We start from the raw sequence: 144,179 nt of genomic DNA on the forward strand, positions 1-144,179 counted from the left end.
TATATACATATTGTTGCATCTTCATTGTTTTAATTTTTCTTTCATGCATTACTAAAGACAAAATTGGATTGCTGCTTACATTCATCTCCTGGAAATTTGTTTCTGAATACTTAACAGAAAGAGACTGTATTTCCTCCACCAATGTAATCTTTGCTTGCTTGCCTGGCCACTTCCACATGGAGTATAATGAAATTGTCCAGATCATTTCACAGGTGCTTTGATCTGATTCCTAAATTTACGGTAACAGGAAAGAATGCTGCTCTCCAAGATGTACAGCACAGATCACCCTTAGCTTTACAACACAGATATGGCCCTTCCTCTGGCTGCTGAGCCATAATTTCCTCCTTTTTTCTAGCAGCTGTGACTTTGGGTATTAATACGTAACCTTGATTCTCCTGCATATATGAGGTTTCTTCGTTAATGACCAGAGAATGTTTGGATTGCCAGAGGCCCTCCTCAAATACTTCAGCCTCCAAGGACAGGATGCTAGTCAATACAGTAACTTTAGAAAAAAGCTGTGACTCACTCTTGCTTCTCTGGCAAACGCAAATGAAAATGTTTTATTTCCCCAGTGCTTCCTCTAATTTGGAGCAGGACAACAACATCACATACAGGCCAATGCGTATTGTCTACTGATCTTATTTTTGATGCAAGTATTTTGGCATTGTTACAGTAAGAAACATTTTTGTTCATTTATACAACATGAGAAATGGAACATCCCAAAGGGCACCAGGAAACCAGTCCTTGGCTTTGGAATCACAGGTGATTAATCATTCCTTTCAGACATGCTTATGAGAGTTGTCTGGCCTGGCTTACTGTAACCTACGTGCTCTGCAATACACTTGGAAACCTCAGAGAGCACTGCAGGGACTACCAATTCTCAAGCAGGACTGGCCAACACGAGCATAAAACACCGTGTCTCAGTGCAGTTAACTTCAGTTATAAAAGTACACAATTGCCCAAGACTGCTATTTCAGATCATGCCCTTGTCTCCAGGTCTTGTCACAGATGCTGCACTCTTTTGCAGCCTGGCCACAAGTGCAAACTCCTGCTGCATCGCATGCCGTTAGGTGCCCTTCATAACAGATCTTTGAAGTATTTTGGTTCAATCTCTAGTCAGAATTAAGTCATACAACTAGAACAAGCTGCTGAAGCACCACATCCTTCCCCGTAACCATGCAGAAAATCACTTTACAGGAAAAGCAGAAACAAATTCTCTGCAGGTATCATTTCCCTGTAGGAGAACTTCTTAGCTGAATAGACCTCCGTACTTCAAAACCTTCTGCCAGCTTGGCGGCAGAGACCCTGGAGAGCAGCACTAGCTGCAGGCTACTGGAGAGCGCGGAGGTGAGCTGCAGTGCAGGACCGCCGAGGCCAATGTGCCCCACGGGGCTGACCGGAGTTAAGAGCAAGACCAGAGCCGCGGCAGGCAAAGCCAGCGCTGCCTCAGAACGTGCCGCGAGCAGAGGCCACTGCTCCCCAGCCTGTCCCCGGGAGCCACGGTGGAGGCATGGGAGAGGTAGCAGATTTCACCCTGAGCGGGCGGGCGGGCGACGTCCCCCTGCCCTGCCCTGCCCGGCCCGGCCCGGCCCCGCGCCGCTCCGCCCCGCCCCGCTTCCCTCCCGCGCAAACGGCCACAGCCCGGCACGTGCCCTTCCCGGCATGCAGCGCAGGACGCTGGAACGGCCGCGTTGTACGTCCGAGGGAAGGGGCGGGGCATCGCCCGCCCCCGCCCACCACGGGAGCGCGAGGAGGGAGGGCGGGAGACCGCGAGCGTGGCCGGCGGAGGCGGCGGGGCGGGGCTTGAGGCTCCGCCCATCTTCCTCCGCCGGAGAAACCAGGACGACAGCCAATGGGGAAGGCGCTCCGCGGGGCGTGGGGGCGGGGCTTCGAGAGGCCGCGGGGCCGCCGCTGAGTTGCCGCAGCGCCACCGCCGCTTGTAAACAGATCCTGCCCCACGTGACGCGCGTGAAGTACCTGTGCGGGGGCACCGGGCATTGTCCGCCGCGGTGGCAGGTTGATGACCAGAGGCGGCGGCGGCGATTCCTCGGCGGCGCGCTCCGAGCAGAGAGGAGGCGATTCCTCTCCGTCCTCCCTCGCCTCTCCGGTGGGCATCCAGCGCATCCTCCCCCCTCAGCGTCTTCCCCGTCCCCCCGCCGCTAAGATGGCTGATGGTGGGCAGTGAGGCGGCGCGCGGGGCTGCGGGGAGCCGTTGCCGGCCGGCGCGCGGCGGGGCAGGCGGGGGCGGCTGACGGGACGGGAGCGGGGAGGGTGGGGGGTGTGTGTGGGAAGCCGCGCAGCGCCATGTCCGCCTTCGCCCTGGAGGAAACGCTGGAGGCCGACTGGGTGGCCGTCAGGCCTCACGCCTTCCAGGAGCGGGAGAAGCACAAGTTCGTCTTCATCGTGGCCTGGAACGAGATCGAGGGCAAGTTCGCCATCACCTGCCACAACCGCACGGCGCAGCGCCAGCGCAGCGGCTCCCGCGAGCTCCGCCGCGGCGGCCCCGAGGCCAGAGCCGGCCCGGCGGCCAGAGCCGCCCCCAAGGCCGGCAGCCCCACCGTGCGCAGGGACGCCGGCCTGCCGCGGGGCTCCGAGCGGGGCGCGGCGGCCGAGGCGCTGCCGAAGAGCCCGCTGCGCGCCAAGAGCAGCCCGGCCCGGAGGCCGCAGCGGGGCCCGGAGGCGGCAGGTGCCGCCGAAGAGATAGAAGTGCTGGAGCTGGGGAAGGAGGAGGCGGTCGCCGCGCTGTCGCTGCCGCCGTCGCCGTTGCACGCAGCCGAGCCGGCCGCTCCCGACGCGGAGCCCGCGGGGGAGGAGTGCAGCTGGGCCGGCCTCTTCTCCTTCCAAGACTTGCGGGCCGTGCACCAGCAGCTGTGCTCGGTGAACTCGGAGCTGGAGCCCTACCTGCCTGCCTTCCCCGAGGAGCCCTCGGGCATGTGGACGGTGCTGTTCGGAGCCCCGGAGCTATCTGAGCAGGAGATGGACGCTCTTTGCTACAAACTGCAAGTTTACTTGGTCCACAGCTTGGATACCTGCGGCTGGAAGATCCTTTCACAGGTGCTCTTCACCGAGACTGACGACCCCGAAGAGTATTACGAGAGCCTGAGTGAGCTGCGACAGAAGGGGTACGAGGAGGTGCTGCAGCGGGCCCGCAGGCGAATCCAGGAGGTGAGGCTACCGCGTGGTCCAGATATCTTCACCTTAGTGTTACCTTTTCCTTTTCCTTACTCTGTGACATCTTTAGTTGTTCTCTCCAGCTGCTCCCCTCTACCTTTGCAGAATTGATTGGACCATGGGACAAAAAAAAAGTACAGGAAAACTGTCTAGTTTAGAAAAAAAAAAAAAAGCTTTGAGAATCTTAGTAAGAAAATCAGGCTTAACTTTTCCATGGTCTCTAGGCCCAGGATTTAAGAAGGTGCAGGTTTCCCTAGTCATCCAAGTGTGGCTCAGTACTTTATTCTGTGCAGTCAGATGTAGATGTTTGTGAACAAGTATCTGACGGGTTTGGCAAGGTCTCACTCCCAGATTTTTGTTCTTGTGTTGCTTTGCACCAGGATGTGTTGGAATCTGAATTTTTATGTTTAATGGGAGCAGCAACGTGTGGTGTTTATTTTGACGGTACAATTTAGGCACTTGAGGCCAAAAAATTCTAGGTTCCTACAGGTTCTGGGTGCTGAATCTGGTATTTCAAGTGAGGTGATGTTTTCCAGTGGAATTGGAGTAACTACAACTTTTATTCAGCTGGTAAGTTCTTAGAGTTGGGATTTTAAAAATCAAGTTGTCTGGTCCTAGCAAGTATTTACTGCATTGCTGTTACTGGCGTCTGGCAAGACTTGGATGTTTCAGGACACACCATCTCTCTTTCTCATACCATATACTGTTTAGACAAAAGTAGTTGAGGAGGTTCTGCTTCTAGCATCGGGGTGTGAGAGTTTTTTCACATCTTTGTGGACATGAGGACCCAGATTTCCCCAGTGTAAAAGGAGAATTTTACACTTGTTTTTAGGTTTCAGTGGCCTTGGTCCAGACTGTACAAGGATCTATCTAGGTGTGACTATGTGTATGAATCAGGTTATGGAATTTTTTATTGTATGGATATAGGTCAAGTTTGGCTGCTTCAGCTGCCCGCATATATCCTACCAATGTTATGTGTTCAAAAATGTGTGGCGGTGAATGTTTTTTCCTTGACGAAGCATGAGCATATCAGCTTGCTGTCTGTTGTGATGGCATAGTTTTGAGTTTTTGTAGGATTGAGGCTGAGCTTTTCCTTAGTGACTGGAGTTACAGAGTATGAGAAAATTGTTTATCAGTGATGAAATCAGGATAAGAGCATCCAAGTGTAGCATTGCCAGGTAAAAGCTTATTTCCGAACTGTTGTGTTAGGGTATATCATTGTGATTTTTCTTTTTTTCATGGCTATTTAAAGGGCTGAATTCATCCTTGCTAATCTTGGTATACAACTGGTAATTAATCTAGTAGTCTTCTGCAGTAGTTTTAGTCCAGAGAATATGAAAGCATATTGTCTTCTGCTTTTTTGTTTGACTGCATGAATGCTTGGGAGCATGTGCTTAGATTGACTTAGCCTTCAGCTCAGCGGTTTTTATAAGGAGCTGAGCAGGACAAGAGAAGTTCCTGTTAAACGTGGAGTTTGGGAACTGGGTACCTAACTCAAAGCACATGGTGTTTTTTGAGGAAACACTAATTTGGAATTACTGAGCAAGAACTATTTGTTTCTTGGAGAATCTCAACTTCTGTTTTGTTAGCACCAGTACTATCGGCAAAAAATAAATTGGTTCTCGATAGGCAATGCAAGCTTTATCCATCAAGATCTCTAACTACAACATCCTATTCTCTGTTAATGTTCAGAACTTGATGCAAACAAAATGGCAGCACCTATTTGTGTATTTGACTACAGTACAACCTTCCTTTCCCATGGTAACCAATCCAGTAGTGTACCTAAAGTCAGTACAGCTGTACTTTGGTCACTGTCAGTTGTGTAAAGTGATCCTTCTTCAATTAAAGGTAGTTCATGTTTAAGAGAAGAAACCAATAGAAGGACCTGCTCTTTCCCTCTTGGCTCTCAGGTTTCTCTTTTCCTTACCTGTTAGTGGTTTACTTGGTCCACAGGAAATGTCTTTCTTTTAAGCCAATACAGATATTGTTTGCCATTGCAATTCTAAGCAAATGAAGCAATGGATGGTGGGTACTGCTCAGTATTCCTGAAGCAAAAGTCTTTCATACTTTAAAGAAAACCTGCTGAATCCATGTTTCATCTCATGCTTTAATTTAATTTTCCATCTGTGCTGGAAGTCTGCCCGTTAGCTGATTCTGCCTGTTAGGCAATTGCAGGAATGTTGGATTCTTGCAATTTTAAACAATTTTACCTCTTACAGTAACTTTTGGGGAAAAGGGGAAGGGATTGAGTGGCATCGGTGACTGAAATGGTATCTAGGAGCATAATGAATGTAGAGGGTCTTCATTAATGTAAAATTGTGCAAAAAACAAGTTTAGAACTCCAAGACCTTGGCCTAACATCTTAAAATATGCCTCTGCGGTTTATAATTATTTCATATATCTCTTTTTTCCAGAACAGATTCCTCTGTGCAGTTAGAATATTACTTGAGAAATGCTTGCAATTTCTGTTGATTATATTCTTTGGGGTAGAGAAGCAAAGTGAGCAACAAAACCTCTCGTGTTCGTTGTTTCAGCATCCCCTACTTGGCCATCTGTTGCTTTCCATAAGTTACACACAAGCCAGTTTATTTTCACAGCAGTTAATAGTTGTTGCTTTTTGTAATAGTTATTTTTATCTCTGTCTCAATTATAAACCTTTAATAAGCCAGAAGAATGTTGCAAGTAGAAACAGATCCAAGATGAGGAAGAAAAATAGTAGTACAGGAACTGTGTGACCTGGAATTAATTTCTTCTGCCTAATTTGCAGTTTTGAAATAGCACATCTTTTATTTTATTCAAATCTATTAATTCTGGAATAGTTTAGGAATTTAACTTATGTTAAAGTAAAAACTTCTATCTAAAGGAACAAATATTGTTCTACCTCATTTTTGAAAACTAATAAACACTTGTTTGGAGCTCTTGTTCATTAAGTTTATGCCTGTTTGAAAAATTTCTCGGGTGCTCAGCTAGAAGTCTAAGCTCCCAAATGCAGACTTGATACAGAATCAGTTAATGACCAGATAAAAAGATGTTGTTATTTCAACAGAGAGGATGCCACTGAATCCTTATTTGGGATTCCAGCTTCTTGGCCAGTGTTTCCAAAATCTTAAACTTTGTGTCTAGGAGGCAGAAAAAGTTCGCCCCTGTACTCTTGCTCCTGCCAGTTTCCTGTCCATGTTCCTCCTGTAACATAGGAGGAGTTTTTCTAGGCTAAGTGTACATGCTTGTAAATTTTTGTGAGTATAGTAATATCAAAGATGGCGTCATATCTCTTTGTCAATGCTGTGTTGGCAAAAGGTTGAACGGAGTCACAGTTTTCCTGAATAAAAAGTGCTGTTAGTATAAACTATGATTAAGAGGGTTTGGTGGCTTAGTCATGCCAACGAACGTATTCCATTGTATGCTTATCCTCGTTACTTGCTCTTGCATAGCGAGTTGTGAGTTTGGGAAGCCTGTCTTTACATTACATGCCTACTTCAGCGTCTTTGAATTAATAGCACCTGTGAATCTCCCTGTTCCTTATAGCTCTTAATTGCTGTGGCAGTCTGAAATTTGGTGGACGATAGTCTATAGGATCTTGAATGCCGGTTATAAAACTAGTCAGAGACTTGCTTTTGTTTTCTTGTTGCTCTGTAAAATCTATGAATTCTAGTGTCAGCAGGCAGACTGTTAAAGGCCATTTTGCATCTCTGTTCTGTGTGTTCTTTTGAATTGCTTTAATACAAAAGTTCAGAAACATTTTCTAGTGCATGATTAAATTCTGAAGAAATTCTGAAAATATCTTATTTTCTGTAGCTAACTTAAGACTGCCTTGAGCGGTAGGACCTACTGCTACTTTTAATCTCCTTCCCCTCTATAGTGGAATATTTTACTAAGCACGAGAATAGTCCTGAAAACTTTTATCTTGTGTTGGTTGGCTTGATTTTTTTTTTTTTATTCAAAGGGCTAGAAAGATTAAGGAAAAATAAAAATAAAAATCTTTTATCTATTTTGTTAAAGTAACAACTTCTATGAGAAGAAGATGTAGGGTTTTTGACAGAAAGCTGTACGGTCACTTTATTTTCTTCTTAGATCAGTATGGATACAATTTTTTTAAAAATTACTTTCGCACAGCTTTAGTAGGCAATTTTTTTTTGTTTTGAATGATTGAAATATGATTGTCAAATCACACAAATTGGTAGGGAATTGGTTCAGTTATAAATCATGGAATTTCACATTTGTTGCTCTCCAAGGGTGTTGTCATGTGTTTCTGTTTACATCAAAAAAGCTAAATAATATCCATAGGTTATTCTGTTGTTTTGTTGCATCTGTTGTAATATTTTAGTGAAAAATAATATTCAGGATCATCTCAGTAACAAGGAGAATTTTATTTCCTTGCTTTTGGCCACATGCATTCAGTTCTAAAATAAATGTGTATATGGTAGGTAGTGGGGCACTGTACCAAAAATGCAGGTTTTCCAAAGGTAAGGCGACCTGTTGCTGTTCAATGATCTACTGCTAGGCACAATGTGATTTAAAGAGAAATTCAACATCAAACTCGAAAATAATATAAAAGTAAATAATACAAAACACTATAAAAAAGTATTCAGTGTTCCAGTAACAAAAAAAATGCTAGTGGTAGTGTTTCCATCAAAACCAGTGTAACATCTTTCTATGCAAGAAGCAAAGAAAACTGAATCGTGTATATTAACTGCAATAGCTAGATTTAGAAGATACATCAGGTGTCTCAGGAGAGAACACTGGTTCAGGTTTAACTTTGGGAGCATAGAGGATTAAAATAAGACCTACTGTGGATTTTTGTTTCCTATTGACATGAATAGAGTTGAGTTAAGACTAATGCTGAGCATTCTGGAAATCCAAGCTGGTTTTGTTTGAATCCTTCTTTTTACATACTCATTATTTTTAGTGTTAACACTTGTTTCCAGTAAAACTGCTTTGATTCACTTCTAAATACTTTGGAAGTAGGCTATTTAAGTACTGAACCAGTACTATAAGGTAGTACTAACCAAAATAATATGTCAGCAGCTGTAGGGCATGCTCTGTAGAACAGGCAAGTAGCGTCTAAGTTCTTAGGAGACACCTACATGATATTAGTACTCTGGCTAGTACTTCTGTTGCTGTCCAACCGAAGATACTTTCTCAGTGTTTATCCTTGTCAGCCATCATCTTTTTATCTAATTTGCAGCTGGAGTTATTAGCGGTTATTTCTGGTTGTTACAAACGAGTGCTAAGTTAACAAATATTTTAAAGGCTTATCATTTTAGGCATTGGAAGTTCACACCTGACTCACTCTGCAAGCGTCAAACCTAATAGTAAGGATACTGTGATACATTTTCAGATAAGCAGAAGTAAATGTGGAGTAGTTCCCCCATCCCCTTTTCTGCAAATAATAAAAATCTGAGTCACACAGATATTTTATTTTCAGTGTTTCAGTGAGTTTCTGAATTGTGTTCTGTATAGGTAAATTCATGTTACAAGTTAAACATTTGATGATGACGTGATACTACTGGAAGACGTGGAAGTAAGGTAGAGAGGGCTATATCACTTGAGATTCTTGGACCCTTGTAGCAGCAAGGATAATTAAATATGCAACAGCTTAATTGTATGGTGGATTCGCAGTTGCAGAAAGTCTAAGATGTGATTACATACCATTTTAAAATACATGCTTTAAAATGGCTTCTAGGAGTCCAGTATTTAAAGGACATTAGACCACATTACCATAGTATTTGCTTCTCTCTTTACCTTCCAAGTCCTAAACAAAATAACTGTTTACGTTTTAATTGGAAATATTTTATGTTTTATCCTTCTTCCATTTGATATATTCTTGAGTGTTTAATTTTTTCCACTGCCCTTCCCTTTTACTTCTGTTTTATAGGTAGCAGCAAATGTTTCAGATATTTATAGACTTGTGATTGTAGGTTAATTAGATTTTTTGTTTGTTTGTTTTTGTCAACGTTTTTGTGTTGTCTCTTTTCCAGTCCTAGTATGATACTTGTTTCAGATTTGAAGTAATTTTTTTTTTCTTTTTTTCCCCTTTCTACAGTGCACTTATGACAGGTAGATAGACTTCATGCATTGCTTTATTAATGCCTGACTAGTTTGGCAAGAGCTAGCTGAAGATGATGAATACTATGGCTGTATCTGAAAACAGTAGAATGCTTAAAATAATGTACATTTCTGCAAAACATGGATGAATTATATGTACACAAAGAAAAAGACATCTGCTTGAAAAATCAGGTCTTCCTTGACAGAACTTAATTTTTACATGAAAAATAAGAGTATATTCTGTAGAATATAGCAATACTGTTCAGTATGACCCTTAGTAAGCTTAGACTTAATTTTTAGAAACTGAAGACAGCAGCTTGCCAGTTTCATAGTTAATGTCCTTATCCAAATACCTGGGAGGAAAAAAAAAAAAAAAAAAAAGAACTAAAATGCAATATATGTTTAACGGCCTAAACTGGGATTGGGGAACCATTTATGTCTTGTAGTTGGGGGAGTATTCTGCTAATGAGATTATTTTATTTGATATTCCCCTTCAACATTTGTTTCCCTACATGTAGAGGTAGACTTTCCTCTGGTTTTTGTTTAAAGTTGTTCTAGTTGATAGGCAGTTGCAGCATTTTCATATGCCAGAATATCTTGAAGAGGTGTGAACGGCCTGTGTAATAAACACTCTGTAACCCATTGTGCTCCTCTGGATTCACAGCTCACTTCATTTCTTAGCTTTTAGAGATGGTGTTGGGTTGTCTTTTCTTCGTGTTTACATTTGTTTTCTTGCATATTTTTTCTCAATTTTTCCAGCATTATTTTCTTTCTCTCCCATTGAATGTCCTGGCTTGAAGTCAGTGCCTTTTAAAAATGCTTTCTTAATCCAGTAACATTTCTTTCCTCTCTGTTTCTGGCTGAGATAGTATTACCCAGGCAGGTTTAGGATTTGAAAGCGGATTCACTCTAATCATTTCATCTTTTTACATTTCTTACTATAAGATGACAAGACACTGCTTACATGTGATCAGTGAGGTTTATGTTCTTTATATATGTAAGTAGTGCTACCACAGAGCTGAAGAAGGTGCTGAAAAGCAGAGTTTTTCAGAAATGGCTGCACCTACATTTTTTCCTCTTCGAGGAAGTGCTTTTAACATTCCTTTTTTAATATTAGTAGAAACATACCATTGCAGTCCACCAGGGTATTGCTGTTACTGGAGAGAAGTTCAGTCAAAGTGAGGACTCAGTCTAACTAAAGGTACATCTGCAAAACTTTTTTATCTTTTCAAGAGATGAAAACTTAGCCATAAGGAATATGGCAGAGAGAGAAGGAAGATAGGATAGGAGGAGAGGGAAGAAGAATGATGATATTCTTAAGATACATACTGACTAACTCAGTGATGTTGTGTATCTGTATCTGAGCTGTTGCTCAAAACTGCTATCTGCTAAATAGGCAGTAGAATAAGGTGGGATTGTGGGATGTTGAGCCTTTTGCTTTAGCGGTTGAGAGTGTCTTCTAAATAGGCTCAATCCTCCTTTATTTTCTCCAGAGCAGAATCAACTAGTAACATTTGGTGATACTATAATTTTACTCTGAGTGATTCTATAATGCCACACTGTATTTTTTTAGTGTCATACAAAAGCAAGAGAAGCAAATGAACATGTACTGAACTCTCTAGAGGAACCTGCACCTAGAACCTGTTTTGTGATTTTGGGCAACTGGAGTACTCTGGAGTTGCCAGTAATGTCACAGTTACATTGTGTCTGCTCTCTTTTCCAGAAAAGAAAGAAACAAAAAAACCCTAGTTAAAATAAATTAACTTTATTTTTGAAATATGTCAGAAGTTATTGTTAATTTGCTATGTAATAAAAGCTTGTAAATAAGGTATTCTGCTGTTGTAAACATTTTACTGTTAAAAACTGAGTGTCCAGAAGTTTTGTCCTGCTACTGGTATTCAGCATGATAGTGCTCTAGGGAAGAGGCATATGAGGCTGACAGCAACTGTAGGTTTAACCATGTAATGTATACTGATCTAGATGAGAAGAATGAGAGTTTTTGAGGAAGGGAGCCAAAGTTAATATGTATTGGAACAATTTATTTGTATTAGTCATACATCTTGCATAGTACTAACATCACTGTAGCCATTCAGAGCAAAGATCTTGGATAGTTCACTGAAAATCCCTGCTTTAAGTGCAGTGCTGTTTAATAGCAAACATGCAAGAATGTTTACAATGATGAAGAAGGAATTGTTGTGCCCTTACAGGAAGTAATAATATGATCTCATCAGAAATCTGGTGGTGATATTTGCTAGAATATGGGTTAGTCTTTAAGAATAATTGTTGAAGCCCTTGCATAACTTGAAACAGGATTATAAAAATAAAGAAAATAGTCCAAATTTGTTGGGCAGGAGATTGGATGATCTCATAGTATCTTCCAGTCATAAACTGTATAAATTAATAAGGGAAATGTGTTTTTGTTTTAATTAGTTTGTTGTTGAAACTTGCCCGATTTCCATTTTCTGAAGAATTTGGGCCTGAAATGTAAACCAAACCATTATTAGTTTGTCTGAAAACTTCATAAAGAGTTGTAACATACAGTAGTAGATGTTAACTTGAAACGTCTCAACAAATGTCCCCTTGTTTACTAGCTCTTGCTTGTCAGCTGTGTCCATTATTATTAGCAACCTCTTATTAGAGGCTCATTTGTGCAGTTTGGATTTTCCTTTTGGTTTAACTCTTCTAGTCGTAGGCAGAAAGGTGTTTTGATGTGAAGACAGCTTCCCTGGCAAGCTAGTTTTTGAAAATCATCATCTGGAGCTCTTCAGAGTAGATGTAAATAGAACGCTGGTGGTGTATCTACCTATGACTCCACTTACCAGTTGCAAACATTTTGGCAGAGGTTGTTTTCAGTTAAAAACCTTTCACTGGTAAGACCCCATCTCTGGGTTTACTTTCTATCTATTCTTTTCTGTTTGTGGTATTTATATAGTAAAATTTATCAAATGTACAGATTTTTTTTTTTTTGGTCACATATGGGGCAGACAAACATTACCCATTCAGGAAAATTTGAACACTTAGTAGACTTTTTTTGTCAACGAGTTGCTCCTGGAAATGTGTTATAAAACACTTCCAGTCGTTCAGCAACCTTTCTTATTTTTTCTGGAAGTAAATTGAGTACCTCTGCTTTCTTAAATGATAATGGAAATTTTTATTTGTTTTATGCTACTGTTGTAGCACTTCTCAAAATACATTTGTAGACAAATGTTTATATGACCTTCTTTTGGAAAAAATGCTACGATTTTGGTGTGAGGCAACTGGATTTTTTTTTTCCTTTGAAAAATGTTTAGATAGTCAATTAGCATTTGTTTGTGATGACTTGCAGACAATTTATGTGAGTCATCTAAAATTAGTAGTAGCACAACTTTTCACATAACAGGATTGCATCATGACTTGTTTTGAGCTACTTTAGGGAGAGAGTATTGTAAAAGACTTTTCAATAAGTTAGAATCATAGATTATTATGTTAGAAGGAACATCTATGGGTTTTCTAGTTGAATCCCATGCTTAAAATAGAACTAATTTCGATTAGGGCTTTTTTTTTTTTAAAAAAAAGAAAACCAAACTTTAAATAACAATGTGTGCTTTGTATCTGTTTTAAGGAAATTTAAAAAAAGGAAAAGAAACATGCATTAATTCAGTTGTGAAACTTTGGAGGGAGAAAATCTGTAGATCAGTTTTAGAAGTTTCTGAAAGTTTATAATTTTTCTACAAATAGCACTGTGGCTTCAGAGCCCAAATTCTTCAGCCTTCAGTAATGTGATATTTGTTTATAATTCTAAGATGTCAGAGTTTTAAATTGTACCATTTTGTCACTTCAGAGTAGTGTAATTCAGCAAAAAATCCATAGGTGGGAGGAGTTTAAAAAAATCCCAAAATACTTGCAATATTGGAGCTGTTCTGGAAGAGTTGAATTAATAGGTAAATGGTATGTATTATTTCAAATGTGTTTTATCATGCTGCTTTATCACGCATGGATTTTATTTCTCCATAACATTTAAACGGTGTATCCTTTCCTCTTCATTTCTCCGTGAAAACAGGAATAAACCCAACCCAAACAGGTAACACCACAGAATACAAGTCTGTGTTCGCCTGATAGTAATGTAAATTGCTTTTGTCTGAAATGTGCTGCTCTTAAAGTGATTTAATAGCTTGTTATTTACATGATATTTGCTGTTAGAGTAAGAGGAAAAATAATGTGCATGATACAGCATTTCAGGAGTTTCTTGATATCTTGCTTAGCCTTTTGTTAGTGGGCTGTAAATGTGTTCTTTCTATTGGGCCTTTTCAGATGTTGTATTCAACTTTTAAATAAAAAACCTCAGTATTTTAGCATAGAAACTTTAAAAATTGCATTTAGTCATGCTAAATGCTGTTTCCTTGTTAGATCTGCCTTTCCGTGATTCCACCATTGTATAAGGTGCTGTGGAGGTTGAGACAGTGTTGAACTATACCAGTCTTGAGAAATCACACAGAGGGCTGTTTGAGTTACGTATCAGCTGACGTCCAGGGTTTAAAGGTGGTTCATCAGCTACATTGTTGAAGGAAGCTGAAGAACTGGATCATCAGCTTGCTAGTGCTGAAGGGGGGGGATCCTATTGCTTTCTGTCCTCCCCCCTTCAGCTTTGTGTTCCTTCCTGTTCTTCTGTCCCTGTGGTGTGCTGATGCAACTCAGTAAACCTCAGTAAATTAATCCAAGAGAAATTACAGAAATAGCTTTCTGCCAGATGCTCAGTTAGTTTGTTGAAGGCTCTGAGAAATACCAAAGCCAGTACAATGGAGGAAGAGGGCACCTGAGAGCAGAAGGAACAAGGAACCGGGGTGGGGTTGGAAGAAGAGAAGGAAGAGGGGATGGGAAGTGGGATCTTCCCATCTCCTCAGAGGGCTGGAGCACCTCTCCTATGAAGACAGGCTGAAAGAGTTGGGGTTGTTCAGCATGGAGAAGAGAAGGCTCCAGGGAGACCTTATAGCAACCTTTAGGTACCTAAAAGGGGCCTACAAGAAAGCTGGAGAGGGACTTTTTACAAGGGCATGTAGTGATAGGACAAGGGGTAATGGCTTTACACTGAAAGAGGGTAGATTTAGATTAGATGTAAGGAAGAAATTTTTTACTATGAGGGCAGTGGGGCACTGGAACAGGTTGCCCAGGGAAGTTGTGGGCGCCCCGTTCCTGGAAGTGTTGAAGGCCAGGTTGGACGGGGCTTTGAGCAACCTGGTCTAGTGGAAGGTGTCCCTGCCCATGGCAGGGGGGTTGGAACTAGATGATCTTTAAGGTCCCTTCCAACCCAAACCACTCTATGATTCTATGATTCTTTCGATAGGAGCAAGCCATTAGCTCAGCTCAGCTTTAAAAAGTAAATTCATTCGTACCAGTGCTTTGAATCTGGTATTGTCAGAATGCTTAACCCACTTTGAATTACATTTTTAAAAGTCTAACATTAGATTTATCAGACATTTGAGAACATCTACCATGCCAAATGCATTGTAAAACTGGTAAGAGTTCTAATTCAGTGCTGCTGATATGATTCCCATGAGCTGACTTCAGAGTGAAATTGATTATACCTCTTAAATTTTTTTTCTTCCCATCAAATGTTCATCTTTGTTTTCATAAAAGAACATTATAAGAGTAGCATGGTAATACCTGCTAAGTAAATGTATTCATTGTATGCAAATATTAGTTTGTTTAGACAGTTGTCAGTTTTGAGGCTCATGAATATGTTTTCCTGACTAATAGCATAGTTCAGAAGCGCAGAAGAAGAGGGTCTGTGGACCAAAAGTTAATATATTTTATGGCACAGCATGAACACTTATGTAATGTATATTCTTAGTCTTCTGGCTTTGGGGTTTTTTTGATTGGACTCCTGCAGAAAAAAATTACTTAGAACTCATTAGGACATGTGTAAAATAAGCTCTTTGCCAAGCCTTCAGGGTGAGGTGTTGCCCAGAAGTCTTTTTGTTCAGAGTTACCATGTTCCAACTGATCAGTGATTCATTAGTGACTTTACCTTTTAGTTATTTTGGCCCTTTCCAAAGGGAAGGAGTCCCAGAGTGCCATAACAACTTTGAAATACAGTAAACAGCTCTATTTTCTTAATCAAATTACATTACAATGTAGATACTTACTTCTGTGTTACTAACAGCAGAAAAAAGCCTAGCGCTCATATGCAATTAGCCCTTGTTTGCTATGATTTCTGTAGTTTATTTGTGGCTGTGCTATTCTAAGTAATATACTAAATTCAAACAAATACCTGGTTTTTATAGGCACTCATTTGGCATGATAGTTTAACTCAGGAGTGGCACACCCACATCACACAGTAAGGTAAGGTGATCAGACAAATACCATCTTAAAATAAAAGCAACTTTACCATGATTTTACACATATGTTTGTCTTGTTTACGGAATAGGAGATGCATACTTTTTAAGTGTTGACATCTCCCTCTTGAGCTTTCAGAAGAGATCTGGTATGCCATACATCATCGTCAGAGTTGGCAGCTTTAAGCCTGAGCCGTGTGATCTTCCAACAAGTTATATATATACATACAGTTCTGCTGAGATTTCTATTTAGAATTTTGAGTGGGAGGAGAGAAGTTGCTTTGTTCAGTAATGACGCATACATGGAAATAATGTTTTGGCACACTTGACTACATTAAAATACTACTTCAATTTTTCTTACCTAGTTCTTTTCCTTTTGCACGGACTTGTATTACAGGTAGTGTATTGAAATGAGATGCATTTTGGTAGGCAGTGTAAATGAACTTGACAAAAGTAATTGTTACTGTCCTAGAAGCTGTTAACCTAAGTATAAACAAAGATAACTGATAGGAGTGAAAAGAGGCCAGGCAATCTGCAGTGTGCAGGTCTTAGCCTTCTGGTGTGCTCTCTTGTAGTGGGTTGACCTTGGCCACCAGGTGCCCACCAAGCCGCTCTATCACTCCCGCTCCTCAGCTGGATGGGGTGAGAAAATATGACGAAAGGCTCGTGGGCCGAGATAAGGACAGGGAGATCACTCAGCAATTACCATCACGGGCAAAATAGATTCGACTTGGGGAAATTAATTTAATTTATTGCCAGTCAAATCAGAGTAGGATTACGAGGAATAAAACCAAATCTTAAAACAGCTTCCCCCCACCCCTCCCTTCTTCCCGGGCTTAACTTCACTCCTGATTTCTCTACCTCCTCCCCCTGCAGCGGCACAGTGGGGCAGGGAACGGGGGTTGCGGTCAGTTCATCACATGTTGTCTCTGCTGCTCCTTCCTCCTCACACTCTTCCCCTGCTCGAGCGTGGGGTCCCACCCACAGGAGACAGACCTCCACGAACTTCTCCAGTGTGGGTCCTTTCCATGGGCTGCAGTCCTTCAGGAACAGACTGCTCCAGCGTGGGTCCCCCACAGGGTCACAAGTCCTGCCAGCAAACCTGCTCCAGCGTGGGCTCCTCTCCACGACGCCATAGGTCCTGCCAGGAGCCTGTTCCAGCGTGGGCTCTCCATGGGGTGACAGCTTCCTTCAGGGCACATCCCCCTGCTCAGGCGTGGGGTCTTCCACAGGCTGCAGGTGGACATCTGCTCCACCGTGGACCTCGATGGGCTGCAGGGGGACAGCCTGCCTCACCATGGTCTTCACCATGGGCTGCAGGGGAATCTCTGCTCCGGCGCCAGGAGCACCTCCTCCCCTTCCTTCTTCACTGACCTTGGTGTCTGCAGAGTTGTTCCTCTCACATATTCTCACTCCCCTCTCCGGCTGCAATTGCTGTTGTGCACGTTTTTTTGCCCCCTTCTTAAATATGTTATCACAGAGGTGCTACCACCATCACTGATGGGCTCAGCCTTGGCCAGCGGTGGGTCTGTCTTGGAGCCAGCTGGCGTTGGCTCTGTTGGACATGGAGGAAGCTTCTGGCAGCTTCTCACAGAAGCCACTGCTGTAGACCTCTGCTACCAAAACCTTGCCACGTACACCCAACACATCTCTGCACACATGTATTGAGGTACACAGGCTCTCTGCACGCAGGTAAAAGACTGTTTTAAACAGGGTTTAAAGAGGAATAATGTGCCTCACTTGATATGAGCAGCTCTTCAGAGGCCTAGAAGACACATCTTATGAAAGTGTTCCTTTTTATTTCCTGTGTTTTAAACACCCTGTGTTTTACTTTCCAGTATCTTTTTTGGGTTTTGTTTTGTGTGCATGTGTGTTCGCTGTTTGTTTCTTAGAATAACTACAAACTTTGAACTTGTTTGTTGTGTGTGTTTTATGTGTACATTTGGTTTGATTATTTTAATTAACTCAGTCCTTCTGTAAACAGCCATTTAGAAAATATCCCCAAAATCCAGACAATAACCTTTGCAGTGCATCAGCATACACTTCCAATTCCATATCTTCAGAAGCCTCGTTGAAAAAATAGGACATGTTTGTCCGCTCAGTAGGTGGTTGATTGCTTTATGTACCAATTATAAACTGTGTGGTTTCCAAATAAGTTTAATATGGAATTCACTCGTTTGTATCTTCTTTTAATCTTAAGAGGTTAGACAGATGTAATGCTGGTTCCAGCACTTCTCATGCTGGGCAGTATTACCTTATTCGTTTATGCTATCCCAGCTCCGTATCCATCTTTTGTATTCTCTTAGATGATTTCTGGCCCAACAGTAAAATATATTTTAGATCTGTATTGGAGAGTCAGGCTTTGGTCTGTTACTGGGGCATTCACCTGCTACAATGATGCAAATGGTCTTTTTATACTACAAAGGTAAGGATTGTTGATGGCAACGCTATCATGCAAACAGAAAGCTCAATGTCCTAGCAAGGCTTGATCTTTTAACCCCAAGAGGTGACATTTAAATACAGGACCATGCATGTAAGAGAGAGAAAAGCAATTTGTGTATAGTACAGATTTTATGTAGTTGAGACTCCTGCTCGTTACGAGGACATATGGGAGTGTGTTTGCTTTTAACAAGACTTTGTTTGTTTAAAGATAGCTTAAAAAGAGAGAGAATAGAAACAATTTTAAGTACATTCTGATATAAGAAATTGCAGTCTAAATTCAGTTGCTAAAATTTTACATACAAATTTTATGTACTCTGGAGCTTTGCTTCTTTGGAGCTCATTGTCTGGAGCTCATTGCAGACTATTGCAGGTGTATCAGCAGGAGGGTTTGCTATTTTACTCTTAGGACTGCTGTTCAGTGGTAAGGATGGAGTATCTAAAAACTACTCTATCTGCAGTACTGTACTACTCTGAAAACAACTACCGTTAGTTTTACCTGTGATATTTAATATGCTGCTTCAATTAAAAATCTTCAGAATTCTTCCTGGAAATGGCAAGTAATACTATCAAGCTTCCGAGAATCTAAATTCATAGGAAAATAGGGTATTCTGTAATTACTATTATTCCAAAAATATGAAGAAGCTTAGGAAGAGACTGAAAAATATCTTTATGGCCTGTTTTAGCTAAAAATGGGTATGTGCCATATTGCAGTGTTTTTATAAAATACACAAAATAGGAGTAACAGGGAAAGTTTTGGGAGTAATAGCAAAGGAAATGTAAGACTTGACTCTTCAATGATTAAATTAAGCTTTGGACTCCCAACTGAGGTCAACCTGCACATAATTACACTGTCTGCTGTAATGCTTTTAAAGCTTTATGGATAAAATATTTCTTTAAAAAATACTGAAGACAGAAATAATCTTTGTTATATAGTTCAAATATATGTGCTGTTAAATTGAAAAATATGTGTTCCCTGCTGGCTAGAGTCTATCTGCATAATAGTTGCCTAAAATATATGGATTCATTTAGTTGTGAACAATGTAACATCTGTGAAACGTGATTCTTAAAATAAATGCAGTATTCAATGGGTATAGTGCTAGTCAGGCCTGTACAGGATGTTACTCTACCCTCCTCCACCCACTTCTTTAAATAATATAATTAAAAAATTGTAAAAGTCAAAAATTCATACCAAGACTGTTGAAGTAAATGAACAGTAACACTGAATATCTGTGCTGAGAATTAATCATGAGTGGGGCATAAAACATGCCACAAAAATTGTTCACAAAAATTGTGTTTTATGCTAACACCTTGAAAGCTGCATGGTTTTAAGGTACCAGGTTGGTTTAGGCATTCGGCCAGCTTAACCAATGTCTCCATCTTACTAAAGGTATTGGCTGAATTTTCATGTTTCTGATACAGTGTATCGTCTAGGTACTGCCTGTGTGAAAATTGGAACATGCACAGCTAAACTACCTGTGAGTCTATGGCCTGGTTTGCCTTATGACATTATTAATTCAGTGGATTCTGTGCTAGACCCAGCATTATTGTTATCTGATAGTCTGAATACTGTCTGGATGGCAGCCAGCTAAAAAAATGCTTTAGCTGACTTTGATCCAGAACAGGAAAGCTTCCATCGGACTGCTTTATAGAGCAAAGTGGGAGAGGTCCTGTATGCAGCCAGCCTAGCACCATCTGTCTCCTATGTCAGTGCCCCTTTAGGATTGGTGGCAATAAAGCAGACTGGACTCTTCATCAGGCTTACAAGGCTCTGTCTAGAAGCAGAATCAAAGCTATTGGTCTTCTGTTCATACCACACTGTATTGGTGAAGACTTGGTGACTGGTAATCACATCAGTTCCAAAAAGTGGGAGAGAATAGTCTGACCCTTCTGTATTCCTTTAAACCATGTATATAGAATCATAGAGTCATTTGAGTTGGAAAAGACCCTTAAGATCATTGAGTCCAGCCGTAAACCTAATACTGCCAAGTCCACCACTAAACCACGTCCCTAAGCACCACATCTACACGTCTTTTAAATACGTCCAGGGATGGTGACTCAACCGCTTCTCTGGGCAGCCTGTTCCAATGCTTGACAACCATTTTGGTGAAGAAATTTTTCCTAATACCAATCTAAATCTCCCCTGGCACAACTTGAAACCATTTCTTCTCGTCCTATCACTTGTTACTTGGGAAGAGAGACCAACACCTGCCTCGCTACAACCTATTTTCGGGTAGTTGTAGAGAGTGTAAGGTCTCCCCTTAGCCTCCTTTTCTCCAGGCTAAACAACCCCAGTTCCCTCAGCTGCTCCTTGTGACTTGTTCTCTAGACCCTTCACCAGCTTTGTTTCTCTTATTTGGACACACTCCAGCACCTCAGTGTCTTTCTTGTAGTGAGGGGCTCAAAACTGAACACAGTTTTCACATTCAAGGTGTGGTCTTACCAGTGCCAAGTACAAAAGGACAATCACTTCCCTAGTCCTGCTGGCCACACTATTTCTGATACAAGCCAGGATGCTATTAGCCTTCTTGGCCACATGGGCACATACCATAACTATATTTTCAAATGCATGTCATAATTTCTCTGTGTTGTTTTTCAGAACTGGATTTTTTCACACTTCTTTGGTTTCTTCTTTCTCTCATGTAACTTTTAACTCAAGTGAAATTTGAGACAGCAGTTTCATGGTGTTAGTCTGGCAGGACAAAATAATTTAGAGCTGGTTTGCAACCTTTGTAAGAAAAGGTTAATGTTCAGATGTTTTTCACCAAAATGCTGTCTGAATGAGCTTGTAGAAGAACATGTTGATAGATGGATGGGTGTAATGAGGCTGTATGTAACCACTGCTCCTGGTTGGTAACCTTCCTACCTGTTTCGAAGAATATCCCTATTCAATAGCTCTTTAGTCTTTGCTCCAAACCGAACAAGGTGATACTCTTTGGTTTTCATGTTTTGTTACGTCTTTTCTGTCAACTGTAGTTTAAATGAAATTTCATCACCATTTTCATTCAGAAAGGTCTTCATTAGGCACAGGAAATGGATTCTGTGTGAATCGTTGCCTTAGGAAGGAGGAATGATTGCCTACGTTGTGTTAATAATTTAAGAATATATATGTTCTGTATTAATAACTTGCCCTCACTTGTATTTTTTTATTGGGGGTTTGGTATTTCTGAAGGAGTTGAGGAGTAGGCTTAGGATTGGGGTAACCCCAGCAGCAGACCAAATAGAACTGGACATGGACAAGACCTTGAAATGATGCCCATTTACTTATCTTCTGTATGCGCAGGAATGTAATGATAACTCATTACTTTATCCATACCGTTTCCAGTGATGGACATGATTTTCACTGAACAACCAACTAATTATAAGTAGATACTTGCTTTTAGTGTCCTTAAGATGTCTTTGTACTATACTGATAGTCATAAAATTGAAATGATCCTTCATTTCCTGACACTTTCACTCCAACTTCTGCAAAATTGTGACTGTCTTCCAGAATATCAGAACTATTAAATAGTGCTTAAGAATGGTCTGTAAAGGAAAAAAAAAAAAGCCCTGCATTGTATTGTTCTGTTCCTGGAATAAGATTATTTAATATTCTCCTTTAAATGGTTATAAGTTTTCTCTAATTTTTGTCATTTTTTTGTTGCCCTGTAGGATTTGTGTACTAGTAGAATAGTAGGGTTTCACAATGAAACAAAGGTGTAAATTTAATAAGAAGATACTAATAGCCTAAGCAACTAAAAGGAAATTAACATTACAGTGTGCTGTAGAGCTGCTGCTAATAATAGAGACCCTTCTTGCAATGGGTGGCTTGAGGAATAAAGGGTTTGGTTTTTCAGTACCTTGACAGAGGGATAATTACAGCTTTGGGACTGCAAGAGGGTTTTCTGATAGTGCCAGGGGGAAGTAGAAGGCTTGAGTATGGCAACTCTTGTTTTTAGGCACTAGCAACAAGACAGAGGAGCTGAGGAAGAATATGGCTTTATAGACTAGATGGTTAAAACAGCTAGTGGGCTGGAATAATGCATGAAATCCATAGGGACTTAGGACTCAAAGCCAAGAGCATCTGGGATGACTACTGTCCCTATAATTGCAGGTTACGTTATGTGTGTTTAAACCTGAAAGTTCATAAAATGTCAGATTTACAGACTGCAAGCCACAAACCACTACCCAGTACTTTCAGTGAGAACTCAAATGCCACAAAATATTATGTGCTGCTGGAAGAAAGCAGAAAGGCATAGCAAATGACCCTGCAATAGGAACAATTTCCTAGGTGAAATTGTTTAGGTAATACGACAAATTGCCTTGTGCTGCTGAGGAATGTCACATCTGTTTTACACCATCTTTCCCAGACCTTTCATCTCTGCTAAGCCTTGCTGAGGGAAAGCTCTTCCTGGCCTGTCTTCTGACCATTATTTTAATGCTGAACATGTAAATAAAGCTACTATGAGCCTCTCTGCGTTCTGTTCTGCATCTTCCCTCTAATCTTGGCTGATCTTTAGTGCTTCAAAGGAAGCCCAGGTGGGGTTTTGGGGATCTTCAGAAGCAAACTTTACATTATGAAGAAAGAGAAAGTTTTTCTTATCCAGTCAGGTATCTGAAACACAGCACAGTAATATAAATGTACTGGAGCGAATTGAGTAGACAGTATGGTAATCAAGACTTCTCTTGACTGTCCTGGGATATAAATGAAACAGACACCAAAGGACTGTTGACCAAAGCTTCAATTTTTAATCTGCAGTTCCCTCTGTTTTGTCTTCCAGTTAGAATACTTGATGCAGTTGAGTATACTGACAATATATCATGTAGGCTTGGCATCCAACTTCAATGAACGCATAGCAGATATGATGTGCTTATTCCATAGTGTTCCTAATCTATGTTAAGTTTAAATAAATTTGGACTGTGAATATATGCTTTTGAGATGATAGTATAAAGGACAAGAGACTTTGACTTTGAGAAGTACGTAAGAGGGGAATTAATTTCAGGTAATCTTGTCTTTGTAAATACATAAAGTACTCCACATGTCTGTACGAGATTAGTTTTTGTTAAACAGTTGAATATTTTTTTAGAAATGGTAAAAGATTTCTAGTGGCATATGAGGTCTGCCCAGGCAAATGCCCAAAATAGATGCAAAACAAGCATATAAATTAAAAACATATATTGTAGCAAATTTGTACAAACAGATGACTTTTCGGCTTCTTGAGAACTAAAGGAAGGAATGGACAGACTTTGATGATGTGTTTTCTTATATGAATTAAAACAAAGTATTTTAAGTATTTTTTTAAAGCTTATAATACTTAGATAATTATTTTTAAAAAAAAATCTAATGGAAACTTAGTGCATTTGAAATTTCATGCCTAAACTGTCTAGGCTAAAATCGTAAACTGCAAGGCAAAATCACCAGAAATGCAGATCACTGTGTTGTTTCATGTAGATTCTTCTCTGTGTCTGGAGCTGCACTGATATAATGGGGCGTGTGGGTCCAAAGTACAGACAGGCAAAAAAAAAAAAAAAACCAAACACCAAAAAAACCTAGAAAGATCAAAATGTGACTTCTCTTTTGTCTCCTTTCCTGTCACTCCTTCCCCCCCGACACCTGAAAGTGGGAAATGTGTGAAGTAGCATATCTGATACTACGTTATAGATTCTTGTACGAAGTTGCTTTTTATGCTGTCTTTGTGCTCATATTCACTACCTTCCAGAAATTTTTGGAAAGAAAAAATCAATAGGAGTGCTGCACATTTTGAGATAAGGTTATGAGAGATGTGCTCATACATGACTGGCTAAATTCAAGATGTGGGTGGGGATTAAGATTTTTTGTTTGTTTGTTTGTCTGAGTGATGATTTTGTGGGAGAGGGAAGATAATACAGGAGGATAGGCTAAAAAATGTTTTTTAAATGACTGTCACTTTTAGCAGGAATGTTTGAATACGTTCAGTAAAATTGGCACTTTTTCTACAGCTTCTGGAAAAACATAAGAACACGGAAAGCATGGTAGAGCTGCTTGAACTGTATCAAATGGAAGATGAAGCCTACAGTAGTCTTGCAGAAGCTACCACGGAGCTCTACCAGTACTTACTACAGCCATTCAGAGATATGAGGGAACTTGCGATGCTTAGGAGACAGCAGATAAAGGTATGGTAAAGGTAACTGAACTTCTTATTAATGGGTAAATCATGCTTTTTAGTTACTGTTTACTACTTTTATTATGCAGTATATGCAGCGATGGTTTCTCCACTAGATGTTGACCCTATTTTTCTGATTTCTCCACTCAGAGGAGTGCTTTTGAAGAGTGAGAACAACTCTCACATATGTAGCTAACCGGTACCTGTTTAACTTGCTGTGTTTGACTGTTCAAATTCATTGCTGAATTTAATAGGTGAAACTCAACAATTTTGTGATTACTGGGAATACTGACTAATACATAAAATAGAAAGAGACAGTTACTTTTCATTTTAATTTTCTGAGATAATCTGATAAACCATGAGAAGTCAGTAGGTTTTCATCTAATGTTGTGAAACACTTGAACACGGAAGCATAATAGAAGTATATGATTTGTTGTAACACTTTAACAGTATCTTTTCCTAAAAGCTAAAAAAGCATAGCCAGCTGAATAATACAACATTTTGGTAAAACTGTTTTATAATGCGTATGTTTCTTTTATTTAAAAATAATTCTAATTTTAAATACTTAACCAAAAATAACAAATGTCGTCTTTATTGCATCTCAGAAGTATTTTTGATAAAATCATTAGTTCCTATGCAGATTATTAAGACTGTAGCCTTCTGATTCTTCTAACATATGTGTTGTAACATAGAAGCTAAAATGGGTTTGTTTCATTTAATCTGTATTTCAAATGTCAATTTGTCCTAGTTTCGGCTGGGATAGAGTTAATTTTCTTTTTAGTAGCTGGTACAGTGTGTTTTGGATTTAGTGTGAGAACAATGTTGATAACAGACTGATGTTTTAGTTTTTGCTAAGTAGAGCTTATCCTAGGTTAAGGACTTTTCAGTTTCCCATGCTCTGCCAGCAAGCAGGTGTGCAAGAAGCTGGGAGGGAGCATAGCCAGGACAGCTGACCTGAACTAGCCAAAGGGATATTCCATACCATAGAACGTCATGCCCAGTATATAAACAGGGGGGAGTTGGCTGGGAGGGGTGGATGGCTGCTCTGGCATCGGTCAGCAGGTGGTGAGCAATTGCACTGTGCATCGTTTGTCTTTTCTTGGGTTTTATTTATCTCTCTTTTTTTTTGTTATATTCCTTTTCATTACAATGATTATTATTATAATAATATTTATTATTATTATTATTGTTATTATTGTTAATATTATATTTTATTTTACTTTAGTCATTAAACTGCTTTTATCTCAACCCATGAGTTTTACTTTTTTTCCCCCAATTCTCCTCCCCATCCCACTGGGAGCGGGGAGGAGGGAGCGGCTGTGTGGTGCTTAGTTGCTGGCTGGGGTTAAACCACAACACAATTTATCTCAGCTTGGCACCTTGTTCAATTAGCCAACATTGGTTTTACTGGTTTCAATTTAAAAATATAGTGTTTTTCTCTGGTTTTCAGTATAGAATGCGGGAGGGAGGTAAGAGGATGTACAATTCCGAAACTAGTTTTATTTTGAGCTATTGCTGTGTCCCTAAAGTAATCTTTCAGAAAGTTCAGCAATCTGAAACTAACTGAGTGAGATAATGTGATAATATTTGAACTAAAAGTGCTTTTTTTCCCCTGAATGATAAATGTTGCTGCATAGAGAATTGGGATGAATATTCTTTTCAGATGTATTACACAGTTGAGGCTTATGAACAGTACATTTAATAAAAAGCCTTCTTCAAAGCATGATGAAACAGTTCCCATTTTATTTGAATTTATAGCAGAGGAAAAGATGATTTTTTTTTTTTTCTTTTGTCAAACAAGTAAATATCATACTGAGTAGGAAATATGAATTAAGAGTTGTGTTTTGTTTGGGGTTTGGTTTTTTTTTTTAACCTCAACGATCTCTTGAATTCCAGTTTTAAAATACCTCATTTTCTATTTTTCGTGAAAGAATAACCTTGGTAAACTTCAGAGGTATGTTCTGTGGTTGATTATTTTAGTCATACATAGTTGCATCTAATGTACATTAAGTTCTCTTCCTAACTTGGCAATTTTTGAGTTATAAAGCTTGGTCATCTGTATTATGTGGTAGAGGAAGATGCCATCTCTTGTTTTTCATTTCATTGTTTGAGAGAAAGCAGTACTTGTATCTATGATGACAAAATATATATTACGCTGGGTAGCTAGGGTAGAAGAATTGCTTTATAAATAGAACTTATGCATGAAATGGTTTGTGTTAACTTGCTGCATATGTTTTTCTGGCAGGCTTAATAATGGAACAAAGACCCTTAGGTTTCAATAAACCCTTATGGCTGGGGTTAGCTCCATTTTTGTGCATAACAGAAGTATTCCTGATGCTTACTACCTCAGTGAAATGGGAGCTGTGAACATATAATACTGTTTACATATAAAGAGTGACAAGAAGAAAGATAAAGTTTGAATGTAGGGCAGGGTAAGGAAGGAAGAGCCTGCAGAATGTGTTACTAAAATGAAAAAATAAGTTACACGGATAATAAAGCTTGAACAGAACTATCAGTATTTAGTCAAGATTGCATATACCTTCTGTAATTATTTAACATTTTTAGACCTTTTCTCTATTACGTATCTGGTTTTGATTTGTGGGGAAGTTGTTTTAGTTTGTTTTTTAAGAATTTGGGGTTTTTAATAAGTATTTTAATCCGTTTCTTTTTGTCAGTTTTCAGAATGAGTTTAGGAAGAAATTGCTTTGCTTATAATCTTTGAGAAGGGTGTTGAGTGTCTTCTCCTTTTAGAGCAATACATAAAAATTGGAAGATGTATCATCTGGATGTTAAATTTCTGCTGTTGCTGTGAAACTTTTAGAAAGAGATAAGCCTACAAGAGGGAAGGGAGAAACAAACACGAAATTCTGTCTGCTCAGTGGAGGCTTATTAGAGTAGGACAGCTGTATTCTCTGCAGATTTCTTCTTTGGGGAAAAAAAAATACCAGAACAACCTAGAACGAAAGTTCATAACAAAGTTAAAACATTTAGAAGCTTGAAAAGGCAGATTAGCGTTGTCCATGATAGACACGATAAAAGTAATTTTTTCTTTTTTTTCTTTTTTTTCTATATTTTAACTTGATTGTATGCTAGTTTTTCAGACGTATTTTGCCTCAGTGTGAAGGATGGATCATTTAGTATGAGTGAGGAGTCAAAGCTGTATTGTAAAGCACTTACGTATTGCTGAATTTGGAAAACATAATGAAAAAGGTAGAAGATTATGGAGGCAGAAAAGGATGGCTTATTAGGAAGTGAAATGTCACTCTGGAAAACTGACTTCTGCTGAAATTTCTACTTAATTATGGACTAGTCATCTGACCCTAGAACTACGCGTTCAGTAGTGGTATGTTTGTCATTTTTTGGGCTCCCAGCTTCAGAAACCTAGTTTTGTTCGTATAAATGCTTAGTATTTGTAAGTGCTGCTCAGATCCATGGGGACCTCCCTCTAAGCATGGCAAAATGCTTAGCAGATACCATGCATTCTTGAAAAAATTGGACACTGCAAGCACAGCAGTGTTTGGAACTTACATTTTTTTATATATATGATATGGAAATAATCCATATCATCCAGCTTGCCCCAAGGCCTTTATGGGGACACACAAAGAAAAGCCAATTTGTAATGAATGGTATTATCAAATTGGGAAATGCTCATCAAAGAAGCAAGTCTGTACTCATTTCAAGATTAAAATGTAAGATACGCTTACTAGACATATTCTGTGTGTCTAGTATAACTGTGTTTTGTAAGGTAAGTGTGAAAAGTTGTATTGATAAGCCAACCAAACAGTCAGAACTATAATTATGTTCACTGAATCCTGGAGAAGATACAATAAAGGAATTGAAGACAGTGTTATGATTTATATACACATAAAAGCTGTACTGAATTTGTACAGGCATTTTTAAATTTCATTATTTCTGGACTGTTGGTGGTTCAGATTTAATAATATGTAAAGACATTCAACCAGTGAGTTTTAGCATGTTAATGTCACTGTTTGGGTTACTGGTCCATTTCTTCTGATTTCAGACTCTTGGATGTAACATAGGCAAGTGAAGCTTGATATTCAAATGCTGTATTACATGTTTTGGGCTATCTGTATATTTTTCAAAAAATCTGGAAGACAAGTGTGAACATAAAACCACAGGACAAACAATATTTATAGATTATTTTATCTATCATTAGTTTTGAATTCTAAATGGATTTTAAGATGCTCTTTTTGCTAGAAATCAGACTTCTAAATTAGAACTAAAAAAACCTCTAATATTTTTGATCCTAAAAATGTTTCACATTTGTACCCGCAAATTTTTCATTTATCAAAATGGATCATTTCTGTGTGAAAATTCAGCAAATTTTTTGTGTGTTAAGAATACACATTGCCATAGCAGAAGAGTGGGAAGTAGTAGGCCTCAGTAGCTGGAAGCCTGAAGGTGAAATACTTTTCCCAAAATTTGGAAGAAGCAGAGTAAATACCTGTGCTCTTGGTGCCTTTGATTTCAGATAGTTAAATCTTAATTTTGTCAGATCCTCCATATATAGTGCAGTCTTACTTCTGAAAGTATGGAGGGGAGGGACCAGTTAGTGGTTGATACTTGGCTGTAGAACTTACTGACAGGTTAATATGGTTTAAGCTTTAAGCTCTTTAAGACTAAGATATAAAGTGTTCTTTGCTATAGGATACCAAATGTGGTTATTTAAAAAAGAAAAAAAAAATCTTTCGAAGGAATAACTTCATGGGCAAAACTCCAAAGCCTTTTATGTATATACAGTTTATGTATATACAGCCTTCATAGAGAGAAACAAACTACCTTGCTACTTTGAATTTGTATGGTCTTGTAATTGTGGACAGTACTTCACAGTCATGTTGAGTAGGCACTGTGTTTGATCAAACCCCAGGTGAAATCAGTGGGAGGCTTTCTTTTTTCTTTTTTTTTTTTTATGTGCTTGGTATTAGACTAAAGACAAAATGTAAGATAAATTGTTTCATAACCTGCATGTAGATGCCAGCAGAACTTTGACACAAGCATTCTTAAAGGTCTGAGTTGGACTGGATTTGCTTAACTCAGAACTGATAATATCTTGATACGTGTGAGAGACTACAGTCATCATTACCTCTCAATTAATCGCCACGAAATAAGAACATTAAAATGTTACTATATATTAAATATATTTAAAAGGACTCTTAGCTTCATGGCATACATATTCATTATTTTCACTGACATGTTAATTCACTTGAATGTGAGCGGTTTGTAAGGACTTTAAATACACTAATGTTGAGGTCTAGCACTGGAAATAAGAGATTAGAGCCGCGTATAGCTTGATAATTCATCAAATTCAGGTTTTTTTAAATTGTAGAATGCTTTATTAGTCTATGTTGTGCTTCCCTTTCAAGCTCCTTTAAGCAGGTACTGGTATAGTTGAAAATATAACTCTGGCTCAACCATATGCAGATTTATTTGTTGGTTTAATACTTGATGGTGAATTGCAGTAGTGAACCTTATAACTAATTTGATTTGTGTAAAATGAAATAATTAGGAATAAATTATGTTGCATTGAACATTTCAACTTTTGGTTAAAAAGATATTTTCACAAAGTACGAAACAAGTTCAAAGGAGAAGATAAATTTAGTGATAAGGATAACTAGCAAAATAGAGAGAATTACTTAAAATATTTAAAGAGAGAATACTTTAAAAAAAAGTCTCACAATCAACTGAAGATGTTTTGGGGAAGGGAGTGGATGTCAATGCTTCATACTCTTAATTTGTAGTGTTGCTCCCATACATCTAGTGGATGAGTTCTGTATTAATAAATCCATGGTTTTATCATTGGCTCTTGAACAAGTGGTGTCTCAGTGAGCTGGTTTTTGAACTGTGCTTTTTTTTTTTTTTAAGCCTCATATAATATTTTTGAGTGCATGGTGTTCTTGCAGTGAAAAACGTGAAAACAAAGCTCCACAAGGCCCACTGGAGGACACTAAGGCACCACTGATTAAAACGTATAGATTACTTGCATGGCAGTCAGCTCAATTTCATTCCTCTCACTTTTGCGAACCACACCCTCTAGTAGTTACAGACTAGTGACTTGCTGACAAGTTGATGAAAAACATCTGGTAAAAAACCCTAAGGTAGTACTCAGTGGAGAGACTGAAGTGCTTCAAAGAATTCTTAAGTCTCTTTTAGTGTATCTGTAGCTGAAGATGTGTCCTCACATCATCAGAAATCATAGTTAAATAAACTTGGCTTTCGAAAAACCTGTGGAGTAGGGAAGAAATGGTAATCTAAGTTTATGAAAAATGGCTAGATTTGCAAATGAAGGTCATAACCATTTTTGAAAATATTGCTTTCTTGTTTGAGAAACTGGTGTAATATACTGAATTATGCTGTGATTGTCTTTATAGTCTCAGTCTGTTTCAGAAGGGTTGTATGCCAGTCTCTGTTTACATTCTGAACTATAAATCCTCTAGACTATTGTATGAACTCATACCAAAACATTTTGCTGACTTAAAATCAGGGTTTTATGGGCTTTCTGAAAAAAAATCTCTAAACAGGCGATCTGATGCAAGGCAGACTGGTAGTCTGAATCAGTGAGGAAACTGAACTCTTAGTATGAGGTTGGTGACTACAAAACTATGGCATGTATCTGATCACTTACATCTGCCTGTCTGCAAAGTGAATAGAGTACAAAACTGCTCTGGATGTTCAACTGTAGAACTGATAAATAAGACTTGTAGAAGAATCTGATTATGTTTGAATGCCAGAAGGTTTGGTGTGGTGGTTTTTTTTTTTGTTGTTTTTTTTTTTAAAAGTTCCCTGACAAAAGGCTGGGCTGGATAATAAAATGGTAGGTGAAGTTGTCAAGAAATAAAAAGTAATGCATGTGCAGAAGGGTGATGACAACCACCAAAAGTATACATGCACATTTGTATGCACTTAATTAACTATTACTCTTGAGTAATTATACCTGAAAAAGGTATGAGAATTATCTTGAGTTCTCTGAAAATAGCTTGCCATTCAGCATTTTGAAAGAGGAAAGAATGGTTTTGTATTATTAGGGGGGGGAAAAACCCCGAAACAAAATACAAAACAACATCACACCTTTGTATGTATCCATGGTATACTTGCATCTTGAATGCTGCAGTTTTAGTTTCTCCCTCTCAAAAACATACTGTTGGATCAGAATAGTTAAAGGATGGCAGTGAGGATAGTAAGGGCATTTCCCTGCAAACAGCCTCAGTGCAAGGACAGGTTAAATTAATCAGATTGCTTTAGTTTGGAAAGCATGTGATTCATGTAAGATAAGAAAGAGATCTATAAATCATGAATGAAAAGGGGACGAAAATACTGAATGATTTCTTTCAGTCTTCCTCATATTAAAAAAAAACAGGAGCCTCTCAATGAACTCGTCGTGCTTTAAAACAGCCTGCAAATAAAGGGAAAACAGTTAAACTCTTATTAAACACACTTTACATGCTCTGTGGCAATAATTTCCACAGTTTAACTATGGATAACTAGCTATATATGTGTTCCAGAAAGAGACAAACCCATCAGTGGCTATTAACAATGGTTCAGGTTAGCCATCAGCTCAGGAAGCTTCTAAGTCATTTAGCAACAGAAGCTGGGAGTTATCAATGTATCCATACCTCATGTCTTAATTTTTTTTTTCCCTCCAAGTGCTTGTAATAATTTCAGTTGGAAGCAAGGGCCAGGACAGCCTTGGATCTGACCTAAGATTAGGGTATGGGGGAAATGGTGGGGAAGGATGCAGAATCAGAGTGTCCATTCAAAAAAGCATCTTGATGAAACCCTGAGAGCATGTGAAACATGCAGAAAGTACTGAAGTGTGTGTCCCTGGAAGGATTAAAGGAGGGTGAAAACTGGAGATGTATGGTTTTTTCTTTTGCTGTGTTGGAGATAGGGAAGGAGAAGGAAAGAAGAGACTTTGATGTAATGTTAGGCAGGCTGTGGAGGGCAAGGAAAGGGGCTTAAGGTCTTCAAAGACAGAAAAACTTGATCACGAGAGTGTAGATTTTGCAAGTCCATGTTTACCTAAGTCTGTAAATAGTTTGAAATATAGCACTTTTTTTTCAGTAGTGCTCTGAAAAAACAATTTTTGTAAGCTTTCATGATATTCGCTGGCTTTATACTGGATCTTGTAGGGCTTTATTTGCAGTTGTTGTGGTTATTTTCAGTATCCCTATTCATGGGTATTTATATGTGTTTAATCTGATTTCTTCTTGTCTAATACTTGTGTCCTTACTATTTTCCTTTTTTCAGTATATCTGTATATAAAAATTGTCAACCATATTTTGATGAATTCTTGATGGACGTGCTTAAAATTTTGTCTGTTGTGTGTATTAAGGTTTTTTTAACTGAAGATTTAAAAACCCATCCAATGCTTTTCATCCACAAACAGAATCTAGAACGTACGGAAACACTCGCTTTAACACTCGAGCTCACTTGCATAAACAAAGTTTTCAAATAACTAGCAGAATATGTCTTATTAAAAAAAAAATATTTTTTTTTAAAATAAGCTTTCTTTTTGAAGGTGAACTTTTTTTTAGCCTGGAGCTCAAGTCAATGAAGCTGAAGTGTAAGTAAAGGTTTTACAATATACACATGGATAAATAAGGAAGGCATAGCTCAGGGTGCACAATTTAGCCTTAATTCTCTCAATTACCAATATAAAATACTTTAACTTAGTGGTTTTAATGTTTCTTTATATACACTCTTACATGTCTGGGGAAAAAAACATTTGAATAATCCCAGTCATTTCTCTTACTCTTGCCATAACCTTAATCTTCTATGATTTTTCTCTTCTGAATACTTCTTAATCTTTCAGCATTCTCCATAGTTCTGGAAAAAACATTTACCACTGCACTTTGGAGTACAGTGACATTATTGCTCAGTTTTCTTTCTGTGTGTCCTAACATCTTGTTTACTTTTTAGTTTGTTACTTCCTTTACAGTCTTTATTGAATTGTGTATGTCATTCTCCTATAACTTGATTAAGATAATCAAAACCCCTGTAGTTTGTATTGCTAGTCCCAGGCTCCAGGTATTTTAAGGAATGTACAGCATCCAATCTAAGTTAGTTTGCATGTATTAACATTAAAGTTTGTGTCAGTATTTGTTAGGATAAAACCAGTAAGGCTGTAAAGCCCTTTTTACGGCTGAGTGCTTTCACTTAAAATATTGGGGGCTGTACATATGGAATCATAACATATTTTGGGAAATAGTGCTGGGTTTATGTTACCAGCTGGGAGCATAGTTAAATTAAAACCTGTAAGACTAACTTTGAGAAGTCCCTGAATGGATGATGAAGCTGAAATGCATGCTTTCTGACTACTACATCCAGCAGGCTGTGGTTGGAATTGGTTGTTTGGCCTCCTGGAATCTGTTGAAGGAAGGCAGCTGAGTGTTTGAGGTGAAACACTCCTTCATGTATGAAGCTGTTTCCTTTTTGTATATTGCCTCTGCCATCTGTAGTGCTCCCTCAACTTACTTTTTTTCGTTCTTAACTGACCTGCTGTTGTTACATCTCGTGTTTTTCTCCTTTTCTGCCTATTACAAGTCTGTCTAGGAGAAGTATAACAAAAGGAGCTGGAGAGACGTGACGGATCCCTGCCTAAGCTATAGTGTGAACTGGCCTAAGTCTGTTTCTGTCAGTCTTGTCCATTCTTGTCCCAGCTGTCTTCAGAAAGAACCTGGAAAGTATTAAACACCCTTGAGGACTATTTCTTTATTTAGGAGACGTATACTATATAAAACTTAACAAAATCCTATAGTTATAGGCCTGTTTCTCATATCTTCTCACAATAAAATTCCTTTACTCTCTTCAAAACTCAACATAACAACAACCTGTGAACTTTTCTAGAGAAGAATGTTTCCAGTAGAAGAGTCTACTGGAGCCTCTCTGATTCATTCTCACTTGCTCACAAGCTAGATTATGGACCTCCTTTCAGTTTGTTTCCTCTGAAGACCTAATTAGTTTTCCTTCAGAAACATATCCGTACAGTGTAGAAATGTGTTCTTTTATGTTCTGTTACTCTGAATCAATACCTGATGGAAATAGATGTTTACATGATGTGTTAATGGCTTCTGCTGTTTATAACTCTTCTTGTGTGCTTTCCGACAACCACTTTTCTGAAAGCTGTCATAATTTTCTTAGTTTCAAAGCATTATGTGAAGTAAAGCTTGCGAAACATGAAAGTCTTTAAAAGCGAGTTTCATTGACAGGGAAAAAAAAAATCTTAGCCAATTTTACCATGAGGCTTGGATTCTTCTGAAAGAGAATATAGTTTTCTTTAAGAAGAATAGCTGGAATGGTTTTTTTTGAGAAAGTGATTACTAGAAGAGAAACTGCAGATTTGGCTCTGTGATCTAGTTGTGAGATGAGAGGTTTTTCTGTTAGACCATACTTTCTCCAGAACTTTGAGGAACTTCCAGACCAAAAAGTGAGTTTGAGAAGATGTTAGGGAACTGAAAAGCCTTTTACATTAGACAAAACTTCAAACTATATCAGAGTTTCTTAATTTTTAACTAAAATAAATTTTTACAGTATCAAAAATAGATAAATATGTTTAAAAGAAGTGTCAATTAGATGACAGCACTTCTTAGTTTTTCTCTCCTCACCCTGTCCATTTCAATTGTTTGGTGCCTTCTCTTAGTCATATCTAGTGTAGACAATAGTAATTTAAAAAATATGTTTCTGTTTAGTCTCTAAAATGACCTGTGCTCTTTTATGGACTATAAAAACAAAAAATGCTGGCATCATAAAGGTGTGCAGTGAGCAAAATGAAGCATAAACATGTTATGCGTGCATTGCAAATAGCAATGGAATGGAGAAGCACATACGAGCTTCCTTTAATTCCATAATGAGAGTTATTGGCTTACATCAAGGTGATTCATTATTGAAGAGAATATAGAAAACAAAGTCTTCAAAACTCATGAGCGGGTTCATGTTGCTATTTAATGGTCCACATGTGTTTCCCTTTTCCTTTGTAAATTCTTAGCTAGGATAAACTGAGAGAGTGGTCACTTCCACCCTGAAGTTGTTGTAGATGGGGAGGAAAGCTGCTGTATATTCTTCATAAGCTGCAAGCTCCAGAGACAGGTTCCCTGTCTTTCCTCCCCAACTTTTCTCCCTATTACAGCCGTGGTCTTCCCTTAGTTAAACGACCTTTTTTTTTCACGGGCTTACTTTCTAGTTCTTATGATAACATACAAGTCTAGTTTCTATCTTCTATATAAATGTACCCAAATTATGTTACTTAAATTGAATATTATGATTTAATATATATTTGTATATATTTGCTCTAGTGGCACTTTACTGGACTGGAACGTAATGCTCAGACAGCCATTTGGCAAGGGGGACCATGTATGTTTTACCATTATGTCTCAGTTGTTCATCTCTGTTTTTCTCTGGTGATTGTCTGTCCTGCCCTAAAAGGATGACAAACATAAATTTCGTTAATGACTGGGAGATTATAATAATTTTCTAGGTAGGTTGCAGTTGAAAGCTGATAATTCTTCTCTCAAGTGATTGGTGATTGTCGGTATTTACACTCACAATATGGCTGTCTGTTTTTTCCATGTTTCCTGAGTGTGCCAGGTACATGGCCAGAACTGCCTGTTTGCATGCCCTCTGTCTTTTAGTTTGTCACAGTTACTTGCGTTTGATTATAAAGAATGCCAATAATTACCTTTGGAAAAGTTGCTAGCAGTATTTTCTTTTACACTGGCATCTTTTTTTAATAAGTCTATTTTTCTTTGTTACATTTCTTGATGGAGAAATTGAATCAAGTGGAACACACTGGCTGGATGGGAAGATTGGTTTTCCCACGGGGAGCACTGGAGCACGTTCAGGTCAATGGAGAGGCTCTCAGAGGCAACAGGGTGTTTATGTCAGGCAAGCCCAGAAAAATAAGCTTGGGCAGGAGCACTGCAAGCCTGCTGGGAAAAGCAGGGAGCAGCAGACAGCTAGACCCCAGAGACTGCAACTTCCAAGATACCAAAGGGGACTCTTAAAGTTTGCTGCCACTCAGAAAGTCATTGACCTAATAGAAACAAAGCTGGGAACCAAGGACCTGTCTTCAAGGACACAGTGCAGACTGTGTTCATTGAATACCTTTCTGGAGTCTCTTTCTGACAAATCTGCTTTTCCCAAAATTAGATCCGCTCATGAAGTGAAATATTAAGCAACTTGATTGCTTTCCTTCCCCCTTGCACGAGAATATCTCTGGCTGCTCTAGGTAAAAGACCATCTGTGTTGGTAATATGCAATGCAAGCTCAGTGGCGTGCTGATAGATAGTTAACTTCCCTGAATTTTTTTTTTATTAATTTGACTCCTACTGCCCCATGAATGGTCTGAGATGCCTTCTGCTAGCAGCAAGTGGCCACAGTGTGTTATTCTGAACTTAACTAGACTATCCGAAGAGTAACAAAGATCTCTGTGGCTGAGGACTGTTACTCCGGGAATCAGCCCTGGAGCCTGTATCTTCTGAGCATTTGCAGCTCTTGCTGATTCTTAAACTCATTCTGAATTTGTCACCTTGAACCTCAGTTGCCTCTGGCTGGCATAGCTGTTAGATGGTTGTTGGAATAAACAGTGTACTCTGGTCCAACAGCTTTGGATGTGAAGGGGACAAGCTTTTCAGTTTAAGGTTCACCCTCAGCTCCTAGCTAGCCACCTTTCTTAAGGAAGCAGCTGGAGTTTTTCACCTGTCGAAGATGATTCCCAACTGGCACCTCTATTCTGTCTTCACCTGTTGAATGGATGTTCCCTTTGAAACAATGAGAGCCGCCTCCCTTGTCATGGTTTAACCCCGGCTGGCAACTAAGCACCACCCAGCTGCTCGCTCAGTCCCCCTCGGTGGGATGGGGGAGAGAATAGGAAGAGTAAAAGTTAGAAAACTCATGGGCTGAGATAAAGACAGTTTAATAGGTAAAGCAAAAGCCACACACCAAGCAAAGCAAAACAAGGAATTCATTCACTACTTCCCATTGGCAGGCAGGTGTTCAGCCGTCTCCAGGAAAGCAGGGCTCCATCACACCTGGTGGTTACTTGGGAAGACAAACGCCATCACTCCAAACGTCCCCCCCTTCCTCCTTCTTCCCCCAGCTTTTATTGCTGAGCATGACGTCATATGGTATGGAAGATGCCTTTGGTCAGTTGGGGTCAGCTGTCCCGGCTGTGTCCCCTCCCAACTAATTGTGCACCCCAAGCCTACTCACTGGTGGGGCGGTGTGAGAAGCAGAAGAGTCCTTGACTCTGTGTAAGCACTACTCAGCAATAACTGAAACATCCCTGTGTTACCAACACAGTTTCCAGCACAAATCGAAAATCTAGCCCCTTACTAGCTACTATGAAGAAAATTAACTCTATCCCAGCCAAAACCAGCACATCCTTCCTCCATCATTTCATGGCTTCAGAGCCAGAAAGTTAACACTGTGTGTGTGTCCCTTATCCAAGCTGCAGAATGCAAAGTCCAGACATGAACATTAGCTGCACCTTGGTCTTTTGATTGTGCTGCAAGACACTTCAAGAAGAATCTTCATCTGTTCATGTTCATGGTCGATAATTCTAAGGGTTTGACTGTCTTGCTAGATAACAAGCTCTGTAAGATTGCTAAGCATTAAGGCAGGTCAGCTCAAGCAGCGTTAGGGAAATGCTTCTGTCCTGTGTGTCTTTCTGGGGCTCCTTTCAGACTTCTGGTAAGCATGCTGCTGTTGCTGTAGCCTTAAGGCATGATGTTGGTCTATTCTTTTTCATGCAAATACTTGGGGACTTCTTTCCAGACAGTAGTCGTTTGTGGAGTATGCTGCTTGGTGTCCTTTAAATGTGAATGTGTATATGAACAGATACATAAAGGGAAAGAGAAGGTATGCATCAGTAACTCTACCAGGTTGCACTGGTCCATCCTCATATATGTTTACAACCCTGTCTTCTTCCTTGTTCCCCCAGTTTCTAAAGCTTTGCAGGATCATGACCATCTGCTTATGGTTGCATATAAATATGCATACTTGTATGGGTATTGCTAAAGCAAAGGCTTCTTGGGTTTTCTGGGCCTTGCTGTATGAATACCCTCAGTGTGAATGATGGCATGGATGACATACTTGGGACTGCAGTTAATGAAAAGGTGCTTCCCTTTTTTGTTACTTGTAAATACTTGCTCTAGGGAACAAAGATAGAATTGTATTATGCCATCATAAATCTCTTTAGCTCGCACCATGTGTGAATAACGTTTTGGCAGGCACAACTTTATGAAGAGATGTTACTTCAAGGCTTTTTACTCTCTTAGAAATGATGGCTAACAAGAATGTTATTCACATTACTCAGTGACCCTATGTCAATTCTAGTATCAAATTACCTCATCTTTACCAAGGAATAGAAAAGGAAGACTTTTAACTATTGGTTTTTATCCTGCTTCTCAAAGGAACTTGCTGTTTCAGAGTTCTGCGTAAATGGAAAGCATTAACTTCACCAGTCATCATTCACTGGTATATGCGTACAGTTGGACATTTATTTGGAAACTCTTGTCTATCCACTCATAAGCATTCCCTGTGGGAATCATGGTACATACTTGCTCCATCGAATTACATGTTACAACCCATCTAGTAAAATTATTATTCACTTATCATTTGTCCACATTTTTATTTTGCCTGTTGCCTTTCTAGGGGTTTTGGAACTATATAAGAAGTAGATTAAAATACGTTATTAAACTATTTTAAACATTTTTCAAGAAATGAACAATTACTTAGAAGGCATCTATATATTTTTACTTGTAAAAATCATCCCTCTAAGAGATGCGATAAGTGGATATGCAGAGGTAGATCCTGAACAGTCACTTAAAAACCTATCATTTGCAGTTCAACTATAGCGTGGAATGGCTCTTTGAGACCAGATTGAAGCTTTGTGAAATCAGGATTAATATTTGAGGCATGAGAACTTCAGGTTAAAATATTTGGGGACATAGAAGATTATGAGCATTTTTGGGTTTGGTGGGTTTTGTCTATACTAATGAGGTGTCTTCTTGACTCATGTAAATGAAAAATACTCAAAATTAAGGCTTTGGTATTGCAGGAGTAGACTTAAATATTTAATTACTTAGATACATAGTTGTTGTCTGTAGTGGGATTACTTAATAACTTAACTTTTAAGAAGTGTGTAAAAATTTCCAGTTTTGGAGAGAAAGCTAAATTTTTATTAATTTTTAAAAGAAACTCCAAATCTTTTACTGGCTTCAGATAGTTGTCACTTCAAAATAAAATTGCCTTGATCTTGTCAATGAAAAGATATTTGAACTCATAGGCACTAGGAAAATATGTTTTTAAAAGTCATCTATAACAAATAAAAAATACTAAAACGTTGATGATTACTTACCACTACCCCAACACGTCCCCAGTTTCCAGCTTCATTCTGACTGAAGAGCATTCATTTACTTCAGAATGAAATATTCCAGGCTGGAAGAAAGCCTGGATGAAGCATGCTTGTTATCTGAAGGTAATAAGATATTTAACCAAAAGACACGGACAAATCAAATTTACATGTGAGTTTTTTGTGTTTCCAGTAGGAATAGTAATGAAACTGTAGAGGCACTTTTTCAACAGAAAAGAGCACTTCAAAGAGTTTTTTTCTGTTAAATAGAAGCCATGGTGATCTGCTGCTGGTTTTCTCTCCTTTTTGTTCTCTTTCTTAGCCACCCTGAAACTGGTTGCTGTTGGCAAAATAGCAACAATTGATTGTGTTGTTAATTATGGACTGATTTATTTTCAGATCTCGATAGAGAATGACTACTTGGGCCCCAGAAGAATTGAGAGTCTGCAAAAAGAAGATGCTGATTGGCAGAGAAAAGCCCACGTGGCTGTGCTTTCTATTCAAGACCTTACAGTTAAATACTTCGAAATAACAGCTAAAACACAGAAAGGTAGTTATTTTCTACTATCCTATCCATCAAATAAAAGATCTTCAAAAATTTATTTAATGTTTACCATGTTCTGTATTGTACTGTGATTTATTTATTTTTTTTAATCAGTCCTCCGTAAGGAAAATGCAGTTGTCATTCCCATTTGTTTTTTCTTCTGTGTCTATTTGAATCTTTTACCAATAAGCCTTTTCAGAATGTCATCAGAAGCGATCAGAATAGGAATTTTAGATAAAAGTTTCATGACCACTTTCTCAATGTGATTGTATTAGCTGCACTGTACATTTGCAAACGATTTAGGGAGCATAGAGTCTCTGAGGGATTCTGTCTTCTGTACTGGATATGGCAGACCACCACAGTAAGTGTTTATTACCTTTCAATTCATTTCCTTTTCCTGTCTCCCCTACCTTTCAGCAATTTTTTTCATAGCTCTAAATATTAAGCAACAGCTCAGTTTAACTACTCGGTGAAAGCTGCTCTGTTGTTCAGAAATCTTCATGGATATAACCTTGGCATTTCTATGCTTGAAGAATGCGGAAGTTTTACTGAAGAGTTAGTGCAGTAAAACCAGGTCATATGACTTGCCATGTACAGCTGCACTCTCATCCTTGTACCATATTAGCTTAATTAATCAGTTTATCAGAGCAAACCACCTGAGGATGTGGTTTCATGTCACCTCTTTTAGTTTGAATGTGGGCTACCACTGACAGAGTTTATGTCCTGCTGTCTTCCCTGCCTGACTGCGGGTTCCTGTTTCTTTCTTTGCCTTGGTGATATCATTGTGCAACCAGATAAATAAGCTGTACCCCTGGGAGAAAACCTTTTTTGATGGGTAGGTTTCCTGTCATCTCCCTGCATGACTGCTAGATCTGCCTCGAGAAGCAGTCACTGCAAAATGATTCCTTTCGGTGACAACCCAAGTTAAGGATAACATGAAACTCCTCCTTATTTTGAAAAAGTGACTAAACCAGTTCAGGCATGTTGGAATGAATTTAATTAGAGAAAATTCTAAATGTATTTAATCAGTTTGGTTCCTTTTCTAGTGCTACAAAGGCAGCAAATAAAATACCCCATTAGTTGATAAAGAACATATATTTACAGTTACTTACTTTTTGTTTTGTTCACATGCTTTTTTATGTACAGCAGTCAGGATTGTGGTGAAAAACACTGGGAAATTAAATACCTGGAGACTGTTTACAACTATACACCTTTAGTATACAGGTTGCTTGCCTGTTTTGTTATGTTTTGGGGTTTTTTTGGCCTCCTGCTGATCACAGGGTGGTCTTACATGCCAAAATACGAAGAGATGGCAGAGGAAGAAGACATGAGAACATAAAGGTGTGTTTTATTACCTAACAACAGCGTGTAATATCTTCTAGCACCTGGGAACTGAATGCTACCTCTTTGTGTGTCTTTCCTGGGTTTTGCTTTGTAAAGCTAAGTGTACAGTATCATGTGCTTGTTATATACATTAAAAATGGTGAAAATAGTGTGTGTCAGCCTAGATGTTGTCTGGGGCTCAAGAACAGAAAATCTGAATCAGGCAAGGGACTCCTTGCTACTCTGAAGTCTTCCTGAAAAGATTCTCATTCATCTCTGCGTATTAAGATCAGATTATAATTTGTTTAGTTAATTTGAAGTAATTTTGTGAAGCAGCCTGCATTTTGAGTTAAAAGATAGGTGTTATTTAAATTTAATTCAGTGTTCTTACAGAATTGCACGTGAAGTCAAGCTGAAATTTTTGTTTGAAATTGTAATTTTTTTTTCACTCTGCAGATTTGTTTAAACTTATAACTGCACTACAGAAGTTATTAAGAGAAACTGGAGACTTTAGTAGCTGATAATTGGTGCTTTCAGAAGCAGGGAAAATTTGGGATGCAGTTTAAGACCACATGGTAGCATTAATGAGATATTTTTATTAAGTCAAGAATTCTGAACCAGTGATTCCGAGTGTTAAGGTATTGTGCATTCAGAATGGTCCCTCTGTGGATAACAAAATGTGGAATTATGATGATAAAATGATCAACAAATAGCTAATTGCATATTTACATGAATCCTAAGAGTACTTACATCCTGGATTTGAACATTAGTACTCTGTAGAATGACTACTCCCAGCTAAGAGAACTTTGTATGCTTTTGGATATAAATATGTGCATTGTCCCTGCAGTAGAATCACTAGTGATCTGAAGAGTAGACTGGTAAGCTGTTTGCCTTTTCTTCCCTTCTGTAGCTGTGTACGATCGAATGCGAGCAGACCAGAAAAAATTTGGTAAGGCAGCATGGGCAGCAGCAGTGGAACGTATGGAAAAGCTCCAGTATGCAGTTTCTAAGGAGACTTTGCAGTTGATGCGTGCTAAAGAAATCTGTTTGGAGCAGAAGAAACATGCGCTGAAAGAGGAGGTAATTTTTCATATCAATAAATAGAAAAATAAAACCTGCAGAAAAAACCCAAACCTTAAAGAATGTTGATGTACTTAAAAAAAAAAAAAACCAAACAAAAACCCCCCAGACTTGAAAGTCATTGTTTTTCAGCTTTTAATAAAAAAAGTCTGTATTTAAACTTTTACTACACTCTACCATGTTAGACAAATGGAGTTGTAATGTAGGTGTGGTGGGTTTTGTGCCACTTATGTCTTCTGTTCACCTTTTCCTGGTTAGTTAACCAGAAAGACAGTTTTTACTGTTAATGTTTACAGCTACTCACTGAGATGAATAAAATGAAGAGAAGGGATAGGACAGAAATCTGCTGCTATGTAATCTGCACACCTCAGCTCTCAAGGGCATGACTGCCTTTCCAGAGTAGTTCTGACATTCCAGATGGAAGGTGCCTGAACATTAGTAAATATACAGATGACTAGCCTGTTGTACTGCACTCTCTTTGTCTCTGTTTACCCTAATTACTAAGGCAGTCTTCTAGAGGGGGTTGTGCTAGCTACAGCTTTCCTGAGGAAAGAATGCATGCATCAAACTGTGTTTAAATGTATTAGCAGAAAAAACCCCACATTTATTGGGTTTTATGACACCTCCTCAAAAGCAAAAATGCTACAAATCCTCTTTTAAAATTTGCTATCATATGGATATTCGGTGCTAAAAACTTTCTGTCATATTTATGTTAATTTACATTCTGTCCAATCAGTTGCTTGTTTTTAGAGCATTTTTCAAATGTTTCACCAAAATTTGACTAAACCAGTGGCTCTGTTACGAAAAGGTCATCCAGAGAACTCAGGACCTTAGTACTGTATAGATTGATATGTTGGTAAGCCTGATAGACTATGTGCCTATTTTAGGAGCTTCTCTAGAAGACAGCTTGATCTGCAAGGAAGAGAGAGCACATGCAAGACCCAGAGCACGAAAATAAAAAGTTTGCTCCATTTCAACGCTCTTTAGATTTAGAAAGCCAAGAGTTGTCTGGAAACCTGAGTTTATCAGGCTGTTGCCATCCTTAGCTAAGAGTTGATGAGAGAATCCAGCAGTACTAATTGGAAGTATTATATTGAATATGTTCACATATTTAGAGCAGCCACGCATTGTCTTTTCTGTAGCACATCTTATTTTTCTCCCAGTGGAGACCTTCCGTGAATTTTTGTTGAGTGAGATCTCAGTCTGGTAAATGAGTGATTGATTGTTTTGATGTGCAGAAGCGTTAGGGGCTGCATAGGAAAAAGAGAGGTTCGTTGCAGTATACAGGGGGGGTGAAAGGCTCTGAACTAAGAGTTTGGGGCTTTTGGGGACGGAAAAATGAGGAACATCTGAGGGGTGTGCATGGGCATGGTGCTTTGGGATGCTGCATTACAAGGTATAGAGAGCTCTGGGTAAAAACATGGTGATGGGGCAATATGAGGACCACCTTCTGTTCTGAAACATCTTTTTTTGCTTTCAGAATATAAAAGCGCTAAGTATGCAAAGTTGGATGTGACAAACATGACTAGGAATCCCATATTGGAGAAGAAGGGTTGCAGTCTTATCGTAAAGAAATTATTTGCAGGACTGAAATACTTTCTCTGGCAAACCATTTAGCTACTGTTTTCTGGGCATAGAAGATAAAAACAGGATATTCCTTTAAAAAAACTAAAATGCTGGAGAAACTAATTTATCAGGGTTTGAGTTGAGGATTAAGACAGAAGGAATGACAATTCAGAGCAAAGACCAGATCTGACTGTTTATGAGGACACTGTTGGTGTTCAGCAGGTTGTCTATGGATTTTTGAACATTTAGTCTAGGAAAAGAAAGAAGTTTATAAAACCAGTGGTACACCCTTTTCAAGGGGAAAAGACATTTCTTTTAGTGTCTGAAAGTTTTCTAATTTCCCAGGGTACTAATTGTGAGTAATCATCTTAACCTCATTTTTTTACAATATGGTATCCTGTAGTATCATGGCCTGACTATAATTGACTCCTGATACTTAGTTGGTTGGGTTGGAGGAATACTTTTGTTCCACAAGTTGCTAGGTATGAGTGAGAGCCTGCCTTTTATCAGTGGTCAGAGTGCTCCGTGTTTCCCTTAAAATAATTTAGAAATTATTTAAGATTATTTTCTGTTGGTTTTGAGGATGAGCTTCCATATTCACACTTAAAGACCTGAGGTTTTTTCTGAATTTTACCCCCTTCGGAGATTTCTCAGACAGCAACAGTGATGAATTAAAGTGAATACTTGAACTAGAGAACAGTCAGGATTCACATGGGGTGGACTGAAACATGACTCTCTATTTGAACAGTAACAGATTACTTAAAAGGCTGGATAGTAGAAAATTTAATAGTAGCTATTAATATATACTGCTAGGGAAAAGTAATACAGATTTTTACCATGAGCTGCAGGTTAATTACTTTGTAAATGGCAGCAGATGAGAATGACCATGGTCTTATAACCTGGTAGCAACGCGATTGAGCCAGCAATGCAACAGGGTGGTACAGCAGCAGATGCTCTCCAGTCTGTCAAATCAGGTATTTCCAGCAAAGGGAGAAGTGTTAGTGTCACTGCAACATGGACTTGTGAGATTTCTTCTGCACCTTTCTTCCACACGTTTCTGATCACCCAAGAAAGGTTAGTTCTAACTGGAACAGTTACAGGGAGTGCTACCACAATGATGCCAGGAACAGCAAGTCTGTTTTACAAGAGGAGTTGAAGTTGTTTTGACAAATAAAATGAAGGCTGAGATGACACAAAATTGCTCTCCACAAAAATACTAATGGGAATAAGTATTAGTCAAGAGCAGTGCGTGTTGCTGTTCAGTACTGGTGCAAGAACAAATGCTATTATCTGATTGTGAATACGTTGGAAATATGGAAGAAGTTTCCTGGCAGTTAGGAGGGAGTATCTGGAACAGACTTCCAATGGGAATAACAAACACAGAGTTTTTTGGAAGCTTTTTGTTTTGTTTTTGTTTTCACAAAAGCAGAATAAGAACAATAACAACATGGAAATTATTTTAAGAACTCAGTTTATGAAAGCAGTTCATTTTAGATTTGTCTGAAAGCATTCCATGGTGGTGGAAAGCTGGATTTGATGACACTCAGTTCTGTATTCCATGTTTGGCTATTTTTCTATTAATTTTGTCATCTGTTCCTTTAGTATGTGTATTCGTAGTTCTTGTCAGAGGCTTTCTGTTTTAACCCGTTATATCTTTATTAACAGTGTGTGGGTTTACAGATGATATATTTCTGCCTTAGAACTATTAAGAAACTGAAGTTCCTGCTTAAGTTCTTCACTTAGTATGAATGAGACAACAAAGACCGTAAGGGCCAGAGAGATTAAATTATTTGCTTGAGTTAATGCAGGAAGTTGTGGCATAGCAGGAAATTGAACTCGGATCTCCTGAGTTCTAGTTCTTTGTCCAACTGCAAAATGTTTCTTTCCTGTAACATTCTCACGTTACAGTTCTTGTGTTTCTTTCACTGTGTTGTTCAGCCTGAGACCTACCAAGGATGCAGCAAATTACTAGTACATATTAGCTAGCAACTTGTAACATTGAAAATTGAACCACTTTTAAATTTTTAACAAAAAATGCTGAAATTTTCCCAAGAGTGATGATATTGTTTTGAATTATCACACTGTTGTGGTTTAACCCCAGCCAGCAGCTAAGCACCCTGCAGCCGCTCCCTCACTCCCCCCCGACTCCCAGTGGGATGGGGAGGAGAATCGGGAAAGAAGGTAAAACTCGTGGGTTGAGATAAGAACAGTTTCATAACTAAAGTAAAATGTAATACTAACAATAATAATAATAATGAAGAAATATAATAATAATAATGAAAAGGAATATTAAAAAAAAAAAAGAAGGGGGGGGGGGGGGGGGGGAAGGAAAAAAACCCCAGTGATGCACAATGCAGTTGCTCACCACCCGCTGACCAATGCCCAAGCAGCGATCCGCCCCTCCCGGCCAACTGCCCTGTTTATATACTGGGCATGATGTTCTATGGTATGGAATATCCCGTTGGCTAGTTCGGGTCAGCTGTCCTGGCTATGCTCCCTCCCAGCTTCTTGCACACCTGCTTGCTCGCAGAGCATGGGAAACTGAAAAGTCCTTGGCTTAAGATAAGCGCTACTTAGCAATAGCTAAAACATCATCGTGTTATCAGCAGTATTCTCATACTAAATCCAAACCACAGCACTGTACCAGCTACTAAGAAGAAAATTAACTCTATCCCACCCGAAACCAGGACACACACATATATAGTATTTCACATAAAGTTTTAACATAAATGGTTGAAATTAAAGGTCCCCATTTTTCTTTTTCATGAGGGGCTATTATGTAGCTAGGATATCTGCCTGAGAACCATATGACAATATTAATTTCTCATTGCTGTTGCACCTGAAAACTGAGTATAGTGGTGTTGTACCCCTAAAACAGACCAGGTAGCTGGCAGCGTCTGTAATGCATGCTTGTAGGGCTAAGATTCGGTTGTCAGACAGGTCCTTTATCAGGCAGACACCAGTGCAGCTGAATGAAATACTGAGCTGCTATAGATGGCCCGTTTATGTCTCTATTCAGTCTTTATACAAAGTCTGTGGACTTAACTTTGGGAACACCTTTTTTAAAGAAAAAAAATATGTGTAAGTTTGAGTGAATTTCACAGTTCACTGACAAAGCAAAAGTTCTTAGTTGTGGTGGAAGTTTGAATGACATTGCCTTAATTAAAAAAAAAAACAAACACGCACACACGCCCCCCCAAACCCTGCCAAAAAATCCACCACCTTTTGTTGCTATGGTGTCCTTTTTTATAATGAGAAAATCCTTCAAAAATGCCGAAACCCAGGATTCCCTGCCTGACTAATGAATATTATCCCTCTTATACGGAAAAACTGGGAGGTTCAAGAGAATTAGTCCTTTTGTCTTGAAAACTAGACTCTAATTCACTCCAAATGCCATCATTATGTCATTTACTCTTCTGGTCACAATTAGTAACTTAATATGGATGCAGAGTAATAGAATGGCATAACGACATTTTGGTGTCACACTGGACTGAAACATATAAATTACACATTATCGATTGTAAGATTTATGATATTCACTTAAGGACTTATTGAGCCTTTCAGGCTAATAGTTGATACACAAAAAATGCATTCAATAGATACACAATATAGTAGAAGAAATTCTTGAAATAGACGTTAGAAGAATTGATTCACAGGTCTTCTGTCTATCAGTCTTATATGGAAAGAAGCGTAATATAGAGAACTGTTTCCTTAGTGTTTAACTGAGCTGTGAAATCCCTGTCAATGGATAATGATGCAGGTGCTAAAAGCACAAATGCTGTAAAAAAAGAGAGAGGACAAATTTATGAAGTAAAATGCAGTAAGCCTATTTTGTATAAAACGCAGCACTGTGGCTTAAGCTGTGCTGCAAGCTGTGCTAGAGGCTGGTGAGACATTTTAGGGAGGTATCACTGCCTATTATGTTTTGTCTTCCTGGATACTTGCAGTTAACCTTTGTCCAAAACAGGGTATTGAGTAAGATGGATCTTTGGTTTAATTCAGTACCGTTATCTTTCTGTTGTAGTATAGTTATATTTAAACGTGTGTGATAAGTAAAACCGAGGAAACCCATTTCTGGCTATTAACTACAGATACAGTATTACACCTTGAAGAAACCACCATAATGTAAAAACATGCTAGCAAATATTTTTTAAAATGCATAGTTTGCTAGGTCCTGTATTTTTGCTTGGTAGACATCCCTTTTTAATGATTGAATGTCTGTAATACAGAAACTGGACCACATTTCATCAGAAAGGTAAGGTAGGTAGATCACAAATCTCCAGTCAAATTTACAATTACTTTCATGCATTATCTGAGAGAAACTGTCAGAGATACGTTTTTTTGAGCAGGTAAAGAACCTGGATGTGGCTCTAACTCTTCTGCATGCAGGTTGTAGAGCTGCATGGCTTTGAATTCCCTCCGAAGTGAGACAGCACATAAGATCCCCTTACGTGTCAGTATTTCTTAAATATGGTCTGAATGGCTAACTGTATTGAGCAGTTAAATCTTGTTTGGCTGAATGAAAGAGGATGATTTGAGTTCACTTAGAAGAGTGACATAAGACACAAGCAGTGTCAAACATATGACAAATAAGCACTGAAATATATAAAATATTTTAATCTAGGTCTTTTACTGTCCTGTGAAGGACTCCAGAAACAATGAAACTCCTCAGTTAAGTTGTCATTACAAGAGGATCAGTGCGTGTAATTATCCCTGTTTCCACCACCTTTCACTCTTTTCCCTCAGTTCAGCTTTATGACAGTTTTAACTGTAGTTTTCTAGATGCTGTTAGCAAAACAACTTAGAATTTTTGAACTGAAGATAAGAAAATACTAATTTAATTATGTATCTTCAGAGAATCGAGTAGTAGAGTAAGAGTGGTAGGGATGTTTTACGCTGTGCACTATATGACTTGTCACTTTGACAGTCACAAAGTGTAATCCAATGCCATGGATTATTTTTATTGCCACATAGAAAAAATGTCAGATGTTAAAGATGTCTGAAAGTGTGTGGGTGATCAAAACCTATCTTATCTTCTTGATGTGTTCAGTTTTAACATGTTACATTTAGTGTACGAGACTGTATCTCGCTGTAATCGTAAAGTCTGTGGTTTTGTTCTTCTCATTATCCTGGAGTCGTGTATTTTTTGGGGTTTTGTTTCTCTTTTCATTTAGATGCAGAGCCTGAAAGGTGGTACAGAAGCTATAGCCCATTTGGACCAGTTAGAAGCTGATTATTATGATCTACAGCTTCAATTATATGAAGTGCAGTTTGAGATCTTGAAATGTGAAGAGCTGCTGCTGACAGCACAACTTGAAAGCATCAGAAGACTGATGTCAGGTGCTTTATGCATTTTAATTAAGACATAATCTGTGAAAGATAATTCTCTTCCTAAGAGTCTAGTAAAGCCTGTGGAAATGAAATGAGAACAGATTCTTTACCATGTGAAGAGCTGGATTTTCTAACATAAGTACTGTTAAATTAAAATTTACACCTGTTCATAAGGCATATACATACACATACAGAAGTGCTGGTCTGGTTCTCACTGCCTGTATTTGGAAATAAGCATATAAGATACTATGTAAGTTTTGGAAAACTAAATTCAGGGAGGAGGAAATGTCTTAATTACTGGACTTGTCTCACTAAAAATTTGCATTGGTATTATTAATTTCTTTGAAGTGATTGGTTTTCAAAAGGTATTTCTGCAAATCAAAGAGTCCTTCAGGTAAACTTTGAAGCTTGTTGTATTGCCATCTCACTGATTGCAGTGATGCAAACCTTATGTTTCCAGAACCTACTATACCTTGTGTACTTACAAACTATGGAGATGGTACAGGTAAATCGTACAGCGTTTTTGAATCCAGTTCTGTCCTTTGGACCTTTCTGTAGTTAATTTTTTTATTCATACAAGCTCTGTTTTACTGTTTAGTGCATAGGGCTTGTATAGCAAATTTTGTTACGGATAGAAAAGTCACTTAAGAAGAGAGATTTTTAAGCTGAATTGTATTGTGAGTTGCCTCTGGAAAAAGAGAAAACATTGGTATCACGGATCCTTCTCGCTGTTACGTGAATCTCCTCCTTTTAGGCTTATGATGGCAACAACTGTAACTGCATGTATGGAAGATGAGGATTGAAAACTCTGTAAATGACTTAAAGAAATGTGGCAGCTTTGACCGGGTGCCTCTGTGGAGAGCTAGTTAGTGCTTTAGAGTTAGATAGTTTTTGTACTTGGCATATCAGACAATGAATTTTGGTACTGAAGACACAGTATGGTTTGCTTACCTGCGGACTGAAGGAAATCCCTTGAAATGGAGGCTGAGAAGGAATGTGTATCAAAATCCTTTCTCTTTGATGTTGTGATAGTAAAACCTAAGGGCCCTCAGAGACTAAGCCTGCTGTAAAAACATGATAGGTCATTACGACTTGTCACTAATGTTTTCTCCAGAAATCTCAAGAACAACCCCAATCCCACAACCTGACCCAAAATAAAACAAAACCCCCGGTCAGCTAAACAACCAACCCTCTCCTTCCCCCATGGCAACCAAATAGTTCACCATTCTGGCTTCCTTTGCTGTTTTAAACTTGTAAAGTATTCTTTAATAATAAATCCAAAAATGGTTGGTGGTTTTTTTTTATTAAAGATAGCTGTCTATGTTAGAAGGAATTACTGTTTTTTAACAACTCTCAATTTAATATCCCATGGGACAGAAAATGATAAATACAGTTCTTAAATGTGTGGGGAATTTTGTTCAAAGGATGAAATGACCTCTTTGGACTTTACTTAGGTGGAGGGGAATAGAACAATTAATGTGAAGAATGTGACACTGAAGTGGCTACATCTCTTCAAGACTGTTCAGCACCAAATCTGAATGAAAGCATCTAAACCATATAATGGTCTTTTAATATGTGTTGTTTCCTGTGCTGTCAAAGAGAAAAGAACAGTCTGTTGCATCTTCTGTTACGTTTCCTTTTTAAAGTGTACTTATAGGCAGTAAATAGCCTTTTAATTGTGCACATCTGTATGATTTGAAATACATGTGTCTTAGTGACTTGTAGAGGCTGGTGCTATTCTTTACTCTTTGACTGTATTGGCTCTGCAGAGATATTTCAGAGAGTTTTGGATTCTATTTTGATTTAAGGGACATCAGCAGTACTGCTAATGAAGTCCCAACAGAATTTTTTGAGAGCATGATTTGATTTGACTGCCAGTTGGTTGTAAGCTAGAAGAAAAACATTTTCTTTTGCGAATTCAGCACATTGGATCTGAAAAGTATCAAATGATAATAGATTGTCATATTATAAACAACAGCAGTAGTTTTTTACTGTCATTAAGCAAATACCTGCACTGAAATTCACAAAATCTGAGTTTATTAGGTTAGCATTTTAAAGGGTCTTATCCGATCCATACAAACTATTCGTACATCCTTGTAAGATGGTTCTGTGGTGGATGCACTTGTAAATTCCTGTCTTTAACTCTGCATGAAAGTGTTCTAAAACAAAATCTGCATGTAAATTCTCCCATTTGATAAGTGCATGGCAAAATATAACTGTTGTTAGCCATGAGTCGTATTTTTACTCACTGATATCTCAAAGTGGGTTCTAGTGACTTAGCAGTTTTACGTATGGATGAAACTTTATGGTTTGGTTTTTTTTAACTGAGCACTGAAGTAAAGAATCTAGTAGGTCTGGGGTTTTTATTTTTTTATTTTAATGTTAATATAGTGCTGGACTTTCTTTTCTGGTCCTGCCATGTCTTCTGCTGAGCTGAAATTAGCATAACAATCAGAATTTTGGTTGCAGCAGAGACTGTACACAAAATTAACATGAAGTGACAACAGCTTTTAAAATTGACAGTGTATTGAAGAAAGCCCTATCCCTCTCCCCAAGTAGTCTAGTAGCAGAAGCAGGAGGAAGTTACAGTCTTGCTGAAAGTAGTTGATGAAGTTGAAATGAGAAGGTTTGGTGGTGCTGCGGGGTAGACACCTGACAGTCATGCCAGCTGTGTCTGCCTGTTTCAGCCAGCAGTAATGCATCTCTCTCTTGGTGTATTATAAAAATATCCTAGTTGGTATGCCAGTGAAATAAGGAACAAGAGGCCTTTGCTGCTTCTTCATCCCAACATTCTGCAAAGATTTATAATCGTAACTCTTTCCTTCTTGGCAAGAGATGAGAAGGCAGCATTCACGAGATGAGCTCAATGTTATACTGAATGCTTCACTCAGGAGGCTAAAAATCATGAGTGTTGATAAAACTATTAGTAATGACCTCCTTTTCAGGCCTGCAATGCTCTGAAGGATAGCCTTGAAGTTACCCTCCCTCCGCTGCCTCAGAGCAGAAGCAGTGACTGGGAGGTCAAAAACCTCCTAAGAGGATTTTTGGTGTTCTGTTTTCCGATTCCCCTTTCATGAAATTAATAGTCGGTTGTGGCAGAAGAGTCTGTATATCCTGAACTTTGTAGTGAAGACTTACTGCACATCGTGAGTCCCTTGTGTTAGTTAAGAGACCCAAAGACGTGCGTGGACATTGTGATCAAGTTAGTCTACAGACACAAGTGTACATTTACAGTTGCATTTGTTTTTTAATGCTCTCAGCTTACCTGAATACCAGGCTGTGCTTCATTGGTATTGATTGCTGTTCTTCATATATACTTTAAAGCCCTACAGTGCTTTGCTGTTTAGTGCTTTTCGTCTGACCTTTTGATTTTTGATAGTCCTCTGAAAGGACTACAGCATTCTTCTACATTAAATCTTGCAACTCAGTGGGAGGGTTGTTGTTGAACAAAACAAAATGTTAATCAAATACAAACTATTGATTTGACTTTTTCATTGTTGACATTTTCAAAACAGAGAAGAGAGATGAAGTGGTATATTATGACACTTACGAAAGTATGGAAGCAATGCTTGAAAAAGAGGATGTGGTAACATCTATACATTTGCAAAAAGAGGAGCTGCAAAAGTTACAACAAAAAATCCGCCAGCTGGAAGCAAGGCGTGGACGTATTTCAGCCAAGAAAGCCTACCTCAGAAATAAGAAGGTATTATTAAATTGCAAATTTCTAGCATAATTAGCAAATTTAATAAAACTTCAAAAGATTTCATTTCAGATACAACTTCCAAGTCTCCCAGAATTTTCGTGGATTATATATACTACTTACTAAAAGTTGGTTTACAGAGTACCAAATAGAATAGCATGTATTATTAAATTGATACATTTAAGATTCAGTTTACCTTCTAGCTTTAAAGGAATCTTCAATTACTTTGAAGTCAACAAATAAACTTGTTTCTATTAACTAACCAGAATAATTTCATGTGAAAAGTACATGCTAGAATGCATGTTTTTACAGAGAGTACTTTCATATATTTTTTTCAGAAGAGAATTTTCAAAGGTGTTTTCTCACTAATAAGTTCTATTTTCATTCTCTTACCTCATCCTTTTAAACGTATGTCATGTGTCATTGATACTCTGTATTCAGCAGATATGTATGAAATCCAGTATATATTCTTAATTTGTAAAACTAGGTGTGCTATTTACGGCCACTTTCCTTTTTCATGCATTACATGATTGGGATGTTGTGCAGAAAATTGTTTTAATATAGCTAATGTTTTGAAATTGTGTATCAAGTGTATGTAAATATGTTCATTCCTTTTTTCCAGAATGACTTGTTTATTGTTCCCTAGCAGTTTGTGGGTACATCAATATACATTATTAACGAGCAAGATAGCTTCATGAGTAGAATAGATCGAAGTTTTGAGGGAGCATTGTAATACTTTTGTCATAAAATAGGTTTCCACCCCATATTATATACTATAAGGCTATGCAAAAGTCTCAGTTGAGACCTCATTATAGATTGGGATCAGAGGTTGGTGTGTTTGTATGTTCCCAGTCATGTCCCTTCGTGTGGGAGATGATCCCTTTATATAAACAGTTCTAGTAGATTGAGGGTAAAGCCTTCAGGTCTTGCCTCCCGTTCATAGCTAGTGTATCTATTTCTGTACCCGAATCTGAAGCATAACAGAGCAAACAAAACAGTAGTTGATACATTTTATATTTTGGATTTTTTATATTTCTTCAGTTGGTGTCCTGTCTCTAATTAACACAATATGGAGAAGACTGCAAATAAATTATTATAAAAGTAATTTCTCTTGTTAGCCAGTTGTGGGAAATAGTTTGCTGAGAGTCATTGAGTTTGTGTTACATGAGTTTGTAAAAAGTATCAAGAATCTGGGCTTTTTAGTACTTTGAGGAATAGATCCTATCTGTCATGTTATGCTAATTAACATAGGCTACATTATAATAGTGATGTTATTTTCTCCTAAATATGAAAAGACACTGCTGGCATCTTACAGAGTAGACGAACCTATTTAAAAGCGACAGCCTGGCTGCTCTTCCTTACTTAGCTTACGGGAGTTAACAAATCGAGAAGCCACCCTGAAGCAGGAGTAGAGATTTTTTAGCCTGCCTTCTTATCTGTATAATGCACTAGTCACCTTCAGTTGGCTCATTTGTTTCAAGGTTATGCTATGATAAAATACCTTGTTTAAGCTGAAGCAATTAGTTCTAGGCTGTAACGCTAGTTGCAGCATGCCTATTTGCGCACTGAGACATGATGCAGAGTTGTATATGGTAGTATCGCTGGATCTGCATGTGGGAATAATATGTCTGCTCAACATTGTGCTGGAAGAACGTGGCTATACTGCTTTCAGCACCTGAGGTCATGTATCCATGTGGAACTTCACTGGGGGACATCACAGCCTGGACATCACAGCCCTCTCAGAACTAGTTCCAGCTCTCTACTGATTTCATTGCCCAGCATAGCATTATCTGCAATTGAGTGCTGCAGTGAGATATGTAGCTTTCAGCTTCTAAAGAAATCACAGACTAGAATAATGTGTATTTGAACTTGCAGGGGGAAAGCAAAGATTTTTGTTAGAGCAAAAAGAATAGGCAGAATCCATTGTGCGCCATTTTGCGGCACTCATTGTGCAGAAAAGAACATAGCCATTTTGATGGATATTTATGATAGAGGTATTTACTGTAGCTGCTCTTATTACTGCTGAATAATGCAGAGCCCTACTAAGCTTACTAGTAATTACCTGAAAATCAAGACTCTTGTAGCTTTGATTCAAACATAAACAAGCTTTGTATCTTGAGTGACCATTCTAGTGATATTGCAAAACATTGTTAATGAACATTATTTGTAGTGCCTGATGTGGGTAGTTGTACTTTCCAAAATTGGGAGGAAAAAAGGGTTCTTGCTCTGGAGAGTTTGCAGTTTAAGCATGCAGAACAAAGATACAGGTGGGATGCAAAAGCAGACTCTAGATAGTGAGAATGAGCACAGTGATAACTGAATGCTAAGTGGAGAAAACAATGAGTTTTTGAGGGTGCATTTGGAAAGCACATACTATGTGGTAAATCTCTTTCTCCAAGTCTATCTGTCTCTCTCAATTAAGAAACATTTATTGTTGAACTGAGAGTCTACTTAATGCTTTCCAGATTGTGTTTCTGACCATGCTTGTTTCAGCAAAGTATCTTAAAACAGACCTGAAAACAAGTGTTCTGTTTTGGATTGGGTTTGTGAGGTTTTGGTGGTTTTTCTTCTTTTTCCTCTTTTATTTCTTTTACCATGTCAGTTTTGTAGTTGAAAACAAAAAGAAAGCTCTTCATTAAGTGGTGTATATCAGAGTCTTGTGATATATTTAGAAATTACAGTCCTTGTTCATTATTAGGTTTTTGGCAACTGAAGATTCCCTTAGGAGAAAGCCTCCTTTCTGGCAGATATCATGATTAAGAAAACAATAGGAAATGATTCTCTATCATCAGTTTTTATTTTTCGGAGGAGGTCATTTCATCATCCGTGTATTTGAAAATCTGTTGAGGAGATAACGCAGTGAAAGGGAATCAATTGCTCTGTGTAGAATAAGACTATATGTAATATAAATATAGACTTCTGTGACTATAGTCTCTATTAGTTTTGTTTTTCAGAAATTCCTTCCCTGTTTTTGCAGTTGATGCTTTTATTTTTTAATGTTGTCAAATAATTGTACCAAACCTTTATTTAGAAACTTTTGCTAAATGTTTGTTAGAAGCTTCATTCAGTTGTGATTCTGAATAACAGCCAGCGTTTTTTTTAAATTGATGGTTTTACAGAGGTTGATGTTCTTTCACTGTACTACCATGAGTATAAACTCTTTATTCTCGTATTTTTTTATACAAACCTATTTGCATTTGTTAAGCAGTCATTTCCTGATGTTCCTTTGTGTTGATGACAGTGAGTTAGTTATTAAAAACTAAGATTTTAATAGTGGTCTCACTATTTTTCTTATTTCTTGAAAGCTAGTTATGGATCTTTCATGCACGATATCAGTATTGTTATCCCAGTCTACCCCCTGCTGGCTGCACAGTAGTATTAATCAGGTTATCATGTGGAACAAGAAGCTGTTTTATTAGAGAGCTAGATTTATAGCAAAGAGTGAAGGTAAAAAAGATGGTATAGAAGGCGTCTAGAAAAGTATCTTTGTAAAAATAGAGTTGTGGAGAAATTGAATTATTTTACATCCAGGAAGAGTATTCCTTATCATGAGCCGACTGGGAGAAGCAACTGATTGGTGAAGCTGTTTGGGGTATGTTCATAATACGTGCCCTGATTTAGGAAGCTTCCTCACATGCTGTTGTGTCCATTTAATAGGACACCTTTACTACTTTGCAAGCCCACAGTTTAAAGCATAGCCCATGCCAAAACAGGTGTTATGTAGATGCAGTGACAGCTGGCATAGGGTTACTTGGTATGCTTTCATATTATTATTACAACAACATAAGGGCATAACTACACAGAATGCTTATAGTAAAATACGGTTTCCACACATGAGCTTACTAAATGAGAAGCTAACCTTTTAATTGGGATGCTTTTCAATTGAAAGCAAGGCTTACTGGAACTAGTTAAATATAATACTAATGCAGATCTCTTTTACATATATTACATGTTACTAGTCTTAAACATGGTAGCTTATCCAGTGATGAGGGTTGAAATAGTTCCTCAGCTCTCCCTTTTTGTCTCTTTAATAGAAGTACAATTTGATACTGTGAAATCAGTCAGGTGATTAAAAGAGAAATGAACATTACTTCTTGATGCTCTCTCAATTCCATACAGTTGGTCAGAATCTTTCTTGAAGTGTGGCTCTCACTGGACATAATGCTCCTGCTTTCCCACAGCTGAGAAGGAAGGATTACTTCACATGTGCAGCAGGCTGTATTCCCACTCATACATTCAGTTATGATGTTTTCTTTTTTTGCCAGAGTTTGTTGGTTTATGTTCAACTTGTCATCTGCCATAATCATCCAGATCATTTTCTTTAATGCTGCCACCTGGCTGGTTTTTTTCTTCATCCTTTGTTTGCAGTCACTTAATCTTGTCTACAAGTAGAACCCTGCATTTGTCCCTATGAAATTGCAACCTTTTTTTTTTTAAAAAAAGACCATTTCTGTACTTAGTTAAGATGATTCAGATTTCTGATCCTCTGCTGCAACATCTTTTCAGCCCCTCCTAGTCTTTTTTATTATTTCAAGTCATAGAGATCTGATTACATTAAAGTAGGTTGTTTATTAGTACAAAGTCAGCACCAAATATGTTTTGGTCTGGTTTATCTTCTTTACATGCTTAAAATATCTTTCATTATTGCTCTCAATCAGAAAGATTTAAATACTGATGCTAAAGAGAAAATATTTCATAAAAGTGTGCCCGCCAAGTATTTATGAGACATGTCAAAAAACCCAACCCAACCCAAACCTATGTTTTCTTATTATTTTATAATACTTTTTTATATCTTGTAACATGCATTCCTTGTTATTTTAGAAGACTTTTAATTGAACTTAACACATAAATGGAGAATAAACTATAAAGGTAAATCAGTAGTAGTATTACAAAAAGTCTTTCAGATTCTCTAATAATATTCTGAAGCTATTGCTGTGGCTTTGAAATGCAGAAATGAGGTAGTTTGTACTTTAGCAGTTACAAATTAAATGGATTAACTTTTCCAGCTGTATTAATTAAACTCTTTTCATCAGGGAAAAAAACTCCACAAACAAACACAAAATCCAGCAGTGTTTAGCTATATATTTACACTTCTGATGAAGCTGGGACAGTATTTCCACAGAAGCTTATGCTCTTGTCGGTTACCTGTATACTGTAGCAACATTGATGGTCTTACTGTTTAGAAACATTTAAGACAGCATGGTATTTCTGTCCTATACAGGAACACTGACTACCTTTTTTATGGGATCACAGTATGTCCGTAGTCAGCTTGTAGGAGAACGTAGCTTTTTCTGCATTTCCTAGTGTCCAAAATTGTGGGCTTTTTTTACCCCTCCCACCTTGTTTTTGGGTCCTTCTGCCACTACTGTAGTATCTTGCTTGATGGCTGATAGCTCCATCCGCTGCCCCAAGCAGTACTTTCAATGGCAAAGCTCCTGTCTGGCTCCACCCAGCAAGTCAAGCTGACTGATGCCTGGGAGGCCCATCGCTTTGGTGTTCTAGCTGCAGTCACACTGCAGACTGCTTCCTAACACTGCCCCTCTTACACAGCCATGAGATCTGTTTCTAACTACACATCCGACTTTGTTCTAGTTCTGTGTGGTGCTTGTACCAGGCCTAATTTCATTGTTCATACTGTCCGATTTCCTGGCCCTCAGTATTGTCCTATGAACTTGTCTGTCTTGTCGCTATGCTAAATTCCTGCACATGCCTTTTCTTTATAATTGATACTTAATTCAGTTCTTTTTATATTATCTACCTGAAGTTTGAGTGTCATCCTGTTTCTTGTCATCTATTGTTACATGGCCTGTTTGGTTTTTTTTTAACCTGTTCTTATTTGCAGGCAATATAATAAATGCTTGTTTTTAAACGAGACATTACGGATGTGAACTTGGTATAATAAGTGAACCTGCTTGTGCATGCGTAAAATTGTAACAACTATATTAATCTTTGTGCTTGCAGATTGTACATGCAGAAGATGAACTGACACTTGTAAATGGGAAGCTGTCTAGTTGCATAAACAGAAATAGATAGTATGTTTGAGAGTTAGTTATTATCCATATATACAAATACATGGAGTTACACAAGAGTTTTATGACATATTTGACAAATCGGTCTTTGTTTCCACTTTTGTACTGTTATTGTAGAACAGGCTTTTCAAGCAGCTGTTACTTGTATATATTCTTTTGACAGTTAAAAGTAATAGGTTTGGGTTTGTCTGGCTTGGTTTAGTTTTCATTGTATGGTTTTATTCTAAGTTAAATTAGCTTGGTTAAATTAGCTTGTGTGAGACGGTCTTTGTAATTTTTATTTTTCTAATTCTTAGTGCTATTTGCTAAATATGACATTATATCCTGTAAATAGGTATTTGAAATTCATATTTTATAGATAACATTTTATGTCTCTACAGGAGATCTGTATTGCAAAGCATAATGAAAAGATCCAGCAGCATCACCAGACTGAGGAGGAATACAAAATGCACCATACTGTTCAGCTAGTAAGTTTGAGGTTTCTGCTGTTGAGTTTAGCCTTTAGTTAATAGCTTGCATTCCTCATCATACATTAATTATGAGAGTATTCAGAGTGATAGCTGTTTTAAAAAGATGGTGTGTATCCCTGACCTTTGCACCATGGATTTCTGTATCATATTGTGCTGGTAAGGGGGAGTATATAGCTGTGTTAGGATGACATTGAACCCAAGCAAATAAAACAGTTCTTTAATGCTAGGTTCACAGTCTAAGTGATTACTGTGAGGGTTAGGCTGCACGCAGTTTGTTATCACATGCGCATAGATGATTCCAGACATCTCCGAGTACAGCATCAGATATGCTGAGATGAGTAAGGAAAACATACACATTTATTCTTGAATCTTAATAAGCTTGTTCATTATTTTTCTGATTTCTACAAAAGAAATCACTTGAATTGTGTTGTATAAAGATGTAGTTCCAGCTGTATGCTCCACAATTCTCTGCACAGTCTCATCACAGAGAATAGGCTAGCTAGTCTAACTCTGGTGCTGAACATAATAGACTTTATCTTAAAGAATATTCGAATTCTGCGCTAGGTCTTGGGAGCTGATACAGTATCAATATTTAATAAAGATCACTGACAAAGATGCATTGAAATCCAAGTCTCTTGAATTCAGGCTTCAATTACATTAGTGAAAGTGATTCTATTTCATCCTTATACATTTTTAACATTGACACATTTGTCCAGGAAGTTAGCTGCATAATTTATTTTATGAAAAAGCTACTTATAAAAGACAGTATATATTGGCATACTCTTTCAGGAACTTAGAAAAAAATCTTTTTTTTCCAGATCTTACAATAAGGCAGAGGAATTTGCTGTGTGGATTGTAGTCCATTTATCACTCTTAAAAATAAGACTTGACAAAGCTGAAGGACTTTCTTGTCTCTCAAATACTATGGGGCTTTTTCATTAATTATTTCATGGAGTTGCCTGCTTGCATTATACAAAGAACCTTATGCTAATTTTTTTTGTCTTTTTTCTGTTAATAATGTGACTGAAAATTTCTACTGTTATTGTAAAATAGGTTTTCAGCCACTGGTTTACATGAAGAATTTTGAAAAAATAACATCAAGGGTGTCTAAATGTGAAACCAAATAAGAATTGCAATTTCATTATTCTTATTTAAAAACAAAACAAAACAACCCAAAACAAAACAAAAAAACCCCTTGAGTTTGAGACTGCTTCAGGAAAAGTTTGATCTGATTGCATATGTAACATGCAGCAGTGGTGGTAGAGCTATCCTTTCTCCTTGCTATAATCTTTTCTTTATACTTCTGTTTTAACTTCTTTGCCCCATTGCTCTGTTATTGTCTTTTCACCACGTGCTTCTCTTCCTCTTCACCTTGTCCTGTTGCCTGTCCTTACTATTTTTCAGACATGTTCTCCTCTTCCTCTCCCTAATGCACCTGTACTTACTTCCTTCCAAATCATAGGAGTTGGCTCTTTATGGAGGACACCAGGCCACTAGCTGACTTCTGAAAATGGCAGGCAGGCAGACACTGCTTTTGTGTTGACTGAATGACAATAGAAGTTCACAAAAGTGGTCAGAATTTTTAATTATGATGATGAAGATGAGCTTTTAAAAGTAACACTAAATGCTGTGAGTCATTTAAGAATTAAAGCTGCTGTTTCTGCTCAGGGTTTTTTCTTTATAGTCACCTATTCTGTCACTTTTCCTGGTAACTTCTGAACTTGCATACAATGACTTTTGCCATCTGATAACTAGCATCCACTTTCAATAAATTTGACTGAAGAGTAGTGTTTTGTTTCAAAGATGTAGTAACTTTGCTGAAGTTTTGTGAAAATGGATGACTAGTTAAAGGAGGTGGATCCAAATGTGTGTTCTCACTGAGGTAAGATCCCCAAACATAAAAAAATACAACTCTCTTAGCTGCAAGGAAGAGCTTCAAACCTTTATTGAAGTAAGATTACAGAAAATCAAGCTGGATTAAATAATGACAATTTAAGTTAATTAAAAACAAAACTTTCATTTACTGTTGTAAATTATAATGAAAATGTTTACTTAATTTGCTCAGTATTGGATTCAAAACTTTGTGGCACTGAGTTGTGATTTCTTGCACTGTGAAAATACTAATGTGACTTGTTTTAAATGGGCAACCTTGCAATTTGGACTTTCATTTTGTTCTTGGAATGAGAGAAAATGGAAACTCGTTTGCTGTCTGGCTAGTTTATACCATTTTTAATTTAAGGGGGCTTTTTTCAGTATAAAATTCTCTCATGTCTCTAGTTATTTCTGATCTTTCAAGGTAACAAGTCTTCAAGTGTTCCAATTCCAGATTGAAATCTTTCTTTAGTGAGCTTTGCATTTCTTCAAGATTATAAAACATGAAATGCGTAATATTTTTTAAGGGGAAGACAAAGGCCAAGTTTTGAAGTTCAGAAATGTGTTTATTTGAGAAGTAGATTGTTAGGTAATTCTTAACAATTAGTAGAAGAGTTATTTTAATTCAGTTTTTTTAATGATGCTAAACATAGCATTGGATGTAATATTTACGTGTTTTCCTTATATTTTCTCAGAAGCGAGATCAGTTACAAGATGAAGAGGAAAGAAAGAGCTCCTGGGTTAGTCAGGAACGACAGAAAACACTGGACAGACTTCGCACATTTAAACAGGTAACTGAAGAAGGGTTGTTTTTTTCCACCGGTTTCTTTTGCGAAAGAAATTTTCACTCATTCCAGGACTATACTATGCTATTAGCTATTCTCTTTCCTTGTGCAGTTAACTGTTCTTTGGAAAATTTACAACAAATTATGGCATTGGTGGGAACAAATTCCTCTGGCTGTTGCGTTCCCAGTGCCATAATAAGCTTCTGTTCACTCTTAAATCTACACTTTGTGACAAGACACTTAGCAAATGTTCCTAAAAGAAGTATAATCTAAATGGTATTTCCCACAAAGAGCGTTACCATCTGACATACCCCCACTACCACTGATTGCTAGGACACGTGCCAGTACCTGCCCCTTCCAGTGTAAGTATCAGAAAATGGATAGAAGATGGAATGAAGGGGAGAGAATAAGGAAAAGGGTGACAGTGCAAGAAAACAGAGACTGTATTAATTGGCGAAGACTTTTTTGGTTTTGCTGGGTACAGTAAAAAATATAGGTATGAGAAGTTTCTTTACTGGAAAGCTGTCTTGCTCAGCAGTACACTCTTCATATCCTTATTGTTTGCAAGGGTTTTGAATTGCATAGCTTCTGTAAATTAAAGCAAATTTACTTATTTTAACCAGCAACTGTTAATGAACTGACTTTATGTATGAGCATGTTTATATTGTTATGATCTCTCTTGCTTTAGGCCTACCACAATTGTGTAAAATGTATTAGACCTGTCTTTCAGAAGCAGTTTAAAATTTTGCATAAAAATGGCTACGGATGAAACTAATATGAAAAGACAGATATTGAGGCAGCAAATTTAAGAACTAAATTATAAATACATTGGAAAGTCCCAAAATGTTTGGTGTTTTCAAGAGATACTTTTTTAAGCAGTATGATTCACACCTAAGGCCAGTGTGTTAGGTCAGGGAGGACTTTGTTGCAGAGGGAGCCATTGACCAGTTTTAGAAAAGGAAAGCAAGAGGCAATTTTGAATTTTAGTTTCCAGAAAAAACAGTTTTGAATGTACAGTCTAGTTCTCAGTAAAATCCTAAATCTAACCCATGTATATCCCTGACTAGACCAATCACATGTAAATTGTGGCTTAACCAAGAATAAAAATTAAGAAAATCGATCATTTTTGCATAAAGGTGAGGATCCTGTTTGCTTTGTTTTTACGTCCAGAGCAAAATGAATGAAAATAGTAGATGAATTTTACTTGTCAAAGGCAAACTCTAATGACAGGTACTTAGAATCTAGAATAGCGCGTTGCATGTATTTATCTAATTGTCAATAACTTAATCACTTTAGCGGTACCCTGGGCAAGTAATACTTAAATCAACCAGACTACGGCTGGCTCATGCGAGAAGAAAATGTGCAGCCAGCTCAGTGTCCTGTGTCGATCAGCCTCAATCTTTGCCAGCAACCATACAAATCCAAGAGAAAAGTGAAGAGGTGGAATTGGAAAATGCAGTTCAGCCTTTGCAAGTGCAGGAATCCACAAGCTTAGAACAACTGCAGGATCTCTCGTTACCTCCCAATGGTGTTACCTCTGAACTGCCTCATGTTACTACTTCTTCACTCACCAGTAATGAGCTTCAACCAGAGACTGTTACTGTAGTACCGCTTCCACCCCCTTTGCCTCCACCACCTCCACCTCCGCCTCCACCTTTGCCCTCCAAGGAAGATGCCACCAAATCCGTAGAGAAAAGCGACAGCTTTGTTAAACATCAGAGTGAGGAGAAGGGAGTCCAGCACTCTTCTGGTGTCCCACCAGCACATCTGTTTGACAGCAGTCAGCTAGTCAGTGCCAAGAAGAAGCTTAAGAAGACTGGTGATCTAGAGGGTTTACAGAGGAGGAGAGGTAATGTTTTCATTTCTGTGTGTTTAACTGTAATGCACATCAGTTCCTCTTTTGAATTGCTCAATAGAGAAGTGTATGCTGCAATTCATTTATAATTATTAATGGGAAAGTTGTTAAATCCTTTTCAGTTGACAAATGTTGGCACCTCAAACAAATGTTAGGACCTTTATGACAGCGTGCGGTATACTTGTTCAGTTAGACAGAAAACACTTGTGAAGCTGACTCTACGATATACCGCGTTAGACTAGCTAGAAAATGGAGCTAAACGTTGTCTAAAAGAATCTTTTCCTATCTAGTTTACAGCCAGCACTGCAAATATTATATGCTTCACCTGAGAGTGCAGTGGTTTTTTAATAACAGAATTTTACATAATTTATGACCTAGTAAAATGAATACTCATCTTGGGACATAGGAAACCTTGAGAATGCTTTCTTCAAGGTTTCTTCAAATTTTTGTACAAAAATCCACAAATCCTCAACTACACTTGAGAGCTGAGTAAGTATATATGTTTAACTACAGTTGGAAATTAAATCTGTAATCATTCAGCAAAGCATGTTAATAAATACTTAAAAGATCAAAAACTTCTTTGGAAACTGAGGAGAATTAATAGAGCACAGAGCTGAGCTGGGAGATCTGTTACAACTTGTTGATTCTGTGCTACTTGTTTTTAACTCTTTATCCTTTATCCGATATGTAAAATGGGGAGAATGGCAGCTGTGTTTGACGAAAATAATCCTGGTGTTTTGGTGAAACATCCTATATTGGAGCAAAGTTTTTATTTGAAAATCAGAGATGGTATTTTCAAAAGTGCTCAGCTGAACTATTTTACTGGAAATCACTGAGAGAAAGTACCTCGAATGGGCCTTGATTCACACTGCTGTAATATGGCTGTAATAACATTTTATTAAAAATTCTGTCTGGCTCTGTCAGTTACAGCTACAGAAAACATCCCTCCATTCACATTTTCCCTCATCCAGATAAAATCAAAATTAGAACTGTCTTCATCAATCAGACAGAAACAAGAGTGTTTCCTTTAGAATTGTCCTTAAATGACTGAAAACCCTTTAAGCAACTGCAGTTATAGAATTCTTAAGCTCTTATGAATCTTGCAGGCCGCAGGTACAGTGTCTTAAGTTCATTATCAATTTTGATGCTGCTATGCTCCATTTTTCTTTTTCTGTAGTCCTATTATTTAGTTTTCTGATACCCATTTTATCTTGCAATTTTATATAAAGCACATATTGTGTGTGCAATTTGATATAAATCATAAAATGACAAATATAAAATCAAATTATATCCTCCCTCTTAAGAGTATTGTTAATGTCTGCAGCAGCGCTCTACCTGCTGCTCTGTATTCCCTGAGATGTTCCAAGTCTCTAAGTGGCTTCAGAAATTTGCCTGTGTATGACAAATGAGTGTTTTACAATCCTTCCTTCCTCCTTCAAATGTGCAGTCCTTTATTCTTCTTTTATTTCTCTCTTTTCCTCATGTCTATTCCAACTGTCTGGGCGATGAGTCTGATGGACAAAGCCCACTCATAAATGCAAAACAGGTTTTAAAAATGTATTCTACAGTATACAAAAAAACTGGAGATGGATATTAATCTATTGATTGATGTGTTGCACGTTGTATGTGCTAGTATACGTGAGCTATTTCAAACTGTTGTACTTCATTATAATGCATTCTCTGGGATAGAGATCTTACCTACTTGTAGCTCTTCAAGGAACCAACGCCTGATATTTATTTCTGCAGAGAAGTAGTTTTAAATTGGTGATAACGGAAGGATTTGTGATAAAGTATTAACTCTTACTTACCTGTTTTCATTAATTATAAAGGAAGGGAATTTACATAGGCACGCCGTGACTAGGTGCTAATACATACATGAATCCAGAGAAGCAGGAAAATGCATGCTGTTGCAGTTGACTATACTGCTGCTTCCCTCACTGGCATGTAGTAATGGTCATACAGTAGGTAAAGTCAGCCAGAAGATACAAGTGCTGAGAATGGATTGCACAGTCCAGTACTTAAGATACATACTCATTACCTGAGTTTCAAAGTCAAGAAAGATAATGTAATAAACACTTTCATTGTGTTGGATTCATTGCAGCCATTTTGATTTTCCTGACTGCAAACAGGAAAGCCATCTTGTTCAAAAAGTTTTACTACCTGCCTGATAGGAGGTTAAGTGGTTTCAGAAATTCTAATTGTCGGTATAAACCAGTTTTGACCTGGTAATAGGTAAGATGAATTTGGAGGCTAAAACAATAGTGGAACTACCATTATACTTATGGTATGGGACTATCACATTAATAGTATGCGGCTACTTTTTGGTCTGTAGGAAATATAAATGAAGACCGATAAAATTTAGTAAAAATAATACTGAAGGTCTTTTGATTTATTGCAGTGAGTTCCCCGATGGATGAAGTGTTGGCTTCCTTGAAACGTGGCAGCTTTCACTTAAGAAAAGTTGAGCAGAGAAGTCTCCCTCCTTTTCCTGATGAAGATGATAGCAATAACATCTTGGCACAGATCAGGAAAGGGGTGAAACTGAAGAAAGTGCAGAAAGATGTTTTGAGAGAATCCTTTACAATTCTGCCTGATACTGACCCTCTGACAAGGAGCATCCATGAAGCATTGCGACGAATTAAGGAAGCATCACCTGAATCAGAGGATGAAGAGGAGAGTTTGCCTTGCACAGACTGGGAAAATTAACCTGTAATTAACCTACATTTTAAAAAAAATATTTCTTCAACACTTTTTGTATAACAATAGCGGCTAAGCCTCAGGTTGTGCGTTCTAGGAGATTTAGTATGAATGTGACTAAACTGTCTGACGTCCAACGTGGTAAAACCTGCACATATGAATTTAGTATCACTGACTTTTCAAAGAATTTAAGGTTTATAGTAAGGAAAACTTTTTTTAGGCAACATCTTAGCCTTTTATTGTTTGAATACTTTTGCTGAATACTGACAGGACTGCTCCTATGAAAAGCTCTATTTTATTTAGTAAATTTGAAGGGACTGTTTGCAGCTTACCAAAAAGCTTTAAAAAGCTTTTAAGTAGGAAAGCAGCACAATCACTCTTGGACACACGTTGTACTTATTTTGTAATTACTTCTGGCCTTGTAAAAATTTAGCATGTTTATCACCTCAGATTGAATAGCTTCAAGTGAAGGACGGTTAGATTTGACTGCTGAACACACTGAAATCTTATTGGTTACCCTGTGTGACTGACTCTTTGGTAGCTTGGTTTCAATCTGTAAACTTTCTGACTTAATTGAATTTCCAGACTATAAACAGTAAATACACAAATATACTTCTGCTACTCTTATGAATCCCATGAACTTGCATTATACTAAGCTGCAGTGCCTGAAAGTACAGATATTAGACTTTGGCAGATGAAGTTAATGATTTCAGAACAAACCAGAAATCGGCAAGAGATTAGTTTTCAAAATTATGGCTGCATCAGTAGCACAAAGAGATTCTTGATGACAACAACAGCATACAGCACTATTCTTCTGTGGTGGTTCTTTTCTGCTACTGCATGTGGATGAACTTAAGTCTCAATGAAAGTTCCCACTAAATTTAAACTTTGGAGAAAAGAGAGGTATGACAATCTGTAAAGAATTTAAAAATCTGTTTAGAAATACTTTAGAAAGAGTATGAAAGATACTTATTTATAATCCTTGCAACAGAGCTAGCAGTAGGAAAAAGATAACCTTTTTGGATGTTTACAATCAGGCATTTTACCCTGGTCAGTTATTACCATAGCTGGAGAGTGACTATTGATAAAGTGCTACAGCTGTTTAAAAAGTGATGGTGACTTAGCACATCATCTGCTGAATGTTGTTGTGATTATGAAATACTATGTCTCAAACTGTTCCATTGGTATGCTATTTTCAAATAATAATACTTAAAATTTTTAAAAAGGAAAAATAAATGTTGCCTTTATTTCCTCATGAACTAGCCATTGGCCACACTAATGATTAATACTGTTTAATTATGGCATGCTCCTTCTGTTCCATACCAAATGTACTGTTAGTTTTGGAGCTGAAAATCCAGGAGTGGAGGTGTACTCAACTCTTGATGAAACTGAAAGTGAAAATAATTTTGCTTGGATGTAACTTTTTTCTATACTTGCATACTGAAAACGCCCACTACCACAGCCCTTCAGAAATCAAGTGACAGCTATAAGAAAAGACATGCCTTGGAACTGAGTTGGCTTTCTCAGTGCAATTATTCTCTTTTCATTTCCTAGATAACTGAGCAAATTTAAACTTTGTGATTTGACTTTATGATTTTAGTAAATCTAAGTTATTCTTTGGGATCTTGTTTGCATTTTTTAGCAAGAATACTTTTTAATACTATGGGTCATTTTTTAAAAAAAGAAGGAATTTTACAACAGTGACTTTGAATTTTCTTAATCTAGTTGGTAGACCTCCTAAACATTTTCCATTGGAACTGTATCCTTTTAGAAGTCTTATGTGTACATTGCCATACAATATAAATACACGTTTTCCTCTGCTATCTTTTGCAGCCCCATAGAAGCAGTTCAGAGTGCAGGCTGAAAATCACTGCCATGCAGTACCTGTAGTGCACTGGTTGTTGTCTCCTTTTTGCCAGTCTACAGTTATGGCATCTTCCCCTTTTAAGGATGCACTCCTGTCAAATGCTGAGGTCCTGTGAAATCACTTGGACCTAAAGCTGGATGCAGCGTCAGAGTTCTGAGTGTGTGCTCCTTGCAGTTCTTCACACATCTGGGACCTGCGTTTTCTTACCAATGTCATATTTTATTATGAAAACAATCCTGTTTTCATGAGAGGAGACTATTTAACAGATAGTACAGATTCGATTGAAAAATGGTTGTACAAAATAGCTAACAGCTCAGAAAGGAACAATGGGCCCCTGCTATGGAAGTGTGTGAAATAATCTGGGAGAACAGAGATTGAGACAAAACCCTTGTGAAATTCAGCTGAATAAATACTTTTCACATAGATGAGTGTGCTTGCTTGAACATACAGACTGGTTACCCAGAATTTATTACACAAGAGTAAAATCTAATGAAAGTCTGTTGTGGAAATTGCAGAATAGAATTTTTTACTATAAGGTTATCCATTTAATACTATGCTTTAGGATTGACCTACTGATTTTTAAATGTAAGCTCTGCACGTACAAAAAACAGTTGCATAGAGATTTTAGGTTGAAAACAGTTATACAAAAGTATATTGGCACATATGTTACGAACTATGCTTAATACACGTACATCCTTATAGGCTAAATGTAATGCAATTATTTGCCTTAGGAATGAAGGCTAAATCTGAGACAATGATGTACGTTCATCAAGTGCCAAAAAATGTCTTAATGTATGTGCAAGGACTATTAAGAATGCCCACTGAAGTGGTTTAATTAATTATTGAAGTCTGAAGACAAACTAATAGTAACTGATTCCTGCAGGAGATCTAGTCATCTCTTGTATTACCTGCTTTATGAGTTAACTTCTACATAAACTTATGACTAACTTTTCTAAGAGCAGTTCCTTCCTTATGGACACTCTGAACCATGTACAAAAATGATGAGGCATTCTATGTATTGGAAGTACAGCTGAACAAGCAGTATAAAGATGCGGTAGCTTCTGTATGAAAAATCAGAAAATTACTGGTTATCAAAAGTATCCCAAGCCCGTCTCTGTGTGTGTACAAAATGGTACGCATAAATCACTATACTACATTAGGAGTACTATAAGTAATGCAAAACCTGGGTTCCTGGGAGTGACGGACAAAGTAACGGATAAGAAGCGAGTTTTTGCTCTCCATGATCTCCTAATCCAGTATTTTGGGCCTCTTCAAACTCTAATCTGTGTTCACTGCCAATAATACCAGAAGGCAAAAAAAGACCTGGTCATATTCTGTGTGTCCTGGCTCCAGAGTTAGTGTGTCATTACCCTGGGAGCAAAGAGAATCGAGGCTTTTGAAGACATTGCTCAGTATTGCATGTTGGAATTGCCTGATACGTTGATCAGGGAGTATTTGTACAGCCGTTTAGCTTTTCAGATGTTCCTTTTTCTTTTTTCCCAAACAGGTGATTCACAGCCACTGACGTGAGAAAAGAAACCTCAGTTGAAGATTACTTTTCCTCTTCATTTCTGAAAATTCAGAGCCAGCAGTTATGACCATCAATTCCACAGGAGGCTTTCTTTGGCAAATGATTCAGTATATGGAAAAAATGGCCTGGAATGTTAATTTTCGGGTCACTTTTTTCTTTAATTTGTTCAAAAAATTCTGGTTTGGGCAGAAAGCTAAGTTGTTTAGATGTGCATTTTATATAATCAAGAATGCCTGATTCTTAAGCACTTTTTGTATTTGCGTTAGTAATGTGTGGCCAGTTAAGTGAGGGGGATGTTTTGAGTTGGAAGAATACTTGCTGTTAGAGTAACTTTGGGATTTGGCTGAGACATCAAACCAGCTATAAAACATCCCCTTCACTGCACTGAATATATCATCTGCTTGAAAATCCAACTAAATAGCTCCTTGCAGAGAAGCTTGCTGTGTAGCAGTGTGATATTCCAGAAAGAGCAGAATTCCTAGTTGCACTACAGTAGCTGAAATTCAGTAACATGCAACTAAGACTTTTTTTCTTCTTGGTTTGAAGAAGTTTATGACAGTATGAAAAGTTACAAGTGACCACAGTACAATGAGAAATAAGAGTTGAATTCAGTACATATTCAAGAATGTGTGTGTGTTCCCAACATGGTACATTTAGCAAGCCATACTGCAGCACCTTTTTAGAAGGTCATTTGTAGTCTGACACCTTTTTAAAGTAGATATTTTCATGCTTTTTTAAAATAATATTTAGCTATGCTGAACCAAGTTAGTTATACTTTTATCATTTGTTATAAGAAGCAATATTTTGTAACTTCATACTTAAAATTATTTTTCTCTTTTGGTTTAAAATGGCTTTTGATTAAGCAGCCTCCTTAAAAAAAGATCAAAGCACTTAAACATACTGATAATTGAGTTGTGAAAATCATGCTTCTCTTGCTGGTTTTCATTATTCCCTTTAGTGGCTGCAAAAATGTTTGTATTTCATACCCAAAAGCCTACTGGCTGAAAAAAAAAGTTCCCTTTTGATGCTATTTTTTTTTTTTAAAGGAGGGTTACAGCTTCCTCTGTGGTGAATACTTAGAAGTAATCCTAAACTTCATGATTAATAGCTGCAGGCAGCTACTCTCACGATACCACAGTACCGAGAAGTATGTCAGTACAGAGATACAAGTAGCCTTGTACCATCTAGGAACTCCATGTGATATTAAAGTCAGCCCATTACAATTCTAAGAAAACTGAATTTTCACTAGCATTTTATTTTTACTAGCATAACATACACTGTGTTTGAGAAATAGAGTTCCTATCCTTTGTGTAGTGTGGTCCATTCACTGTTACTCTTGTGACAGACAAACTACTATGCGGATTTGTTTTTTTTAAGTGGAGTTATGCATTGCTGCTGTCATGTAATGGAACATGTACTGTGTTAACGTTTATAACAGGAGATTTCATGTCTTGCCATTTACTTATATAAAGAGGAACAGAAGAACTTACCTTAGCAATAGGCTATGTAACCTAAAGGAACCTCAGCTCTTGGACCCTTCAGTTGTTTCGCTGTGGCTGTCCTGAAGTTAAAGCTCTGTCAAACATCTCGAAAGGATGTCACTTTACTCTTGCTATCAGCAGGCATTTTCTTAACCTTGTTGCCTTATTTATAAAGTTAGTGAACATTCATTTTCAAAGCACCTGTAAGCAGCGTTACTGTAGAGTTGTATCGATTTTGCTCTATTAGTCATCAGGTCTGTATTTTCCTGTCCCGAGATCAGCTCTATGAAACACTTGATAATGGCTTTCCAGGAACCTAAAACTACATGATGTTTTTTTCTTAAACTGCTTCTCTGAACCCCGAGTTACATGGTGTGGTTGGAAGCTGCCTAATACTACTGTGTTCATGCAGCAATAACAGCAATTTCAAAGTTCATCGTAATCATTTGACATTGCCTGTACCGTAAGCTGTGGTGTATTTTTGCTCTACATTTGTCTGTACTTCCAGTCACGCCACATGTTAAAACCGAGGTAATCAAATAGATTTTTGGCTGTAGCACAAAGCAGAACTAGGATGTAGAATGGTAATTCAGATTATACAGTTCATCTGAAACTTAGTGCTAAATTAACAGTGGTGATTGAGCAACTTTTATGTCCATTTTTCCCTATTTTCCAGCCTGCAGTTTTTATTCCTTAGGGTATGCATATGGGACACTAGCAAAATTGCAAACCGAGGAAAAATAGTGTAATTTTAAATTATAGGTGCAATGATCCCCTTGCACAACATTTATGTCTACAGTTTACCATGTTTGTGTTGTGATTTATCTAAATAGCTCCATGCTCTGCTATGCTGTACTACAGTTTTCAGATGTTTGCCACATGATCTGTCATCTTTGCCTTGAAAAATGTGTGCATGATTGAGAAAAATTACTGTCCTTAATCTGTTTTATATTTAGCTGAAATCTTAGATTCCTGTAATAGCTTAGTTTATAGAAATGGAGTTCTCATACAAACATGTATTTTATGCGCACACAAAAAGTAGTTGTTATGCTGAGCATAGCAGTTTATATCAGTTCAAAACTGCCATTTCCAATGTGGAAAGTAAATGATTTTTTCCCCACATACTGCTAAAAAAGAAAAATTTCTGGATTTTAATCCTCCATGAGTCACTAGATGTCACAATTTCACATATTTCTCCACTTTGATATTAAAATTGTGCATATGTAGTGTACAGGCTAATGCATAAAACTTCCCATCGTCCATAATGTGAAATTTTGCAGTGGAATGGCTACAGCAGCAAATGGGGAAAGTTCAAGTATATTCACAAGAAACTTATGGAAATTATGACAGTCCTGCATTTAGATCGGTTCCTCCATAGCTGAGAAAAGGTGTAATAATTGTGTTGGTCCTTGAGAAATCTTAGCAAGCATCACTACAGAAAAAACACGTAAACATATGCAAGGAAAGAGAGCCTCCATAAAAAGACCTTTCTACCTATTATTAGTATTCTTCATATGTGGCTGGACTTCACTGTTGTGGCTGTGTTGTTCTGTTACTAGTCGTTTATCTTAAGCAGTTTGTCAGCTTTCGGGCTTTTTCCATTTTTAGAAACTTCTTTCTTTGTTCAAATTAAAACTGTTTTAGTATAGTGTAACTGATCGGGTGAGGTGAAGAGCTGGAATGCATAATGTTTATCCTACAAATGCTTATGTGAGGACTAAAAAGTCTTTTATGAATGGGAACAAGACACAAAATACTCAGTTTCTACTAAAATAACCAAAATGTAAGGTAAACAGCAGTAGTCGTTTGATCAGAAATGGAATTTGCATCAACATGAATTTCATGCGCTCATTCACAGAGGTTTCAGATCCTTTACAAATGACCAATAGTCTTATTTTACTCACTTTACTATATACGTTAGTTAAGTAAGTTACCTGTCTAGGGTAGATGAAGGCTTTTTTATTTTTCTTAAACATCACTTTTAAGATTTTTTTTTTTTTTTTAAATCTGACAGTCTGCGTCCTACACCAGACACCTGTAAAATAAATTAGTATGATTATATATTGTGCTCTTTTGTGGCTGCATTGGGGATAGAACTCAACGTACTTCACTACAGTATTTGTAAAGAATCATTTTGAGTATAAGCACTATATTCTGTAATGTTTAATATTAAAAGTAATGACAGGTGCATTATTGAAGATGCAACTTGCTGAGCAGAGGAGGCAGAAACTTTTATGATTAATGTTACCTTTATTCTGTTTGTTGCACTGAATTTCAAGAGTGTAATTTGTAAATCAAGTTTGCTCATGTGTGTCATCAGATTTTATTTTCATTGTAATGCTTATGTAATTAAATTACCTGGATATATTTCTGGTAATTATTCCATAAGCATGGTCAATATGTTGTTATGTTTAGCACTACAGAATTAATGTTAAGAACAATCGAAGCTTCTTGTAAAGAAAAGGAGTAAACAGAAACACCTTACATGATTTCAGTGCTACTGGAGCTGACAGTACGCCATCCTAAACTTGACTGCAAATTGCTCTTTGGTGTAATAAGCACATTGACATACTGCTATCAATGCTGTAAAAAGTACAGCAATGGCTATTTTTAACCTATAAATATACTGTAATTTAAATTTTTCCTACAAAATGAATTTATATTTAATTGCTGCCTAATACATAAATACTTAAAATTACAATTTTTAGGAGGGTCAAGGGTGGGTGGGCATGCCAGTGTATTTTTGGGAGGGACTGTTGTATATACAGTTGTTTGCACTTCCTGTTCAGTTTGACTATTAATCGAAAACTCCCAGCTCTGACTGTGGTGAATCTGCAACCTGACATTTATGTATTTTTATTGTGATTCAGGTCTTCTGTATTCTGTGGCCCAGAGCTTCAGAATTTGACAGAAAAGGTCATCTTTCCATTCTCAAATGTGAATGCTCTGATGTACCTCTAATATGGAAAATGACCAAGGATTGAATTTTACTCTGCTGAGTTTCTAATGTTAATGTAGAGTATTATTTAAAGCTGATACCTAAGGCTAGTGACCAGTAGAGTGTCCATTGGGAACAAGTGAAAAGGATGATGGCCGTTTTGGTGAGTGTAGTCCAAACTCTGCAGAGATTTTATTTCCAGAGACCGTCACCTATTCGGTAATTAGTTTGCCATAGACTGGCTTGACTTTCAGATTTAGAAACATATTTTTGATTTCTGAATTGGGAAATAGGTGTTGGGGATTAGAGATACTCACTTAACATCTCCCAGTGTCTTACTGTGGTTGCTATATGTTTTGAATTTCATCCTAAATATATACAAATACATCATCACAAGATGAAAGCTTAAGAAATACAGATGGCTGCAGGTTGTCTTGCATGAATGAAGCCAGTGAAGTTTAACGAAACTAACTTCTTTGTTAAGCCTGTTGAATAAATAAGAAATAATCAAAAGAAAACCAATTTGCCATTCACTAGCTTTGTGCAATATTATCGGTAGACTCAAACACTACTAGCACATTGTGCTTGGCTTTAAGAAAGTTCTTTAACTCCGTTATATTCGAAAGGACATACTAAATGCATATTTTACTGCAAATGACTCTGCAAATTTACTATGCCTAAAAATGCTCAATGTTATAAAGTATTAAGTAACAAGTATGTTTAAAAAAAAGGTAAAAAACTAAAACATTTCTAGCAATACCTAAAAACTAAAAGTTTTAACTGTCTGCTTTTTGCTCTTTTTTCTTTAGTGCAGCTTTTCTGCAATGCAAGTTTATTGCTGTGTATTTCATGTTTTTTATTATCATGACTCAGAAATTTAAACCTGTACACAAAATACTGCACTCACCTTCTTGTACATGCAATGTAACATCATACTCACAGTTTTGGTGCTTTAAAATGATTCCTTTTTTCTTTATTAAAGGATATTTATTTGACCACTGTCTGGTTTTAACTTTGAATATGTACCAACATTAAAAAAATATTTTTAGTACAGTTTGGTTCCCACAAAAAAAATTTCCTATCTAGTTCATTTGGGTTTCCATTGTTATTTTAACTCAAGCTGCCTGTCATTGCTTAATGGCAGATGGTTGTGCCTAAGCTATGTTGCAGCAGGGAATAATTATATTGAGGCAACATCTTTGTAAACTAAGTCACATAAACAATTTAGGTATTATAGAAGAATCTTGCTCTTAAATAATGCAGGATAGTTGTGCTTAAATACAAACCACAGACACTTTCCATCTCTTAATCAAAAGACAAAAACACTCTATGAAAAAGGGTAAAAATTTAAACCCAGAAGTATCAAGAGCTTAGCTCCCTTACTACACTCTTCTACCCTTTTAGAGCTGGCTAGCGGCAATGCCATGACACGGAGAGAGCAAGCCTCCACCTGCAATCACTTAAAAAGACAAGTAATGATAATGGAAAAGCTCAAATCAACGTGGGACTTCTTCACTATTTGCTTTTTTGGTGTATGTACAATATAATATTTCAAAAGCAAACTAGATTGTATATGAAGAACTTGGATATTTTAGAAGTACCTTTATGAGTGTTTTGAAGAGTTTAACATTTTTTTTTTTTCCAGGGGAGGGGAAATATCCCAAAATAGATGACCGACCGTGTCCCAGACTAGAGTTGCCAGCTGGTGTTTTGTTTCATTTTTTGTTTTTTTCCTCCTATAGCCATTTTGTGTTATTCTTTGTCTAGACATAAATTTTATGGAAGAGATATGTTTGTATTGTGTATCCTTTTCCTGTCACTCCTGTGTTTCTGGTACAAGAACTACAGTGCAGGTAAGTCAGTGCAGGCAGGTTCTATGCCCAGCTGGTCCCTTAACATGAGAAGAAGATAATCGGTGTATTTCTGGAACAGGAACTTTTTAGTGCAATTTCAGTCCTGAGAAAACAAGAAAAAGGTATGACATTTCTAAAAAGAAAGTGAAACAAAGGTTACATTTGCAGTACAAATCTACACTGCAAAGTATCTTAATGAAAATCGGAAGCCTGTCTGGCTCAGGTTTTCTAGTGTTTTCTGGTGATAATGGCATATGCTGTTAATTTTGCGTTGTGGCAGAACATGTAGAACAAGTAGGAAATGTGTTTTGAAATAAGCAAGTTCTTTGATCATCGCTGACTTTTCTTATGACAGAAGAAGGTTGTATTTGTAGCCGAGGTCTGTTCAGAATGCTCTCACCGTGCCCTCGGCAGTGTGTGTGACCCAGGTGTGGGCGCCTTCGCGCATGCTGCTCTGCAGGACAAACTTCTGTTTAAGAGTTTTTGCTACCATCGCCTGGTGTCTACTTTGGCATTGACTTCAGTAGATAAGTAGCTGCTTTTTTACGACTCTCATGGGTATTCCTACAGGTTGGAAGTACATTTAATGCATGCATCAGAATTGCAAATTAGTGAATGTATCTGTAGGCACACTTGGAAGGCAGTGGTATGCTACTCAGAATAAGGCCTAAATGTTTGTACAACACATAGAAGATGGGAGATGGGTAGAACCATCATTTATTTTTTTTCATGTTTGTTACACATCAGATGGAAAGGTACATTGTAAATAAATATTCACTGGGCCACAGTCCTCAAACTTGTAGAAATAAAACACCACCTCTTTCTCACAGAAACCATTGGTATATGTAGGGTTTGTTGCTGCTACACCGCTTAATACTCAGCAGAGGGGATGGGGAGAAGGGAGAGAAGTAAAAATGGAAAGTGTGTGTGTCAGATCTCTTTTTCCAAAACCTGTGAACTGTTCCTTTTCTCAGCAGTTCTTAATGCTGCTTCCCATCGTAGGGAGAAGCCCATTTTACAGGCTTTATTCTCCCTGCTGTAGGAGGGAGCTTACACGAATCCTGGACTTCTGCAGTATCTCTGAATCACCAAACCAGCAGTGTGTCACTGCCACCACCAAAGCCTGAGCTTTATGCTCACATCACAGGTCACTTATCTAGGGCTAGTGCTATAGAGTTCTGCCGCTCTGTTTTTACCTTTTAGGAGGGAGGGATGTAATTAACCTAATGATAAAATAGCCTCTGTAAACCATGTCAGCCATTTAACTGTTAGGAGCATCACTTTGCTGACACAAACTGCACTACAGCAGAAAACGATTCCAGAGGTTTTACCAGGAAGGTGTAGCAGCATTGCCACGTAACCTGCCTTGCTCACAGAAGTGCTGCAGGTTCCTGTCCAACTCTCCATCCTGCAGAACAGCAGACCTGACTTGTTCCCACAGAGATGCCTTCCTGCCCTTTCCCCCTTTGCACTGAGACCCTTGGTCTCTCTTACTTTCTCTAAACTTTACGCAAATCTTCATGACGGTCATGCTGACTGTGTAGCCTTTCATCAGCTCAAAGACAGCACATGTCCCTTGAAATGTTGCCTCAACAGGAAGGGCTGGTGGATAAAAACGGGCAGAGATTCTTATCTGTGCTGTTAGAGCTGCTGCCTGTCTGCATTAGCTGGGGTTCACTCTCTCCTCATTAATCAACCAAAACTCTGGGAAAAAAAACCAAACCAAACCAAAAATTACACTGAAGATCACTCCCTGTATCTGCTGCCTTACCCCTTGGTTCCTACTGTATTTGTGTGCTGTCTGTGGGATGTTTGTTGGAGACGCTTGTGCCACAGACAAATCACCTGTATTACCTCTATTACAGTAGCCTTGACTTCTCTGAGACATCTCACTATGCCCCATATTGCTTATATAAGGCCAAGCACATTCATGGTCTTTCAAACAAAATTCATGGTTTACTTCATTATCTCAACTTCTCTAATTTGCATCACACTCCCTCTGTATATTTCTGTTTAAAAGTCACAGGAATAAGAAAAATTGAAGAATCATGCAATTCATACAACGCACTTATTAACTATACTTTTTCTTCCTCAGTACTTTATTTTAATCCCATTAAATTTCAGTAGGAATGTAACTGAGCTCTTGGCATACAAAATCATCAATGCATGCTCAAACTGCCATGCATGTTAACTGCACAATTTAAACAACACAACAGATGTTTTAGAAATCAACTTCATATGAAGCATCATAAAGTGATGGCTTTTTTTTTCCCCCACACTCACTTGCTGTGAGTAAAATGACTGTCGGAGTGGACATAGTCCTGCAAAAACAATTCAACAAGGAAGCCACTGCACGCTGCTCTTGGTTTCTAATGACATGTTAAAAAAAAAAAGAATTGGCATTAAAAAATAAAACTAATAATATAAAAAAATAAATCACACATCCTATCCTTTTGTTGCTGGAGCACATTTACCTATGTCATTCCCGTAACAGCTTCCTGAAGGTTTCTACTGATGGAAGGTCACAGCCTCTCCAAGTGATCCATTGCAGTGCCTACTGGTCGAAGGCTTCTCTTAATATCAAACTAAGCTGAAACATAAGGTAATTACTTCTTCTCTTGCCCACTACCACTGTATGAGCAAATTATTTCCACCCGCTTCTGCAACAGTGTTTCACATGTCCCATCATCCCCCACCCCACCCCGCCTTGCTCTGTCACTCAGCTTTAAATGAAACTGCGCTTGGTGGGTCAGCCTGGTGGCCTTTGCGAGGTCTGGCCATTCGTGGGCCATTCCTCCAGTGCACACGGCCAGCAGACAGGATCAAGAAGAGCCGCATGCTAGCAAGTGACACTTGGAGCATGTCTGCTCTCATTTAATCCATTCTGGGAAAAGATGGGAGGAGGCTAGGACTTGTCCTCAGTCAAAAGTAGCATCAGTTAACCATGCTTGACTGATAGAGCAAATCTCTGTCCAGGAGATCAAGTTTGTCACTTTTCTTTTTTAAAAAAAAAAAAAAAGAAAAAAAAAAAAAAGCAGTGTCTACTCAGGCTATGTTTTCAGGGAGAACATGAGCCGCAGGTTGCTGACCAGGACATGCTTTGCTTAGATTTGTATACAAATTAACGTATATTACAACTAAAACACATTTAAATACTCAAAAGCAATTACAGTTCCAAGTCAATGCTATGTCCCATTCCACAGAAAAAAACCCCTTCAAAGTCTTCAGCTTTTAATCTCAATTTGAAATAAGAAACTTAAAACAGAAACCCTGTGTCCCAACCAGCATTTGTCAAGACTGCACTATCGGCCCTCTGGGATAAAGCCGGGTTCTGCTCCCAGCCATCAGCTGCCCAACAGATCTAAAGTCTTCCTGCCTTTTCGAGGCCCAGACACATGACTCTGCTGCAGTCCGCAGTGGATACTCAAGGTTTCAGGGATGCTTCTGAATAAGAAAGCGTTTGGTACTGTCAGCACCAGCTTGGTTAAGCGACTGAATGCAAAATTTAGCTCCTGCTCCCTTTGGAGCTCACGCAGTGGAAGGAGCCTAGCTGTTTCCCAAGAGGACACTAAGATGTTTTCCATTAGCCCATCAACATGTCATTGCAATAGCAAGTCATGAGGTTGGTTTCCTTAAAAAAAATTCTAATATACTGAAATACCGTACATTAGAATTTCTTCACTTATATCTGTCAAGACCTTCCAGCCGATGAAGGCCTGATCCCTTGACACACCACTGTCACCAGCTAACTATTTTCTGAGTAGCTATGCCCCAGCATTTATCCAATATAAGACACAGAGCTATGCTTATGGGGGTCATGGAAGTCAGCTTACAACTTCCTCAAGTAGCAGCTCCCTCTTCTGCTGCAGCACGTCGAAAGAGAGACTTAAAATGTCATGGTGAATTCCACACCCACCCAGTAGCTACTCCTGAGCTGTAAAACCAGCCTCAATGGCTGGTTAATCTGTTTGTTTGCTTTTATCCCGTAAGTAAACCCTCCTCTGTGCCTGGGTTACGGAGGTGATTGCATGCTTGTACATAGCCAGAGTCCCTGGTGTGGTTGCTTCCTCAGCCACAGGGCTCACTTCTGCTGCGCTCTGTGAGGCCTTAATTCCTTCTGGATTTTATTTTTAGATACGTATGTCCTTGTTACAGCTTCATTACTGTGATTTGGCCAAAGTGTCACAATTCCCTTAAAAACCTTTGAACCTACAGCACTGTTTGCTCCCTGCCCATCCTGCCAGTCCAGGCTTTAAGTCTTGTAGCTAGATTTCCCAGTCTGACTCAGGCACATTGCAGCAGCTGCAGAGAGAACTGCTCTCATCTTTGTACTGCTTCTCTCAGGGACGTTTCCAAATGTTGCTTTAATTCCTTTGCAAAAGATCTGTCTCCTATCCTAGCTGATGACAGAAATCCTCTGGCTTGATGGGAATTTTTGCTGCCCGGTGTATGATCCTTTTGTTTTAGCAGGAAAATCAGCTCAGTTTCTTCTGACAATAGCCTGCCAATCCTGACACATTACTGTATTTTGACTTGAGGAGTTACACACACCTTATAGGAATTTTCTATTTCTGCAATGCAGCCATCAATAAAGAGCATACAAACTCCTGTCTTCCGGAAATACTTGCATTGCTTTCTGTTTTAGCCAGCTTGATTCAAAATACTTCCTCGTGGCATGCTTCACTAATGCTTGTTTGGATCATCCCCAATGATTCTTCTCTGCCTCTTCTCTTGGCTTCTTTGGCTGGCTGACTCCTTTGCCAAGACTAAGAGATGCTCATGCACAACAGACAGCACCCCATACCTACAGATATCTTTTATGTGTTTTTTTGTTTGAGTTGCTGATGTGCCTGCCTGGTGAGCAGGACACTGGATGTTTATGTCTCTCATTCCATAAGCAGTTCAGGACTTTCTTACATTTATTGCAAACATGTGCTTGGCTGCTTCACGTTACGCAGGAGAAAACAACAGATAGACAAAAGGAAAAATACAGGATAAAAAAGTTTTAACTTGTAGGTTCAAATGGTAACAATAACCACCCCAAATAAGCTTTCATAATTTCTTTTTCTTTCAAAGAGGTGGGGAAAGGGTGCTTATATCAAACCAGCACATTACCCTGCTTCTCTAAGATCTGCAGAATGAAATTTTCCCTCTTTTCTCCCCCTGCAAGCAAATCTCCAAATGTGCAGAATGCTCTGGAGCAAAAGGGCTCCACTGGTAACGACGGGGCTACAGTTCGAACCAGCAGCTTCTGAACAAAGGACAACAAACACTCCGGGGTTGCTTCTGGGACAGACAGCGAGCGCAGCAAGTGCAGCCACGTTTGGGCTAGCTTCCACACAGCTAGCAGGGTGTAGTAGTGAGGCTGAGCAGTAGGGACTCGGTGCAGGATGTTCACACTAGATACTACTTGAGTCGCTCAACTACACATTGCTATCCTGGCTCCTCTCACTAAGTGGAAGCCAAAGAGAGCTGTGCCTTTCATGGATAGATTTCTGGTTCCCATTGCTGCAGGTTCCTGAGAAACAACACTGCTGGAATTATAAAAATAACAGTATATTCAGATGCAGAGAAAGTAGATTTAATTTTTACATTTCCATCCACAGGTAAGGGCTGTGATGCCTGTCTTGCAGGGAAGTACAAGATCGTTTTGCTTCCCATTTCTTTTGTTTTGTTTAGAGAAAACTCCCATCATCATTTAACAAAATACAATCCAGACTCAAGAGAATTTCAAAGGTCTTGTTCCCTCTCTGAAAATCTTAAGCTTGCAAATATCTGCATGACCGTATTTAACTCAAAACGGGGAAATCCATACACACAGATTACACTTAAACATACCTTGTCAGTGTAGCTCTTCCTCTCCCCTTAGCACCTGGATGCACGTATTGTTTGTGAAGGTCCTGGGCTCTGCCTCCTTCTTCCTCTACTGGGAAAAAATTCTTCCTCTTCAAGAATTACCACAGTCACAGAAATGCAAGTTCTCTTCCAAGAAAACTTCTAGGTTGCTATTCTCAATCTAGTGGAAGCAAAAGTGGCTGACACACTGCTGGATCCATGCAGTGAGATGAGACTCGGATGAGAGCTGATGAGAATCCCCAGAGCAGGGACAGACAAGGTCTGAAACTACTTCAAAGTTAGAAGAAAGAAAAACCCCCAAAACCAGCTCAGAACTTTGTTACACAAACACCATAGGTGATAGGAACTGACAGCAGGAAAAAACAGGGAGTGTCGTCAACCACTACCGATGACGAATACTGATACCAAACCTCTAGAGTTGTGAAAAGAAAGAGACTGAAAGGACATGGGTTTTGCAGACTGTCAGGACTTTGGCTGTGTTCATGAAACACACACCTAATGCTGACCTTGAGCCAGGTGTGCTCAATAGCAGCATGATGTGAATACCTGAGGAAAGCACGATCCGCTGCTGCGCAGTGCAGGTGGTCTGTCCTTTGCTATGGAAACCATTCTCACCTATTTTACAGCTATCGGTTCCATGTAAGGGAATCTTTTTGACAACTCTGCATTTCCCCCGCCCCAAATCTTTGATGGTTACTCCTCCTTCCCATGCCTGTATCTGAAAATGACGCAAACTGCCAGATGTATTGCTGCAGCTGAGCTTTGCCTGCGCAAGACCCGGCAATGAGGGAGAAAGTGGGTATAAATTACGCTTGTGTTTCTTTGGTCCTAGGATGAGCTGCCAGCAGTGCAGAGGCAGTACTGGCAGCTACAGGTCCCTGAGAGGTTGTGGCAGGCAAGCTACGAGACCCCATATGGTGTGAAAGCCCACTTCCATCTATAGTATCTAGAGGTATTGTGATATAAACACTTGCACTTGCTTTCTGGCTACGTTGCATGGCCAGAAGAGTGGACATGAGCTGAACTGACTCCAGGATCTAACACAAAACTCGGTTCATTGTTCCCAAACATTTAACATAATGGGGAAAATTAATCCTACTGGTCTGAAGTAAGTGGAGTAAACCAAGGAACTAACGCTACTAAGGAAAAATTGAGATTTAAAAAAAATACCTGTTATTCCGTGATATGTTCTCTGCTTAGCACCATTCAGAGGTAGTGCACATATGCAGCATTACTAAGAAAATGTAAACAAGACAATCTGAACATTGCTTTGCAGAGTCAGGTCCATTTCCTGAAAAAAATCAGCGTATAGCTGTGCACTTAACTGGCATGTCCAGTTACTGAGACTGAACTACGTGCATTTGGATGGAGTTTCTTGATGGTTCTTTTATTTAATTGTCTTTTGACATCCAGACCTAATCTCTAATCAGATTTATCTTTGGCCTCAAGATCCAACATTTCTGCAATCAACCAAATTAAGTGCTTTTACTGACATCCACAGTTCTGCAGAGAATTAAGGTCTGCAACAGTTTTCCATTCCTTTCTCCATGTGGTATTTCTGAAAAAGGTTTTGATTTAAACTTTTCAATGTGGTGTCCACAGAGCACTGTTCAGTAGCCACTTCAGTACAGAATCTAAAAGATGATAGAACAAACTGAGGTTCAGCCTCTTATTGAAGGTAAACCTGAAGTTAATGCCTAACTGGCAGAAAAATGAGCAGAAATCAGACACCCTTCACAACTGACAACTGAAAAGACATATCCCAAAATATTAATCTTTAATTGACGCATTGTTCATTCTTGCAGGGTCTTCTTTAAAGGAGTTATCCTGGGAATGCCACCGATAGCATTAAATGATACTTATTTGTGTTACATCTGGTTTAGCCCTTTATTTATTTATATTTTACCTGAAAATGTATTTTCTCAGAGACCTTATAACAGCATTTCTGCATTATCAGTTCATTTTGTTCTCCTCTTTCCTGGATATATTAGCCAGGAAAAGGAACTCCCAGTCTGTAACAGATTAATTCACACATTTTACTTTGTCCACATAGAAAAATGCAATTTCTGGATCATTGAGGCATATGGATTATGAACAAGACACTCCAAAAACTAACTATCCAGACGGGGATATACTTAGAAAAATCTTTTATGTCAAAGTCAGGATTTCACAACATAACACGCTAATGCAAAATCCAGTAGCACCTGAAAGATTAAGGTAGCTGCTGCTATCACTTGCACATACTTGAAAAAGATTTAAGAAAAGAATAAAGAGTAAAAGTACATTCTCCAGAGAACAGCAAGTGTATTTCAAAATAAAAAACTGTATTTTTGATTTTTTTTGGGGGGTGGGGTGGGGTATTTCTGTAAGGTTTTGGTAATTATTTTTGCTTTTTTTTTTTTACAAGACACTAGTTGCCATATTACAAGTTACACGCAATGTGACTGCTCTCCCCTCCAGTGGAAGTTCATGGTCAAGTTTTCAGGCTATAGTACTCAACACTGTTTTCTCGTATACATATTCTCATAGTTTCATCAAAGATAGATACAATGTATAATACCTGTCTCTGGGAAAGTAATGTTTCCAACAGGTAAACTTTTACCTTAAAACAGAAGTGGAGAGGCTACAGTAGGTATAGTCACCTAAGTATGAACTTTAGGTCACAATTTCTAAACACTCACCTACTGTACATAAATATTAAAAATAATCTTAGCAACAGGATTTTATTTATATGTGCACGTATGTCCACCTTATCCCATATTTATGTTTGGCAACTATTTGGGAATTCAAAGGTGCAGCCCTCAGTAATTGTATTATTTAAAAAAAAAGAAATGAAGCGTATCTACTCTATGAGAAAAGAAATTCTCAAATATCAATTTCCAATTTTAAATTTAATTTCAATAGGAAAATATTAAAAATGTGCACATCTAAATTCTTCCATGTTCTGTATATACATATGTGTGTGTACGTATACATAGAAATACTCAGGTACCACACATATTCACAAAATTTAAGTGGAAATATTTCTGTCCACTATTTTCCCACATGTAAATGACATCATATCTTTAAAAATGTCAATAATAATATCATTAAAAATAATATTACATTTATTCCATCATCAGCATTCTGTGTTTTTATTCTTTCTTCATCCTTATTATGTCCACTGAGCATTAACAGGCCAGATTCTCCTTGCACTTCCACAGATGTTATGCCAACTGAATGTTGCTGACATCACATCAAGGACACATCTGGTTTACAGCAGCTCAAGTGACAGGAGAATCAGGCCCAAACATCCCCAAGTAAAGTAAAAACTGGTCGTATCTGCTCGTCGGGACCTGATGAAGATATATACACCACCATCTAAAATCCACCGAATGAAAAACATGTAGCTCACCACAAAGTTTTCAACCAGTAGCACGCTGAACCAAGCTCCCCCCACCCCTTTAATAAATAAAATGAGAAAATACCCTAAAAATATGGAGAAAACTTAAACATTGTGTACATTACATATCGTATAATACATGACGGTTTAGCATTTGACCTAAACCATTTTCCTGACTAGTCAGGGGAGACCTGATAAATCATTGGTAAGGAAAAAAACTGGTATTTTAGAAATAAAGCATGTATTTCTAGTATCAATGAGAACCTGTGTGTATTATATGGTATATACACACAGTACACACATGAAAACAAACTTATCTTTTCTAGTTTTGAATAGCAGTCTCTAAGTGGAGAAAATTGTGTTGTACAAATTTAATAAGCAGCTAGATTTCATGTTTAACATTCAAATTAATCTGGGGAGCAAACAAAGGTCCGTGCATCTTTCGACTGAAGTCTGACACTCATTCATACATTTTAAAAAAGCCCTCTTCAACATTACAAGCAATTTATGGCAAGAAGGTACTTTGATGCAAGACACATGACACTTGGCTTACCTTTCAAAGAGGTTCTTTTTTTAAATAAATCTATTATATAAAGAAATGTGTGTTTGCCAAAAGTCTGTTAAAATTACATCAAAACAACTTTAAAACCTGCTCACTGAGGATAATTGAATTCAATTTCCTGTTTTTAAACATTTAGTTAACAGTTCAGAATATTGCCTGGTGTAGTTTCAATAAAGGTGTGATATGAAGACCCATAAAAGAGTAAACATGTCTCCATTGCAATTTGCTATGACAACAAAACTTCTAGAAACAGCTTTCTTGGCTGGACAAGTTCAGTGTATGAGTAATCCCTTGCAATAGCTCTATGCCCTTAATGCAATCTGTAATAAAACAGTGCTCCCCATAAGCCATTATTCACAAAACCTGAAATTCATGTGACATTCTGAAAAAGTCTCCTGCAGAACAGGTTAACAGTTAATTGAACATACATATTTGATATATGTATCAAGGCCAGAAAACAAATGAAGTCTCCTGCAGAACAGGTTAACAGTTAATTGAACATACATATTCAATATATGTATCAAGGCCAGAAAACAAATGACTGGCTATTCCTTGTTATCTGTGCATGTCAAATTTTACATTTAAAATTCTCAGGGGTTTTTTGCCCTTTTTTTTTTCTGGGGGACTCACCTTCCATCATTGGTTGGCTTCAAAATACAGTTAAGTGGAAGATAGTATCTCACTGTAATTACATGGAATTCGTATGAAAAAGTGAATCTTACATTGGACAATACTGTAGAACACTAGAGTAAGCTCCATAAAGAAATATGGTATCTTCCTGTGTGTGTGTGTGTGTGTGTGTGTGTGTGTGTATAAAAAACCAAAAAACAACCAACCAACCAACCAAAAAAACCCCAAAAGGAAGAACTTTATACAAGCAGTTATAATAACTTTGTTTCAATTAAAGATGCAACTCTCTCTCACTCCCAGCAAGAATAAACTGGTAATGGCACTGCTTCTCCACAGTGCAAAGTATCCTGAGAAATTATTAAGAACAACAAAATACAGGGCTGTCATCACTAAGTTCTTGCACAAAACACAGCAACTAAATATCTTAAATAAATAAAACAGCAGATAACCTATATTGTGTCTATCACAAAACGGGGATGTGACCTGGGACACTGCTAATTCTTCCATCACTGATAATTAGAAAAGGATTGCATTCAATTACTGTTAATATCTTTCAAGTTATCTGTGGCCAATAATGTACAAGGAGGTAATTTGTAATTCAAGTTTTTTTGTTTGTTGTTTTTTTCTTCAACTAGCTACAAGCTGAGTTCTAAATTTTACATTGAAATACGACTCAAATTTAAAACAAGCCCTCTCAGAGGAGCATTTTCTAATTTTGTGCAACTTTGATGCAGAGCCCAACACAGTCCTATGAAGAGAGACAGTGCATCTTTAAGCTGATTGGCACTGAAATCCCATTTTCTTTAGCTGCATTCTATTAGCTTGGCCAAGTTATCTCGTAACTCTGTTAGTTCAAATATTTTTCCATCAAGAATTTCTAAAAGTGTCTTCAAGTTATTGCGAAAAGCTTCTTGCTCATTCTGACTTTTCTCCAGACGTTGCTCTAGATCAGACAGCTGGCCTTCCAGGTCTTTGTTTCGAATTTCTACTTCCTTCAGAGAAAATACATAACATGTTAATGTGTTGTCTGCAAACAGAAAGCAGTCTAACCTCCTGCTGGTATTCGTGTGCTATTTTTGTCAACTGGTTTTTAAAACAATTTGTGACCCTTTACTGTTTCCACTAAGCCAAAACCAGAACCCAAATTGTTAGTACGATTGCATATGTACTACCACTTCATCCGTTTTTTCAGTAATTCATCTGACGGACAGAAACTTTTGGAGAGGGATAAAATTTAGTCAGTGAACAACAGATGTGATATATTTCTTCAGGTAAGTTATTGCTTCTATCATTCAGAAATGTGCCACCTGCTAAAAAGAGCTTCTCAAAGGTTTACTTAAGCTCAAGTATTCCCTGATTTAGACTACATGAATTGCTCAAGGACACAGTCCCCATTAAATGGTCTCATACAGAAACTCATCCAGAACACTGCTTTATGGATGGAGGAGTACTACCTTACTCCTGTCCCACATTATAGGCCTTTTCACCCTGAAAATTAAGACAGAAACATAAACTAGCAAGACTGATGTCAAGGTGACACTGATTGTAACAAATTTAAACCAGCAAGTGCAAGCTGAATGTCTTGTCTCGCTGCACGGTGCCCCAGAGCACCCACCTGCAAGCCCCACAGCAGCACAGCTGTGGGAGCAGGGAAAGCGCGTGAGCCACCAGTGCCATATGGACAAGCTGTTGCCATACAGCGGGTGGGAAGACAAAATGGCGGCATGGTACACACAGCTGAGGGGATCTGACCCTGAGCTGGCTCAGCTCTCATTCATGAGGAAGAGAAGCCCCCTGGCACCAGCCCGCTGGGACCCCTCACAGCTCTGGCTTGCGCCTGACAGGGGAGGGAGGTCACGGCTGCCCGGCTTTGTGCTAACCGGGTGCCCTCTCTTCCACCAAATTACTAACGTAGCAGTCACGTGGGTCTGGAATAGCATATAGTTATTTGTCCCATTCATTGCACATCTTGTAAATTTGTGCTAAGTTTCATAATTTCAGTTATGAAAACCACTTTCAAAGGCAGCACAGGGACAGTGTGTTTAGTACACCATACACCTTGTGCAGCCATTCTCTGGAAAAGTGCATAGTGAATTCGTATTTACATACATGAACATTTTTTCAACACCGCTTCCCTTTACAGTGGCTGTGTGTCACAAAGCTTTAGCGGGCCTGCTCTGAGCTTTTACAACAACTAGTTCCACACAGCCATAGGGGGGGAGATTTGGCAGCAGTCACTGCTCCGAGCACGAGCGACTCCTCTTTCTGCCCTCTCACTCTTCCACTGTTTTTGTTATGATTCTTCTGTCTCCCTCAAAGCTAACAAATATATTCATGTTTACATTGGAGAGATCTCAGCTAACCGTCAGAAACCACCTGACCCATACAGAATACGTATGTGGGCAGTCAAGAGTAACAGGTGTAAAAGGGCGGCCTTGTGTCAAAGTCCGTGGCCCAAGACACATTTCCACCTGGGAGGGGTCTGACGGCAGCGTCGATCAGCCGCTGCATCCCTGGCCAGAGGAGGGATGGGGTGATGTGGCCAGTGCTCAGCTTCAGCTCCCAGCCTCTGCAGCGGGGGAGAGCTCTGGGACCCCCAGCAGTGGTGCAGGTGGAGAAGGCAGAGCCTCGTGAACCTGATCTCCTCATAATTGTGGCTGCCTGTGCAGCCAAGGGTTACGTCCAAGCTGAACTGGAATACCTCCCTTACTTCTTGTTTGTAAATGGGCAAGTTAAAAATTGCAGAGTTTGGGGCACTGGTCATGAACAGCACAGCTGAGAGCAGAAATTACCCCTTGCTGCCAGGACCAAGAGAAGAATTAGTTTAATCTGTTTAACACTGAACAATATAGTTGCCAAAGCACTAAAGGAAGCTAACTGAAGAGAGTATTTGTAGAAACAATATAAATTAAAATACATACATGCTTATGTAGTGATTAGCTACCCCACTGCCGCTATAAACGAACAAGCTAACTGATTATAACCCAGCCATACCCTCTGAAGGCTCTCCTTCATTAAGCCTACTCCTGCCTTCCAAACCGAGTATTGACATGTACTACCTAGTGTAGTGACTGCTCGGGTTCAAGACCCTCTGAGGCCAGCTGACTGCAGTACAGGACAAAAAGGGAAATTCAAGGTCCTCTCAGCTCTGCAGGAATGACACAGTCCTTTCTTTAGCTCACACAAAACCAACTGCTGTTTTTCCATGTTTGCTCATGCACCAAATGTGTGTGCTCTAGGAAGTCTCCTTGCCACTGCTCTTACACCAGAGATAATTAATTTCTGTAAATATGCAAGCCAGTGATGAAAGGGATCACTTTGGAACAAATCCATGAATATGTATATGGTTTTATTTCATGTCATCTAGGTCTGAAGAGCAGCCCATTGGCCTGTATCTAGCACTGAAGATCATCTTTCAGGCCCTCCTCAGACGCTCTTAAACTGACAAATTGTTCTGCTGTGAGCTGTTAGGGTGGAAGCACCCAGGTAAAACTGAAAGCTTTATGTTAGATGTAGGAACTTCCATCCATATTCAGCAAAAGACTAACTCTCTGTTGATAGTCCTTGCCCTGTATCTCTTCAAATCAGAAGAGCTCCCTTCTTTTGTTTGAACTTCCAGCTTGCATATTTTATTTATATTCCATTCTTGACATCTCTTTCCTAATCCATATATATTTAGTTTCCCAAACATCTCCTCAGATATACTTTCTCCCACATTTCCTCCTGTTTTATTTTCCCTAACTTATGCTTAACATATTTAATGACTTATGGGAAGTAGAACTAACTGAAATATGCTGGGAGCTGTTGCTTTTAATTTCTGGAAAATGCTTCTTCCCAAATTTTACATTTGATCCTTATAGATATTTACTGTAGTTTAGTACTAGTGATTTTTGCAGTAGTATTGCATTACAAGTTCATATCCAGCTCATGTGCAGTTTCCTGTTACAAATCAGTCTACCTCAAAACTGTTGCTTCTTGAATGGAAGAAGTGGAGAGGTGTCCATGTAATGTAATCTATTCCCCTAGTTGTGTCATTTCACTTGATTTGCAGTTAATCTCATCTAAGAATAAACTGACTCTTCCAATACATTCAGGCCCTTTGCAAGGTGTATTTTACACTGTTTTTTCAAGCTCTTCTTACAGCGGACACAATAATTTCTCATACACTGTTTTCTTTTAGAAAAGAAATAAATTATTAACAAGTTATGTTTGTTATTTGCACTGCAATACTCTTTTGTGGAATTTAGTGCAAGGATCCGAATAAAATATTCAAACCATACACAACAGCTATATTTAAGCATCAGCCATAGTAATAAAGATATCCTGACCTACTGTGAGAGTCACACTGATCATGACTTATTGATACGTCTTCTCTACATTGCTAATGAAATTATTAAGTAACAAGGGCCCCAATACTTACCCTTCACAGTGATAACATATTGCTCTTCACTGGAATTTGCCAATGATGGATTTCTAATTCATTCCCTGATATGAGTGTGTCAGGAATGCAATACACCTTGAAACAGTAATTTTTTTGTATAGCATTTTTCATACAGGCTAGATTCCAAAATATTTTAGAGTTACATAATCCATTTGCAAGCACAAGAGGTCAAAAACAAAGCAGAAGAAAAAAGAGTGAGACGAACAGATACGGGCCTTGGAGAGAATCACCCTGAAAACAGATGATGAGTCAACTAAATGAACAGATGTGAGATGGTTAGTCTGGAGCTACAGAAGAAAACACCATTTCGCTGACGTCACAGATGTAGGGTGAAGTGGCTCAGAGAAGGCCAGCATAATCAAAGCAGGATGATTATAGCAAAGCAAAGACTCAAGATCTTTTAGATGGGCTGCATCAGGTCAGTAATAAGCTTTAAGCTTAAGAAAGGCAACTTTTAACTCAGATCCTAAATGAGCTTTAAATTTACTTGAATAGAACCATATAGAACTATTTTCAGAAACTCATCACCTACAATGTGATGTATGGACATATATACACAATATATCCATTTGGTTACTAAAGATACAAATATACCAAAAGGAAGCTACTGAATTTATAAGGTCAAATTTTAATAAAAACTTAGCATTTTCTAATCTTTCATCTCTTACTAGTCTCTTATAATTCTGCTTGCTAAGGATAACTAATTCCTGGCTCACTATTACTTTTCATATGATCTTACACTGAAATTACTGCATATGCTACTGCCTGAACAATTTCCAACTTTCATTATAATCTCCCTTTTGAGTGCCTCAGATAAGCGCCTTTTCAGCTGAAAACTCCCATTTGTAGCCTAAAGCCAGCAACGATCTTTGGAATAGTGTAACAGGCAAGCTCAGGTGTATTCAAAACTATCTTTAAAGATTGTTTAAAGTAATAACATACTTTTTCCAAATAATTTGACTTAAGAATGGGGAAGAATGAATAAATTCATTTTGTTCTTATGCGGTTTATTCTGTAGGCTAAAGTGAGATTCAAGGAAGTTCCAATTCGTGTAACGCACTTCAAAGAATACCTGCTTAATGATTTTTAAGCTGTGGCTAGTGTGATGGGGCTTGCTTTCAGTGTGGTTTAGGTCCAGCCCCAGAACAGCGAGGGTCACCTTTCAGCACTTCAGATTTGGAGCTATTTAATGCCTGAGTTTCCAGTCCTATCAAAACTCTGAAGTCTGAATTCAGAGTTTAACCCACCTAAGCTTTGGATCAGCCTCATTCCAAAGGCAAGTTTCACAAGGGAGGTGTGTATGTGCTGGCCAGTCAGCCCAGCGACAGACAGACAGGAGCCCAGACGTAGCAATGGAGGGTATACTGAGGGCATGCTGATTCAGGTAGGCTGAGGTATCTGGCTTTACACACGGTAAAGAAACAACCAGGAAAAACCATTAAAAACACAATGATTCTAAATAATTCCAAGAAAATGTCAAAGTGTATTTTTAAAGTCTGTACTACACAAGAACGCTTTAACCTTTACTTTCTCAGGGCATGTTTAAAAGCTGAATACAAACTCATCCCAACCTGATGATATACAGTCTGACAGTTTCAGTGGCACACAGGACCTATGGGAAGACACTGCTGTGAAAATGAGACCAGAACTGCCCAGGACATGTATCGATGAAGGACATCTGCTAGCCTGAGAGTACTCTGTGGGCTTGTAAATGAATTTGGGTCTGTTCCCTCGGGTAAAAACAGCAACTTACAGCAGGTGGAAATTTTGATACAAATTCCTAAGGATCATCCCAACCCACCACTTTGCAATGCAGTCTAACTTACATATTTATCTGGCACCTTCAGTCAACATAGCACAAGTTGCTGATATGAACTGCTCACTTAATGATCATTTTTCCCTTCTCTCTAAATTACGATGATGCATTATAGCTCACCTGTAACTTCTGGGTCAGAGAATCCCTCTGTGCCTGGAGCTCTCTGGCATTGTCGATTTCTTGTTTCAATCCTTCGATTTCCTAAGGGAGAAGAAACAACCTTGCTAGCAACAGGTCACCTGGCTTGGCCTCAGGGCAGGTAAGGTGGCTACCACTTCTCCTCCTGCGCAAGCCATTGCAATGATACCAGAACTGGCAGTTGGCTACTGCCCATCACAGCACATGAAGTTTAAGCCCGGCTCGCAATACTCCTGAATCACAGTCCCAAAACAGCAATTCCATTGTGAATGAACAACAATACAGATAAGCATTTTCTTTTATAAAAGTCCAAGTTTTCCTCTCCCACACAAAAGATCTGAAATAATTTTCTCCTGGAAAATTACGGATCCTTGTAATTAAAGAAACAATTTTATACTTTAAATTCTATTAGAATCTATCCTTCGCCATTTTTTCAAGAGAAAAAAACAATTTTCATCTGTGATCTGCTTATTATGTCACTAGCAGCAGGGCTGAGCATCAAAAAATTGCCTGCTTTGACCATTGATTTCTGTAAAAAGAGAATCTAAAAAAAATGGTATCTTTAATTTAGCAAGAAGAAAGTAATAAGGTATAAAAATAACAAATATAGATAAAATAATGAATGGAAGAGAAACCTTTTCTTAGCTTACTTTCAGGAGACAAGAATAGAAACAGTTAATGAAACTAAAAGGTATCACACTTAAAACTATGAAGTACTTTTCCCTGGAAGGGCATATTCACCTCCCAGAACTCCTTTCGGAAAGATCTCTTTGCAGCCAACAGCTCAGCATAATTCAAAAGTGAATGGGCACCAAAATGGGAAACATTACCAACCAGAGGCTAATCTCTTAAGTATGAGGGAGTTTGGAAAAGGCTTTGTTCCATTTGGGGAGGATATTCTGTAACTACTGTGCCTCTCCTGCACCCTCCCTGGAAACACCTAACAACTGCCCTGCTGGAGGCAAGACCCTGCAAGACACTCTGCCCCTCTGAACACGCACACCAGTGCCGACTGCATCTGTCACGGAGGTCTCAAGGAATCCGGTCTTACACAGGGCAAATAATCCTCCATGCGCAGCTCCTTCCACCTCCTTTTTCCCATCCATAAAGGGGCAATTCTCAATCATTCTGTGGCACAAATCTGCTTTCCTCTAGGACCCATGCCAGTGCAGGTGTTACTCCAATCCCTTTTATTTTCTTGCTGCTGGTCCAGCCCAAGGCAGATGGCACAATAAGTACCATCAAGTTTCAGGCCGGGAGCTTGGCATGTGTTTAAGGAAAGGGCTGATCTTAGGGATCACAAAAGTCAGCTATATTAACACAGCCTGAAAAACAGATTGGCCTGAAAAAGGCATTGAAGTATTACTTGTTCCAAACCTTACTCTCCAGAAAAAAGAAAGCATGCTTATGACAGCTTCCCTTCTTAGTGAATTTGGACTGTATCAGTGTGATGACTGCTCTGTGGAAACCACTTATGACTTACTTTTGCAAACAGAGATGCTTGGTAAAAGCAAACAGGAAAACATGATACTTTTGTTTGTGGTTCAGAAACCCAGCTCTATATTGGACTGATGTAATTACATACATAGAAAAATATTAATCATTCCAAAGCAGCCGAAAAAAATTTTACTTCAAAACATCTATAGGAAATAATACAGTATTTACCAGCTGTCACAAGCTTAATATTGAAAGCCTTTAGAAATGACATAACAGAAAAGTCAAGAATAAATGTTAGCAAATACCTCTTCTTTTTTCTTCAGCGTAGACTCTAACTCCTGTATTGTCTGGTTTAATTCTGTTTTATGTGTGTGGACTGCATTGGCTTGACTGCTTACACACTCTAGCTCAGTCACCTGTTGAAATAAGTAGAAGCAACACATACAGAATTAATTTCAATAAATTCAAGGTACTATTACTTCTTTGCATCAATAGCTGCACTTGAAATACACCCTTAGTTCTGGGTAACTTATGTTGGTTAAAATGGTGAAGATGTTCTTATGAAGTTAGCATAAAATTCTTTAACAAATTGTTTAGCATAAAATGGTTGCTACGACTTCTTGGAAACAATAAATTTAATATGTTGCAGGCTGAAAAGAACATTAATTAAAACTTATACTTACTAATTATTGAAAATTTTACGAAAGAAGCTGAATTACCATTTCAGAAACAGTAATGGCTAGACAGTTAAACACAGCTCTGTCAGTCTAACTAACCTCTCCATCTGACACTTTTTAATGTTGCACCATCTTAATCAACTAAGCCACTAAGCTCAGTCACTTCCTAGCAAGCCAATTAACATTTCACAGCCTCAATTTCTGATTCGGCATCAACAGTGTAATAGCACTCAGCCACCAATGTACAGCTGCCAACTTCTTACTTCCTCTAGTTTCGGATCTCATCTCTCAGTCACAAAGCCAACAGCTAATGGCACAATTTGGATTTGCACAGTTCCTCTTTATTAGCAGACAGCAAACACTCTCCATCTGCCCTCGGATAAGTTAAGATACCTGGCAGTGGTATGCCCTTTTTATTTTATTTTTTAATCGAAGAGATGTTAATATCCTGCCATTCACAGATAAACAGTTGCCAAAAAATAGCTTCTGCACCAAAGAAATAAAATCCATGCAGCTAGAGTCTACACAGAAAAGTCTTTGTTCATGTACCTCTCAAATTACAGATCAAAATATGAGAGAACTCTCACACTGTATGTATGCGTGGATGTGTGCACTAAAACCTTTTTGTTTAATAACAAACTATTAAAATATTAAAGATACTATTTAAAACCTAATAACTCATTTTTTTCCAGAAGATAGGAGCCTGTCAATCTTAGTATACAGTCTTCAAGAAGGCTGCACCATCTACCTACAGTAACTAACAAATCTGGCCCCAGAACTCCTTTGAACAAAGTGCTACCCAATTCTGCAACAAAAACCTTCGGGTCTCTATTTAACTTTCCTGGAGAAGCAGCCCTTAGACAGAGGGCAGGCATTCTCCAGGACAATTTTATTTCTTAAAGAACATCTTGAAGAATCAAGGTTGGTGCCCTCCAGCACCATTGTAGTCTAGCTAGTGAAGCCACTGTGATGCCAGTAATTTCAGACTCTGAACTATCTGTAGGCTCAAAAGGTAGATTACCGAGTGCAGAGAGAAGTCAAAGGAAAGCCAAGATGAAATACAAGAAAATTAAAACAAAATCCCTATCAACTTCTTCTTCCTCAGTCACAGGGCATGAACTTCCCCTCTGGAACAGCCATGACGAGTCTAGTTTCTTCTACTGGCAAACTGTGATTAGACATTTTTGCACATCAGATTTATAAATTGAGAGAACTGAGATTACAGCAAATTCCTGGGAGGGGTAAGGGGAAGGAGAGATGAAGATATAGCTTGGTAACACAACACCCCAGCTCCCACCCCAAAAAACTATCTTATTTGCTGGAATTGTCCCAAAAGAAATATCACTGCTCATGGCAAAAAGTAATAGCAGTTTGCTCAGTTTTATATGCCACTGAGCATTACAACTGAAGTCTTAGATAATTTTCTCAATTTGCTTCAATTACAAAAATGTATCTATTTAGATTCCTTGTGACTGCTACCAATTGTGACTGTTACAGTATTCACCACTACAATTACACAAACACAAACAAACAGAACTGGAACACACTGACCGGGATAAATCTATGTCTACACAGTGTCTGAACTAACATCTAGATACAGCAAGAATCACAAAGGCACAGAGTAATTTAGGCTGGAAGGGGATCCTGGTGCTCATCTGGTCGAGGCCTCCTGCTCAAAATAGGGCCAATTTTGAAGTCACATTTGGTTGCTCAGGATCTTGCCCAGTCAAGAACCCTTCACTATCTAGCAGAGCTGCCACAGTTTTACACAGGTTCCTGTACTTCCGACATTGCGGGTTTATGCAGAGCTCTAGCTCATTCCTAAGTTTTGCTGGAACTGTCAAACTCACTTACTTTGCCCACCTTCACGCCTTCTGATGTTTAACTACTTAAACATTTCCAAGCTTTTCTGCTGAATTGAGCCTTGAATTGGAGGTGGAAGCCTCTGTGAACCCAGGGCTAGGATTGTTAGTGGAACCCAGGGTCAGGCCCTCTCCTGCCCGTTGTGAAAGACTGGAACGTTGTATGGTAATCTCCACGAAGGTCAGTCTCTCTTTTAAAGCTGCTGCACTCAGCAATACCCACTGGCTCTTACCAAGCACTGGCATAGTGAATACTCATTTACACAAAGTGTAAGAGCCTCAACTGGAGAGACGGAAGAAAACCCAGTCCCCAAACTACCTCTGTTGTAGCACCTAGTGCCTTGGAGGCAAGTGTGCAGAGGCATCTCATCCTGTGACTAAGGAAGCACTTGGACCCTCACTGTTCTCCACATGGTTTCCTCTGGGCTGGTACATACAGAGAGGATGCAATGTGTTGATGCAAGCTTGGAATCCAAGGAGGCTGGTGGATTGAACTGTGGTGGATGAAATGTTACTGCTTTCAGCTGCATGTATTGTCGCTGGCTGAAAACGCCTCCTGCAACAGCCCCGCCAGCTGCATGGCTCACGTGAACGCTCCCCAGTACGCTCTGGTCCATACTAACTCAAGACACCTATTGAAATTGCTTAAGCAAACACAGCTAATTTTGCTTGAGAAGAGCAGGGAGTGCTCTCACAAACCTCCATGCCAACACAGGCAACTGCTGTCAGAAAGGCAATTAATTATCAACACTGAAAGGGCTGTGATGTCTTACTCTGGTCCAGCTTTTCTCTGGGCAAACGTCCATCTCCTACTGCTTATGCAAGTAAATAATGCATTGTTCAATTGTTTTGTTTACTGTTCATTGAAAAATCAGTAAGCTGGAAAAAAAGAACAAATTCAATTAAAAAAATAGGGTTACTTTAATTGCAGTCTTATTTAAATGCCCACTCCTACAGAGATCGGAAAAGATGTCAAGTATCTTCTTGAATGTACCTATAAAAAAGAAAATCATATTATGACCCTTTCAAAAAAATCCATAGAGTAAGATGCGCTGGAAAATGATGCGATATAAAGAATATGCAATTGAAAACAGAAGTAACAAAAGATAAAGCTCTAGGCAAAAATCTGGATAGCATTTGCTTGCTCTATTTCCCTGTTTCAAATCAAATTTATTTTTCTCATGACCAGTGGTCCAAAAATCATTAAAAATAACTGTTTATGCATTATGCACAGAAGGGGGCATAAAAGGAAGCTAAAATGCTTTAGTCTGACCCTCCCACGTGCTATTTTCAGGGACATCTCATTCAGTGTTTCATGTTTAAGAGCAAGGCTCTATCAATCATTCAAGCCTTTGCACAGCAACACTGAGCAATGTACCTGTGATTAAGCCTTGTTTCCAGTACAGAATGCAGACTGAAAGAACAGCCTTTGAACAATAACTCATTAAACAAGGTTCTTCTGTTGTGCTATCGTAAGACTGCACTGACTTGCACATCTGAAAAAAAGTCAGTACTGTGGCTTCGTATTTGAGACTAAAAAAGAAAAAAGTATTGTTCTTAGCCTGTGCTCCTTCATTTTGCACTTATCATCCATAGGGAAAAAAATTCTGAAAGGGCTTTTTAGTGACTATTTAATGAGCTTACTCTTCTAGTATATGGCTGGCATTATACTTAACTGCATACTTCAGTGAGAAACACATCTGCTGAAATAAGACAGCAAGGCAACTTGTTCCGGCAGAGCCTAGACCTTCCCAGCAGAGGCCATTCCAGACTTTTCTGGAAATTTTAATCTACAGTCAACAGCCTATAAATAGAGGAGGATGTCAGGCAGAAGTTTTCATTCCAGCAGACAGCTAGCACACGCTAGGCTGATGGGCAGACTGGAGGAGTGAGGCTTTGGGCCACGTAATGCAACAAGGAGTAACAGCTTTGATGTGAGCTTAAGACAGGGACTGCCCAAAGCTTCAGAAGACTGAAGAATCTCTCAGAGAAAACAAACCAAATCAAATCACAAAGAAACCAAGAGAGGAGATTGCATCAGATTCCAACACAGACAACTACTTCACAAGTAAAGACTTCAGTTAGACAGAGGCAAAGAAGTGGGAATGACCAAAAGACTTCGAGTGGTCACCTTCCCCAAGCAATTATTGACTGAATGAATCTGTGCTGTTTGCTGCAGGTTGATTCATTTTTTCAAACCACTTTCTTGAGATAAATTTGTACACTTCTGATCTCAAACAACAATAGTTTTTATTCAGCATCTCAAATTCAGTACCAACAGATCATGAGATTCCTTTTAAACTTCATACAAAAACTACTTCAACTGCCACAGAAATGCAAAGAAAGACAGATTAGAACACAAAATCATAGAATCACAGAACTGTTTAGGTTGGAAAAGACCTTTAAGATCATCATGTCCAACTGCTAACCTAGCACTGCCAAGTCCACCACTAAACCATGTTCCTAAGCACCACATCTGCACCTCTTTTAAATATTTCCAGGGATGGTGACTCAACCACTTCCCTGGGAAGCCTGCTCCAGTGCTTGACAACCCTTTCAGTGAAGAAATTTTTCCTAATATCCAATCTAAACCTCCCCTGGTGCAACTTGAGACTGTTTCCTCTTGTCCTATCACTTGTTACTTGCAAGAAGAGACCGACACGCACCTCGCTACAACCTCCTTTCAGGTAGTTGTAGAGAGTGACAAGGTCTCCCCTCAGCCTCCTTTTCTCCAGGCTAAACTCCAGTTCCCTCAGCCACCCCTCATAAGACTTGTTCTCTAGACCCTTCACCAGCTTTGTTGCTCTTCTTTGGACACACTCCAGCACCTCAATGTCTTTCTTGCAGTGAGGGGCTCAAAACTGAACACAGTATTCAAGGTGTGGCCTCACCAGTGCTGAGTACAGGGGGACAATCACTTCCCTAGTCCTGCTGGTCACACCATTTCTGATACAAGCCAGGATGCTGTTTGTCTTCTTGGCCACCTAGGCACACTGCTGGCTCATATTCAGCCGGCTGTCAACCAACACCCCCAGGTCCTTTTCCGCCAGGCAGCTTTCCAGCCACTCTTCCCCAAGCCTGTAGCATTGCACGGGGTTGTTGTCACCCAAGTGCAGGACCCAGCACTCAGCCTTGTTGAACCTCATACAATTGGCCTCAACTCATCGATCCAGCCTGTCCAGATCCCTCTGTTGAGCCTTTCTACCTTCAGGCAGATCAACACTCCCACCCAACTTGGTGTCATCTGCAAACTTACTGAGGGTGCACTCGATCCCCTTGTCCAGATCATTGATAAAGATACTAAACAGAACTGGCCCCAATACTGAGCCCTGGGGAACACCACTTGTGACTGGCCGCCAACTGGATTTAACTCCATTCACCACAACTCTTTGGGCCTGGCCATCCAGCCAGTTTTTTTACCCATATTACCAACATATTTTCAGTGTAGCTGTAGCCTATTTTATATACCTGACAGTATTAACTCGTTGTTTCCTAAAGGTATTTTTATCCCTTCTATTTACTGTGGAATGCCACATCCAAGATCTACTAGCCCAGGCTACAGTGCAGAAGAGGCAGAGTGCTCACATGCAAGACTGAAGTTAAGTATTAATTATGTATTTTTAGCTGGTTGAGTTACATCCCTCAATGGATCATAACTGTGACTGTGACAACATTATTCCATCAATAATTCAAGATGAACTTCCTAAAAAGAAAAAAGAGCCCTTTGCTTTCCACAAGGAGAAGAGAAATGATGTTGCATGGCTCAGCAAAACTAGGAATAACTGCATAAAGTTTCATGTAACTTATGCAGAAGAAGCTTTTCAGTTCTTCATGGTGGACAGTAAGATGCAAGACAGCATGCAACAAGCTGATCATAAAAATAATTCCAGTATAGCTTTCAAGAACAAAAAGCTCTGGAAAGATTTTTTGGTGCTAAGAAATGTGAAAATGCAGAAAACAAGGAAAATTGCTTTTCAAGGTTGCTGCTGAAAGAACAAAAAGCACACCATAGTATTATTCATATACATCACTTCTGACACCAAATTAATTACTGTAGTTTTCCAAGATTTACCCACAGATAAAATGATAACCTGGGGGCAGGGGGGAGTTTTGTGCATTACCAACAATATATTGCTTTTTTCAGCAGAGAAAACAATTAAAGATTTTGCTGAAAAGGACACATTTTTCTCTGTGGGCACTGATGCCTCAAGCCATGGAAATATCAAAATGTTTTCCACAGTTATTCATTGCTACAGAGATTAAAGAGGAATAATCCATCATCTGCTTGATTTTTGTGAAGAAAGTAATGAAACTGCAGTAAGAATATTTGAAAATATAAGAAGTTTTCTAAAATCAATGCTTCGAGCTTCAGCCGTGTGCAACTGATAATGCTAATACTCACTTCAGGGGACATCCCTTTTTCTGCAATCTAATTAGCAAATACTTTTCCCAGCTGTCTGGCCAGCTCATGAAATATATGCAATAGCAAACACAGTACAGATACATCATCCTTTAATCCTGAGGATCTAAATCCAGTGGAGTTTTGGAATTATAGGATGTATTTCATTCTACAAAGCTTTGACTACATAAAAATTTTGTGGCTTGCCTCCACGAAGTATGGTTTTTATAACTTGCAGATAAATGGATCTTAACCTTTTCTTAGGTTTTTTAGAAAGATGAAGATGGGGATAAGGGACCCTTCTGTGAAAACTTTTTTTTTTCCTTTCCCAGAGTGACAGTAGTTTGGTTGGTGGTTTGGGTTTTTTTTCAAATTATAATCTCGTATATGACACATTCAGTAAAAGTGAATTCCCAGGAAAAAACCTAATGAAGTAGTCTCGGGTCCTAAATGCAGATCTGCTCTAAAAACAAATTAGGGCAAACGGAAAAAGACAGAAAAGACTTGCCTTCAGTTCACCATACATTAAAAAAAGCTGAATTCACATTTTGATTTCAGGAACATAACCTGATTCACCTGCTCTGTCTGAAAAGAGACCGTCTTTTTAGTAAATTGTAATTATTAACCAAGGGTTGACTCTTGATAAAGGCTAGATGTGGATTATTTGTATTAGGAATCACGCACAGAAAGGGAGCTGAGAATATGTGCTGGATTTCAGAAATCCTGTCCTAGGAAATCCTCCGATAGTCTAACGTCAAGACTGACATCACATACCATTTCAAAAATAATAAGGAACTTACGATAGCTGAAATGGATACTGGAGGAGCAAAAATGTACATCTGAGAAAAAAATATATATCCTCTGAAATCAAATGCTTATATTTTTTCTTTGGTATCCCCTAATGCCATGCAAAGAAGGTGGTCAGCCTCTGCAATGGTTTCTCAAGGATTTTTAAAATATTACTCTGGATTTCTTTTTATTAGAAACTATTTCCACTGTGAGAAGGATAACCGACCTCACGCAGATAATTACAGCCTGCTCTGAAACATAAACTCTTTTTTAAGGCAAGATTGTAATTTCAAAAATAAAAAACAGTCACTATATTGCCATATGTCTTCTAAAAACTCGACTACCACAGTTAGAACAATTAGCCTTTCCAGATCTTACTGTGTCATAGAAAACCCTAATACTCCCCAGAACATCCCTCTTGAACGTTTGGTCAATATTTAACATTATGGCCTCACTTGGACAAGAGCTGTCCTTTTTTTTGCCTTTTCAGCAGTTTCTAGTGCAACAAGAGTTTGCTTGCAATTCCAGATGAAAGGACTGCATACGTAAATACATGGACTTAGTTGTCCATTTTTTGTGTACTCAGAATTGGTCCATCTGCACACACATTTCTTTCAAATAAATGCATCGACAAATACTAACAAAATTACAATCCCACTGTTTTGATTAAAGTACCCTGCAAAATGCTCATCTATTTTCATCATAAACAAATGGTACCAAGCTGCTATCTAGCCACACGCTAATTACAATATCTTAAGAAGGAAGTTATACTTGGATAACTTTTTTCTTTAATCAATCAAACCAAATTTAAATATAATGTCAGTTTGGATTGTTCAGTTTGGGTAGAAGGGACATAGTCTTAAAGGAAGGATGACAAGAGATAGGCATCACATAAAAAAGGTGCATTACCAATAAATTTTTTGATCAAAACTCCATTCATAAATTTCTTGTTACCACACTTTCTATCACTTTCTTTCATATTTCCACTTTTAGATAATGTCCTTCCTCAGCCACATAAAAACAAACAGTTGCTCACAGTAGACCCACAGTGGTGCTAGTAAGACTTCTCAGCAAGTATGAAGCCCACAATATGGGCTCTGATTCAGCAAGCAACTTTATCACATCTGCATGTTCAAAATTAGTTTTGGTTATTCAATTTTTAATGCAGCTAGTGGAAATGTGGAGGTTATGGCTAAAGGGTCTGCACAGATTTTCTATAGATAATCTGAGCAGACGGCTTACGTAGCGTTCCATACTTCTTGTGGACTTTAATAACTGCTTTTATAGATTGTTGTTTTCTTTAAGTAGTACAGAAATAGCCCAATAAAATTACCACAGTTTTATTTCTGTATGCTCATGCATTTTTTTAATATCCACTTTCAAATTTCTCTTAACAGTAGCGAAATCAGGGCCCATTATTTGTCGGGGGTTTTGACGACTACATAAAATGTCCTCATACTTATTTAATTCATTGAATAAAAGAACCAGAACATAATAGGCTAATTTTATCTTATTTCCTAGGAAATACTGGTAGAATAACAAGCTAGAATTCAAGAGTTTACCTCTCTGTTCTTTCAGGAATACTCAAGAGCTTGATCACTTCCCTTCATCTCTTTTTATCTTAGGTTTCTCTTCCTGTAGATGAATAATCTTCAAGGACTGCAGCTCTTATTATTATGCACTGGTGTTATTACTCTGTGCTATTGCCCAGTGTCATAGGATGATTTACTTCAGCAGTTAGCATGCAAGAAAAAAACTTGATCATTTTCATTTTTAACATGACAAAGACAGAACTTTGGGTTACTTTCCATAATTCTTATCACCATTCAATCCTTTCCTTTTTGTGGTATCAGGATTAATGTTAGTACCAATGCTATTCTATTTGTCTGAAGTAGCTCACTTCAGGGTTTTTCCTTCTGTTACTGAGCTGTTCTAAACTCATGAATTCCTTCTGACTTCAAAAAGCTATGCGAGGTGTGTAGGAGAGCTTCCCAACCCTGTTTAAGCGAAATTCTTGTTGTTAAGTTGCTTCTGAGCAGATCAGAGGAGAGAAGGCTGAGAGCTCCAAGTTAAGCTCTTGACTGGCCATCACATCATCCCAGAATTATTCTCTCTTTGTATTTGAGAGGGAAAAATCCATACACTCATTTAGCAAACTTCTGAAAAATCTAACGTCTGAGAAAATATCAAAGTACAGTCTTTCTGACTTAAGCTCACAGTGTATCAGAAGAGAGCACAAAACTTTAATTTATTGAGAACTTTGCACTCAGCCACACTGAATCTGTATTGTTTCGTCTTGGCTCTAGGCATTATTAATGCAGACAACAAATAGAAGAAGGAAGATAAAGGCCTCAGAGAAAGCAAATAGAAGTAGGTTAATATGAAAAACTGAACTGATAGATGAATAAATCTTCTACTTAATTAGAAATGGCAAATAATAAATGAAATTAATTTAAAAAATGCAATCAAAATCAAAGAAAGCGGCATTTTAGCTTTGTTTCTGTATTCTAAAAAGTGGAAACAATGTGATAAACAGAAAAACTGTTTCAGTCAAATTTGAAAACAATTATAGAATAAAAAATGTTGGGCTTAAAATAATTTAAAACAACTTAAAAAGCAAAGTTTACAACAAATACTGCACGAGATGAAAGATCCAGTTTACCACAGTGAATGAAAAAAACAGAAGAGAAAAGAATGAGATATAATGTAAAATCAAAGGATGTTTATAAATAAAACATGACAAAGTTCAAACTGTGGAAACTGGTACCATAAGAAGTCAACCAATAAGACAGTATTAGCAATAATTTTTTTTTTAAATATAAAGAGAAAACTATTTATGTGAATAAGGCTATTTATAAGGCTACTTATATAAAGAAGAAACTAAAGATGGAAATAATAATGCAAAGTTTACTAATCAATATGCATCACTTCCCCCCACACATCACACTTGACAGAGGATATGAGTCTGCTATAGCTTGCAGACAGATGACTCACACACCAAAACTTTTATATAAACCTAAAGTACGTAAGGAGTGAATACCACAATTACATTATATACAAACCACATAATATATTATTAAATTGAACTAAATATAGCAGCTAATGTCGGCAGTACCATTCTTCATTTTGGAGACTGGTCTATTTTATACAGGACTATGATCCTGTAAGTGAGCGTATCCCTCCAATGCACACGTATCTACACACATTGCTCTTCTCCAGTGGACAAGATTCTGTGACTTTTCCATATAAAACAACAACTACATTACAACTGAACATGCAAACTGATTTCCAAATTTTTCTTTCTCCTTGAAATCAATTTTTCTATGAGTATTTCTAAAAATCCGGTCTATTAGACTTTTCTCACCAAAGTTTCTTTTGGATCAAACCCCATTTTTCTTCTGAACTGGCAACACATGCGAGCTGCAGCACAGCAAATTTCAGTTAGATAAGATATTAGAAAAAATAATTTGACACAGGTGGTCAAACACTGAAACAGGCTGCCCAGAGAGCCTGTGGGATCTCCATTTTTTGAGACTTGATTCACAGCCCTGAGTAACCTGATTCAGCCCTGGAGTTGGATCTAACTTCAAAGCTGGCCCTGCTTTTAGCAGAGAATTGGACCAGATAACATCCAAAGTTCCTCTCCATGTGAAATTATTCTGTGATTCTATGAACTAAGGATGGAGTTCATTTCATCTGACTAAAAGTATGTCTATAGGACTATCTAGATGATTATCCTATGGAGAAAGACAAGCAATTACAGAAGCAAATCCAATTCAACAGCTTAGTTTTCTTAAGACTGGGACACTTACTCTTCATGCTTTTGTCTCTCCAAGAATTACAAGAAAAAAAGATGACCATCTTAGACTTGATATATAACTTCTAAATAATCTCAGGTGAGACAGATTCCAGTTTGAGGAACATTTTTTGGATCAACTGCAGCTATGTGTTTATACTGAGCTTAACGGATAAACTGAACAGAAAGATAACACAATACAGTGACTTAACACTGCTTGCTACCACATGTACCATAACCAATGGTCTCCAGATCTGCCATTTCAACAGCACATTTTTGATCTGTGTAAGAAAGAAGCATCTGACTTGCAGTTTCTTTTGGAAATGGGGCACTATTTCAATTTGAAAGATGAGTCTCCAGCTTGCAGGTTAGAAAAGCTCTTGTATCGCACCTTATGGATAACACATTGAGACTGATTTTTTTTTTTAACATGATCTGCATACTTTTGCCTAGAGAGTTCAATTTATTGCGTTAGCCAAGTCTGTATTTTTCTAAAAGCAATTCCAACAGAGGGCAGCACTCTTGATGAACTAACCTATTGTAATTTACAGGTATGTCCAGAGAGACATAGGCACAGAGCATTCCTATATTCTACATGAGTTATCAACAAGCCCTGAGGTCACAGATTACAGAAACATTTAATAAAGGCATGTAAACAGTGATCAAAAAAGCATAGTGTAGATGATCCCACGTTAGAAGATTTTGCATTCCCTCAGAAATACAAAATAATTGCAGGAAATTTGCTGGACAAAGGTTATGAAAAATCATCAGCTATTAATGGATGTAGCTACAAAGACTTGGTTACTACTTCTGTTAACTGTAGTATCATATAAAAGCAAACTGACATGCTAAAAATTCCTATACTCATTAACTGTATTTTCCAATAACAGATTTTAAATAAGATTTGACTAAGAGTGAGAGTAACATGAAGAAAAAGAGATCTTTGCCCACCTTGTCTGGTTGGGTCTCCCCACAGCAAATGCAGCTGCTGTTGTTGTGTGTTACTTTTCTTTTCTTTCTTAGGTAAGGACTGTATTGTCTCAGCTTTGCAAGAAAAGCTGTTAATACATTTTATTAGGAAGAATGCTACCTCATTATGTCCATGTTTTAGTGATGAGTTCTTCACTGTAACGCCTATCTGGTGGTCAAATCCACCTGAACATCTGCACCGTAGTAATTTTAATACAAGGTTTTAATTTAAATAATTTTATCAACAATGACTATTATCATCTATTCACAAACCTGGAGCACAGGTTAGAACTCCCACCCTTCCAAAGGAGAAGCTTAAATGAGATGACAGACAAAGCAAAAGTCTCCCTCTGTACAAACACACACAACAAGCTTGTGCCTGACAGGAAAATTTCTGAAGCAAAGCAGTTCTGTCAGCAACTGCCAATTCCTTGAGCTGAAAACACTTTTCAAAAAGCACTAGTTTTAATTACACTTCATGCATTTTGTCCAGCCAGCTATGGCACACACAATTACAGTCCATTGGAAATTGTCATTCTCCCCTATCATATCATTCAGGTGGGACTTCAAGATCCTTGTCTGCAAGTCAGTCTAGGCATAGGACAGCCCCAACAACCTGCCCTTTCCCCAGGTTTCTCAAGCTCAAGGGAATTCTTGCTACTCTTCCACATCCGCAGGTTAGATGTAGCCTGCTGAATTTCTCCGCTCTCAGATGAATATGAGCCTTGTTCTTGGGACTACTAACAGCCTCCAGTCGGACAGGTCCAGCGCAGGTCTGAAAGAACCCTTTGCAACTGGCAGGATTTGGCAAACTGCAATTGCCATACCTTATTTCATATAGGTGAGTACAGCACACAAAACCAAATTAGAAGGTCTGCCATGTTTGCTACTCAACCTTTCCCTTCTTGTCAGCATACTCATGAAACCTGTTTTCATGAAAAAAAGCAATGCTTTTATTTGTTTTTATTTTCTTAACCAAGTACATCTCCTTGACATTTTTCTAAGTTAACTGATATTAACAAAAGTAATACAGCTTCATCAAAGACATCTTCCCTCCATACATGTGCTAATCTTGCCTTCACTTTGCACAAAAATGTGTCCTAACCTACGACGACAAATTCATATGAATAAAGGTGAATAGATTAACAACATATAAACAGTTACATGTGAAACAGAAGAGAAATGAAAATATTGTATACTTGTATTCATAATGCAGCCTTCAACCTTGCATGCTTTATTCCTCCCTCAAACAGTGTCATTCCTTCCCCCACTGTGCACTAATTTCTGGTTTGCCAAATGACCTCTACAAAATTTACAGTGAAGGGAACAGGACCCAGCCCCTCCTGTGTGAAAGCGGGAGCAGATCTCTAGTTGCATATAACAATCTTGAATCTATGTTCAGTTTTCTTTAGGTGCAAAGATGAGAGGAAGCTGTTCGTCTTTGTTATATCTGGAAACTACAACAGGGTTTCTTTAACTTGCAGATTTGATGTCAAGATTCTGTGGGCTTAAATGCAAGAGGGACTAACACGTAATGCTATGGAGAAGGTCCTGAAACAGATGTGATGGCATCAAATGAAGAGTGAAAGCTGGCAAACATGTCATAAGGTTAGATAACTCTTCCTGCAACAATACGCTTTGCAGAAAAAGAACTGCTACAAAGGAAAGAATTTCACAACGGAGGAACCCTGTGTGCTTTAAAGTAATCATTAATTTCTGTCTCAAAGATTAACCTACAGCCCCAACAATAAACTTATTTGTTTTACTTGAGAATGAGCAAATACAGTCACCAGTACTTCCACCCCAAGGATGTTGGCCATTTGCCTCGACTTACCCGCTTATGAAGACGTTCTGCTTCCTCCTGATACGCAGCAAGTTGTTGTTTCCATTGTTTTACGTTGGCAGTGGACTCCAGCAGCGCTGCTGTGAGCTTAGCGTTATTACCCTTGAGCGTGGCCAGTTCTGCCTCCCAATGTTTGCTGATTGTCGAACTGCACAGACAGAATGAGAATGATCAGAGCCCCCAAATATCTTTTTTTTTTTTAATTAAAATGTCTTATAATTTTTTTTCAAAATATCTAGGAAAAATAGAATTATGCAAAAATCCTACGACTGAATGTCCAAATAAGAATCCAAATGCTCAAATCATCAAAACTATAAATTCAGAAAACATAGGTATATTGTTATTGGAAATGAACCTCTACGCTCCCAGTTCAACAGGGTATTTTTTTTTAATAAAATGTTAAGGATGATGAAATCCACATCAGCTTCCCAAAAGCAACAGCATGTAATTCTAGAATATGTATATGATCAGTCACTATTTTAATATATACATATTGAGTGAAAGTGCTTTTATAATCTACTACTTTATAAAATATATTGTAGAAAAAGATTTGTCAGCAACTTGATTAAAGAGAGCTAATGTAGTGCTTTGGAACTACAGCTTAGTTGTCTTAATGCAAGCCTTCTATCCCTGAAATATACTTTCTTTATTAAACACCATATTTAATTTGTACTTGCAAACTCAAAGATCTTGAATTTCAACACCATAATACTGTTAATATGCCGTTCCTCAGTAATATCAGCAAAAAGACTAAAGATCAAGGAGCGTAGAGATATTATTGCTTTATTGCAAAGAGGAAGCCAATGTTGGGATTTACTGAAGCAGCCTATGGAGGAACAATCCTTGCCTACAATTTAATTATTCTCTGAGCAAACCCAGGGCTTTAATTTTCTCAGGTAATTAGTTTGCCATCATCCACAGACCCTACCTTTGCACTCAGTATGCAAGGGAAAAACATCTCAGACACATCAGGTGAATGTATTAGTATGCAAATAGCTCATTAATGTTTACTTGTATAATGCCAACAGCATGTGAGGTGCACACCTACATGGAAAATACATGCAGAAAATAATTCATTTTGTCTAATTAGCTTACTATTAAAGGCATCATTGAAAATCAAAGACCTGTAACTCTGGCTAAAATGATTTTGTATATAGGTTTGTGGTGAATTATGAGGCATTATTATAATTATTATTTATTATAATAAATATATTTAATAACCTTAATATAATTATAAATTATTACTATTTTGCATGTAAGTTTATAGGTTTATTTGAACTTTGTATATATGAACAATGAAACATTCTGCCACCATTTTGTCCACCAAGTTTCTTTTTTCCACTTCATGCATATGCACAGCCCATCCACCAAAGTGTATTTCAAAAACATTATGACTCCTATAAATGCTCCTTAGGTCTTCAAAATCAACCAGCCACCAAGGAACATTCATTACCAACTCAGATCACATCTACTGTTTCACTAAAACATGATGTCTGATTCTTCCATGCTCCAGCATTTCCTTCCAAATATGCTGCTTCATCCCCTTGAACAGGAATACAAGTTCCTTCAGAAGAGGAATATGGGTTCTTTCAAATTGCTCTAGCATTTCGTGATCTATTCAACTATTTAGAAGTTCACCACGGGAAATTTTAAATCTTAAATGACTGAACTAAAATAATGATAATCCTACTTCATCAGGGAACACTGACTCACACATTAAAGAAGATGAGAACAAATTTCTGTAACAATGTCTACTCTTCTGTTTCTCTAATCAGATTTACTTTTCACTTATAGTAGCACAGCAGATCAAGAAATTCTGTAGAAAACATGCTAAAAAAATCTCGTTCTTTATCATATTCATAACTCCTCCTTGATGTTCTGATCTGGCAAGCAAATATCCATTCCAGCCATTTCATGCAAGTGAGTAGTTCCATTTAGTAGTCCTGCTATGGCAGGACTAGTAGCAAATTGCGTGTATGTGACACTTATACATGTTTTACAAAATGTGCCTTACTACTCATCTTTCCCCACAGAAGAAATACACACACGAGATTGATACTGATGTAACACAGCTTTGTATCCACGACAGTTACGGGATGAGAACTGTGTCATCACTTAACATCCTAATTTAATATGCAAACACAGAAGTGAATGGATTTTTTTTCAGTGTAATAAGGTCTATAGCCACAATGATACAAGGTAAACTTCTAAGCCACGAGGATCCCAGAAGACAGACTGTCAGGTAGTGCTGAGTAATAATGCGAGCAGGATTCGTGGCATGTTTCACCTTCACCTTTGCCCAGTGCCCTTACTACCCTGCCAAGAAAACAGTCAGGAGCTCTTAAGCTATTGCTTGTATACTGGAATGTCAGCATTGAATATGAAGGACGTATTTTCTATTACTGCTATGGCTACCCTGGTTCCAAAGCTAGAAGGTTTCTTTGGAGCTAGTTATTTTTAAAGTGGTTGGTTTCAACAGGAATGCACCGGCATTATTTCTCAATCATACTTTCTATCCTTAAAAGATCTACATACTCGGCATGAACATGTCTATTGTAATGCAGATGTTATTTGTTTGTAGCATATACTGTTTTCTTCTACAAATAATTTCTACTGTATCTTCTACAGATCGTACTATGGCTCCATAAAATAGAAATATATTATTTAAATTAGTCTAGTTTTGTATCTGATAACACAAGACTTCCCAACTATTTAGACTTATCCTGTTTCTTCTTACAGAACTCCACATTCTCTGACAGAAACACGACCACGTGATGGATATCATACCAGGAAACACCAAACCAAAGATGTGAATTTTTTGTTTCATAAAATCTTAATTTGATTAAAATAGCCCATAACCAATCCTGGCAGTGCTAACTTACTTACTTTTTTCAAATACTTTCTTGACAAACTAAAAAAGAAAAAAAAAGATAATTAAGACTATGCTTTGTGGATTATTTTGGTTAAAACTGGATTTATTTGGATTTAGATTAATTATTTTAGGACCAAATAAAAGCACACCTACAGCAGGCTGTTCTTAAGCTAGACTAAGAGTATCTGCATTGATGCCTATCTGTGGAGCTACATTGGTTCAAATTTATCAACACTTCCAGAGGAAACGCTAAGAAACATATGGTTCAGACACAAGGAGAATCCTCCCTCGGAAGAGAAGATGCTGGGGCTAACATCTGGGAGAGGGAACACACAGATCCAGAAGCTGAAGGACACGTGTGGAAAATTCAAAGGGCTCCCAACAACTGCTAGAGCCCATGGCCAGAATTTTGATGGTGGAACAGCTGCACTACAGTCCCTCAGGATAGGTACAGGAGGGTTGCACATGCTCTTTCTCTCTAAAACCTTTTACTTAATTCCTGTCTGAAAGGCTTTTTGTGAAAGGAATTGATTTTGCCCTTGATGCATTAGATTCTGTTATAGGAAATACACACACAGCTCTGTCAGGTTGTCTTAACAGTTGTAAATATCTAAACCAAGCCCAAATCATTCCTCATGTATTCTGAGATTATTTGGTCTAGGAAGCACATGAAATAAGAACACTTACTCAGTGATCAGTGATCCAAACTGCAATGCAACTTCTACCAGAACACCTTTCAGTTTTGCACTGCAGTGCAAAGAGCAAAGCTGTATGTATACATTGGGGAACACAGGCATACATGTTTGCAGTCCTGTGGTGCAAGAATTCAACCTGCATACATGTTTTGTTTTGTTCTGGAAGCCATCCATCCCTTTGCTGGCAGTGTCACAATTTTGACAGCTATTTCTTCAGACCTGTCAGAATTAACGTCACTGACTGCCTGGCACACTGAAAGTTTCAAGATAGTCCTTCAAAAAAAGAGACTTCCTTAACACTCCTGCTTGTTGCCCGTTTCTCAGTGTGAAAAGCTCCACCAAACTTTTAAAAATACCCTAACAGAGAATAAAGCCTGATCATTTTCCTTGTGAAACCCATGAACATCTGAAAATAAGAGAAGCTGTTTTGCACACATCACTACACTAGTGCCAAATACAAGAGGGAGAATGGCCTCTAACGGATAATAGCAAAAGATGAGTTTTATTGGCTGAACTGATCACGCTATACAAAAAAATGCTTTCATAACAGAGGTTTAGGTCTGATTGCACAGAAAATTATCTTTACAATGACAACTGTTCACGGGATCATCAGCACTTGTTAGCGAGCAAAAGGTCAAAACTCTCCCGAATCTCCAATCTTTGGTGCTGGCCACAGTATCTGGTACATGTGTAACATCAGACATGTCCACAGTCAGACCACCACATGGTGCTCCACCATCAAGGCAAAGGATTCAAAGTCAGATATTGAACATCCACAGCATCCAGTAATTCAAACACTACCACAAAACACTCCTAGAACAACTGCTGGCTGGTATACAGCCTAACTGTGACACCCCCTGAAAATTAAAGTAGGAGTCAATGATCTTCCATGCTTTTAGGCATTCTGACCAATTAACATCAGGCCGATCTCCTTTCTCATTGGGAATTAGTTACAACCCCAGTAAGTCACTGAAGAATAGCTTTGCTATCTGTCCATCTGTGACCTGAATAGAGTGCCAGAGGCTATAAATGCATGATTATCTTTCTCTGCAAAGTAGGTCACTTAAGGAAAATTAATCCGAAAAGCTCCAGCCACCACATTTAGCCAGTTGGAGAAGACTTGCGAAGGCAGGGGGCGGGGAGCACACATTAATGAGTTGCATTCAGAATGAAGTTATTTTGAGAGATGCCTTCATGAAACAAAGAAAAAAAAGCAGTTCAAATCAAGAGATGTTTTCTGCTTTTTGAATCAGTATTGCTCATTCATTGTTTGCTGAGTTGTATGCAGTACCAACACTATAAAACATGATTTAAGCTTTATTTCAGATTTATAAAATAAAATGTGTGCAGAATTCTGCTTTATTAATATTTTATGGGTTTTAATATTGGCTTCATTGCATAAAATGAATATAAAAATTGGATTTCTTACTATAGCGTAGTCATGGTTTCAAAGAACTACAGCTACTCAAGAGCACATAAATTGTTTTCTTCAGGTGTCACTGTGATCTGCACTGCAGGTGTATGGTGGGCAGTGCTGTCTTGGGATAGTGGAAATAAGGAGGAATTCAGCTGAGCACAGAATGGAATACTTTCACTACAAAATATGGCATGTGGTATAGTAACAAAATCCATAAGACTTGACAAATATGAACAGAGCAGAGTCCCTGTAGCTGCTGCCCAGATTATAAATAGTGGCATGCGCTGGAACCAGCCCAAGAGTCTGGTGGAGAGAGCACTACCAATCAGCAGGAGAGGTATGTCAACCAGCTGGTAACAATGCATTAGCTGTGCTGGCAGCAAGGGGTGATCCTTTCTGACAGCCTTGCTGGTGAGCCTTATGGAGCAGCTCTTCACGCTTAAGAAAGCAAGGGGGGATTGCGAATGATTTGGTTCTGTTACAGCAGTATCCGAGAGCTCTCGTGAACTCAAGCAGTGTAGCTTCTTCTCTTTGCAAGTGTAAGGCAAGTGTTTGGTTTTATGCACCTGCACGGTACCCCTGGTGCATTTGGGAAGGAATTCTGCACAAGGTCCTTATGAAATCCTCCGTATGAAATAAGCTTCAGATAATGCTGAGGTCCCAGGCTGGAAGGGTGAGATCTCTGCAACGGGCTACGTTTGCTATTGCCTACATTGGAATGATGTGTCTGTCCTATCAGATGGAGATATTGACTCTGCTGGCACAGAGGATAAGTGCAGCATCCCTCAAGGTATTCCTAAAAGCTCACAAGAATCCTCCTCTCATTCATGCTGAGAATGACAGTTAAGCTCCTCACTTCACGTCCCGATTTAGAAGAAATTTTAAACAGACATTTTGGGAATTTCACCTCTTTTCAGAGATTTCCAAAGGCATCTACTGTGGCCATCTATTAAATGTGTAATATTACTTCATGATAGAAAGGATTTAAACATAATGGTTTTAGAATTTGTCCTGCTGCTAGTCGAAAGTACCATATGCCCTCGGTAATGATACGGAAATTTCTCCCTCTCTCTTGAACATTCAAAGCAAAATTGGAAACAGAAAGGGGTTTTGTCATTTATTTAATTATACCTAATTAGGAGTCCTAGAATGAGTGGGAAGCTGAAGAGCGAGCAGTGGAGCAGATCAGGTCCTATCTCACCATTCCAGGAAGAGGCAAGAAGAAAAGTTTTGAGTTGTTCTGCCACTTTAGTCTTCGTACAAAGCTGTCTGCTTGTACAGGCCCAGTAGATTCAGCCACTCAAAAGACTCTGAACTTATGTGCATGAGGGACACAGTCACCTACAGTATAGTTAAATAATTAAAGACCAGCAAAAGAGGGAAAGCTACGGTAAGAATGACAGCTTTTGTAAGAAGAAAACTTAAGAAACAAAACAAAATTGCCTCTTTAGAGCTACTGCTTATTGTCTTATCTGTAGTTGTGATTAACTGGACACATACAAAAGGAAGTCTTATTTGATAAACTGCGATTTATTAAAAAAGGGTAAATCCTCTCAAAGTTATAATCAAGAGATAATTACCAGGAAATTGCTTTGAGTTAAATATTTTGAGTGAGGCCAATGAAAAACTAATTAATATTCAAAGAGATCCTTATCCTTAATTAGAGTATTCAAAAGAATTTTTAGCAAAGGAGGATAGCTCCCCTGGGGAGAGAAGTAGGAACATTAACGGAGCATGAAAGATCTGTTCTTCCCTTTGGGATAAGGGATATCTACATGATCTCAATGGAGTTACATCAGCACTAAACCAGGGAAACATAGTTGTGAATCAGCTCTTTAGATTGGTTAAATGACAAATTCGATCATAGCAAAAAAGATGGAGGCCCTTGAAGAACATTGTCCTTTAAGTGAAGTGACTAATAACAAAGCCACACACACCTACTGGAAAGTGAGAAAGGCAGCTGAATGGCTGAAATCAGCAGGTGAGACCATGACTTTTTTGAGAGCCTATATCCTCTACAATGTTGAAGGTTTATCCCACTCCAGGATATATTGTTTTGTTTTGTTTTGCACACCCCTTCGCTCAACTCAGAGCTACAATATGCTTGAACTCCCAATTTCTATGTCAGTGTAAAAGACAAAAATGCAGAAGCTTCCTTTGCAAATTTGGGCAGAGGGGTGCTTATGGAGCTATTACAGATTTCTCTTTCAAGGTGTTTCATATATGATCTTTCACTTTCGTTTAGCCTTTCAGTTTGACCATGCTCTCAGATTCTGAATTGGCCAAAGTACCCGTGCAGCCCATGGACAGAAGAGTTGCCTTGCCAGTTCTGTTATAGGCAGTCCTGTTCTTAGGCATCTCTTGTGGTATGCTTCATCAGCTCACTGGGGAAGGGTCAATATCTTTGCAGACTTGATGGATGAAGATGACCAAAGAGGTTGAGTAATGGTACAGACTCTTTCCAATATATAGCAGACCACTACGCAATGCAAATTGGTGGCTATACCCTATTTAGATCCACCACCTAAATCCATGTTCTGTATTTTGTAATACAGCCTTCATTCATCACCGGGCCCACAGAAATCACCACAACAGAGACCACCTTTCAATATGGAAGCTTATCACTGAGGAATAAGCTGGATATTAAATTCTTTTTAAGGAAGGAAAATTTCACAGAAATATTCTCTATGGTAACCCAGCACGGTATTCCTGCAGAAGACAACAAAGCCAGAGAAAAAAATGCCCAAGTATGGTGGTGTTCACTGCTTATTGAAACACTAAGAGTCAATAGCAACAGAAGAGCTCCTGAAAGAATCCATGGGATGCAGAAGGTTGGGTATTAACACCAAATTAATGCTTCAGCTATGATCTTAATCAATCAGGGACTTAGATCCCAGTCCTGACCCAAGTTAAAGTGGGGGACAAAGAGAAGGGTCACGCTTCTCCACAAGAAACAATGAAGTTTCCAAGCTTCTTGTATTGTCTGCTAGTGTACGTTGGATGTGTTTACATAGGTGACATTTAAACTCTGTTTCTCATTAAACTTACACTGTTAAGAACAGTTTTCTGCATGTCTTTTGTACACTGTATCACAATGCAAAAGACTTGTATTTAACCTGAATCATCACAGAAGCACTAAGAAAATCCCTGATTTCTCTGAAGAGGCTCAATTTTTATTTTAATTTCATTCTTTAAAAAATATCTCATTTTTGTCTTAGTCATTGAGTTTTATACAGTAAAAAGACACTAGGTTATCTCTTCATGAAGGCCATAGAGCATAAACCAAAATCAGTAACTCTGTCTTATAACTTTCAGCCCTTTACAAGAGGAAGCATAGCTAATTAATTTCTAGCTTATTTTGCACTAAATATTAAAACCTTGTAGACCTAACATTTATCACATACTCTGAAAAATTAAAAAAGATTTGCCCTTGCTCCCTTACTGAAATTGCTTAACAGTATCACTGCAAGTATTTTATTCTCATGCCTGTGAGACCTTGCAGAGCTAAAACTTTATCACATACTCTGAAAAAGTAAAAAAAGATTTGCCCTTGTTCCTTTACTGAAATTGCTTATTGGTATCACTGGAAGCAGTTTATTCTCGCGCCTGTGATGTATCTCATATTTTTCCCAACTGATACCCAATAAGTTTTAGTAGTGCATTAACACTACATATAACTCCTTGCTGTTGCTATGGTGCTGAATACTTCAAATATTCCAACAAAACTACATTTTCAAAAGCAACCTAAGTTATTTAGGAACTTACATCCCATTTTCTAAAATAACTAGGTATTTGGCTGTGAAGAAAGTCAAATTGACTTGGGCTCCTATGGCACTTAATCACTTCAGGAAAGCAATTAGATGATGTGGTTATCGGCAAGTCAGATACCAGGACACAGTGACCCTGACACTAAAATGATCTGAATTACAACCACTTTCATTCTGGAACTCATTTGTACACACAAGAATTTAAAGTAGTGTAACTGTAAATTCACACTTTGAATTAGTATGGATTAATTTTGCTGAGGCCCCTGGCTAGACAAAACCCTACGTTCCTTTCAAAAATCCTACCTATAACAACAGTTTGTGTGTGCATTGAACCAATCCGCACTCTGTCAGCAATATAACGGAAGAGAAGAAAGTATTTGACTGCCCTACACTGCTCTCACATGGGCTCTCATTTATTGAGTGCTACTCTGATTTTATGAGTTCCACTGAACTGTGCTCTCGATTACACCTCGGTGAGTTTAGGGAACTTCCCTAGCTTCACCACAAAAGCGCTGTGGTAGTAAGGACAAGGAACAACTCTTTTCCCAGTGACCACACCTCTGCCACTAAGTAAAACAGGGCCAAAAAGCCCTGGGCTTCTGAAGGCCATATGGACTGGGGAGTTTGCACTCTCCGCAAACTGCCCTGGTCCTTGTCAGCGGGCCAGACAGATCCCAAGCACAGTTTGCACATAGTCAGGTTTAGCGACCTTGCATCTCTACAGTCTTACAAGGCTTTATGTGATCTGCAACCTTCCCATGCCCATCAGAAAACTTCTGGGCATGCAATGCACATCCATGCTTTTGTTCAAGGAGAATACCACTCCGGTGGGTGGCAATGCAGCCCTCAAATCATTGCAGGTACGGTGAACTGGAAAAGGACTCCATACAAAGCAGTAACTGTGTCTTACAGCCACAAAGGCACTGCATAGGCGCAGAAGAGATCCAGCATCATTGTTTTAACATGTGGAAATGGCTCAGCCCGCAGCCCTCAGTGCCAAGGCCCATTTTATTTAGCTGTATAGATGTGGCCCATGAGGCTGTTCCAGCTACAGATTGATTCTGTGGAGCTCAGCAGAGATTCTCAGCTTTGCAACAACAGAGTGAAGACAGTAAGAGCTATGCTCTGAGCAATTCCAGCCACATGTAGAGCAGTGAGGTGGCTAAAGGGACCTCTCCCACCCATGTAAATCTGACACACAGCACATGCAAGGGGTGGAGATCCTCAGCACAAGCCTCTGCCTGCATTTCTAGGTACTGTCAGCTTTAACTGGAGTGTGTTGTGCCTCTGCTGAAGACAGCAGATGTTACGAGTGGCTGAATGTGAAAGATTTGCAAGTGCCTATTTTAGATCTTAGATGAACCTTCTGTTAGTGATACCACAGGACAGCTCAGCCTCTAAGACCCCTTAAACGCTGGTTCCTCTCTTACCTTCATAGCAAACACTGAACTCAGCAGAACAATCATTATAGCTGCAGGGCCTCACAACTCCACTACCAGCAACAGAAAGACATTCTATAGAATGACCTACAGAAATATTTATATGTGATTAGGCAGTTGCATAAAGATTCTGAATTATGACTATTTGGCCTCTACCCAGCTAGTGCATTAGGTTATCTTACAATATCAAATAATAACTACTGGTGCAATTAATTTTTGCATTACAATTGCCAGTTTGCTTATCCCAGTAAATACGACATGCATTAATCGCACAGTTAGCCGCAGGAGATGAACTGTGAGTTTACGTGCTGACAACAAAATAATTTTATTCCATTAAGGGAACAGAAGCTATGTGAGAGCATGGCAAATTTAATTAAGTTTCATTTATCTCCTGTGATAGCCACACAATTACTTAAGAGTCAATAGCCTATATATAAAGCCCAAACTAAACCACCTATGGAGCTGTCAGAAGTACTTTGAAGAACAAGCAGTAAGTCGCATGAACCATATGATCACAGCAAAACATTTATTGACTGTACAGGTTTGAACAAAACAACTTGCAAGTGAGTTGCAACACTTGTAGTGGATACTGCAACTCATGTTTTTTTCCATCCCAGCTTTTTAAGAGAATGGAAGTATTAAATTTGCCCTGTTTAAACCAAATCTGAATCCAAGAAAAAACTAAATTTCTTGCACTATGTTGATCCTAGAGTCAAATTTACTAAAAAGAGATTAAATGGATGAAAAAAAGATTAAATTTAATACATGGGAAGTCTCTGATACTGGCACTTTTTCTATGAACTACAAGTTAACACTCAGAGGAAGCACTCCCTATGTAAGTTTCTCTCTCTCCTCTATTGTAAAAAATCCCAGTTTTTAAGAAAAAGCTTAACATGGCACCTTCCTTAACTCACTGGTAGTTGCTAGTTCTTACTTACTCAGCCTAGACTAAGTGATCTTAGGTTTCCTTCAGCTTCTCTTCCAAATAACGCGTAGGTCAGGTATTTGGCTTAAAAACTCAGCTGGAAGTTAAAAATGTAATAATTGATAGACCTGTTCTTCCCAATTCAACACTTAATTGACGCAACAGTTTCAAAGAAGAATATAAAGCTTGGCTTCCCACTTCTCTCCCCGCTCTTTCTTACTTAACTTGTCACAAACCCAACAGGGATGCCAAGAGTATGAAGTTGCACATGAGTTTTGCTAGTTGTGAATTCACAGACAGCAGAACAGATGCTGAGCTCCCACCCTTTCACGAGGCTATGCCTACGTGCCACATCACTGTTTCAGCACGTTTGTTTTCTAATATTGCGAGCTCAATTTATTGCACTCTCCCTGATAAGGCACCTAGACTAGGAAAAGGGTAGGCCAAACAGCACGATGTGAAGACGTTTCAAAGTCAGCTTTCCTGAGCCTCCTGCTGTGCTGAATGTAAGCCCAGCACAAATGACCCCTAAAGTGCTAAAGTAGAATTAAACAAGAGTACTAAAATCTCTGGAGAGTATAGAAATAAGGTGCTACACGATCGGTGTTGTCATGTAATTACATTAGTTTTAAATTTCAGAGTATTTCCTAAATAAAGTGAACAGGTAAGTCGCTGTCATACACAGCTGTCAGTTAGATCACACTTCGAGCATGTAGGAAACTATTTTAGTTATCCTCTTAAAAATCAGGCCAACTTTATCTGCATGTATTGCCTACATGCAAAAGCATTTGGCTTCAGACAACAAACCCTTATCTTGTTTCTATATCTGTTTTCACTATAGTGAGGGGGAAAAAACCCTTTATTTTTCTTCCTTTGGCAAACTACAGAGTTGGATAACTTACTACAATTCAGTCAATTCAGTATTAGGGGTTTTGATTCGGTTCGCTTTTTTTGTCTGAGCCATGTTGTTTAAATAAAATTACTTCTTAATTTCCTATATGGTTGCAGTCTCCCAGAAGAACGGTTTCCACTAGTCTAACTTCAGTTTCGAAACCAAACCCGTTGCATTTCATGACAGGAAGACAGAACATCATTACACCACAGTGCCACAGAATAAAACCTGTGAAGGCAACAACCCTACAATCAAAGTTCATCACAACAAATGGACCACACGTAACGTTCTATTATTGTGTACTTAAGAAAACAAAGTCCTAGACATCCTGGTCATTTTATTGCAGCACCTTCACCCAGCTCCAGCTTCCTTCGTTTGCCAAATGGTTTAAGAGCTGATTAAAAAAAACCTCTTATATTCTACTTCATTGCTGATTTGTGCCAACCCAATTCATTACAGACAAACCTTGATGGCTGTTTGGTGTCACTGTGAAATACTTAGATGATGCTTATGAATTGCCAGTTGTCCACATCTCACCGAAGTGCTATTCAGCAACTTAAATTCATCTCAGCAGAGCCCCCCTGTTATATGATCAAAACACTGATCAACACAAACCACTTTCTGCCTGTACTACAAAATGCCACTGGCATCTACAGCGATATTAAAGGAACTCAAAAGATGTGACTCTTTAGGTACAGAAAGGTTCCGCAAAGCATAAAGCTGATGGAAAACTACAGAAAATGTTGATCTTCATTTAGCTGTATTCCCCATTTTATTCTTCAGGCTAACTCTTACCTCAAGAAAAGAATATATTAAGTACTTCATATTTTTGACAGACAAAATATTCCACTTGTGTGTTTATGTGTGCCTGCCCCTAACCTCTACCCATGTCTGCAGGAAGTAGGTTGATGCTATCGAAGTTCCACTGCAAGAGGTCTGCCTACTACAATGCGACAGAAAATAATTAACACGACACAATTATGTTCAATAAGACAACTTGTTCAGGTGGAGCCTGAATACTGTTAGTTCATTCAGACATATTCTGAAATGGCTTATAACAAAGCAACTTTGGACTTTTACTTGATCAACAAGCTTTTACTCTAGTCTTCCAGGGGCTTACACTATCTGGACAGGAACCATGACCTGGAGAGGAGGGAGAGTGAATGAAACAGCCTGCCAGGGAGCCACAGCAGGGTGACAGCAATGCCCGGGAACAGGACGCTGTGTTGCCTCCACAGAAAACAGGAAGCACAACTCTGGATCATAATGTTGGCAGGAGGTACAATTTAAGGCTGGACCTGGTAAAGAGGGCTTAGTGGATGAAACCCATCTTCCCCAGGTTTAGATGTTTAAAAGCTAAGAGAGGTTAAGTATCCTGAGATGGCACTTCATCTGACTGGTCTCAGGTGCCTATCTAAGAGGAAATGCATCAGGCACTACGGAAGCCCCTCAGGTGGAATTTTTTTACCTCAGTGTCACGTGGATGTGGCAGAATTTGCTGGTTCTTCCCAGAGGACCAAGGCCACAGCACTCTCCAAAGGAATTACTACCTTAACCAGGTTTACTTGTAAAGCCTACCTCTAAATAAGGGAGAAATCTTTAGCAATCTTAATTCATCTGACAAAAACGACACACTCCAAAGAGTATATTAGTAAAACTGCATGGATCTTTTGGATTAGACTTGAAACCAAGCTTTTTACCTCATGTGAAAATTAAGAGCTGCTGGTCCTTGGTCCTACATCTCTTGCAGGGATGCAAAATGATCCCTCAAAGAATACACAGCTACACAGCTTATGAATGTCAGTCAGCTCTATTCCAGATAAATTCTGGAAAGAAATAACTTTTTTTAATAAGGGATTACTTTAAATATGAAACAATTCTTTAAAAAAATATACTAAGTTAGTACTCATGCTATGTATTTTTAATGTAGAGTTTTCTAAACTGCTTTTCTCTGCTTTGTCAAACTTCAGTTTTTAAATATGCATTCTTTCAAGAAGCGGGCAGAGGTAATCCATTTGGCTGAATCCTATCAATAAATATCTAAGACCAGCAAGTGGCTTCATCAAGTTCACCATGATTTCTTTGTACCACGCAGGCAACTGTATGTTGGCTCTGAACTGGAGAAGTCAACAGACACAGCACAGTTAGTTCCTAAGCCACATGTGCCCGGGAGCGAAAAATATTCCAGGGGACAGAAGCGTTCACACAGCTTTATCCAATCCTCCTTTCTGTGTGACTGCTGGAGGAGCCCGTACCAGCTGCTCAAGGTACAGTTGCTAATTACAGCTGCTAGTTCTTGAACTACAGCATCAGAGAGGTAGCAAAGGAATAGGAGCTGCAGCCACCTCCTAAACTCATGCTCCATCTCTGCTTCCTTTTAACCCAAGCAGAATTTGGCACAGCAGCACATCTATCTCATATCCTCAACAGGAAAAGAATCCGTAACTTAAACATTTGTTGCCAGCTATCATTGGCTCTGACTTTCATGGTCAATCCCCTCGGAGAAGGTTATCTAATTGATTAAAAATTAGCTAATTTTTAAGTCCATATGGGCTTCATTAACACCATCTAAGCACTTTATAAATGCCAAAACCCATGGATCCAAGGATTCATGTAGCGCATTTCAGGTGAATCCACAATTAATAGTTCACCGAGACTTAAAGTGGAAACACTCCATAACTTAAGATGCTTGGCGTCTTGTAACTCAGGTCAGATGTAATGTAAATTCCCCTACCCCATATCTAATCGTATCCTTATAAATGACAGCAGGAATAAAATGAATGACAGGCTCTTAAACTTAAACACCTGCAGAAGATGGTGCTCTCTAGACTGCTTTCTGTTTCGAGAGTATACCTCTTTTCCAAGGAGAGGGGTCAGTTAAGAAGGGAGTAATACAGAAAAGACTAAAAGGAATATAAAAATCCATAAAGTAAATTGATCATTTCATCTCCAATGTGAGTTGTTAAAGGATGAAGGTACATTTATTTATATTCTGCTTGGAAGTTTGAGAAAAATTATTTCTACACTGTTTCAAGAACAGTAATTGTTTAGTCATTAACATTGTCACCATAGTTGTATGTTTATCATCAGGCCTTCCAGACAGCAGTGAAACCATAACCACACAGCACATATAAGATTTTAGAAGTGGATATCTATCTATATATATGTGCAGCTTCTCATATGAGAAGTCCATGTATCTCATGATCCACCACTATACCTGAGATAACACAGAAGGCAGAGTAACTTGCTGGTATCAGTAAGAGAAGGACTTAACTGGCATCAATCAGATGCATTCAATGGAGCTTCACCTTCACTAAAATGTACTCAGTTACAGACTTTTTTCTCCCCCCCCTTTTTAAAAATACTTCCCTCAGCTATTCCAGGGTTGGGCCCTGCTGCCTATAAAAATTAATGTATATCCTTTCTCTTGGAATAAAGCAGACAGATGAGGTACAGCAACACAGAGATCTTTCAGAAGAACAGAGGAGCAGGCAAAACAGACACTATACCTGGTGCAGCGTAGAGGGGCCAAGTGACTTGGAAACACAAAGAGCCTGCATTTGAAAAAAGCCACTAACCAAAAGGTTTGGGCTTTTTTTTGTTTGTTTCAGGTGACTTAATTTTAGCTCCAGTCTCCTCAGCAAAGCATGAAACTCATTCCTGGTACAGAATCATAGAATGGTTTGGGTTGGAAAGAACCTTTAAAGATCATCTAGTCCAACCTCCCTGCCATGGGCAGGGACATCTTTCACTACAAGAGCCTGCTCAAAGCCCCATCCAGCCTGACCTTGAACACATCCAATGATGGGGCATCCACAACTTGTCTGAGCAACATGTTCTGGTGTCTCATCACCCTCATGGTAAAAAATTTGGGTGAAGACATTCAAGTACTCGAGCAATTGAACAACTGGAGATGTTACTTCATTAAAAACACATGCTTCACAAACATTCAAGAAAGTATGGCTTTGGGGGGCAGGTTTATGTGGGCTTTAAAAGAGTAAGGCTGTATTTTGAGAATATATTGTTGCTATGAGTTATAACATATTTTAGTATACCAAAACTGACAAAAAGCCAAGTTTTATCTTGCTTTCTGAGGTCTTTTAAAGCTGTTTTTTGGCTTGTGGACTTTGAACTCAAAACTGTTCAGCAACACTTCTATTTCCTTTACTTCTAAGGAATATGACAGAGGCATTCTACCATGACTACAATGACTGTAAGTTACACAAGTTCATCCATATTCTGTATATTGATTTTACAAAATAATCCAAAGTTGACAATAAGAGAACCTTGAGATGAGTAAAATACACAAGAATCGAAATAAGATAGTGATGCAGATTGTTCTGCAGCATACTTCAGAGTGATCTGAAGGCCACAAATCTTCAATTCTCTTTAATTTCCTTTCTCTATAACTGTGTAACCTTTTCAATAATATCTATATGGATGGGAATATGTACCCTGAAACCCAAGTCTAGACTATTCTCCAGTTTTGTAGAACCGGATTGTAACTACAGAGTCCATTTAGAGACAGAAAACAGTAAATGAACAAGCCTAGAAAAGTTTCTTTAGCATTTGCCTACCCATATAGATAGTTGCATAAGTGTTGTATTTTGTCTTGGTAAAGATAAGTGGACTAAGTCTTGCACTTGAAATGAAGCAGCTACACACTAGCTACAAGGAGCCTTTATCTTCTAACATATACTTTCGAGTGGCTGTTGGGGCATAAATTGAAGAGGTCTCTTTGGAGAGGCAAAGCATGTGTGTGTGCAGATGGGTGCAAACTGTGTGATACTCTTACCTGCAGAACAGGTTAGGAAAGCCTGGTTACAAATAGTCAAAATTCCAAGCTCTGAAGAAAGCCCCTCACCTCGTCATCAAGAATTAATCCCAGGCTGAAGGTATGGGCATGAATGGTTCACATTATCTTGGTCATGAAATACTTTCATGCATCAACTTTCCTAACCAACAAGGAGGAGTCAGTGAAGTTTGAGTGATCAGACTTTGTGGAAAAATACATTTGTTCTGCAAAACATCCCCTCTGCCTTTGTTTTTCACAAAAGGCTTCTCTTTTCAAGGGTCGTGACTGTTAGAAAATTCATTTAAGACTCAGGGGATCAATAGCTATGTGGGTTTTTTTCCCCTGGTAACTTCAGGTGTTACTGGCTTTCTGCTTCTGTTTCTTTAATGGATGGCTGAAAAATGGTAAGTATGCACTGAGGCTTCCAATCCAAACAAGGCATGAAATTTGTAGTTTCAAAGCATTAAGTCTTTCCACAGATGATTCTAAAATAAAAAGCAATTCTACAAAGTGCCTATTTCCTCTCAAAATTTTTCATCGTGCTTTTTTCTGGAGAATAGTGCATTGAGACCTGCAGTATTTCCTTGGTGTCTGCTCTCTTTGATACTAATGGCACTTCTCAGTTTTGAAAAAAATGTTTGAATAGACTCTGGTTATAGTTGGAAATGCTGACCTAACTTCAGCAAAATTTACCGAGAGAGATCTCTGGTGTATTAAAGACAATACCTTGGACTCCTTCATGGTGTCCAGGGAAAGTTCAGACTGCAGCTTATCCCTATTTACTGGTTGAAAGGTTTCCTACGAGGACACTACACAATATCAAAAACACTGATGGAAGTAGGAGTAAAAAAACACATGAAGTATCAGCTGTCTGCATAAGCTCTTCTGTAACTAACATTTTAATTCTTCTTCTTGAAAAGATGATTGCATGTGAGCTTACAACTCACAAAACAGCAGATTCTAAATAATGTATGTACAAATCATACTATAAAACAAACCGCACAGACACTGCTCACAAATTCAAACAAGTATACACACTGGTATCAAAATGCACAATAGAAAAAGTTCATTATTCAAGTAAATTACTAGGAAAATCTAGAATAAAGAGTTTGCTCCTCCACCAATGTCTAAAAATGACAAAAAAAAGTCACTGTGTGCTAAGAGCAGACTTCTAAAATGAATAACACATTTCAGAAAACTGTATTCTTGAAAATACCTAACAAAATTAATGATTGTGAATTAATGGACACAACCAAAAAAAACCCCCCAAAACCACTCACCTACAGAATCTGATTTAGTGTTAAGTATCATATATTCCAATTCACAGAGCCAATATTTACAGTTGCTGAAGTATTAACAAGCAATCTTTTAATGTCATCCATACTTTGGATAGGTTGAACACAATGGATGTATTTTAGAAAGTTCACTCCTTAAGCAAGAGAGTTCCTTTTTTTTTTTTTTTTCTATTTTTCTGGGCTTTTTTCGTATGTGATTAGAGGGGGAAAAATACATAATACAAGTAGTATGTTTGTGGTTTGGTTTTGTGGTTTTTTTGCTTTTAAATATAAATTGCAAAAGGACTATATTCCTCTTCTAAGAATGTACTTGACAGATATGTTTCAAGAATGCTCACTTGTCCCTGAGGACAGTATTTATATCATCTGATTTCAAACACCCAGCTCACATCATCTGAATCACCCCTTGGAGCTCTCACTAAACAAACAGCAAGAAGTAGGTAATTCACATGCTCCAAACTAGAAAGTGCTCAGGTGCACAAGGGAGTTGGTGAAATCACTCTCTTCGATGCTAGGCTATTTTTAGTTTTGGCTCTCATGCATTTCCCCAGCCATTAAAATTAGCTCTATTAGTGGCAGAATTTCTTCATTTTGAAGAGCTAAGCAACACATATACTATGACCATTCTTCCAATAGCAGATACAAGTCCTCTCCCTTCTCCTTCCATTTCTAGAGACACCTTATGAAAATGTTACAGGATGAGCTGTATTATGCTGTTTGACATGCTACTGGTTTAAACCATGTAATGGTTTACTATGTATGCCAAAGATACTTTAAAGAATTTTCAGAAATTGTCACAATCAGGAAAGTCAGAGACATGAAAAAAAGTTACATGAACACAAGGTAAGATTTTCCTTTCAAATTAATAATTTCCTAGCAAGAACTTTTATTCTGAAGGATAGCCTACTTGAGCTAGATCCCAGCAGCTTAGGCAGAAGTGCAGGAGTGCGGTAAGCAGCAGGAATTGGGTCAGGGAGGGAGGGGAGAGCAATTCCTCCCTGTGTGCTTCTTCCAGAGACCACCAGGCTCTTGCTGGTGGAGCACAAGAGGCTGAAGAACAGTACAGCTACGACCTTCACAACATCAAACAAATGTTGGTTGAGGTAAAGTCAAGACCTACGTCTAAGTTGCTCTATTAACCAGTTCTTTGCTTACACTGACAGCCGGAACACATCACCTTTGAGTTTCTTCTCTGAGTGTGCCTCAAGAAACAATAATTTTTTCTCAACAGAGTAATTGAATTTACCAGAGTTCCTCCGGTGTGCCCTAAAATGTCACAGTTCATTATAGTACTGTGCAGTGTGAAGATAGTTACTGCCTTTTATGTTACAGAGAAACCTTTTTAAAAAGCCTGGCTTTATCAGTCTCCATTCTAGAAGGTTTTCAAAACCCAACTGGATAAAGCTTAGAGCAGCCTGGTCTGATCTCATAGCTGACTTTCTTTGAGCAGGAGCTTGGATTAGAGAGCTCCTGAGCTTCCCCACAACAAGCAATTATCCTATGATCACGTTAAATAACATTCAAAAACAAGAATTAAAAAAAACCAACTAATGCACACCCCCAGGACTACTTAGTAAGGAAGCTATGCATAACCCTATAAAGAACACCCAAATACTAGGATTTGAGTATAAATTCAAATTACAAAACACCACAAAAATTATTAGCTCAAAACTTATCCTTAAAGCCAACTTAATAGTTCAGCATGATCCACAAAGTACCTTTACTGTAACATAACTAAAATATTTAAGCTTGTAGAAGTGAGTAGTTTTAACACACAAACTGAAAAATCTACTAAACAGATTTCTGCATACAACTTTTAATGAGGATTCAGTGAAGGAACATGAGCTAGCAGCAAGATTTTTGTTTTTTTCTTTGTTGTACAGCATTGGATTTACATGCAGCATTATTAAATGGCAAGCTATCTAGACAATAACATATCTAAGATATAAACATCACTTGAAATAAGTCCATTTTCACTAAGGCAATAAGTCAAAATTCCCTATTAAAAACTTGTTTGAATACAAAAATAGGAATTTTAACGAACAGGCAACAAACACACACATATATATTGTCTGATCAAAACATTATGTAATAGAAATTCCAACTTTATGTATTACAAGAAAAAATGAGGTAACAGGTTCAAGTCACAGTTGACAGAAAACTGAAGACTCTCAAGATTTGTCCCAGAAGAATCCTCTTACATTTTGTTTCTGAAAGTGTGTTTTATCAGCTTCATAAGGTGCGAAAAATGGAATAAAGCTTGTTATAAACAAATGTATTCTCTTCAAGGGTGAAAGAGCAAGTTCACCAAACAGTTACCAAAAAGCCCCAAGTAGCAGTTGCAGAGTTCACCAGATTCAAATATTAAAACTGAATAGTGTATTATAAGTTTAGTATAGTATTTATTTGGGCTCATTCAGATGACCAGGAATTGTATACTATGCACCATGAGGATTAAAACTTTTATTTAAAAGCCAGTCACATCAGAAGTAGTTAAACTTTTTTAGCAACTTTTTTCTCTCCAAAACCCATTTTATGATCAACAGTTTTCAGTTGGGGGGGGGGGGGGGAGGGGGGAATCACAGCTTAAAGAATGTGGAAAATATTTTTTAAACAAGAAAGATGACTGAGGAAACTAAGGTTTACTTAAGAAGGAAAATACATACTTCTTTTAGTCTTAATTATTTTAAATATTAGATTTGATTAACTAGCTTCTGTTAGAAAAAAGCCTTCCTGGACTAGCTATTGTTCAGAAAAGGACTGATCAGTGTTTCAGCCAAGATTTTAAAAAATTCTAATGCCAGGCTTAGGCTACATTTTATTTTCATTTGTTCTGGCAACATTTACTCATGAGAGTAGTGCTCAGGCTATAGTATATTACAGGATGTGGGAGTTCCCAAGTAATATTACTTCATAATTCAACATTAACCATCACAGATAGTTTAAAAAAGGCAACATGTTTAATTACAAGAGTTTATCTTCTGTGCAAGGCTCGTAACTGTTCAATATCCTTATCTCTCAAGCAGTTGACTAGAGTTACACTGCTTGTGAACAGCATTAGGACTTTCCAGATGAGGATAAATTGAAGCAACTAGACTTCTGCTCTATTACGCTCATGGGATATGAATGGTATTTTAGACATATACTGGAAAATGTTCAATACTTACAATTATTTACTGAAATAATAAGAAATTTGAGTTCTCGTAACAAAACTCTGGTCACTTAAGTAATGCTGTTTTTCGGCTTTTGAGTTATAAGTGGTCAGAAAATAACTATAAATACCAACTAGTCTACACTTAAGCTGCTGAAATAACAGGCCCCAACTACTTACACTAAGACATAAAAAGCGCAGAGAAGAACGCTTGCAGAAGAGGATATATCTGGCCAGTGAGGACGAGTTATAACAAAATCAAATTGAACACTTTTCAGGTGTGCAGATTAAAAATGACAAATAGTAAGATGTAGACTAAAGCATGACCTCCACATCTGTTATTTCTGACCTTGTGAACTCCTGTCAGACCCTTCCCATTCATACAAAGACATGAAAACCCCTTACCTATATCACTGTTTTGACAGCAGCTCCCTTCAAACCTTTACCCCTGTCCTCTGCTACAGAAGCACCTGGACTCAGCTGAGCTTGCCAACCCTCTCGGCAGCAACGCAGTTCCCACCTCACCAGCCACCCTCACCGTGCAGTGCCACGGCACCTCATCCTGCCCACAAAGCTCCAACACTTGCCCCATGGCTGCCCAGGCTCCTGCCATGCAGCCCCACACGTGCCTTACTTGTGCTCCAGCCTACACTGAGGACCGCTTTGTTTGGTTCTTCACAGGATCAGTATGTACTGTCAATGCCAGAGCAGAATATAGCTTTCCTATTTATGGAAGAAATGAACTTCCTATCGTTGTGTTACTTCAGTGAAGCACAGCCAGCCTCAGTGACTCTCATGTCCCCTACAGCTGAACTCACTGGAGGGAAGACCACAATGCCTTTTCTTTTGAAAAGCACCTAGCAATTGATCAACAGCTCCTGGAGTAAAGGCAAATATGTAAAAGGCATTGCCACACACAAGAGAACACACAAATGCCCTTCCAGCGTTACCCTCCTCACCCAGAAGCACTGGCTAAACTTTACCTTTGCTGAAACACAGGGCGCAGGAGGAAGAGGTGATAGGCAGGAGCTACCAGGGTGCACAAGGAAACGGCTCAGTTCAGCAACTCCTCTCCATCACACATGGAGTGCCACCAACACACAGCATCATCAGAAGGGCAGGGAACAAGGAGGAGCGCAATCTCTTTCGGTATCCCTGACACATGAAAAGCCCAGGGAGTCTCCAACAATCGGGGTTGTCCTGGTTTTAACCGCCCTGGCTGGTGTTAAACCACAACAGGGGTGTAAGGTTTTAAATTTAATTTTTTTTTTCTTTCTTCTAAATCAGGGCAAGCAGACTGCCTGCAGAGAGCACCCTTTCAGCCAGCACAAGCAGCTAGGTATGTCTACCTAGTTGCCAATTTAGTATTATGAAATTAATCTACAAAAACATGCCCATTTAACCAGGACTAACACAATCCTGGAGGCTTCATTTTCCATCTCTGTCATGCATGTGTTTCATTCATCTTTGTTTATTTATTATAAATAAATAAAGATTATTTATAAATAATTTATAAATAAGGTTTTATAATATTTTATAAATATTATATAAATATTTATAATAAATAATCTTTATTTATAATAAAAACTTCATCTAGTCCAAAATTTAATTTATTTCAAAGGGTTTTAAAAATTTGCATTTTCTTCAGTAACAGCTCACTAACAAACCTCAAGCTACCATTAGCAAGACAAAACTCTGGTCTTTTGAGAATCATTATGAGAAGTGACCCTCAAAATGCAGAGTTATAGTTGGAAGACCAATTCTAGCTAGTGGTATTTAACAGGACAAAAAACTAAAACCAGGCACTCACACTGCACACGTGAAGTAGATAGAAAAATGCAAAGCACATGAAAGTTTTGTAACCTCTATTCTACACCGTCAAAAATTATAACTGGGTAGTTTCAAAACATATCTTCAGTCATGCTCAATGCAGAGCAAATTGTAGTTACTATATTAGCATACCAGAAAACATATTTACATATGCAGAATGACAGGGGAGATCTTGCAGCTAACATTTAAAAAAAAAAACAACCAAACAACACTACTCATGTGTGGACTTTATCACAACTCCTTTTCACAAAAATATTGATAGAGAATTCCAACACACAAACAGTTTAAATGAACTTGTTACAGAACACTGATAGAGGTGCAACATTTGTAACACTCCTTCAACATGCATATAGCACTCTTACAAAGCACCATTTCTTCTAAAACATGTAATAGATGCACTAGTGACAGTTGAAGTATAAAAATAAACACAATCACTCTGTTAAAAAATTAGTGCAAAAGTATAATTTTTTTCTCATTTGAAAATGTATATTATTTTTTCCAGATACGTTTAATAGTATTATTCTCTTACAAAAACCGAGAAGTCCTGCACAATTCCATCTCTGTTCACTCTGAATTGCATGACATATCTGATGTCCTAGTATTCCCCAACCTTTGATCAAAAGCTCTTAAATTCTGTTTAAACTGAATTAGACAATGTTTAAAAAAATAAATCTAGTATTTTTAGCTCTGTTCTAAGTTTATTAAATGTTTCAGTTACTCTCCATGGTCTCAATACATTATGCATTTTATTGAGAGTGACCCATTTACAATCATTTCTAATAGGTGAGATATATCCACCTTAACTCATTATTTGTATCACTAAATAAAAAGTCCTAGCTTTCTTAAAGAACAACAGAGCACTGCATTCCTAGTGCAACAAATTATAATTCAGTCTGAAGCAGAACTACACTTCTCTCACATTTCGAAAAAAAGTTGAAAAATATTTTCAACTGTCAGAGAACTGTTCAATTAAAGGCTGCTTAAAACTTCATAATCCAGAAGTGTTGTTAACAGTCCCTTTTCTTCCAACAACTTGTCAATGAAAGGCTGACATCCAGTCCTACCAGTCATTTAAAGAATGTGTGCTAAAATAATTTAATTGGAATATTCTATGAAGCAGTTAATTTTACTAAGATCTCAGACACTGAAATAATGCTTCCTGTTAAAGGGACACCTACACTAACCAGTGTTCAAGGGCTCACGTTAAGCTGATTAAACTATAAAGTAACGTTCCCCCAAATCTTATTCCAAGAGATTTTCTCATATGTTTTTTTCTTAAAACAAAGATCATATTGCAAATCTGAAAGCCAGTCTAGTTTTGCGGGGGGGTTGGGTTGGGGTTTTTTTTCACACAATATGGGAGAAGGTCCCTTTAACGAGGAAGGAGACAGGTATCACTTAATCAGGATGTGGGAATGGAATCTGTACCTATGGGTAAATGGCAATGCGTTCTGAGTTGGTTCAGCCCTTGGTTCTGAGTTCTGCGTCACTTCCGGCGTCGCTCTCTCGTCATCTGTCCCGTTAATACTTTCTGGCGTTAAAGGAGACTGAATATCCCCTCCAGCTGATTCCTTAAGTAAAACAAACAAGACATTAAAATTACAAACTGACCTGCTCAGGAAGGCTATGTGCATATAAGCACTAACATTAATTCTTAAACGATACACAAATAGTATTTACGTGAGGCTCAGATTTCCAGCATCCCTCATGGTCATATTTCATCATGTGAATTCAATTTATAAGTATATTACCATAAGATTCACATTATCTTGTACAAAACACAACTGACCTATGAACTATTTGCAAGTATTCAGCCTCCTGCTTATTACAGACCTCTCTCTCTTACCTGGTATGACATTCAGCCCTCATCCTGCTACACAATGGGTGACTATTGACAAGCCAGGATTCTTGTCTCTTACTTTATATTCTAACACAGTGAAATAAACAATTCAGATATTTGTTTCAAAATCTAACTTTCATATTGTTTATTAACCAAAGTGAACAGTGGAAGGGCCACTGGTGGTGCATTCACCGTTCCACCTATGAGCCATCTGTAAAGAACACTTGTTCAGCAGAGTCCTTGCAAAACTTCCGTAGGCATGTTAGCCTGGCCTAGCTCTTGCTGGTCATGGTATCACCTGGGAAGGAGAATACTCCAGCTACATGCAGGCAGCTTCTGCTGTGTAACTGGACACCTGAAAAACTTAATGGCTGCCTCCCAGCAGAAGGTACTGGTGAGGTTTTAATCACCCTTCGTCACGCCAACATGTACATTTATGTTTTGGCCAAACACCATTTGCTAATTTCTAGTTACTGAAAAGTACTTCTTTTTTATACAAAGTACACCCTTGCAGCCCACTCCCTAAGTTAGAACATTATAGGCTTTTCAGCCCCTGTATGTGGTTTAATTTTATTATTTTCTTTCCTACTATACTCTTTTTCAAGTAATGATTTTTGCAGGAGATAAGCAAGTCATATAAGCTAAGTAGCTCATCTTGATTTTAAAATGTCTTAGTAGGCTTTTAGTAATCAAGTGGCAACATTTAACTCTAGGATAGAGGAGTTTCATGAATAGAGTTCAATGGATGTCATGGAAGGGTGTCTATACAGCAGAGGACTGGCTGAATTACAGTATTTCCAAAAGCTAAGCATCTCCTACGGCCACACAGCCTTCTACCATCTGCACGGGGAACACACAAAACTGCTATTTAATGTTATTAAACTGAAGCACAAGCACAGTCCCTGGAAGGCCAGCAGCTCCTCTCCCCAGCTCTTTGACACTCTGCATAGGAAGCTGAAGAACAGCTATCTCAGAAGGAATTATAAAGTAGCTGAAGATGGTCATTATCTTACACGATCAGGGTTTAATTCTGAGCCTCCACTTGTAGCCTTCAACTAGTCTACAAGGACAAAGCTTATTGAAAGCCAATACTGAATCTGATCCTCCATCTATAGGAAATGTTGTCCTTGACTTTGCGACTTAACTAGATGGAAAAACTCCGTTCTTTTAAAGAAAGATCCGGCTGTCATCATCACCTTCCACACCTTTCTGGTGTCCCTTAACCAAAAATATTGTTGTTCAACGTTTCCATTGCACTTTAAGTTACATTAAGCCTTTGCAGCACAACAATTGTCAAAATTTTGCTTTTATTCTGCCATATTTCTCACATACTGAGATATGTATCTCACTTTACAACTTGAATTAGCGGGTGATACAACACTTTAATACTGGCTTCAAGTTCTATTATATTTAGCATTCATCAAGTTATACAACGCACACACACCAGTGTCTCCATTCTGCACCTTTTTATTAAATTCCTACTGATTAAAAAGCAGAAATAATTAGCTTACACTGATTTAATTCCACAGATATAATCTGTTATTTATAATATAAATTTTTTTATTACATGAATGCAAATTGTTACCTACTTTCAGGAAGGATCTTGTTATTTTACACTCAAAACTATTATCTTAAGTGTTAATACTTTAAAAGCCAAAATTAAATCTTGATTTTTACAGAACAATTTTACTGAACTGAAACTGAATTGAAATTAAGTGTGAAAGGAGAGCACAGTTGGCAAGATAATCAGGCAAATGAATTATTTTATACAAACGATATGGTTTTGTCTGTTGTTATCCTCTGATTTGATAAACAGTTTCCACTGACATTAAATGAAAACCTTTATGGACCCAATAGTTTCTCTTATTTCCTCCTCTTCGCAAACTACACTAGATGTTCTAAAAAATACATAGCACACCCTACAAAATCTGGATGGCTTGTATCTTTAAGCTAAAATTCCTACAACAATATTATTAGACACATAAAGCCAGAGCCTTCTTATTAAAATGTTTTAAGTGTGAATGCATAAAAACTATTTCAGCAGAAGAATAATAAATGTGCAAGTTCCATCTACGCTTATTTTTCAGTAAAGCACTTTCATAGACTTCTAATGTGAATGAAATTCAAGTGACAAAAATTAATGCAGACAAGCATCACAGTCTATGTAATACCTAAAGGTTCACTGCCTGCAAATTCATGAGGGGCTGATTTTGTATGTACAAGAGAAGTATCAGATTCTAGTATGTATTTCTTCACCAATAATACAGGTTAATCAGTGCTCTCACACACTCACAACTATCCCTGCCTGATAAATAATTTATTTGCAGCCAACTATAATGAAGTTGACTATGAATAAAGCACCAAAGGCAACAGAAAAAAACACTTACACTGAACAAAATTTTTTTACAAATATTTACAAATAATATGTTCCGATTTTATATTTATTAGAGAGAGTAAAATAATTTTAGAAACTTTTTTGTGAGATGTTCATATGTAATGAAGTTTTTATTCCATACCATTATAGTTTCACACATCCACTCCAGACTTTAGAGAGTTGGGGAAGAAATTGCTGTCAGCTTAAAAAGAGATTTTCACCCTTCCCTTCTAGCTGGGAGAACAGGTTAACTTAGTTTCAACATTCAACTGTATAGACACTATATGGAAAAAACAGTGCTTAAATTGAAAATGACAAATCTTTCTGTAAATCAATGATTTATTTTAAGGCCTGATATTTCCCACTCATGACAGCTACAAAGAGATATTTCATGCATTTGAGAAGAAAGGATTAACAGCCCTCCTGTGATACAAAACCACTATTGTATCATATACAGGCTTTTGCAGGATATTGAACTTTAAGTCACTCGCCAGTCCTGGACTTACACATGGACTGAGGATTAGTATTTTTCGACATGACAAGTAAATGTGAGAGTCTGACTCAGATATATTTTGCTATTTAAGAGTTTGTCAGAGATCTGCACTGTCTAAAGGAGCTCTGGCCCTACTAATGAGTATGCAGGACTCCAGTGATGGCAAGCAGTATCAAAATGACAGTGCCTACAATACATAAACTAAACATAACAGAGGGGAATTCATCAAAAGATGCCTTAAATTTCAAAATCTTATAAACAAAACTCATGCACTCACAAGAGAGTCTTTAAAGTAAAACAAGCAGACTTCACAGCACAGTTCAAGTCACCTTTTAATGGTGACTAAATACAGAACAGAAAAGGAGGAGTAGGTGGTTCTAAAATCATGAAAAAAACAAACTAATTCCAGCTTGTTTTCTTATTAAGTATTATACTGTTTTCTCATTAAGTATTCCATACACTTCCCTGGCATTGCTGTTCTTCATAGTGCTTCTGTGTTCAGTAGTGACTGGCAACGGCCTAAGTCTGCCAGCTACTGATTCAGACACCATAACGCACGTGAAACATTTGTTCCACTACAGAAATTCACATAACATCCCAGAAAGTTACTTTTTCCACAAGCTTTGTAAGCAAATTTTGTACTTCTACAAAGAAAAAGCCAACAGGTGATAAACCATGACCATTTTGCCAAAACCAACTCATTCCTTGCACTAAAAAATGTTGTGATTCTAAAACTTTTCAGGCAATAGCTATTCCTAACAGTCTGCATAGGAGGGGCTCAGAATCACAGACAAGACTATTTTGAGTAAATTACTCACCACACAATTTCAGAAATTAACAGAGGTCTTAATCTGAAATGACCAGGGTCAAAAGAAATATCTGAGGACAGATTCTTGCTTAGAGAAAAAGAACTGAGGTTCAGATTCCAGTTGGTCCTAAGACTGATGAGGTGAGACTGCAAACCGCACAAACTGCTCTATTTGGTTCTGTACTTGAACCTAATTAAGGTTAGTTTAAAAAAGAAAAAAAAAAAGGGTGGGGGACACAGTTTTCAGGCTGTTGCTTCATGCAGCTCAGTGAACTCCAGATCAAAGTGTTGCTCTTTCAGTGCATAGGCAAGCTTGTAACTGAAAATAGGACATGGGTGGCTTGTCACTGTAAGATCCATGAGCTTATGACATGAGCAAAATAATTCCCTATATTAAAAGATGGGTTGGGGAAATAGGAGATGGCACAACAGGGGAGCCAGTATTTTAGTTTTATATAAACAAGATGAGAGCATTGCAAAGCTTTATTACCTAATGCTGAGTTAAAGGGACACACCAGATGGGGTACCTACATGCATAGGTGGTCTCAGAAGTACCAAAATAGACAACTTCTTTCTGGACCAAAGCCTCCAGACATACCAGATATAGATAAAGTGTGTATTATTATATGAATCCATCTCAATACAGATGGGTCAAAAGTACAAGTTCTCTGACACAGAAACAATGCTTTCCTCTTCATTTCAAGAAAGCACCGTGCACTCAGTGGGACTTACACATAACAAAGCAGCATCTCTCTTGTAATTTGTTGGTCCAGGCCACTGTCTCTGGACAAGTTAAGTTCTTTTTACAGTCAAGGTAAATGGTGATTTTATATATTATCTGATATTCTGGGAAATTAAAGCAATGCCCGCTGGTAAATAGGAGAACAGGCAGTATTAAAGAAACAGTAAGAATGCAGAGTTTAAAATTAGCAGCAGCATAGCTTAGGGGAAAAGGAACTCCTCCTATTAAGTAACTGCAAACTAGGCTATGCATTGTTTTCTTTGTACTACGTGTTTCACACACACACACACACACAAAAAAAGCCAAAGAATACATGCCATCAGATGAAACAGTATATCCAAAAAATACCCAACACAGAACAACTACTTCCTGGCCATTGAGGCACTTTTCTGGTGGAAATATCTAGCCAAATAGTACTAATACTTTGCTAAAGCTCATAACACCTTAGAGAAGCAGCCTAATTTCAGTGGACTTTAGATAAGATTGTTCTTAAGTTTTAACATGGCTAACTCTGGTAAGTAGTTGAACTACAAATACATGTTCTATTTCTGAGATATTTCTGTTGTTCTCTCTTGTTTTCTATTTCTCCTTAGTTTCACAACAATTTTTTGCAGGACATTCAGAACTGAAACTCATGCATACCAGTAGTATTTGCAGGGTTACATCAAACAATAGTGAACAGCAAATACCTCATGCAGGGTTTTGTTACACTAGTTGTAGAGATTTTTTAATAAAGATTCAATCTGTAGGGACATACTGAAAGCAGAAAAAAGCACAAGTACTTTTTCTCTTTTAGAAGGAGAGAGTGGGCAATGTACCATATCCGGTACTTTAATTAACTGGTAAATAATACCAGTACCAAGAGAAATATAACATTTTATTTAAGTTTGTGTTGTGGTTTAACCACAGCCAGCAACTAAGCACCACACAGCCACTCATTCACTCCTCCCCCGCCCTCCCAGTGGGATGGGGAGGAGAATTGAAAAAAAAGTAAAACTTGTGAGTTAAGAACAGTTTAATAACTAAAGTAAAATAAACTATAATACTAACCATAATAATGAATAATAATAGTAATAATGAAGAGAAATATAACAACAGAAAAAAAAGGAAAAAAACCACCAAGAAAAAAAAACAGTGATGCACAATGCAATTGCTCACCACCTACTGACAAATGCCCAAGCAGCGATCCGCCCCTCCCGGCCAACTCCCCCCCAGTTTATATACTGGGCATGACCTTCGATGGTATGGAATACCCTTTTAGCTAGTTCGGGTCAGCTGCCCTGGCTATGCTCCCTCCTGGCTTCTTGCACACCTGCTTGCTGGCAGAGCATGGGAAACTGAAAAATCCTTAACTTAGGAGAAGCGCTACTTAGCAACAACTAAAACATCAGTGTGTTATCAACATTATTCTCACACTAAATCCAAAATTAACTCTATCCCAGCCGAAACCAGGACAGTTTGACATGTATATTTTCCAGTTTTGATATGCAGTATCTTTCTACCTATTATTAATTTAATAGAGAAGGATATCTGCAAGTCCAGGACAGCAGAGGGATTGACACTTGTAGCTAACTGGGTTACCATTACAGAGCTCAGGACTCACACGCTACCTCCCAATGTCTTTCCTGTCAAAGCTTCCTAAAACGGCCAGGTTCCTGCAAAGTCTTGACTGGCCACTGAAAATATCTCCTTCCTCTTTTACTCTCCCTCTCTGCAAAGGATCACTATGCAAAAGGGAAAGAACTGTAAAATGATTGAGAAAGGCAACACTTGAATTATTTGCCTTGCAGCCACTTTTTGGCAGATGATCAAAATGACAGCAACTGCTCCTTCAAACGTCTCTGGGGTCCCACCTTCCTTCCCTACTACCAAGCACCCATCTTCCCCCAGTCATAGATCTCTTTGAATGAGCCCAGCACCATGGAAGTGCTGCAGTTTGCCATGAAGCCATCACTTCTCATCTGCTCCAAACTCCAAAGTTCCTGATTCAACTCCCTTCTCTCTGGGGAACTAATGAGAAGTATTAAATATGTGAAGACTATTATGCTGATGTGTCAGCACTTGCACTAACTGTATCTTTCAGAATAATATGCTAACTTATCAACACAGCAAAAAGCCAAGAGATGAAAAGTAAGGCCTGAATATGAAATTATTCCTAAGTGTGCAGCAATTAAATTGCAGCTCTCAACGTGCATTATAGAATCGCTCAAGGTAACATTTCTGTAACTGCCTACAGTATAAAATGTTAGGTTCCAAGTATAAAAGGAAATCTGTACAGGAAAATGAACAATATTAATAGCTTCTATAGTTTAAGAGAAAGCTTTAACCCTGGGCAGCTGCTAGGCGAAAGCATCGTGTCTCTGAGTAGTTCAAATTTATGTCCAAACCAAATAATAAGTCACTCCATTCGACAGTGTCAGATTTAACTTCTGAGTCCAGACTACTAATCAACATGTCAAAAGAGAAGCAGAATAATTGTTTTGCCTATAATATTGAGTAACTAGAGGCCTGGCTGAAGCACTTCACTGTTTCTAAAGCCAAGTGTATATTAGGTTATTATACTGAAATACCTACTTCCATTATCTCTGTGTTTATTTATGGAATTAATCAGAAATTTAGAGACAGTCAAGAAAACTAATTAAAAAAGACTGCCTTATTTTTCTCCTGTTACAGTAGAGCAGGCAGTTTCCCCTTAATAGAAAACACAACCTAGCACTTGGGCAGAATGCCTACTGGGAAAACAACATGAGGTTGGTTCATTGTGTATATTCTTCCGGTTTCCACTGACTTCTCTTGGAAGGACACCAGATGTAGCATTCTGGTGGCAATAAAACTATTCGTACAGCATGTTGCAAACTGCCTGCCATCCTTGTTCCATCAAAGATCAAGAGCACATTACAGTGCAAAGCACCCAAGAGATGCACTGATTCAATGAATGAAGACTCCCCAGAAAAAAGACGCAGCTGTATTAATCCTACTTAACTCAGGAACCCCTGCTGCAGTTTTAAAGCTGCTTCATCCTCCAAGAGAAGGAATTACCTTTGTCTCCACTACCGCTTAAAACAAAGCAAAGAGCTACACACAGAGCCAGAAACACTGGGCGGGGGGGGTGGGAGTGGAGGGGCATAAGAGCCTCATGCAATTTCTTTTTTCAAAGCAAATTTGAAGTACTCGTTTTCAAGTAAATGAATTTTAGGCATGACTAATATAAATGTGACTATATTAATTTATCCTCCTGTTAGGCCTATATTAACCCAGTTCATGTTTTGAGATACCTTTTATAAACTCTTCTTTTACATCACGGCTAACTGTAATAAAACTCCAGAACCAGCATGTGAATCTGTCATCTTCCCTCAACACATTTCACAAGTGAATACTACACGGTAGGAAATAAGTAAAAATAGTTTGCTGTTTTAACTTCAAGTTTTGTTATGATTCTTCTATAAAAGTCCTTTACAGTGCACCACCTGAAGTTTCATAGACACGATAAGAAAAAACACAAAAGGTGTTTACTATAGATTTACTTACATAACTGCTCACCATGTTTACTCATTTTCTGGGAAAAGGTCAAAGAAAGGAACGGGAATAAACAAAAGGCCAATTTTATTTTAAAGCAAGTCCCTTTAACACTTCTATAGTGTATGTTAAATGTGTTCTTAGACTTCTTGACAGTTCTAGCTGACTGTTGAGAGGATTCAGGGTAACTGGGAAGCACCCCATTCATTTTTAATACAATGTGTGTATAAGACACAATACAGTAAGTAGCACAGATATGAAGTACTAGGCTTGAATCAATGAGACTCACTTGAGAGGGTGTACTTGTTAGTTCCATCTTTTCTTGGGATTTTTCCTTTGCTAGTCGTGCAGCTTCTTTGAATTCCTGAAATTTTTCAGCAAACTGAAGGTACATATGTTTTAAAAAAAAAAAGGAAAAAGAGAAAAGAGTAGGCGTGAAGTAGTACATTACAGGCAGAACAGAATGCTGTACTTAACATTTTACACAGTCAAATTCTGTTAGTAGAATTTTTAAATTTTTCTCCTTATTAGATACTCATTTAAGTGAGTTACATATATATACCTTTCAGTACCTTTCAGACATAAGGTACACTGTTTATATGTCAGGAAAATTATGATGCAATGAAGTTTGATCTGTTGCTGATGGTGTTAAAAACCCTCACCTCAGAGATGGCTAATAATAGTGACAAGCTGCCTCACACAGCAGCTTTCAGATTCAGGTTTTACTCTCCTTGTGACAACAAATGATCTGGTTCTGAAGCCTATTGTGGTCACTATTAGCCTAGAACTTTCAATGGGCTTCATTCTTTCACGACTGAAACAATATTGATTTCTTCCCAAACTTAACAGCATTTATAATTTCAATAGCTAATTAGGAAAGCAACAGTGAGAATATTGAGTCAAGTCCATTTCTTGAATGTTCATTGACATCAATCAAGTTAAAGAACAAATTCATTGAACTAAACACTTGCATATACTGAACACTAAATTCAAGAATTGCACATTGAATTGCCATATGAAGCTTGATTTCTATGCTACATGCACCTCTTCCAGAAAATAGCTAAAGCAGCAATCTAGAAATACATGCTCCCTTAAACTTGAGAGAGTAAATCAATTTATTAAGAATAGGGCCTAGTTTCTCTGGCTAGAGAAAAATTTGACTTCATAGATCTCAGCTTGACACTACACTAATTGCTGTAGTAGCCAAGCATTTGTTTCTGTTTCCTACTGCTTTTATACAGAACACGATGTTATTATGATCAGCTTAAGACTGAAATGATTCTGCAAAAATACTGGAAGCTTCACCAACAGCTTCTAAATCTCTCCGGCAGCAGCATACAAAGAAATTGGTTTGCACTGCATGTATTTAGAAGGGACGAAGGCTACCCTTTGTGTGACACAATCTCCTCAACTATTTTCAATCAAAACTTCCCTTGCTATGCAAGACCTTATTGTCTTTAAACTTCTTCTCCTGGTAGGCCATTAGTATTTGAGGAAATACCATTTCTCTCCACTTGTATCCTATATTTCACCTGTCAGGTTATTTAAAAGTATACGTTTCCTGAATATAGGAGGAAACAAAAGATACCACCCTGGAAGTCTAATCCAGCATCAAAAAATGTCTCAGAACAGATGATAGAATTGGCAACAGATCACCCGAACTAGATGATACTTATTTAAGATTTGTACATAGACCTCAAAATCTGATGGGCAACCTATTATTTAAATCAGCTTTAAGACCAGAGGATTGGTAAATGGAAAACATGATGCTGAGGTTTAGAATAAATGGCTGAAGACATACAAGGCAGTAAATATGATCTTCTGTATCACAGTGGCAGAAACTGTAAAAAAATATGTAATAGATAAATAGATAACATTCTAAGAAAGAGCCAACAAGGCTACTGTAGTGGAAATTTTCACAAATTTACTAGAATTCCTTGAGATAGTCAGGTGATGGATAATAGCAATCTCTTGATAAAATTCCTGAATAACAAAGATGAGATCTCATAGTATGAAAGGACAGGTTCTCTGGAGGATCAATATTTTAAGGAAAAGATGAAAAATTGTGCAGGGAGACTACAAGAGGCTCTTACACGTATCTGTGGTGGCTTTGTGACATTTAGCATACTCTTAAGTTATGTGGAATAAATCAGGTCAACTAATTCAAAGGGGTAAGACAGACAGCAAACCTGAAAAGGAATATTTCTTCTTATACATCAGGATACTATCAAAAGCACAGACTTATATTCTGAATGAGAAAGTTGTCTCAGTTTTTTCTGAAAATCATGGGACATTCTGTTCCTCCTACTGCAGCAGCAAGAGGGACTCTGCTAGCAAATCCTGATCCTGTGAAA

At 38.2% G+C, this 144,179-nt stretch overlaps 2 protein-coding genes across 3 annotated transcripts in view; one reads left to right on the plus strand and one right to left on the minus strand.

Annotated features, from left to right (window-relative positions):
• Nucleotides 1–2,304: 2,304 nt before the first annotated feature.
• JMY (junction mediating and regulatory protein, p53 cofactor) lies at nt 2,305–70,171 on the plus strand. Of its 2 annotated transcripts, XM_050913124.1 has the most exons (11): nt 2,305–3,165; nt 23,925–24,098; nt 39,855–40,005; nt 42,233–42,402; nt 49,143–49,308; nt 52,815–53,002; nt 59,409–59,495; nt 62,066–62,161; nt 63,452–64,004; nt 66,409–66,719; nt 70,082–70,171. In XM_050913124.1, exons 1-10 carry the CDS (start codon nt 2,305–2,307, stop codon nt 66,714–66,716), a joined length of 2,754 nt encoding a protein of 917 aa, XP_050769081.1. In that variant the 3' UTR covers nt 66,717–66,719; nt 70,082–70,171. The 2 variants fall into 2 exon arrangements, with proteins under 2 accessions (XP_050769081.1, XP_050769080.1); XM_050913123.1 differs by lacking the exon at nt 70,082–70,171 and having other exon boundaries at nt 66,409–67,385.
• Nucleotides 70,172–87,064: 16,893 nt separating this feature from the next.
• Nucleotides 87,065–144,179, minus strand: part of HOMER1 (homer scaffold protein 1) — a 60,053-nt gene continuing 2,938 nt past the window's right edge. The window contains exons 2-7 of the mRNA XM_050913213.1: nt 142,115–142,207; nt 133,481–133,623; nt 108,966–109,122; nt 94,945–95,055; nt 93,185–93,265; nt 87,065–87,799 (exon numbers count right to left, since the gene is read on the minus strand). Of these exons, the coding sequence (XP_050769170.1) occupies nt 87,611–87,799; nt 93,185–93,265; nt 94,945–95,055; nt 108,966–109,122; nt 133,481–133,623; nt 142,115–142,207 (774 nt within the window). The 3' untranslated portion in view covers nt 87,065–87,610. The remainder of the gene's footprint in view (nt 87,800–93,184; nt 93,266–94,944; nt 95,056–108,965; nt 109,123–133,480; nt 133,624–142,114; nt 142,208–144,179) is intronic.

This window comes from Gymnogyps californianus, chromosome Z (genome assembly GCF_018139145.2).
Source record: "Gymnogyps californianus isolate 813 chromosome Z, ASM1813914v2, whole genome shotgun sequence".
Classification (NCBI taxonomy): domain Eukaryota; kingdom Metazoa; phylum Chordata; class Aves; order Accipitriformes; family Cathartidae; genus Gymnogyps; species Gymnogyps californianus.

Coding starts and splice junctions, on each gene's coding strand:
- JMY (XM_050913124.1), top strand. CDS start 2,305: ATGTCCGCCTTCGCCCTGGAGGAAACGCTGGAGGCCGACTGGGTGGCC. Junction 40,006..42,232: donor AACAGCTAAAACACAGAAAG/GTAGTTATTTTC, acceptor TCCCTTCTGTAG/CTGTGTACGATCGAATGCGA. Junction 49,309..52,814: donor CATCAGAAGACTGATGTCAG/GTGCTTTATGCA, acceptor TTTTCAAAACAG/AGAAGAGAGATGAAGTGGTA.